This window comes from Perognathus longimembris, chromosome 10, assembly GCF_023159225.1.
Source record: "Perognathus longimembris pacificus isolate PPM17 chromosome 10, ASM2315922v1, whole genome shotgun sequence".
NCBI classification, from domain to species: Eukaryota; Metazoa; Chordata; class Mammalia; order Rodentia; family Heteromyidae; genus Perognathus; species Perognathus longimembris.
The window spans coordinates 20,482,150-20,622,459 of NC_063170.1; the positions used below are offsets into that span (position 1 = coordinate 20,482,150).

Here is a 140,310-nt window from a genome sequence, read left to right on the forward strand (position 1 = left end):
AAGGACTTGGCATAAATTGAAAGGCAGCTGCTGAGGTACACCATTATAAAATAAGGTCTATGAATTTACAATTCTACCTTCCAATTTTCTGGGAGAAAAAACTGAACTCTTGAAAGGTCTTCATCAGAGACCCTGAGAGGGATAAACACTTTTGATGAAGACATAGCCAACAATCCATGATTGAATTTACTAGTCAAAAACATGTATTTATTTAAAACAACAGAAATGAGTGTTCTCAGACTGTCCGCTGGAGTTTTTGAGACTATTGGTTCAAGAGTTCCAAAGTATATTACTTCTCAAAACAATACTGAATAAAAAATTTTTAAACAAAAAAAAACAAACCTGATTTGAATGGTACCTTAAAAATACCCTAAATACCAAATTTTCTCCAGTCTAATATTACAGTTGATTTAAGAATTCCTCCTGCATTGGTAAAACTTTTTTTTCCCTCACAAAATGTGGGTACAGATTGGATAGAAACACCATGAATGTGAAAATACCACCAATTTTCTGCAGTTAAAAAAAACTAGAATGTTCTTTGGAATCACTGAAGTATAAAAAAATTTGGGTTATTTTTTTCTACAGTCTACCTTCCTTCAGGTTGTCCATGTTGCTATGGTGATGACCTGTGGAATTCTATTTGTATAGATTCAGGTCCTGCCACACAACATCCATACCAAGTGACCTACACCCCTGACAGGTGATGCTTACCCCAGAAACACTGTCACGTCTCCAAAAGGACTTCTCCCCCAAATAAAAACTTTAGATTGTGACACAAAGCATCCCGTGTTAAACAATCAAATGAACCCAACATGGAGAGTTCCGGTGGTTTCAGCACTCAGAGGGCATTGTTGCCTATTGTTTTTCATGGAAGTACCACAGGCCTGGCTGTTTGCGTTCAGCTTTTCTTGGCCTTAAAAGGAATTCAGGGCTGGCAAGTTGGATTAGATTCTATGAGAATTTTGTCTTTGAGAAACTACCATTTTTAGCATAAGATCTGGCCATGGCTATAAGTTTCAATGTGCGTACAACTGATTCGAGATGTTTTTTTTTTCTTTTCGACACTGGCTGGAATTGAGTAGAAATGAGTCCATGATGCCTCTTCACATGTGTCATGAAATATGAGAAATCTGTCTGACTCTAGACACTATTTCTTTACGACACAATGGGCAGGTCTCCAGTTGCAAGGCACAATCCATGCACAGGTCGCTGGGGAGAAAAACATAAATAGAAGTCAACTTAATGCTTCAAGAGGTCGACTCTACCTGCCAACTAAGTCTAAAGTGTTAATAAGTTACAGGTGGCTTAAAAAAGAAAATAAAGCCAGGTGCTAGTGGTTCAGGCTGAGATATGAGGATTGCAGTCTGAAGCCAGCTCAGGCAGGGAAATTTGTTGAGACTCTTAAAACTACTAAAAAGCGGGAAGTGGAGGTGTGGCCAATATGTTAGAGCTAGCCTTGAGCGAAAAAGCTAAAGATAGCAGTCCAGCCCTTAGTTCAAGCCTCAGAATCTCGCTTGGATTCTTTCTTGCAGATGGCAAGGTTAATTGCTGTGCTAACCTCCAGGTAATCGTTCAGATGTATTTCATACTGGGTTTTCCTTCTATCCATATCTATGTTATGATATTCATGCATCAAGAATGGGTATTGGGGGCTGGGGATATAGCCCAGTGGCAAGAGTGCCTGCCTCGGATACACGAGGCCCTAGGTTCGATTCCCCAGCACCACATATACAGAAAACGGCCAGAAGCGGCGCTGTGGCTCAAGTGGCAGAGTGCTAGCCTTGAGCGGGAAGAAGCCAGGGACAGTGCTCAGGCCCTGAGTCCAAGGCCCAGGACTGGCCAAAAAAAAAAATGGGTATTGGGGGCTGGGAATATGGCCTATTGGCAAGAGTGCTTGCCTTGTATACATGAAGCCCGGGGTTTGATTCCTCAGCACCATATATACAGAAAACGGCCAGAAGTGGCGCTGTGGCTTAAGTGGCAGAGTGCTAGCCTTGAGCAAAAAGAAGCCAGGGACAGTGCTCAGGCCCTGAGTCCAAGCCCCAGGACTGGCAAAAAAACAAAACAAAACAAAAAGAATGGGTATTGGCTGGGTGTCGGTGGCTCATGCCTGTAATCCTACCTACTTAGGAAGCTGAGATCTGAGGATCATGGTTTGGAGCCAGCCTAGGCAGGAAAGTCCATGAAACTCTTATCTCCAATTAACCACCAGAAAACTGGAAGTGGTGCTGTGGCTCAAAGTGGTAGAGTGCTAGCCTTGAGCAAAAAAGCTCAGGGACAGTGTTCAAGCTCTAAGTTCAAGACCCACAACTAAAAAAATAAAAGAATGGGTATTGCCCAGGAAGTGGAAACATGTCTTTTGTGGGAGGTGAGGGGGACCCACAAATGAAGGAAGGGTGAGCATACGCAGTCATTATATTCTATGTGCATTATGTAAAACTTGTAACTTGAGAGATAGGAGGAAGAAAGTGGGGGAGAACAATGGAAGGGGTGAAATTGATCAAGATGCACTGTACTCATAACCTTATTTACAGAATTATAACATCCTTGTACAACTAGTTAATACTAATAATTAAGAATGGGTTGGGGCTGGGAATGTGGCTTAGTGGTAGAGTGCTTGCCAAACATGCACAAAGCACTGGAGAATCTCAGTTCAAAGCCAGTGTGGGCAGAAAAGTCTGTCAATTAACCAGCAGAAAGCCAGGCTAGAGATGTAGCTCAAGTGGTGAAGCCTTAGCTATGAGTAAGAAGGCCCAGAGAGAGCTTAAGGCCCCAGAGTTCAAGCCATGGTACCGTCCTCTGGCAAAAAAAGAATGGATAGTTAATTTTTCTTGAAAAAAGTAATAACACCCTCTCAACAGCTATATTTGAGTAAATTATATGAGCAGATTTCTATTGTGCCATTCTTGCATCCATTTGCTTTGTTTTTTTCTTTTAGGTGATGGTATAGAGGACCAAATCCCAGATTCCCATCCATGCTAGGACTAGGCTGAGCTACATCCCCACACAAGCTGTGAATATTTCACTTACATTTTTTATATTCTTATATTTATAATAATAAGCAAAAAAACTTTCCTCGTCCTCCTCCTGCCCCTCCTGGGGCTTTAACTCAACCCTGTCCCAGAGCTCCTTTTGCTCAAGGCTAGTGTTCAACCACTGGAACATGGCTCCATTTCTGGCTTTTTCTGTGATTAACTGAAGATAATGGTCTCACAGACTTTCCTGCCTGGGCTGGCTTCAAACTGCAATCCTCAGATCTCAACTCCTGAGTAGTGAGGGTTAGAGGCTGGAGCCACTGGTGCCTGGCAGTTTTCTCCTTTTTCGTGTTTTATCAGTTTTTGGTATGATTAACATACAATCTTTGTAAAAGTAATATTGTGGGTTTCTATTTTTCATCGGTGGTCTACAGAAGTTTAGCTGGGATTTGACCTTTTCCCTGAAAATTAAGAAGAATTCACCTGTGAAACCGCCTGGGCTAGGTGCTATGGGAGGGAAGGCAGAGGCAGCTTTGGCAATTATCTTAATCTCTGTAGTCATAGGGATGCTTACATTTTCAATTTATTCTAGTAGTCCAGTTCTAGTCATCCACATTTCCTTTCTTTACTGCCAACCTTTAAACATGGTTGCTGACTAAAGTTGGGCTAAATTTTCTTATAATTCTCTTAATTTCCTGTTCCAGTTCTGTTTTGGATATGCCTATTATAGAAATGATGATCATATTTAAGATAAGTTGTCCTGTTTTTACACAGTAGCCCTTCTGAACAAGCCCTTATTCCATGGATGCCAAACCACAGGGAAAGACGAGAGGGCTCTCAGAGAAGACCAGATCCTGTTGTTTAGGATCTTTTTTTTCTTTTTCCAAAGCCAAACTGGCTTTGAACTGCAATCCTCAAATCTCAGCCTCCTGTGTAGCTAGGATTACAGGTGTGAGCCACCGGTGTCTGGCTGTAACCCACTTTCTTATTTCCCCTTCATGGCCTTTTCTATCTTTATTTTAAAAATTAAATTCATGCATTTAGGAAAAATTCTTCAGTGTGTAATCCACTTTTGATATAAAAATCCTACACAATGGTTAGGGTGTTGAGAGTACTCTAAAAGTGAGTGCCTCTGTAATGTACAAACCTGTGTCCACAAGGCTTCAGCTGTGTGTCTGCTACCTCATCACAGCAAAGGGAGCAGCAATTCTCGCGGATGCTGACTTGCTTTAACAGAGCCAGACGCCTGTGCCTGCACAGACAAAGCAGTGTGAAATTCATTCTCCCAGCAGGAAAAGGAGGCCTTGGTTAACTGGGATATATATAAAACACTTTGAGTAATGGCTTCTGTATGGGAGATATACTAAGTGTTCCTTCTGCTTTGCTCAGTAAAGTTTTCAAACATAATACTTTAATCTTAGGAGGGAGTGTAGGAGACGTGAACATTCTGAATTTACAAAGAAATTAAAGTTTAAGGAAATGAATTACCCAGGGCCACATTTATTTTTATTTTATTTTTTATTTTTGGCTAGTCCTGGGGCTTGGACTCAGGGCCTGAGCACTGTCCCTGGCTTCTTTTTGCTCAAGGCTAGCACTCTGCCACTTGAGCCACAGCGCCCCCTCTGGCCATTTTCTGTATATGTGGTGCTGGGGAATTGAACCCAGGGCCTCAAGCACTCTTGCCACTAGGCCATATCCCCAGCCCACCAGGGCCACATTTATTAAAATGTCAGAAATCAAATTCAAATTTGATTCTAAGTCCAGTGTTCTTTTTATTTTTTTAAATTATGAACTATAATGGTTTATTCACTTCATACAGAGATGTGTTTGTAAACATACTTTTAGAGATCAGAGACATCGAGATAATAAAATTCTATTGCAGAAGAAAAAAATTTTAAAAACCATTTGTTTTCTAGGCAGGTCTCAACATGTACTCTAGATCAGACTGGAACTCACTATGTTACTCAGGCTGGTCTCAAACTCAAAACCTTCCTGCCTCTGCAGGTATACATCACTATGCTGGGCAAAAAAAAAAAAAAAAAAAAAAAAAAAAAAAGACACTACTTAACTTGGTGCTGGTGGCTCATAGCCTGTAAATCAGGCTATTCAGAAGGCCAAATAGGTTTGAATAAGCTGAATAGGTTTTGAAGCAAGCCCAAGGAGAGCCCAGGCAGGAAAGTCTGGGAGATTTTTTTTTTTCTTTTTTTAATGCCAGTCTTGGGGCTTAAGAACAGTCCCTGAGCTTTTTTTGCTCATGTCTAGCACACAATAGCTTGGGCTACGGCCCCACTTCTGCCTTTTTTGGGTGATTAATTGGAGCATGGACTTTCTTGCCTGGGCTGGCTTTGAACTGTGATCCTCAGATCTCAGCTTCCTGAGTAGCTAGGACTACTGGCATGAGCCACCGGCACCTGGCTTGGTAGATTTCCAATTAACCATCAAAAAGCTGGAAGTGGATCTGTGGTTCAATGGTAGAACACTAGCCTGGAGAAGAAAAAAAGCTTAGGGGCAATTCCTAGGCCTGAATTCAAGCCCTAAGATTGGCACAAAAAAAAAACCAAACAAAACAAAAAACGGGTATTAATCTAACTAAGGAAGTGAAAGATTTTCACAATGAAAAATACAAGACTTTGAAGAAATAAATTAGAGAAGGTACCAGTAGGCTGGGAATGTGGCTTAGTGGTAGAGTGATTGCCTAGCATGAATGAAGCCCTGGGTTCGATTCCCCAGCACCACATATATAGAAAAAGCCACAAGTGGCACTGTGGTTCAAGTGGCAGAGTGCTAGCCTTGAGCAAAAGAAGCCCAGGGACACTGCCCAGGCCCTGAGTTCAAGGTCCAGGACTGGCAAAAAAAAAAAAAAAAAGATATCAGTAGATGGGAAAACATCCCATACTCATGGATTGGTAGAATTATTATTTTGAAAATGGCCATATTGACGAAAGCAACACACAATTTCAATGCAATATCTACAAACACCTCATTATCAGCAGGGAGGTGGGGGGTGGGAAACAGACGCTATAGGTTGTAGGGACTAGTTGGACTGTGGGTGGGCTGCAGGAGAGAGCAAAGGAGGTTGAACATTGTGGAAGTAATTTGCAACTAAGAATATAAAGGAAATCGCTTGGGGATGCTATTTTTTAGGGGGTGGTAGGCAGGGAGTATGATAGAGGGGTGACATTGATTGGAATACAGACAATGTTTGGAGCTATACCAATGAAACTTCTCTCCTCATATAACTAATATAGGCCAATTTGAAAAAAAGAACTTAGATCAATCCCTTCTTTCTTTCTAGATTCTTCAACACTAAATTATAAGCAATGCTATTACCTACAAATTTGGTCCTAACCAAATTCTAGAAATCCCTGTGAAAAACCTAGTACTTTGGGGGAACATGGGTCTTAATTTTTTTCCAATAATAATAATAATATTAACCATTGGCTCATACATATCTTTCCTAATCCCTGTCTCACTAATTTATATTCCCAAGAAAGTCAGCATGTTCCATGAGGGTTTCAAAATTTCTTAATAAAAGTTGAAAAAAGTCTCTCATAAATGGTTTAATTTCTCATAAGGTATATGTAACAATTCAGAGACAGCCATGGCATGGCACAACCCTTACCTTGGCAAAATAATTTTTTCTTCAGCTGTTAGGAAGGCATAGTCATTGAAAGTGCTGAATTTCATAGATGGAGGGTACTTGAATGGTTTTGCTCCAAAATTGAACTCACATTGTTGATATGACATGAAACTAGCTGCAGCAAAAAATCCAGATCTACAAATAAAAATGAATACGGGGTCAACAGAATTAATAAAACCAAAGTAACTCCTCACACATGGTGGTTTTCAGAGTCAAGGTGAACCGGTCCAGGAAGGGGAATGGCTGCTGTATATTAAGCTAGTTAAGCCTGTAAGCCGGAGAATGTTAAACCTTTACTTTTTATGTCAAATTTGGAAGTAGGTTTAGGACTTATTACATGGGTCCCCAACTAAATCAACTGAAAAAAATCACTTTCTTATTATAATGGCTTACATAAAGTAACAAAGTTTTTCTCTTGGAGAAAAGTACATTCCATGCATCTACTTGAATCTTTATGAGATACTTACACAGTAGATGAAAAGACTTGCTTCTCAGGAGGCAGCTGGTTGCCATTTAAAAAGAAGATCATTTGCTTTTCACTCAAGTCTAACAGAAACCCGACTGTGTCTCCTAGCAGACAAAGCAAAGTGCTGTTAAGGATAGCGCTGTGCACTATCAAGATTCTTTTTTTAAATTCATATGGAACAGCAAAAGACCTAGAATAGCCAAAACAATTCTAGGCAAAAAAAAGCAGTGCAGTAGATATCACAATACCAGACTTCAAGCTCTACTATAGAGCCATCATAACAAAAACAGCCTGGTATTGGTATAAAAACAGACCGGAAGACCAATGGATTAGAATTGAAGATCCAGAAATAAAACCACACTCTTAGCTGATATTTGACTGAGCTAAAGACACATAATGGAATAAACATAGCCTCTTCAACTATTGGTGCTGGGAGAACTGGGCAGCCATATGCAGAAAACTCAAAGTAGACCCTAGCCTATCACCATGCACCAAGATCAACTCAAAATGGATCAAGGACCTCAATATCAGACCTGAATCCTTGAAACTACTGAAGGACAGAGTAGGAAAGACGCTAGAACTTATAGGCACAGGAAGGAACTTCCTGAACTTCCCAGGGGCACAACAAATAGGGGAGAGACTCAACAAAAGGGACTACTACAAAATAAAAAGTTTCTGCACAGCTAAGGACATAGCCACCAAACTAGAAAGACAGCTAACCATATGGGAAAGGATCTTTACCAGCACAGCAACAGACCAAGGCCTAATATCTGTCATCTACAGAGAACTCAAAAAAGTAAGCCCCTCCAAGCCCAATAAACCAATTAGGAAATGGGCAAAGGAGCTAAAGAGAGACTTCACAAGAGAAGAGATAAAAATGGCAAAGAAACATATCAGGCAACAACAAATGTTGGTGGGAGTGCAAATTAGTACAACTACTTTGGAGAACAGTATGGAGGTTTCTCAAAAAGCTCAATATAGACCTACCCTATGACCCAGCCATACCACTCCTAGGCATCTATCCTGAACAGCAGGTCCCAAGATATCAAAAAGACATTTGTACTTCCATGTTTATCGCTGCACAATTCACAACAGCCAAAATATGGAATCAACCCAGATGCCCCTCCAAGATGAATGGATCCAAAAAATATGGTACCTATACACAATGGAATACTACATAGCGATTAGGAATGGTGAAATATTGTTATTCGCAGGGAAATGGTCAGAACTTGAACAAATAATGTTGAGCGAGACAAGCCTAGAACACAGAAAACAAAGGGGCATGATCTCCCTGATATATGACTGTTAAGATGGGGTGAAGGGGAGACAGTAGAGACCAGGTCTGTGAAACCAAAAACTTCTTGTCAAATGGTATTTCCCACAGGATTGGGTCAGCGACCCAACATTATGTAACTAAAACCAAACAACTACTCAACATGTAAAGGTCAAAAATTGACCTCTCAGTGGAATACAATAGCTCAAAATATGAACTACGATCCTCAGCTCAGTCTCTTGAGTAGCTAGGATTACAGGCGTGAGCTACCAGTACCTGGCTAATAAACAACTTTTTGTTGTTGTTGATTGTGGGGCTTGAACTCAGGGCCTACATGCTGTCCCTGAGCCTCTTTGTGCTCATGTCTAGTGCTCCGCCACTTGAACCACAGCGCCAAGTGTTTGAGTGGCACTGTACAGAGTTTTATGTCTTTAATCCCATATTCCACATGTTCCTCCTCTTTTCTTCTGCAACTGATCTAACCTCCACATACCAGTATTTTCATATGCAATTAAGAAAACATATTGTCAGCTAAACTATGGCAATTTCAAGGATGTTAAAATGTGGAAAAAACTGTGCATGCTGTGATCAATGAAAAATGGTAAGAAATCAAGATTTATTTGCTTCTCTGGTGATATTTAAAACTCCCTGGATAACATCTACCCAAAAATATGCTAAAGAGAAAAAAATGTTAAGGCCTAGGGTGGTTAAATGCCCCATTATACCCAAGTGATAAACTCATAAGAGAAAAGAATTCTGAAAGAATACCTTCTTTCCAGCATGGGTGTGCATGAGGCTTACTTCTGGCATTGTACCAAATCAGCTGCCGGCAGCCATCATAAGCACAGGAGTATTCATCATCTCCAATGCCATACCCTTCCTGGAGAGAGACAAGGCCCAGAAGATGAGCAAGGTTCTGCCTGCTCTGACCTGGGAAGAGAGTGTATCATATATAACCATTAACCTAGTGGGTGGACTTGTAAGCTTTTTGGATAAAGGAAAGCCTTATGGTTCCCAGTAAGTAGATAATGGCTTTACTGACAAATATACTGGACTGCTAAGTACCTCCTCTGTTTTAGGCATTTTCACATTTTTAGTTCTAAGCACCGTGAGGCTGGTGGCTTATACTACATTGGATCTAGAGGAAACACAGGCTCAGAGAGGTCCATCAACTTCACCTATGGACATATTACATGAGAAGCAGAGTCAGGTGTGGACTTAAAAATCTTGATGCCAACATCACTATTCTTTCTACCTCACTGTGGCCAGGCGAATACTTATCCTGCATGTAGATTACAAATATTCAAATGCTTAGAGATTTTGAGAAAGGTTAAAATGGATCTCCACAATTCTAGAGGTTCCACCAGCTAAAAGCTACTCTGAGAGTAGCTCAATTTGAGTGTCATACAATTTCTTCTTTAATTATACATTGCTGTTCAGTTATCTCCTAGAATTGTAAATTTAGATACAAATAGGACTCTAATGAATTATTTCCGGTGCTTGAATTACTTTGCTGCTTGTTCTATGGGATAAACAATGAAGCCAGCCCCTTGTGAGAATAAATAAAACCACACCCTGTCAGAAAAGCCAGAACAATGTTGGACTTGGAACAAAGTTGTACATGTGGGAAAATCAATAAATCCCGCTTGGGAAAAGACAGCAGATTTCATCAGTTTGTAACTGGGACTCAATTAGTACTTGGATCAGGGAAAGATATTTGTTTGTTTTTAAAGAAAAATCAGCACAATTTGAAGGGCAAGGAAAGTTCTGGCAATGGTACTCACTGGATACTAGGTTGAAAATGAACTATTCAACTTGTGAGTGGAGACGGGAGGGAAAAACTAGGAGAGACAAGGGGAGTGGTGACAATGGCCAAAAGGAAACATACTGTTTACCTCACTTCTGTAATTGTAACCACTCTGTACATCACTCTTATGATAAGATTTTTTTTTTAAAGAAAAGAATATCAAAAGGGAGAGTATGAAAATTCAGCTTGAAACCAAAAGAATCCAGAACACAGGTGGAGAGAGTAATTGTCAAGAGCAGGAGGAACACCTAACTCCAATGGCTACTGAAGTAAATGAATTTGTATGTGGGGTTAAGAAGGAGAATGTGAGGGCTGGGGATATGGCCCAGTGGCAAGAGTGCTTGTCTCGTATACATGAGGCCCTGGGTTCAATTCCCCAGCACCACATATGCAGAAAATGGCCAGAAGTTGTGCTGTGGCTCAAGTGGCAGAGTACTAGTCTTGAGCAAAAAGAAGCCAGGGACAGTGCTCAGGCCCTGAGTCTAAGCCCCAGGACAGGCAAGAAAAAAAAGAAGGAGAATGTGAGACCTTAGGGTTGCTCTTGGTCAAAAATACATTAGTAAAACTCACTAAGCAGTTTCATTTACTCAGCAATAGTCATGGACTTGATGTTTAAATAGGACTAAAAGTCCTACTGAGGCCTATAGTGTAATAGTTGAACTAAAGGCAGATTTATAAACTAATGATGTTAAGTTTAATTTGCTTCTTAATTACTAAAATAACATTTACAGGTCAAGAGGATTACTTACAGAGTATTTTATTCTCTTTATTGTACCAATAAATAGAAGTTGGAAATAAAAAAATTAAGAAGAAAAACGAAGAGAAGTTCTTAACTTGAACCAAACATCTGCAACTATATGGCAGAAATCAGTCTCATCTAGCAGCATTAAAGACTACGTGTATGGGGGAAGCAAAGGAAGGAGTGACATTGTCCAAAAAAGAAATGTACTCATCACCTGACTTCTTTAGTAATAATAATAATCAAATTATATTAAAAAACATATTCCAAAAGTTTAAAAAACAACAACTATGTGAAACATTCATTGTCAGATATACTATGCCTAGAACTGGAGTGGAAAATGAGATGAGATAGATTTCACATAGAAGCTACCTTCATGGAAGAATCCATATTTGAGCCACAGTGCCACTTCCAGCTTTTTGGTTTCAATGTCTCACATTCTCCTCATGTTTGGGGATTGGGAGGGTTGTGTGGGGAGGGAGGAAGTTTTGCTTTTGCCAGTCCTGGGGCTTGGATTCAGGGCCTGAGCACTGTCCTTGGCTTCTGTACCCCTTGAGCCACAGTGCCACTTCCCGCCTTTTCTGTGTAGGTGGTGCTGAGGAATTGAACCCAGGGCTTTGTGCATGCTAGGCAAGCACTCTACCATTAAGCCACATTCCTAGCCCCGCGGGAGGGTTTTTTTTTTTTTTTTTTTTTTTTTTTGGCCAGTCCTGGGACCTGGGCTCAGGGCCTGAGAACTGTCTTTGGCTTCTTTTTGCTCAAGGCTAACACTCTGAGGTCACTTGAGCCACAGTGCCCCTTCTGGCTATTTTCTGTATATGTGGTGCTGGGGAATTGAACCCAGGGCCTCATGTATAGGAGGCAAGCACTCTTGCCACTAGGCCATATTCCCAGCCCCCATGGGAGGGTTTTTGAGACAGGTTTCACAATGTAGCCCAGGCTGTCCTCAGGCCTGTGATCCTTCTGCCCCTGGCTCCCATAGGCTAGATTATGGGTATGTGCCACCAAGCCTGGTGGATTCTCTCCATATTCTGAGTACAAAATAAATTATTGCTACAGAACTTGAATGGAACTGAATCCTAGTCCTAATTTGTTTTCTTTTCTTGTCTCAGTTTTCTCAGCTGTAAAATGGAAATTGTAATATTACACCTGCGCCTGAGTATAAGTTCAGCTAAAGTTATTTTATTTTATTTATTTATTTTTGGTGCTCGTTCTGGGGTGGGGCTGAACTCTCATGCTCTTGTTCAGCACTGGCTCTCTACCACTTGAGCTACTACTCGAATTTGCAGCTTTTGTGCCAGTTAATTTGAGATAATAGGCTCTGGGTTTTTTATTTTTTATTTTTTTGGCCAGTCCTGGGGACTGGACTCAGGGCCTGAGCACTGTCCCTGGCTTCTTTTTGCTCAAGGCTAGCACTCTGCCACTTGAGCCACAGTGCCCCTTCTGGCTATTTTCTGTATATGTGGTGCTGGGGAATTGAACCCAGGGCCTCATGTATACGAGGCAAGCACTCTTGCCACTAGGCCATATCCCCAGCCAGGCTCTTGGTTTTGTCTGCCTGGGTTGGCTTCAAAGCTCAAGCCTCAGATCCCAGCCTCTTGAATGGCTATGATTACAGGCATGAGTCACCAGTTCCTGGGAAGGCTTTTTTTTTGCCAGTCCTGGGGACTGAACTCCCGGCCTAGGCACTATTCCAGAGCTTCTTTTGCTCAAGGCTAGTACTCTACCACTTGAGGCACAGCACCACTTCCAGCCTTTTGTTTATGTGGTACAGAGGAATCAAACTCAGGGCTTCATGCATGCTCGGCAAGCGCTCTACCACTAAGCCACATTCCCAGCCATGGAAAGAATTTTCAAGACTTAAAAAATGACTTCTTAAGAAAATATGACCTCTTAAAAAGTCTTTAAGCGGGGCACTGGTGGCTCACACCTGTAATCCTAGCTACTCAGGAGTCTGGGATCTGAGGATCGCTGTTCAAAGCCAGACTAGGCAGGAAAGTCTGTGAGACTCTTTCCAATTAACCACCAGGAAACTGGAAGTGGCACTGTGGCTTAAGTGGTAGAGTGCTAGCCTTGAGCTGAAGACCCCAGAGTTCAGATCTTATGACCGACAGGAAAAAAAAAAGTCTTTAAAATATCACCTTTAGGGACTCTATTTGGGGCAGGCAGTAGTATAACTGGTAAACTAGTGCTGATGTTAGAAAACAGACACTGGAATTTTTCTTCAGACCCAGTTTCTTTTGATCTTTGAAGGCTCAGAAAAGGCCCAGGCTTCCAAATGTCAGTGTAAGGCCTAGTAAGAGGGAGGGGCGTGTTTTTGATGGAGAGTCTGGGCAGAAGCAATGGAAGACTGTGCTTTTCCACTTTTTACCAGAGTTCAGATCTAACCTGTACATTAACCTTCTTCCACTTGTCTTTTTCTTCTCTTGTCTAGGAATTTTAGTAAAATGTCATGAACAATTTCAGGGTATAATAAAGGGCCCCTTTAAAATACATATATATTTTCTTCCTCCCTGCCCCCGAGTACTGGGACTTGAACTCAGGTCCTGGGTGCCATTCCTGAGCTTCTTTGCTCAAGGCTAGTGTTCTACCACTTGAGCCAAAGCACCACTTCCGGTTTTCTAGTAGTTAATTGGAGGTAAGAGTCTCTCCTGCCTGGGCTGGCTTTGAAACACAATCCTTTGATCTCAGCCTCCAGAGTAGCTAGGATTACAGGCATGAGCCACTGGTGCCTGGCTAAAATATATTATATGGCTGGTAGTTTAGTTTGGTTTTATTGGATCACTTCTAAAAACCAGTCTCAGGGCCTTACATATAGATTGAAGCATTATTATTTAGATTAATAAAATAATCAGGGTCTTTTCCTATCTCAATGGATGAAAATAATATAAATGCAAAAATACTTAATTAAAATTAATACTGAATTAATTTTAAGTAGGTTACAATTTGGCCAAAAGAACAGTCAATTGGGCTGGGCTTTGGAAGGCTATAACTTGGCAAAAAACGTGTGTATCTGCAGGGTAGGGAGGAACTCCAGTGCTCTCCTGCTTAGTATTAGTCTAGGCCTGTGTAGTCTAATGGATTTAGTCTTCCCTTTTATATCACTGCTTTCTGTAAGAAAAGATAAGTACTAAATTTTTAACACAAATGTGCCTACTATTAACAAAGTAAAAGTCAAGTGAGAGAAGTCAAGCCAGTAGTTTATAAAGGAAAAGAATTCCTTCAAGTTTCTCAAAGGCTAAAATGTAAAAAGTCATCCCGACCCAATATAAAAACTAAGCCAACGATGTGGCTGGTAGGGGCCAGAATACAGCCTACAAAGACAAAGGCCCACCCAACTCAACAAGTAGATGAACTACAAACTCAAGGGGGGGAAAAAAAACTACAAAAGGAAAATGGCAGAAAGGCAATTTCCCTTGTGTTTTCTCATTTCTGAATCAATCTAGCAAACCACTGTTAGAAATCTGGCACCATGTGGTTATTGAGCAAAACATGTTTAAAAAACATGGGTGTGGCGATTTTCTGCCCATCCACCATAGCAGAAGTGCTGTTGCTTCCTTTGCATGGATCCATGGTACTCACATGATTGAGAAACTTGCTGTCTCTAGTGGCCCAGCCAATCTGCATCACACCAGAGGTGACTACGGTTACTTCATAGTACCACACCCCAGCATCTACACAAAACGTGCAGCGCACACTTTCAAAAGAGGAGGCATCACAGCGAGCCTGGAAGAACCAAAGAGTATGACAATCCACCATTAGTGCCTGAAAACTACCAAGCAAGCGAGACTGGCAAGGCTGGGCGTAATTTTCCCTGTTAAAGCTCTAGGTGAACTACTGTTATCTCCTCTGCCCATCCTCAGTAACAAAAAGCATAAAAGCAAATGAAACACAGACTATGCCTACTTCCTAGTTTAATTCCCAGGGAGATCTCGCAAGATTGGCATCAATCTTACAAGACCTTGAAGATGGCTGCAGTATGAACTAAAGGCTTTTGGCTTTATTTTTCAATACTTATAAAGCTTTGCTTTCAGATTAAAACCTTTTACAAATGCATAAATCTTTACCTGACATGGGAAGAGAAAGGTGTAAAACAGGGTACTTAAGTATAATCTAAAGTAGATAATAACATAAGAAATCTGGCAATATATAGGACCGAAGAACTGTTTGCAGCCATAATTCTCTGTGCCTGACATGCCTAGATGCCTGGTGCCTTCCAATATAATCAGCCCTAACATTAACCTTCACACCAACATGGGCAGCATTCACTACCCAGGGAAAAAAGGAAGCCACACCCTATGAAAGCTGGCTGTGTGGGTATTTAAAAAGAAGGGGCTTCTATTTGAAACAGTCATCTTTGGACCACTGGTTGAACAATATGGCCAAAACAGAGTAGATAAGCCTGGCGCTGGTGGCTCACGCCTGTAATCCTAGCTATTCAGGAAGTTGAAATCTGAGGATCATGGTTTGAAGCCAGCCTGTGCAGGAAAGTTCATGAGACTCTTATCTCTAATGAACTTTCAAAAAGAAAGCCAGAAGGAGAGCTGTGGCTCAAGTGGTAGAACGCCGTCCTTTGAGTAGAAAAGCTCAGGAACAGTGCCTAGGCTCTGAGTTCAAGCCCCAGAACTAGAAAAAACAAAAAACCGGATTAGATAATGCTCTACAATAACTCTATCTCATCACTTCTGCTCTTAACTACTCTCTAGCTAGAAAATAAATTTCCACCTGTTCTGCAACCCATTTTGCTTTTGTTCAGAAGTAGGGCATGAAAATGGGAACACAATTATTTTATTCCCAAAATGTCCATTTGTGGAAACTTTACCTCCAAGCCATGAGGTGAGATCTTCAGGTACTCGCTGACATCATTGCTATTCAACATGGCCCTGATGCTACTCAAGTCCACTTTCTCGTAAGTCAGTTGTCTACCTTCTTTTAAAACTGCAAAAGAAAAAGTAGTCATGTTTCTTCCTGTGGGAAGAAAAGGAAAGCTACTGCCAACTGCCACCTCCATCTGCGACAGGTGTCAAGGAGCAGAGAGAATCAGTGATGAGCTTAGCACCTTAGATGTGCTGCTACACTATCACATGAAGGTGACCAAGCAATTCCAGGTAAGGCAGCCCTGTGAAGCTCATGCTTCTGTTCCTTGTATTATTTCGCTTGAAACAACATTCACACTGAACTTTTTTTTCCCGGAGTTTTAACTGTCACAATACACACGGAACCAACAATGCTGGGGCAGAGGAGGGGAGTTTCACATCCAATTGTGCATTAGCAAGTGCTGGCAGTGAGGGTTGAAGAACAACTGTTATGGCGTAAGACATGGTTTGGGTTTGAAGTGCAAAGCTGAGATGGGGAGGGAAGGAAAATGAACCAAGTCCAAGTGCAAGGAACAGGTCTAGAGGCAGGAGTTACTGGGTTTGTCTTCCAGGCAGTAAGGAGACAGTAAGTGTTGGAGAGTTGGTTACTTAGAGCTGTACGACTACTGAACCTCACTGCAGCAGAAAATGGGGTACCAGTAAAGGTTTAACATTCCTATAATTCTCATCTGAATGATCTCTACAATATTTCTTCTAGAATATATCCAAATCTATCTTTAGAGAACCTTATAAAGGACTCATATCCACTACTATGAAAGGAAGGCCAGTGAACCTATCAAAGAAATTGGTTTAGAAATAAAAGCACATTTTAATGAAGGATAACTCCTACTTACAGAGATTGTCTAGACTCCACTGGGCACAGAAGCCAACTTGACGTTTCAGATAATCAGGTTCATAAGCCCAGGACTCTAATGTGACAAGCCGGTCACTAATACTGGATTCAGAGATCGTCAATTTATTTTCACCTGTTGGGAAAGATGCAATTGTTGAATTACCACTTAGGGGTAGTAGGGAGTAATGAAAGCCAGTTAGAAAAGTGGAGGTCAACATGCACTTCCACTAAAGCTTCCAGGGATAACACAGCCAAAAAGCTCTGATTACATTTTGGCAAGTCTCTCCTCTAAGTGCTTAGCGACTTAGGTGGGAAAAACCCTGTCCCTGTTGCACTTCACTGGCATTGAAGTGTCTACACAGGCAAAAACAGAGTGTGTGCACAACTGCTAGAGTGTAAAGCGTAGGGTCACCCAGTAACTCAGAAAAGTAAGATTTTTACAACATCACAGAAGATTGTTAATGCAGAGAAGTCACTATACCTACTTGTCTGTGCAAACTTTTCCAGTGCGATAAGTGCAAAAAGCATGACTGTGGGATGGGACTGTAACTTCTGAAAGGCAACACAAGACAGAAACAAATTATTTTCTCGCAGAGGCAGCAAGTTATCAGTTCCCTTTTCTTGCCTGATGTGTGGTATCTATATCTATATCTTTTAGCAGTCAGAAAAACCTTACTCATTCAAGTCCTTTATTATCCACTTGGCTAACACTGTTTGAATGAAGAACTATGATAAGCGTCTCTTAATCTATTTTCTCTTCAAGTCACTGGGGTTATATATAAACATGAAAATTTAAACAGAATCTTGTTAAGTGTATTCTGTCATTTTACTTAGCAAAATTTATATTAGGGCTTTGTTAAATATTGTTTATTCTTTGAAGCAAGTGAAATAGAAAACTTGAATTGTTGTTTAAGTTGATCTTTTATTCAGAATAAGAACACCAGGTTTCAGAATTATAAATAATGAAGTTAACAACTGTTTTAATTTTAATCTGTTTCCTGAAAGGATTCCCACAAATGCTGATAATAGAGGAGAGAGCAACAAGTGTGCAGCTCTTATACATGAGCTAATATCCCGTAAGCTTGCACTTAAAGGTCTACCTACTTTACCTGTTTAACATCCTATCTTCTTACAGTCACATGTCCCCACAGCTGTGCAGTGAGCCACTAGAGTGCTCTAGAACACCAAAGAATGCTCACTTATGGCATGGCCCAGCTGAGGCTCATCTCCCTATGTCTCATTGTTTACATGCCATTCACCTCGCTTACCTTCTAGAATTTTTATGGCATTTAGTGGAGAAAAAAATAACTTTGCGCTTGATCACATCCTGTCATAAGATGGAGGCTGTGTTGTCTGAGCAGTTCTGTTCCATTAACTATACTAGGAAAACTCCTTGAAGGGAAAACTGTGAGCTACCACTCCTATTTCTTCAGGCTCAAAGCAGTGTAAGGGTACTCTTAAGCACATATTGTGTAGGCACTAACAAATAAGGTCTTTCACACTGGAGTTTTGGAAAAGGCCAAAGTTTACTGTGAAAGCAACTTAAAAAAATATAGACTATATCCCTCTGTACAACTACTTAAAAAAAAAAAAAGACAAAGGGTGTGGGCTAGGTTATAGTCCAAAGGTAAAGTCTTTGCCTAGAATATATAAGGCCCTTGGGTTCAGTCCTTAACACCACAAAACACCACCCTGAAAACAAAAACAAAAGCAAACAACAACAAAAACAACAAGAAGGAATAAGTAAACAAAAAGTAGAACTGATTGTTCCCTGTGCCAAGAACTATGCTGGCAAATTGAGAAAAACAATTCTAGACTAAGAACAACTAGCTAGACACTTACCAAACACTGCAGCAAATATTCCAGTATTCCTGGGCTAAGTAAACCTATACTTGCAGGACCTAGACAAATACAACAGACACTGGATATAATTAAAAATGCCATGTTATGTTTAATTTAACTAATGACAAATTGTTAGTAGAAGCCTGAACATTTTACGAATTGCTCCATATGTATTCTCTTCCTCAAGCCTCCTATTCTATGTGTGGTTATGGTACCATGCTCATGTCACAGCTGAGCAAATGAGCCACAGAGCACAGAGACCAACCCAAGGGCACTGGGGCACATGGCAGAGTAGAAAGCAGTACCCATGTTCTGATTTCTAATCACTCTTTCTGCCAGTGTACATGAAGTAACTGAGCTATTTATGTGAAGTTTTTGTTGTCAGAATTTCTAAAATGGGTAACATTCATAGACAAGTCAAATAGCTCCGTCTCAGGAACTGTTCTAATTTAAAGTCCTTTCTGCTAGGCTTTGGTGGCTCATACCTGTAATCCTACCTACTCAGTAGATCTGAGGATCATGGTTCAAAGCCAGCCTAGGCAGAAAAGCCCATGAGACTCTTATCTCCAATTAACCACCAAAAACCTGGAAGTAGAGCTGTGGCTCAAGTGGTAGAAGTGTTAGCCTTGAGCATAAAAGCTCAATGGACAAAAGCTCAAAAGGACAATGCCTTGAGTTCAAGTCCCAGGAATAGCAAAATAAAAATAATAAAAATAAAATTAAAAAGACCTTTTCTTTTCCCATGTTGTCTTGTAAGTCTTCATCATCTGGGTACATTTTATAAAATGTATGCTATATATCATTATATCCATGTATAATTGTTGTTACACTGAATTTAGATTTTTTTATCATCATCATCATTACTATGTAGCCCAGGCTGACCTCAAATTCATGATCTTCTTGCTTCTGCCTCCCAGATGCTGGGATTACAGACTCATATCATTATACCCAGCTTTCCTTTTATTTTAAAGCAAGTAAATACAACTTTTATCTTTTAAATTTCCCTGAAAAGTAATTTTTCCTGAAAATTAATTAATTACACTTAATTCTGTGTCCTTTGAGTATTTTCCTTATTAGTCCACCAGAAGGTTTGATGACAGGTTTACAGTACAGATTTCCCCTCAAAGTTAGACTACTTAGGGTCTTTCTCCTTGGCATTTCCTAGACTTACCTGCAAGTTTCTCGGCCAAGCAGCCTAGGACTGCTGATGTGTTCCTGTGTTTGGCAGGATGGCCTGAGTCCTGGCAAGCTACTTCTCCATTTAAATTGAGAATTTCAGTCAATTTCTGGAGTGCATCCTAAAAACAAAAACATACAAGTATTTTCCTAAGAGAATTCTTTGAGAACAAAGTTATAGCCAGGTATTAAGTAAAACCAGACTGTACATAATGACCCCAATGATATCCTTATTCATGAAAAATATTATTTGATCAGGCTGAAAGTTTTCTCATACTAGCGGCTAGATTCCATTTCATTCCAAATATATGCTACTTGATCTTGAGTCATTATGCTAACTAAACCCACTCAAATATACTTAACAGCAATGAGGACCTAGTAATACTGAAGTTACTTTTTAAAATAAAGTTTTATCAAGTTAGAAAAAATCCCACCAGAGTTTTTGCTTGTACTGGGGCTTGAAGTCAAGGTCTCTGAGCTTTTGCCTAGTCTTTTCCACTTAAGGCTAGTGCTCTACCACTTGAGTCACACCTCTACTTCCAGCATTTTGCTGGTTATTTGGAGATAAGAGTATCTTGAGACGTGCCTACCAGGCTGGCTTCAAACCAAGTTACTCAGATTTCAGTTTCCTGAGTAGCTGGGATTACAGGCATGAGCCACTGGTACCTACCCACCACAGTTTTGAGGCAAATTAAAGTGGAAACAGCTTATAAGCTTAGGTGTAAATATCAATCAAACATCAATGACTAGTTTATAGACTTTTCCCTGGTGTCTACAACACTTTTACTGTATGGGGCCCAAATCTCTGAGGCTTAAGCAGACATAAGAAAGATACTAGAATTAAAAAAAAAAAAAAGGATGGCCAGAACATATTAGAATAAGGAAATGGAAGTGTGATTTTTGTTCTAAGTAAGGCATAAGTACTATAGAATCTGTAATGTTTGAGGAAGACTCAAAAGTGCTTTGTGACTGTTCTCCTTAATAGGAAACCTTTGTCCTTTGTTCTGAGGAAATTGCTCAGGAAAGATAAGAAAATCAGCTTAGTGACTGAACATTCTCTTCTAGCTTCCAGATTGGCACTGTAGATAGAAATGCTTCTACTTTTAACATTTTGAAAACACTGAACTAAAACCTTAATAATATACTGTTGTAGAGAAGGCAACACATCATTAGTAATAAAACTTTTACACAATGAAATCATTAGTGAATAAAACATCTCAAACATAAGGGGTAATGCATTATATCAATTTTTTTCCAATGGTTATTCAGCCTGTAAAAAGATATATAGATGACAGTATTAAACAAGATCGGTATTCACTTACTTTAGTGGGTAATGGACATTCATCTAGTAACAATGTTATAACAGCTGGTCCCAATGGGTCTTCCAATGGTATTACTCTAATTAAAGATTGGACAACATCCAACCATCCTTCATCTAAAGGCAAACCAAGAAGATTATGCAATGGAGACACTATCTTGAAAACATGAAAATATATAAACAAAAGTCACATAAGGAGGCTTCAAGTTAGCATGGAAACAATTTACCTTCCCTATATAACTTTTAAGAAGCTAATACTTGGCATGGACATAATCACCTATTGTTAATTGTTAAAAATCTAGTTTCATGTGTCTACAGATTCAATGACTTTTTTTTTTTTTTTGCTGGTCCTGGGACTTGAACTCAGGGACTGGGTACATTCCCTGAGATTTTTTGCTCAAGGCCAATGCTCTACCACTTCAGCTATACCTCCAATTCCAGCTTTCTGCTGGTTAACTGGAGATAAGAGTCTCATGGAGGTTCCTGTCTGGGCTGGCTTTGAGCATTGATCTTCAGATGTCAGCCTCTTGAGTAGCTAGGATTATAGTCATGAATCACTGATACCTGGCTCAGGGGCATTTTTATATGGAGAAATTTTAAGCTATAGTTTTGGGTCTTAAAATCCTGATTTAACAGTAATAAAGAGCTGGGTACTAGTGGCTGTAATCCTATCTACTCAGGAGACTGAGAATTGGCGTGTCAATATGAAGCGAGCCCATGTAAGAAAGTCCAAGAGACTCCATCTTCAAGTGACCAGGAAAAAGCTGGGCTAGAGGCATGGCTCAAATAGTAAACTGCCAGCTGAGAAAACAACCAAGCAAGACAAGGCCCTGAGTTCAAACCCTGGTACCAGCAAAAGCCAAAACCAAACACTTTGTTGATGATGTTGGACTTATTTGAGAAGAGTAAATATCAGCAGTTGACTCTATTTTAAAAATGATACTTAGGGGCTGGGGATATGGCCTAGTGGCAAGAGAGCTTGCCTTGTATACATGAGGCCCTGGGTTCAATTCCCCAGCACCACATATAAAGAAAACGGCCAGAAGTGGCGCTGTGGCTCAAGTGGCAGAGTGCTAGCCTTGAGCAAAAGAAGCCAGGGACAGTGCTCAGGTCCTGAGTTCAAGGCCCAGGACTGGCCAAAAAAAAAAAAAAAGATACTTAGGAAATTGAGGAATAAAGTCTATCCTTCCCATCCTAGAAGTTATGATCAAAGATCTATCAATGCCAAAAAAGGTTTTCTTTCCTTTTGTAATTTCAAAGAAGATAACATAGCCACTGAGAAATGCAGCTAAATATCTAAGATATAATATATGGTGCCTATTATGCTCTTACTGGAAAATCTCCATACTCCAGGGATTTTTCCTTTGAACATTTACAAGTACTTTATCTTACAAAAGTGGCTATATTTCTTCATTATAATTAAGATCAGATAGTATTAGAAACAAAAATTACCTGTTTCTGCCATTTCATGTAATGTAATCATTGAATAGGGAGGTTCCTGATCACTGAAAAACAGACATTTGAAGAATTAAAGAAGGCAATAATAGGTGAAATTCCAAATGAAAATTCTAACGGGAAGTGTGGGATGGGGAGAAAAATGACCATGAGCAAGTATAGAAAAAGCAATGGAAGAATCAAGCAGAGCTGGAGGCTCTAAGGACAAATGTATACTATATCCTTTATGCTCATTTCCATTGACACTGTCCATGATAGCACATAAACAAATGAGGAGATAGACACACAAAGACTACTATCTGGCCTGAAGATAAACACTAAAACTGGAGACCAAAGTCTGCTCTAGGTTTACCTCTAAAGGCCCAAGGGCCACCTGACATGTGTCAGGAAGACCAAAAGCATCTTCCTCACTTTCCGGGAAGAAATGCAGGATAAGAGATGGCAACCAAGGGTTTATGGAAGAAAGGGCTTACAGAAACAGCTTCACTTGAGAGTCCACTGGGAAATATCACTATATTCTTTTTTTTTTTTTGGCCAGTCCTGGGCCTTGGACTCAGGGCCTGAGCACTGTCCCTGGCCTCTTCTTGCTCAAGGCTAGCACTCTGCCACCTGAGCCACAGTGCCCCCTCTGGCCGTTTTCCATATATGTGGTGCTGGGGAATCGAACTGAGAGCTTCATGTGTAGGCCATACTCCCAGCCCACTATATTCTTAAACTTCACAAAATGGTATTATAAAAAGAAGCTAAATGTAACTGAAAACTATTTAATATCCTGGACACCGTTCTAAAATGGCACTGCATATATGTGCACATATATGACAGAAGAACTATCTATCTATATACATATATATGCATGGGGTTACACATTGAGATCCTGGACATCCTAGGGTCATTCCTTAGGAGAACTTCAATGCTGAAAGTTTTGTCATTGAACAATGATAATTTCTTTTTTTTTTTTGGCCAGTCCTGGGTCTTGGACTCAGGGCCTGAGTACTGTCCCTGGCTTCTTCCCGCTCAAGGCTAGCACTCTGCCACTTGAGCCACAGCGCCGCTTCTGGCTGTTTTCTGTATATGTGGTGCTGGGGAATCGAACCTAGGGCCTCGTGTATCCGAGGCAGGCACTCTTGCCACTAGGCTATATCCCCAGCCCTTTTGGATAATTTCTTAATTTACATATTTTGGATCTGTTTTACCCTGTGTTGAAAAACACCGTAACATTATTGTCATAGATCATGTAATCCTCAGAGCAATCCTGTGAGGTAGCAATTACTAAGCCCATCCCTGGTACTCATTAGGTGAGTTTGCATATCTTGAATCCTTTCATAATAAGGGAAGATCTGTATTTAAAAAGAATTTATAGGTTGGGTATGGTGGTGAATGCCTGTAACCCAGCAATTAGGAGGCAGAGGCAAGAGGATTGTTGAGTTCAAGGCCAGCATAGGCTACACAGAAAGACACTGTCATAAAAAACTAAAAATACATAAAAATAGAACTTTAAATATATAACCAACTGTTGCAAACATTTCTGACAGTCTGACAGTTGGGTACAAATATACACAATAATTATAGAGAAACTTTTACATAGGTCCACAAAGGATATATGCTATTCGCTAAAGAGTTATTTGTAGGAACAAGAACTTAACAGTGACCATGTAATTACGATGAAAATAACCAATGCAGTAGTTTAAAGCACACAGGAGAATGACATAGCAGTCTGAAGCAGTTTTACTTTTACATACAACAATAAAGGTTTCAAAATATATAGTTTATGTTTTTTGGAGGGACAGGATCTTGCTATGTAACCCATGCTGGCCTGTAACTGTGATCCTCCTACCTCGGTTATAGATTTGTTGTTGTTGGTCATGGGACTTGAACTCAGGGCCTGGGCACTGTTGTCAATCTTAGAGCTCTAGCACTTACAGCCATAGCACCACTTCTGGTTTTCTGGTGGTTAATTGGAGATAAGAGTCTCACGGGCATTCCTGCTCAGGCTAGATTTGAACCATGATCCTCAGATCTCAGCCTCCTGAGTAGCTAGGATTATAGGCATGAGCCACTGGCGCCCAGCTATAGAAACATTTTAAAGCACACAAAATCTCTATAGGAACAGATTTCCCATAAACATATGGTAGGCAAACTAAAGACAGTGTCTTAAACTCACTAGAATGGTAACTGACTGGTATTTGAAGGTAGGTAGTACAGAGGAGAATGGGATTAAGGGAAAGGGGAAAAATACAACTGATAAGGAATGGTAGTACTTCAGTTCTATAGAGGTCCTTAATGAACACATGCACACTCACACAGCCCAACACTGAAAGAACAAGTTAACAGCCTGTAGAAGAATTTCTACTGGGAGACAGAAGCTAAGCCAAGGAGCTGCACAGAGGTGACTGGGAGCTCTAAGCTTGCAGGGCAATGGTACCCCTTCTTCCATACGTGTGTTTATGTGTGTGAGTGTGCACACACACAATGAATGGGATTGGGCAGACACACAAAGTTACACTGTGGCATGGTTCCCTTCTCAGGGAAAGGAGCTGGAAAAACTACGAGTGATAAACTGCATTACAAGTGGTATGAGGCACAAATTTCCAGTGACAAAAAAAGGCAAAAAAAACCCATGTGGCTGGAACTGAGCTTTTTTACAGTGGGTTGGGAGCTTAGAACCATCAAAGTCAATTATAAGATTACTCAGAGGTGAGGGGAGTGCACCAGCTCCTTCAAGTGAGCACAACATGTGTAGATACATATAACTAGTGAGGAAAACAAATCTATCTTGAGGGCTTAGCCATAGAGTGCTTGCCTTGCATGGATAAAACCCTAGGTTCGATTCCTCAGCACCATAAACAGAAAAAGCCAGAAGTGGCGCTGTGGCTCAAGAGGTAGAGTGCTAGCCTTGAGCAAAAAGAAGCCAGGGACAGTGCTCAGGCCCAGAGTCCCAAGCCCCAGGACTTGGGGTGGGGGTGGGGGGAACCTATCTTGAGTAGACTGTCTGGAGTCGGGGTGTGGTATATTTAAATGGTAGACCACCTGCCTCTAAGTGTAAGGACCTGAGCGCAAGCATAGCACTGCAAAAAAAACTTTCAATATCTGCATACATAACACTTTGAGGTGTACTCTGAGCTAACCTGCCTTATCATTCATACCTTCTTTTAATAACCATATAAATTTAACAGATTATCGAATTCTTTTCCTCTAATAATTTCTAAAAAACAAGCTGTACATCCATGTTTATGAATTTGACTTTGCCATTGTCTTCTCCATGTCCTCTTCCTATTTGTTCTCTATCTGCCTAATTTTTTCATCCTTACGGGGGTGATTCCCAGCATGCAGCAAAACCAAGACCAAAAACAGCTTTAACCTGTTATTCAAATGTACTCTCCTCAGCTCCTACAAGTGAATTATGTGCTTTGAAAATAAGGTCACTTAAAATTTGTGATGGAAGCTGGGGTAATACTCCTTACTGTGCTCCTATTTCCCATTATCATTCTCTTTGAATATGTGGCAAGGGGAGGGGGGAATGAGGGAGGAGGTAACAAATAGTACAAGAAATGTACCCAAGGCCTAACGTATGAAACTGTAACCTCTCTGTACATCACTTTGACAATTAAAAAAAAATTTAAAAAAAAGAAAAAGAAAATGTGGCAAAATCTATTCTACACCTGTTTATCCAATGGGCTTAAATTAACATTGTATGTGGGTTTACTTCCTTGTTTGGGAGGGATAACTTTCACTACAATTTTATACTATTAGAGATACTTTTTTTCTACTTGAAGATTAATGAATAATCTGGCATTTTGTGGAATAAGTTAACACAGCTCTAAAGATTTGTTCATTCATGCAGGTATACACTATTTTATGTTAGCATTTTTGAAGACCAAAACATGCTTTTGTTAGTATGATTATCAAATCATCTGAAATTTACTAATAAGGCCTAAACCAAAATGAATCCAGAAATAACTGTTTTTTTTTTTTTTTTGGCCAGTCCTGGGGCTTGGACTCAGGGCCTGAGCACTGTCCCTGGCTTCCTTTTTGCTCACGGCTAGCACTCTGCCACTTGAGCCACAGCGTCTCTTCTGGCCGTTTTCTAGATATGTGGTGCTGGAGAATCGAACCCAGGGCTTCATGTATACGAGGCAAGCTCTCTTGCCACTAGGCCATATTCCCAGCACCAGAAATAACTTTAAAAAAATTACTGCAACTGTTTCGTACAGGGTAGCATACTAGATAGTATATACCATTGTCTCACTGCAGTTCTTTTATGAAAAGCATTATCCCCATTTTACAAACAATGGCTCTGAGGGCTAAGTTCTTCCCAATGTCATGCAGCTAAGTGCCTAGGCCCAGTTGTGAACTCAGATCCATGATGGACCTAAAATGTTTTCCCTTACTTACTAAACAATCTTAAGTTAGTCTGTTTTTTCAACTTGAATAATGCCCTTTAATTTCACTGTTATTCAATCTGGGATTTTTTTTTTTTTTTGAGTTATACAAAGGAGGGGAGAGACAACACAAGTTCAGGTGTGCTCTGCAGTTTCAACTTACAAGCTCCCCTAGTGGCTATGAGGCCAAATAAGAAATATTAAAGCGGAGTTGGGCACCAGGGGCTCATGCCTGTAATCCTCACTACTTGGGAGATGGAGATTGGAAGAATGGTAGTACCAGGCTAGCCCAGGCAGAAAGGGTCACAGGATTCCATTTCAATAGAAGACTCTGGGCCTGGAAGCACATGCCTGTGTTCCTTGCTATGATAGGAAGCCTAAAATAGGTGGATTGCAGCCCAAGTGTGTGCCTAGGCAGGAACTGAGACCCTATCTCAAAAATCACCAGTGTAAAAAAAGAGTAGAAAACGTGTGGCTTATCCCTAGAGTATCTGCCTTGCAAGTTCAAGTCCCTTAGTTCAAATTTACCATCCAAAAAGAAACAACAAAAAACAAATACTAAAACAGGGGAGCAGGGTGGGATGGGGGTAGGCATGGGAGGAGAAGAAAAAGTCTCCTGACCCTTGTGCTTAACTCCTAGCAAAAGCTGTATGTAACCATGTTCTTGGTAAGACAATTCATGATGACTCTGTCCTGGAATAGGCAAGACATAAAACCACTTTCCATTGTAGCTAGCAATACAAACTACTCTGTATTTACTATATTCCCTAATAGAGATTATAGTTTTACTTGGCATTTTCTGCCACCAAAATGTTTTTTATTTTTTTTTGGCCAGTCCTGGGCCTTGGACTCAGGGCCTGAGCACTGTCCCTGGCTTCTTCCCGCTCAAGGCTAGCACTCTGCCACTTGAGCCACAGCGCCACTTCTGGCCGTTTTCTGCATTTGTGGTGCTGGGGAATCGAACCTAGGGCCTCGTGTATCCGAGGCAGGCACTCTTGCCACTAGGCTATATCCCCAGCCCTACCAAAATGTTTTGACATTTGCAGACAGTAGAAGGTAGTAGAAGTGAAAACATCAAATCTTATCATTTACTCTGTCATCACAGGGAACAAATAATCTTCTCCCTTGGACTATGAGCACAAGGTTTGACGAATAAATCCTGAATGAACTGGAGAAGTCCAAAAGTTGAAGCTCCTGGCAGAACCGGTATACTGGAGGCAGCACTGAATCAGATACTTACTTATCGACTAGAGTCCGTATTACCGCCAGTGTGTCCAGCACTAGGCCATCCACATTCTGTTTCTTTCGCCTTGGCTCATGTGGTCCTCGGCCCCTCCTAGGAGGCCGAACAGGGTCTCTAGATTGGCTCCTCGTGTCAGCAGTGGGGACTGCACTGTTCTCGGCCTGCTGCTGGTGGGTGTCAACACTGTCTTCTGCTCCACTGTCATCACGGCAGATACAGGAATTGCCCATGGTAGTAGTGGCACTTGTAGTCCCCAACAGGTGGGCTATGTGCTCCTCAAAAGTCAACAGCAGACCCTGGCCAAGGCTTCTGCTCGCTAAGAACACGGCCCAACCAAAGACAATCATTTAGATAGTTTTCAGTTTTCCAAGTACTGTTTTCATAATCTGAAGTTGAGGAACTTGCATTCTATTTGTGTTTAACAACTGAATTCCAAAGAAAGCTGCAGGGCTGATCTTCAACATTATCAGCTACAGGGAATGCTGGTCATCCACTGGTAATTCTACCAGAAAAGGAAGAGAAGAAAAGAAAAATAAATACTAGATTCTTGGCCACTCAATTACACAAACTTTCCTAGTTTTGCTGTGTAGGCATTCATATTATAACCAAGAATCATCTTTAGTTATAACCCAAAGATATTTTTGGACACAGGTTTCCAACCAAAAGAGATATTTTTGGACTACAGAATTAACAACCAACCAATTCCTTTTAATCACTATATTATAAAGTTGACTGCTAAACTATGTCCTTGTAAACCAATCAGGAGTTCCAATCAGTATTTATAAACATAAGTAAATGTTGTAACGAAGTAGTTCTTCCTATCTGTACAGAAATACTTTAGAAAAATATGTGCAATTCTTCTCAAGGGCTCCTTTTGTGATAAAAATGACCTGTCTTCATTTAGATACATGGGATAATTTAATCTTTCAAATAAAATATCTAATTACGCATGCCCATTGCTGAAAAAGTTATGGTACTTATGAATGTGATAACAAAAAGAAAGAATAGTGTTGCTCCTAAATGATTGACTAAAGTCATTTCCCAAAGGAGGCTTATGGAAGAATTTACAGAAATCATCCAAGTTGTTACAAAGTTTTTCTGTAAGGACACAAGACTCTGGGAAACTAAAATTCTTATCACAAAGCTTCATTCTCATGATGATCAGTTTGCTGCACACCGTGTGTGACTGTTAAGTATAAGATGCAACCATTATCTTTGTCAAAAAATACTAAGAACTCTGTGCAAAACACCAGGCAGGGAGAAGAACAGAGATAAGGAGGGCACAGTATCCTGCCCTCTGAATTCATGTGGGGCTATTCTCATCCCACGCAGTCACTTACCCTAAACCCACTGAGATGGAAACATTTGCTTGAGTCTGGAAAGGAGGAAAGACTCAGAAGTAGCAGACAGACCTAAGGCTGGTAGCAAAAAATAAAAAATCATGCTGATAGTCATGGTATTCAGTATATGTGGAAAATGAACTATGCAACTTGTGAGCAGGGACAGGAGACCTAAATAACAATAAAATTATATTTAAAAGTCATGCTGACATTTGAAGGCTAGCACACATAAAGAGCAGACAACTAATTATTCATGTCCTGAGCACTTGATCAAGATTAGACGTAAATAACCTTTATAATTTAGTGGCATTAGAAGAAAAAAAGTACTTCTATTATTCTGGGTGGATACATAGAAAATTCTTTTCAATGTTTTCCTAGCTACTACTCATAGGGGAGAATCAGAAGGGGAGAAGGGAGGAATATGGGAGATATAAGAAATCTACACATATATGTGTGTGTATACATACACACCTATGTAAATATATATACACATATACATAAGTATATATATGTAAAAATACAAGTTAGCATAAAGGAATGGGAGGGAATACACAACAGAGGAGAAAGGAGATAGGTATCTTCCCCCAGAGTACCAAGAAAGCAGAGGCTGAGCCACCATGGATGTTCTCAGTTCCTCTAAACCAGTGAGGCTGTCTTTTCAAGTTTGGAGGTTGCACTTGGAAGAATGAATATAGGTAGGGGCCTTAGCAAGGAAGGGAGAACACATTCAAATCCAACAAAGAGTTGAAGTAATGAGATCTATCTTCCTGCAGGGACAAGAGCATAATTTCTTCCAGATAGTAGCAATCGAGAAACTTCAATGCTTAAAAAGACTGAGGCCAGAAATAACTGTATAAGTTAAAAGGGTCCATGGCATAAATTTCTATTAGTCTTGTAAGTTATGCTGGTTTTTGTAACAGGCCCCAAAGCAACATTTAAGTATCCATGTTCTGAGCCCAACATGGTAGTGTACACTTGTATTCTCAGCACTTAGGTGCTGAGGCAGGGGGATGGAGAGTTGCAGGCCAGTATGGACTACACAGTGAGATCTTGTCTCAAACAACAAATACCATGCTCTGCCCTTTTCAGATATTACAAAGATAAGGCACTGCTGGAATGATTTACATGGAAGGTTTTCTGACAGGCCTATGACTGGATAGTAGCTCAGGTAATTATGCCATTGAAGTGTGTCCTTGAAATCTTGAAAGTATCACATTTCTTTCTTTCTCTTTCCTCCCCTTCCTTTCCCTTTATTTCTCTCTCCCCCTTTCATTCCTTCTTTTATTTTATTTTTTTAGTGTGACAGTATTAGGGCTTGAATTCATGGCCGGGTACTCTTGCTTATTGGCTTTTTAACTTAAGGCTGTCACTCTACCACTTGGGCCACCCCACATCTCCACATCTGGCTTTTTGTTGGAGGTTATGAATCTATTGGATTTGGGCTGGGGATATGGCCTAGTGGCAAGAGTGCCTGCCTCTTATACATGAAGCCCTTGGTTCGATTCCCCAGCACCACATATACAGAAAATGGCCAGAAGTGGCGCTGCGGCTCAAGTGGCAGAGTGCTAGCCTTGAGCAAAAAGAAGCCAGGGACAGTGCTCAGGCCCAGGACTGACAAAAGAAAAAAAAAAAGAAAGAAAGAAAAGAAAAAAGAATCTATTGGCTTTGTCTGCCTAGAATGGTTTTGAATCTTTTTTTTAGGTCATGGGGCTTCAACTCGGGGCCTGGGGGCCGTCCCTGAGCTCTTCAGTGCAAGGCTAGCACTCTACCACTTGAGCCACAGCACCACTTCTGGTTTTCTGGTGGTTAATTGGAGATAAGAGTCTCACAGACTTTCCTGCCAGGGCTGGCTTTTAACTGCAATCCTCAGATATCAGGCTCCAGAATAGCAAAGATTACAGGTGTGAGCCAATGTACCTGGCTTAGGGTGGCTTTGACTCTTGATCCTCATATCTCAGGCTAGCTAGGGTTATAGACATGAGTGGCTAGTGTCCAGCTATAATATTTGTCTTGTTTTGTTTTTTTGCTAGTCCTGGGGCTTGAATTCAGGTGTTGGCTTCTTTTTGCTCAAGGCTAGCACTCTACCATTTGAGCCACAGCGCCACTTCTGGCTTTTTCTATATATGTGGTGCGGAGGAATCGAACCCAGCTGGGGCTTCATGTATACGAGGCAAGCACTCTTGCCACTAGGCCATATTCCCAGCCCCCAGCTATAAATTTTTTATGTGTCTGTGCTAATCCTGGGGCTTGAAATTCCTGAGCTATATTGCTCAAGGCTAGGATTATAGATATGAGCTACCAGTGTCTGGCAAGCTATTAATTTTAAAAATCTTAAAAAAAATTTGGAGACTGGGTTTTTGAACCCAAGTCTAGGAAGTCACCTGTGCCATGCTTCAGCTTTAGTGCTTTGATTAATTTTTAGACAGGGTCTGGCTTTTTTTTTGGCCAGGGCAGGCCTGAACTGCAGTCTTTCTACTCATGTTTCCCAAGTATTCTGGGTTTATAAAGTTTTTGTTTTTTAAATTGAGGTGGAATCTAGCTATCTTTGCCTGGATGGCTTTGAACCCTGACCCTTCTGACTTCTGCCTCCTATGTAGCTAGAATTATAGGCATGAGTCACCATGCTCAGATCATATTTTTAAAAACCAAAAACACCTTTATCTACTTATTTAAAAAATTCAGTTCAGTTTTAAAACCAAAATGCCACACAAGTCTGGAGAAAGTGAAATCTCCTCTGTTCTAAGCCCATTTACCTCCCAGACACATTCATATTGGCTTCTACACCTATCATGCACTTAACTTTTCTTTTCCCCTCCACCTTGAATCTAATTATTCAGTAGAACTATCTCAAGTTTAAAAGCTGTAAAGAAACTCATACTCTGGGAGCTGGGCACTATAGTATACACCTGTAATCCCAGCTGCTTGGAAGGCAGAAGCAGAAAGACCTTGAGTTGGAGGCTAGTCCAGACAAAGTCAAAGTCAATGAGAGAGACTACCTGAAACAACATGAACTCAAAAGGGCTGGAGGCGTGGCTCCTGTGTAACACACCTGCCTAGCATGCTCAGAGCTCTGGATTTAAAACATCACTCACACACTCATATATATACACAGGTTGATCATCTGATCCACTATGAATGTTACAACAAAACCTGTTACTTTATACAAAAAGCTCCACATATTTACAATCTGTGGCTAAACCAACATACTGGAGATAGTGGAAAGCAGCAGTCCAAAGTCCAATACAAAGGAATTCCTGAGGAAGCCACTCTCAGCTTCCAAACTCCTTCCCCACAGTGGTGAGGGCCCAGGACCGTGCTCAACATTGCCAGAGCAGAAGAGGTTCCACTGGCTTCACTAATATGCTAGAGCCTTTCCACACCATCACTTTGGGAATTACGGTGGGATGGGATGCAAACAATAGATTCAATCCATCCAGACATATTAGAAGACAGGAGAAAGCAGATACTAAAAATAACTAGCAATGATATGAGAATGTTAAAGTGAGCTCAAGAGAAGATAGGGAATTATAGAGAGTTTAATGTCAAGAGACTTAAGATATATTAAGTTACTCAGAATAATTGACAAGAAATAAACAAAGAGGATCACTTGAGTCCAGGAGTCCAAGCTCAAGGCCCTGAGTTCAAAACTCAGTACCTTTCACTGGTGAGGGGGTGGGAAGGGGGAGAAGAGGGTCACTTTGTTAAGGGTACATGTGAAGAGGATCTCAATTCTTAATTTTATCCTACCTAAAACATGTATGTGTGTATGTGTATATATATATACATATATACACATACACACATACATATTGCTAAGACTTATATAAATGGAATACGGAACCATTAATTTTCCTCCTAGTACTGAGTTTTGCACTCAGGACCTTTTGCTCACTAGGTAGGGTTTTACTCAAGTAATTATCTTGCCCCAGCCTCTCAAGTCGCCAGGACTACAAGCTCATGACACCAGCTCGAACAAGAAGCTTTCACGTAATTTAAACTAGTCTCTGGGCTGGGAATGTGGCTTAGTGGTAGAGTGCTTGCCTAACATTCATGAAGCCCTGGGTTCAATTCCTCAGTACCACATAAACAGAAAAGGCTGGAAGTGGTGCTGTGGCTTAAGTGGTTGAGTGCTAGCCTTGAGCAAGAGAAACTCAGTGCCCAGGCCCTGAGTTCAAGCCCCAGGACTGGCAAAAACAAAACAAAACACCCAAAACACAAAAAGCAAAACAGTCTCTTTCAAAAAGACAAAATGTAAAGACAAGATATAAAGAAGAGGATGATGAAGTGGTGAAATCCCTGAGATATTAAACAGAGGAAAGTCTATGAAACACCCCAAAACAATTAGTGTTACCTTCAGAATTTCCAAAATGGGCAGAATATGATTAAGGATGACTGCCACAGGCAGGGCACACATGATGCACAAAGGATATGATCCTTTGGATTTACCAGCACTAAAAACACATAGTTTCAGGCTGGGAATGTGGCTTAGTGGTAGCATGCTTGCCTAGCACCTGGGTTCCATTCCTGAGTACCATATAAACAAAAATCCAGGAGTGGTGCTGTGGCTCAAGCAAGCCTTGAACACAGAGAGACTCAGGGAAAATGCCTAGGCCCTGAGTTCAAGCCTTAGGACTGGCAAACAACAAAAAACCCACATAGCTTCTTCTTCTTTTTGAAAAAGTGGCTACTTATAGTACTTTTGTTTTTTGCTCCTTGACAGTGTCTTGCTATGTAGTCCAGACTGGCTTTGAATTTATGAGCTTCCTGAGTGCTGAGATTATAAAAGTGTACCAACACAATAGTACTCTCCTGATATTTATCAAAGGAAAAAAGTTGTAACTGCCAAATGGATAATAAAGCTAAACAATTACAAAAATACTTCTCTGTCCCATTTTCTGTGGTTGTGTTACGTACTACAATAGTGATTTTTAGCTGGCTGCCATCAAAATCACCTGAGAAACTTTTTAGAGAACACAGGCTTAGCAATACCCTTGAAATGTGGATTCTGGCTATGTTGGAGCTATACTCTGAAGTAAGAACTGTGAATATCTCCACAACTAACAGGACCAACTAACTACATGAAGGGATACACTGAGATGCGAAAGGGTGATTCCTATAGGGTCCAAAAATGTTGATATCCCTTCCTGGAAACTTGAATGAAAACTATCTTTGAATGAAGTCCTTTGGAGATGTTGGCCAAAACAACCATTAGAGGATAGTATATATTTAGATGTATAACACATAGCAACAAAGTGAACAATATGCATGCCTGAAAATATCATGATACAGCACATTATTCTATACAATTAGTAGATGCTATAAAAATAGCTCTGTATATCCATCCTAGGAAGCACCATAGTGAATGCACACTTTCTGTTTTCGTGGGGCTTGAACCCTTGGCCTGGATGCTGTCCCTGAGCTCTAGCGCTCTACCATTTGAGCCACAGCACTACTTTTGGTTTTCTGGTGATTAATTGGAGAAAAGAGTCTCATGGACTTTCCTGCTCAGGGTGTCTTTGAACCTCAATCCTCAGATCTCAGCCTCCTGAGTAGCTAGGATTACACGTGTGAGCCATTGGTGCAGCTGTAGCCTTCTTATAGATAGTATTATCCAGGGTTGGAAGATTGAATGGAATCAGTAGGAAGGGATTATGTAACACCTATATACTTCACTAACTCTGAAGACTATTCAGCAATGGCTCACCAAAGTCAATTTTGAGAGGAAAAAAAGCTATTGACATAATTTAAATATACACAATTATGTAAATGTCTCAGGTATAAATCTATGGTTAAGACAATCATCAATGGATTTAATGACAATTTTTATCACTCATGTTTAGTGGACTATCTAAATAGTAAAACTTTCAAAACCACTAGACTTTTTTTTTTTTTTTTGCCAGTCCTGGTGCTTGAACTCAGGGGTCTGAGCCTGTCTCTGAGCTTCTTCTTGCTCAGCGTTAGCACTCTACCACAACTGGAGCCACACAGCACCACTTCCAGCCTTTTCTGTGTATGTGGTGCTGAGGAATCGAACCCAGGGCTTCATGCAGGCTAGGCAAGCATTGTACTGCTAGGCCACATTCACAGCCCAAACCATTAGATTCTTGATAACCATTTTGCTGCAAGATCATAATTACAATTAAACATTTCCTTTACACATACATTATTTTTAAGTATAGCATTATTAGGGCTGGAGACTTGGCTCAAGTAGTAGAGTGCCTGTCTAGCAAGCATGAGGCCATAAATTCAAACTCCAGTACCACTGAAATAATAATAGTAATAAACTTGTGTAAATCATTATCATTATTACTTGATGGTATTAGGGATTGAAGTTAAGGCCTCATGCTGTGGAGGTCTACCGTGTAAGCCATGTTCCCAGCACCTTTCTGCCTTGGTTATTTTTGAGGCAGGATCTCAATTTATGTCCAGATTAGCCTCAGCTGAGATCCTCCTGTGTGTGCTTCCCTGTGTCACCGGGGATGAGGTGTGTGCCACTGCATCTAGCCATTGTGCTTTCCTTGTAGTTGGGATAAGAAGCCTGCACCCAGGTATCAAGTAAGATGGAGTTGTGAATTTTTATGGCCCAGCTGTCTTCAAACTGTGATACCTCAATTCCCATCTTCCAAGCAGCTAGAATTACAAGTTTGAGTCACCTTACTTGTCATTATTATTTTGTTCTGGTTTTTACTTTTTTGGGGGGAGGGAGAGTGCTGGGACTCAAACTCAAGGCCTCATGCATGCTAGGAAAATATTTTACCATGGAGCCACACCCCCAATTCCTTCCTTTTAAATAAAATATTTTATTCATTTCTATATTGTTTGTAATTTATTAGATTTTTCTACATTTCAAAACTCCTCTGACATAAATAATAAATCAAACTTAAAAGAGTCTCGGTGAATTTCTGTTAAAGCAGTGATGTTCTGGTACTTGCTGTCAGTATAAAACACAGGCTTCTACCCTCACAGCTAGCTAACCACACAGGCATCCGGCCAGTTGGTCTAACCCTCTCCAACAAATGGTCCAGGAATCAGTGAATCATCTCTTCAAATATTTGCTTGCATTTGGTTATTAAGCACATCAGTTACACAGAAAACTTTCTTTTCCATGAGAAAAAGACTTCAGGATTATGTTTTCAAGAAGGGAGAAGCAGCTTCACTGAGTAATCATAAGGAAGAGAAACCAGACAGTAGGCACAAAATTACCACTTCTGTAATCTTCACCTCCTCATCCCAAATAGCATTAAAGGATGCAGTACTTTTTCCCAATCTGTATCTCCACTCCACCCAAGGTGAAACCAAACAACACGGGTAGCAACCATATATTATTTCTCTGGAAAATGTCTTCAGATTTTCCCTTAAGACAGTGAGTGTGTTACAATAGCTTCTGGTGTTGTATTTACTGCCTCATCACTACTTTATTATGAACAATTTCAATTACACAGTAAAGTTAAATTAAAATTCACTGTAAACAGTGTCACCTAGAGCCTGCCATTAATATTTTATTATATCTGCTTATTTTATTGTATCTAGTCATCTCTATACCATTATCAATTCATATAATTTTCACTGCATTTCAATGTAAACTACTGGCTTTAGTGTGCTTTCCCTAAATAATTCAGCATGCATATCATTAGCTACACCTCAATGATTCAAATTTACCTCTAGTGAAATGTGCAAATCTTAAAGCTTACATATTCTGAATTTTCTCAAATGCCTACATCTGTATCTTCAAACCTCATGAAGTTAGGTAACTTATCCAGAAACAAATCTGCTTTAAAATTACCTAGCAGGACACCCCAAAGACCATAATTTCCTTATTGAAGATTAAATTTAGAAGGAGGAAAACATGGAAGAGGAATGATTATCTGATACTGTAATATGTCAATAGGAAATACAGACTTTTTCCAAGAGTACATTTGAAATAGATGTTTTAGTTGTTTCTGTATATTGGCTCTAAAGAATCTGACATTTTGTTGGAGGAAGACAGAAGGGAAAGACTGAATGAAATACAGTCAGCCTCCATATCCACAGGTTCTGAATTCACAGGTTCACTAGCTATAATTAAAAATATCTGAAAGATGGGCTGGGGATATGGCCTAATGGCAAGAGAGCTTGCCTCGTATACATGAGGCCCTGGGTTCGATTCCCCAGCACCACATATACAGAAAATGGCCAGAAGTGGTGCTGTGGCTCAAGTGGCAGAGGGCTAGCCTTGAGCAAAAGGAAGCCAGGGACAGTGCTCAGGCCCTGAGTCCAAGACCCAGGACTGGCCAAAAAAAAAAAAAAAAAAAATCTGAAAGAAACCCCCCAAAACTGAAACTTTTTGTACAAATACCTAAAGATAACTTTTTTCTTATTTTTTTTTTTTGCCAGTCTTGGGGCTTGAACTCATGGTCTGGGTTTTGTCCCGAGCTTCTGTTGCTCAAGGCTAGCACTCTACCACTTGCGGCACAGCACCACTTCTGGCTTTTTTTCTGTTTATGTGGGTACCAAGGAATCGAACCCAGGGTTTCATACATGCTAGGTAAGCACTCTACCACTAAGCCACCTTCCCAGCCCTACATAAAGATAATAATAATAAAAAAAAAAAGAACTGTGTGGGGCTGGGAATATGGCCTAGTAACTTATTTTTTAATCATTATTCTCTTTAAAAAATACAGTATAGGGGCTGGAAATATGGCCTAGTGGTAGAGTGCTTGCCTCACATGAAACCCTGAGTTCGATACCTCAGTACCACATATATAGAAAAAGCCAAAAGTGGTGCTGTGGCTCAAGTGGCAGAGTGCTAGCTAGCCGTGAGCAAAAAGAAGCCAGGGACAGTGCTCTGGCCCTGAGTTCAAGCCCCAGGACTGGCAAAAAAAAAAAAAAAAAGTATAAGGCAGGCACCAGTGGCTTATAACTATAATCCTAGCTACTTAGGAGGCTGAGATCTGAGGATAGTGGTTCGAAGCTGGCCTGGGCAGGAAAGCCTGTGAGACTCTTATCTCCAAAAAACTACTCAGAAAAGGCCAGAGGTGGCTCTGTGGCTCAAGTGGTAGAGCATTAGCCTTTTATAAAAGAAGCTCAGGGACAGAGCCCAAGCTGAGAGTTCAAACCCTAGGACCAGCAAAAAAAAACCCCCAAAAACCAAAAACCAAAAAACAGAGTTAACAATTATTTATACAGCATTTTCATTTCATTAGTATTAGTAATTTGGACATAGTGTAAAGAAGAGGGGAAATGTACACAGATTATATACAAATACTGCACCATTTTACCTAAGGGATTTAAGCACTGTAGGCTGTGGTATGTGCAGCTCTGGAACCAATCCCTCTGGAATACAGTGAGGATAGAATTTCACACACACACACACACACACACACACACACACACACACACACACACACACACACACCATACACAAAAGGAAGGTAGCCATGTACCTGGTGTTCAAAATGACCTATTTGCTATAACACTGAGCCCAGGAGGTTTAAATTACATATGATACTATTATTCCCTGAATTGTAACCTTCATGAAGTTTAGGAGAAGCACAAGAGGATTCTGATACTTTTTTTACTCAATGAAGTTGGTTTAAGAAAATATACTTTTGGGAACATCAAGAAAGCAAGCATCAGCAGGCAACAGGACATAACACTAGGACAGAACCTACTCCCCTTCTAAGTCCTTGTTCTTAATTCCAGGAATAACCTTAGTGACAGCTCCCAGTGTAAAAATGGTTATGGAGTCAATATCAGACCTACTTGATAAGTATTCTGCCTTTTTCCTTAGGATTTCATGGGGCTTGGCCAGCACTTGCACTGACTCTGCATGTTTATTTTGTTCATTATGGATTCTATTGCATTCATGTTTAAAGCATTCTATGAAAAAAAAATCTACCCACAGGAAATTACCTATTTTATTAAAATTAAAAGCAACAATACAAAAAGAAAAGAAAATATACCTTTGGGGGCTGGGAATATGGCCTAGTGGTAAAGTGCTTGCCTTGCATACATGAAGCCCTGGGTTCTATTCCTTAGTACCACATATATAGAAAAGGTCAGAAGCAGTGTTGTGGCTCAAGTGGCAGAGTGCTAACCTTGAGTAAAAAGAAGCCAGGAACAGTGCTCTCAGGCCCTGAGTTCAAGCCCCAGGACTGGCCAAAAAATAAGAAAATAAACCTTTGGGACTGGAGGTACAGTCAAAGTGTAGGATGCCTACTCAACAAACACAAGGCCCTGAGGCCCTGAGTTCAAACTCCAGCACCCTACCTTCATTTTTCTAAGGGGGGAAAAAAAAAGCTTCCCTGAGAGCCTTTAAATTGTAGCCGTGGTCAAAAACAAAAGTGTGGCAGAACACGTTCTTTACCTGAAACAGTACAGAGGAGAAAGAACTTACCATTCAAAACATGTTGTGAAAAAGTAACATTTAGGGTTGGGAATTGTGCCATGGTAGTAGAGTGCTTGCCTAGCTAACACAAGACCCTGACTTGAAAATTCCAGTACTGCCAACAATTTTTTTTTTGGGGGGGGGGTTGGGGCTTGAACTCAGTGCCTGACACTGTCCCTAGCTTCTTTTTGCTCAAGGCTAGCACTCTACCACTTGAGCCACAGCACTACTTTCTGCTTTTTCTATATATGTGGTGCTGAGGAATCGAACCCAGGGCTTCATGTATTCTAGGCAAGCATTCTACCACTGGGCCATATTCCCAGCCCCTGCCAACAATTAAAAAAATAAAATGAAATAAAATTTAGGCCTGGGATAAAACAAAGAATTTCCAGAAACAAATAACAGGGGTGGGGTGTGGGGTGGGGAGAGGAGTAAATACTCCCTGGTAAAGTCTCTAGGATTAAAAAATCTGCCTTGGACCCAAAAAGGACATCCAAGGAAGAACTGAGGTAAGCGTTAATGACAGCTGCAGTCGGGAGAAAAACAAATGTAATGTTCCATGCTATTTGAGTTTTCCTCCCCCAGGAGATCAAATAACACAAAGTCATATAGTAGTGTTATACAAATTCAGGAAAACGTGAAGGAAAAAGATTTTTCTACTGACAAAGAGCAAACATGATTTGCTTTAAATGTTCTAAAAAGTCCAAGCGTATACTCTACTGAGTACCTGTTAAGACCTAAGAGTAGTCAATAAAACATTTTAAGTGAATTTACTCTAAAATCTGTAGACATAGAAAAGTGTCCCCAAAATATTTACCACTTAAAACACCTGAGATGTTACCATTTGATTAAAAAAAGATTTATATACATATAATGCTGATATAGCAGGCGCCAGGCTCTTGGCAAAGGGAGCTGGGGGTTGGGGAAGAGGGAAGCAATGGATAACACAACTCCCAAACCAAAGCCTGGAGATCAATACAAGAAGCACAGTAGGAGACCTCTAGCCCCAACCAACTTTTCAGGGATTAAAGGACTGAGTAACACTAAAGTTTCTCAGAATAAGCAAGTTTTTTTGATGACTATATACATTAGCATCAATAAAAGAGACGTAGAGGACTTCTTTTTGCATCACAACACATTCACTTCTTAATTTACAAACCATCCTGGCAAAAATATCCCCATTCACATAATGAAAGATTTGTCAAAAGCTCATAAATCAAACTGAAACAAAGCTGAAGTTAAATAGCCAAAATCTTAATAAAAACAAACAAAAACAAAATAACCAAGGACAATATGATGAATCAGAATGGAAAACCAAGATTATCTTAAAACAGTATGGATGATGGACCCTAAACTAAGCACCCATCCTTAATATTTCAGGAATTCCCATTCTGTACAACCTCGTGCCAAGTTTCCTAAAATAAGTGTTTGGGGAAAGAAAATGACTGTTCTAATCACTAGTTTGGGATAATGAACAATGTGTGTCTGTAATAATTCATATGTGCATATGAACACCTATGAAGCAATAAGCAGCTAAGAAAAAAAAGGAGCTATATTTCTCACGAGGAGGGGTGGGAGTGGAAGCCATATTTTGAGAATCACTGCATTAAGGGAACAAAGCAGATGAAACTTGATTCTTCAGGAGACAGAAGAGGCAGGAAAAAACTAACCCTGAAACTAGGGGTTAAATTATGAGGTAATAATATACTTGTTGAGTAAGGAATTCAAACTTTCTATTTGAGGTATATAGGATCCACAAAATTATTGGAAAACTGCAATTTCAAGTAGTTAAGAAAGCTACATACTGAATTCAATCCTTAACAAACTTAAAGAGGTGCATCCATTTCTTGCTATTTCCAAAATCACTTAGTTCTCCTAAAGCTTAGAAACAGGGAAAAGGGAATATTCTCTAAGAGCCTACAGTATTTACAAGGTAACTATACCTGCCTTAACCTTGTATATATCACATATTTATCTGCAGTTACCACTTTTACATATAAAACCAGCAACCATCTCACCTTTTAGGATGGATAAAGAGAGAAGAATATAACACATTTGTTGACAGGAAAACTATTTCAAGATGCCTTCCTTCTAGCTGAAAGAATAGTTAGTGTAGCTGGGTGCCAGTGGCTAATGCCTGTAATAATCCTTAGCTACTCAGGGGGCTAAGGTCTGAGGACTGTGGTTCAAAGCCAGCCCAGGCAGAAACGTCCCCATGAGACCTTTTTTTTTTTTTTTCCTGGCCAGTCCTGGGGCTTGGACTCAGGGCCTGAGCACTGTCCTTGGCTTCTTTTTGCTCAAGGATAGTACTCTGCCACTTGAGCCACAGTGCCACTTCTGGCCATTTTCTGCATATGTGGTGCCGGGGAACTGAACCCAGGGCCCACTAGGTCTTATCTCCAGCCCCACCTCATGAGACTCTTATTACCTCCAATTGACCACTCAAAAACTAGAAGTGGTGCTGTGGCTCAAGTGGTAGAGCTCGAGCCTTGAGCACAAAGAGGCTCAGGAACAGTACTCAGGCCCTGATTTCAATCCCAGCAACAAACAACAAAAAAAAGGAAAATAATAATTCTTTTGTACTTTAAAAGCTGTAGAAGTTGTAAAAGTTTTCTCCTAATGGCTATGGTCCAAGTTTTGGAATCAACTATTTCCTGACTATTCTGTTTTTCAATTTTTATAATTTAAATACTAGAATAAAACTACCAAAATTTAATGTCAAATGCCTTGAAAATGCCAAAACCTTGAAGAGAAACAAAATCCACAGCTTACTGTTCCCAAGTAACTCTTCAACTAGATCCCTGGTTCCACTGTGATTCTCACTTGTGGTGCCTATTGACTTCCACTTTTAGATTCCCTGCAAAGTTTACATTCTACTTTACAAGGATGCCACTCCAAAACACAGATGATCATCTTTGAGAATTCCTAATAATTTTTCCAAGCTATACAGATTCTACGGTGTCAGAAAGTGGTATTTTCAAAAATGCAAAGTGATTTCCCACTCCAATCCTTGATAGGCTAAATGAAGCTAAGAGTTGAAATAGATTGCTGAAAATGTACTTCAGGAATATACTACAATTTAGCTTGTTAAAACTCTTCTTAAAACACTTCAGGACTGTTGTTTTCTTCCCTATTCTCTACAGAATAAAACATTATTAGACAAAACACTTAAGTTTTTCTTTTCCCTGGAATCTTGCTAATTGAGGTTATTTTGCTGACACAGCAGAAAAAGTCGACATATTATGCTGGAAACATTTATGCTATAATCAACAGCTTAAAAGTATCATTGAGAGGCTAGGAACATGGCCTAAGTGGCAAGACTGCTTGCCTTGTATACATGAAAGCCCAGGGTTCGATTCCTCAGCGCCACATCTATATTAAAGGCCAGAGTGATACTGTGGCTAAAGTGGCAGAGTGTTAGCCTTGAGCAAAAAGAAGCCAGGGACAGTACTCAGGCCCTGAGTTTAAGCCCCAGGACTGGTCAAAAAAAAAAAAATATCATTGAGTACAGAAAAAAATGAAGGACTTGTAAAAACGCAAAAAGCAGGACACAGACATTAAGTAATAGGTCAGCATATTGTATCCTGGGAAATAAGGAAGCTGACAAAATCACCACTGTAATAAAAAAAAAAAAAGGATCCATAGACTATAAGAGTAGAAAAACAAGAAATTCAGATTAGTGTTTTTAAAAATTCACCTGAAATTTCCCAATCTTGAGAAAACCAACTCTAACAAATGTCACTAAAGAGAGTGGAATAGCAGAAATATACTTTGTAATCTGATAATAGGAGGAGTTTGCAAAGACAGATGTTCACCTCAGTAAATGCAAACTGCTATGTGAGGGGAACAATTAAGAGAACCCTTGGAGTGGAGAAATTTAAAAGCACCTATTCTAGGGCAAGAACACAAGGAATACACTCATAGAGGGAAGAAGTCCATCTCACTTACAAATCACAACCATGATATTCACTACCTGGTGATAATTCAAAAGACATGAATGGATGTATGGATGTGTGTGTGCATGCGTGTGCATGTGTGCACGCTTAGAATATTGAGATCAAATTACTTGAAGGAAAATTCAGCTGAGGAAAACTTAAGGAAAAAGATTAAAATATAGTATTTACTCCCTACCAGCATAATCACAAGTTCAAAGCAAATTAAAATGCAAGAAAAGAAAAACTGGAAATCCCTGAACCCCATGGGAGCAGGGGTTGAATCCCTGTTTAGACTGTAAAAAGACCTAACAAACTGCAAATCTTTAAATATTCAGTCCGGTATGGTTCCCAGTGTTCTACAGGTGACCAACGACTGTAGTAGTATTGCTAATCTCTTTCATCTGCATAAGGTAAGGTCAGCCCCCAGGGCTCCGTGCAGATGCCCCCCACCTAGTTAAGGCTCCACCCAGTTGCCTAGGTAACTGGCATACCTAGAGGCAGTTACCTCCCCCTTCGGTGAGGTCACCTCCGAATCTACCAGAATACATCCCCCAGCCCCTGCCCTAGATAAGGCAGGGCGGGATGGGGGTCGCCCCTTCCCTCGGGCCAGGCATCATCTCGGCAATAAACTTTTCTCTCCAGCCTGAATACCCCATGGTGTTCTCCTTTACCGGCTACCTACTTTAAAAACCTAACACATAATGCCTTAAGAGTTCAGTGCTTTCATTCCAATTCCTCAACAGCATGCCCATTTGGCAATACAATTACAACATCTTACTTTCACACCACTACAGACTGCAGTTTGTTCTTCCACGCACCACGTTAGCTATGTTATAGAAAGAAGTCAAGGGGGTTAAGAACAGCCGATGGCAGGTGAGGCGCTCGGGAAAACTGCGGGAGTAGACTCCATCAGTCATAGACAACTTCCAACCTTTAAAAGTTCAAAGTACACCACTCCAGGGGGAGCAACTGCAGACGGCTAGACCGCGCGGGAGCTCAGAGTCTCAGAGGATCAGCCCTGCCCTCTCGTTCTCTAAAAGGTGGGAAATTGAGGCAACAGGCAGGGCCAAATGTCTAGCCTCGAGGCAAGTAAGGATGTTTGTTGGTGGGATGGCCGGCCCCCGCCCCGCCCTGGCCCTAAGCCCAGAAGCAGCTGAATCCTGTGTCTGGGACACCAGGTTGGTCTCCAGAGAGAGAGGAAAGGACCTGGCCATTCTCATTTCCTTTCGCTGTCCTCCCACTCGGGCTTCCCAGTGGATGGGGCTGGCCTCTTCCCACAACCGCCCCAAATCTCCTCTCCGCAAGGCGATCCGATACAGTATTTGAGCCCCGGCCTCCGGGGCAGGAGAATCCGCTAGGTCTGGCTCCCACCCTTCTGCTCCTCTCGGGGTGACGTCTCCCGACCCTCGAGCCATTTCTACCTCTCCCGGAGGGGCAAGTCCGTCGGCCGCCCAAGCCGTCCACTCCACAAAGGGACGCCTTCCCGAAGCGTTCTCCCATCGACCCCTTCCGTCCCGGGCATCCCCAAGAAGCACCTCTCCATCAGGGGGAGCCTCCCGGAGATACCTGCCTCTCACCTGAGCCCCGTTAGCCGAAGCCGCCTCAGAAGGGTGACCCCAAGAACCTCCTCCTCCAGTCAAGATCCCCCCCAGAGTGTGGGGAACACCCTCTTCCAGGAAGCTCTTCAGACACCTTCGGCGCGGGCCGCGGGGGAGAGCCTCCCGGCGATTTCCCGGGCTCGGCCCGGCGCCGCCCGCTGCCAGGCCCCGTCCAGGAGCCCGCCAGGGGCCCAGTCCGGTCTCTCCGCCCCCGGTTCCAGCGGCTGTTCCCCTCCCGCACGGACGCCCCGAGCCCTCGGGCTTCCCCCCCTACCGCGTCTCCACAGGGCTCCCCACAGCAGCGCGGTCTGGCTGCGGCACTGACTTTCTCTAGCTCCCGGGCCCACCGGAGGGAGGGGACAGCGGCAGCAGTGCAACTCCTTTGTGACAGGTCCAAGAGAGCGGTAAAGATGGACGCGAGGCCACGGCGCTGCCATTACGCGCAGGGCCCACCCCCGCTTCGTACCGCCCCGGCCCTCCCTCAGTCCCCTAGGAAACGCCCATTCCTCTGTGGCAAGCCCTCCCTCCCTTTCCAGCCAATCATCGTGCAAGAATCGTGTCACGTGACACTGCGGACCGGCCCGCCCCCCAGGCGTGAACTGGCCAATTATCCTGGCTGAAAGGCGAATGGCCCAATCAAGTTTCTCCGGCTCGGTTTGGGGGCACCGGATTTCCATCGCGCTCTCGGAGTAGAAGCGAGCTGTGGATTGGGTTACGCCGCCGGAAGCGGGGTGGAACCTTGTTGTGGCGGTGAGGAACAGGAAGCCCTAAGGGTCAAAAGAAATACTAAAGCAAAAGCTCTCTTCTTTTCCCACCTTTCGTCTTCTCTTTTCTTTCTTTGTTTCCTTTTTTTTTTTTTTTTTTTTAAGAGTGAGTGGCTGTTCGGGGTGGGCGCCAGCAAGGTGAGGGACTCCCGCCTCCCGCGCTCTAGTAGGTGAGTGCGGCCTGGGTCCCGGACCGACGGCGAAACGTGGGCTTGTTCGCTGAGGAGATGAACTGTGGCCGGTGTTAGGGCTAGGGCCAGGCCTGTTTTCCGTCCACGCACTCCTTCGTGTCCTGAGAGTTTCTGGGACCCGGCGTGAGCGCCGCCGCCGGAGCCCGCGGGAAGGCTTCGGGTCGTGGTGGTGGGAGGTGTCCTCCTCGTTTTTCTCCACTCTTGGACTAGGCCGGGCCATCATGGCCAACTGAGGTCTAATCAAGAGAGATGGGGACGCCTGGTTGGACTTGGTTGAATCCCAGAATGTAATTGCAAAATGAGCAACACGTTTATTAGGTAGTACGTTCCAGTTGCTCTGCTTAATTACATTTTCTTTGACTAGAAAACCAAGCCAGTGTGTCCGGTTTTCGCAACACTTAGAGAACGAAGGAGTTGAGAAGATCTCGTTTGAGAATTGGTGTCCTTGGAAGACATGTTTGATTATAGCAGTAGTTCTTAAACATTACATGGAAACAAATTCTTCTATGTCCTTTAAATTTTAAATGAAGAGTCTCCTGTCCCCACCCACAGGTCAAGTGAGTGGGTCCAGAATGGAATTCTGGAAGCTAAACGCGAGCCTGCGGGTTAGAATTCCCAGTGACTTCTTGTGTAGCAGCTGTGAGATGATATGTTTATTTTTATATTGTTTGCTTTTTTATGTGTCTACAGGAAATGGTTTGGAGGGCACTGTTTCCCCAGATCTTTGAATCAGTGTGGATACTTTTCTTTGATACAGGGAATTGAGACAAAGGCAGCTTTTTTGTATTTTAAGCAGAGCCTGAAATGACATGTGAAGTTCTTGTAGAAGTCTGAATGTAGAGACTGATGCTCATTTATCTTTCCTTACTATACTCCCTTTACCCTAAAGGGAAGTTATGTGCAAACTTCTTCCTGATTATCAGTCTCTTATCTTCTAAAATTCTTAATGTTTGGTTAGAGTCAAGCTGCTGCTTCAGCAATGTAAAACCACTTACTTGGTAAAAGAAGTAATTTTAAGTGCATGGTTCAAGCCTGTAATCTAGCTACTTAGGAGGCTGAGACTTGGAGGATCATGATTTGAAGCCAGCTGGGGCAGAAAAGTGTGGGAAACTCCAATCAGCTAGCAGAATTCATAGCTGAGCTATATAGGGCAAGGCCCTGAATTCAGGCCCCAGAACCCGCACACACATACAAAGTAAATGCACAGTTCAGCAATAGGCTCAATAATAGTGTAATAAATTAAGCCTTTTTTTTTTTTTTTTTGCCAGTCCTGGGGCTTGAATCAGGGCCTGGGCACTGTCCTTGAGCTGCTTTTGCTGAAGGGTAGTGCCACTTCTGGCTTTTTCTGTTTATGTGGTACTGAGGAATAAAACACCAGGGCTTAATGCATGCTAGGCAAGCACTCTCTCACTAAGCCATATTCCTGGCCTCTTTGCTGTGCTATTAATCCCTTCTGTGTGTGCCAATCCTGAGCATGAACCCTGTTCCTGAGCTTCTTTTGCTGAAGGCTAGAGCTGTACCAATTGAGCCACAGCTCCACTTCCAGCATTTTGGTGTGTGTGTGATTAGGGATAAGAGTCTCACTGACTTTTTCTTCCCAGGCTGGCTATTAATTACCTTTTAAAAACATACTTCTTCAATGTATTTTATTTCACTCCTTAGTATACAATGCGTTTTAAAGATTGTTTTGTCTTCCTGGCTTTCACTGGGATGTTTCCAACCATGTCTGTTTGGAATTACACTTATTGGCTCTGTGTGTTAGTGGCTTTCATTAGTTGTGTAAAATTCTCAGCCACTTTATATTCCTATACTGCCTCTTCCCTGTTGTTTCTTCTTTACTGATTTAACATAGACCTTTTCATTGTAATTTCTATGCCTTGTAGTCTCTTTTGAGATAGTCTTTCTGTAACCCAGTTTAGCCTTCAGGATCTTCCTGTCTATTTTTTTTTTTATTCTTCATCTCAAGGACTAACAATACAACCATGCATGACCATCATTTCTTCATTAATCTCTCTTATTAAACTCATCCACTGACATCTTAAATTCAGCTATTTAAAATTTAATTTATCCCTCAAGTTCTGTTTAGTCTTGTCACTGTTTTATAATTTCTTATTCTTTGCTATCAATTTCAAGGTCTGGTTTTTTAAAAATGTGATAAGCATAATTATTTTATAGACCATATGTGTTAGGCAGTTTTCTTTCCTATTTTCTCTTTACCTGAGAGTGTAATTTTTTGAGGTAACAGACTGAGATGAAAGGGAGGTGGGTTAGCATACTCCACACCCAACAAAGACTCCTAGGTTTTAAATCCCTCCCCCCTTTCCTCCCCTGGGGAATCTCACCCAGAGCCTTGTTAATTAATGCTAGGCAAGTGCTCTGCCACTGCCCCTGGTCTTTAGCCCTTTAGGCTCCTGGCCTTGTTTTGTATATATAGCCTTATTATGCTCCAAAACAGTAGTTTTCAAGACAGAGAAATCCACAGGATGAAATTCACCTTGACTCTTGCAATTCGTTTTACCTTCTAGGTTTTGTACATACTCTTTTACTATCTTATTAGCTTTTCTACTCTATTATTTCTTAATTACTACGTTTTTGTTTTTTTTTAGCAGAGACGTAGAGGATTAGTTTCATTACCTAATCATTTTTTTTTCAGAAATGCAACCTCTCCCCTCCAGCCCCCTTCATTCTGATTTTGGAATGGGAAATTTGTGATTTCCAGCACTTTTTAAGTTAAAACGTCATAAAACTCCCACTGCTTTTCAATATGCATTGTCATAGTTGATATCAGCATTCAGCTTTCTTTATGGTTTGTTCTATAATCATTTTTTTTTTTTTTTTTTTGCCAGTCCTGGGCCTTGGACTCAGGGCCTGAGCACTGTCCCTGACTTCTTTTTGCTCAAGGCTAGCACTCTGCCACTTGAACCACAGCGCCACTTCTGGTCATTTTCTATATATGTGGTGCTGGGGAATCGAACCCAGGGCTTTTTGTGTACGAGGTAAGCACTCTTGCCACTAGGCCATATTCCCAGTTTGAAGTCCTTAGCTTCTACTTCTCTTGCAGCATTAACTTATTCTACTTTTCCTTCAATTACTGACATGCTATGCTAATCTTTTGTCTAACCTAATGCTAATTACTATCTTGCTAAAAAGAAAAGTTCCTCTTACTAAGAGTACTGTGCTTATTTAATACCTAGCATTGCACCTTTTAACCACTGGTTGGGGGAGAGGCTTATCAGTAGAATGCTTGCTTAAGATGCTCTGGGCCCTGGCACTGTACAAACTAAACTAAAGCAATAACTGCATTGGTTAGTCTCACTAGTGTAATACAAAGCTTTTTTTTTTTTTTTTTTTTTTGGTAAAAGATAAAGATGGTTGGTTGAGGGTGTTGGATATGAGTTGGTGTGTGGATTGGATTATAAAGGCTGCCCAGATTACAAACTAGTATAGAACCAAAGGACTTTTGAAAATCTCTTAGGGAGGTACCATGTTGGCTGTGGAAATAGCAGTGCTAAAACAGACGTGGTCTGGTTTCCCTCTTGCTTTGAGAAGAACTGCTTTTCTTTGTGTGAACCCTAGATGAAATAGTTTTGCATTTATTTTGTCACGATTTGCAAAAAATACACAACTAATATTAGAAACACTCATAGTGAGGTATTGCCTATATTCTGAAAGGTATATGTGAACTCAAGGTATAAGGAACTCAAGACCAGCTAAGTGAGCCAATATTTAAATTAGTTATCTTTGTCTTACAGTGCAAATAGATGAATTCAAATTAAATTCATATATGAAAAGATTGTTCTTTATAGTTAAGGAAAGAAAATATATGTGTATTTAAATTGTGTGATGTCTAGGATGTGCTATAAGATGCCTTTTTTTTTTTTGGTCGGTTGTGGACTTTCTTGTCTGGGCTGGCTTTGAACTGCAATCCTCAGATCTCAGGCTCCTAAGTAACTAGGATTACAGAGGTGAGCCACTGGTGCCCAGCTCAAATTGCTTTTTATGATGAACACCTTAAATATGGATGGAATTGCTTATGCTCTAGTCTTATTTTAGATTCTTTTTGTTTCTTTTGCAAGTATAGTATATTAAATAAGCTTTACTGTTAGAAGATTGGCTTTACTTTGCCTAGTACTAAATACTAAATACTCTCTGCATTTGTTTTTATTCTGAAGAAATTTTGTACTTTATTTAGAGGAAAATTCAGCCTTGTCTGAATTACTTTTTCTTGGTAGAAGTGTCTTTTGGCCCAAAAGTAGTGGGTTTTATTTTATTTATTTATTTTTTGAGAATAGTTGGGTTAGCTGGAAGGTAAATTACTCTTAGTTGTTATCTTGCATTTTGAAATCCAAGGTAACTTAACAGGGTTCCCACTTTGGAGAGCAGTAAACTACGTATTTACTGACAAAAGGAAATGGATTGTACTATTGGTTTTGCTACCCTTCATGGAGTTTTAGAACACCAGTAATCTGATTCTTGTGGTATATTTTTACATGTACAATTTCTCTAATTTTAGAATTAGAAGGGTATGGTGGCCCAAGGATGTAAACACTTAAGTTGTCTGCCATCACAAAATTCAGTTCTATAGGAAACTGGATCTCATAAGCTTGCATCATGGCACTATCCAAGTAGAATAATTTCTTGATTCATGGATAGTAATTATTTGTGGGAACAGTTTAAGTTTTGTATTTTAAAAATTGTACAGTGTGTTGTATAAGACACGGAGCCCATTTCATCCTATGAACAGAAATTAAATATAACAGTTTCCAGTTACAGTAGTGCATTGTTTGTTACTTTTTCTTGAAATACAAGAACAGAACTTTGCCCAAATATAAGAAGTTTACCCTATGCCACTGAATCATGCCTGTAATCCTAACTACTCAGGAGGCTGAGATCCAGAGAATCAAGTGAACAGAAAAGTCCAGAGACTACATCTCAAAAATAACCACAAAATGCTGGGTGAGTGGCACAAGTGGTAGAACACCAGCCCAGCATGCAAACTGAGCAAGCTTGAGGCCCTGAACTTAAAGCCTGGTACTTTGTTTTGTTAACTGTCAAACAAATTTGAAAGTGTGTGTGTGTGTGTGTGTGTGTGTGTGTTTCTGCCTTTAGAGATTTGCTAGGATTCAGATGCTAGCATCATGTTCTTTATTTTTGCCAATTTGAAACTTTTAAGTTTAGGCAAAGTGATTTTGGTATGGTTTTGGTTTTCCATGAATCCATTACTTGAAGAACTTAATTCTTTCAGAAATAATGTCGGGCTGAGTGGAGTGCTCCATGCTAGATCCTCTAGCATGCAAGAGGTTCTAGGTTTGCTCCTTAGCACTACAAAATGAAATGAAACAGTAATATTTAATTTAGTATTTAAATTTGAGTCATCGTGGGAAAAAAGCTATGTAAGGGAAAGTTGACTTTTCCTTATTTGTCCAAGTAAGGACAAAATAAGTGTTTTCCTAATGTAAATTTTCTGAAGCATTAATCCTTATAGATCTCACATTTGCTTAGCTTTTGTTTTATCATTGATTATTTTAACAAACCAAAGGGAAGAAAAGACTTGTGAACAATTTAGTTAAGCAATAGGAATTAGAAATCAATGCACTCTGACTTTCTAGTTTTTTTTCTAAAAGGGATAGGTTGTAGGAATTTGTCACATCCTTATTGCAGTTAGTGAGTTTGTACACTTTGCAAGAATTGTGTGTGTATGTGTTTGTGTGTGTGCATGCATGTGTGTGTGCTTGAACTTCACATCTTAACACTCTTTGCCTGGCTTTTTTGCTTAAGATGGGCATTTTGCCAATTGAGCGACACTTCTTTGTTTTTTGCTGGAGGTAAAAGTCATAGGCTTTTCTGCTTTGAACTGTTGTTGAACTGAGATCCTCAGCTCTCAGTCTTTCTAAGTAACTAGAATGACAGGAATGAGCCACTGGTTTCTAGTTAACCAGTATTTTTAGACAGCTAAAATTAAAGTAGTGAAAGAGAGAAAGAAGAGAGGGAGAGATGGGAGAAAAGGAGGGAGGTGAGCTAAGGGACAGTAGCAAGAGTTATGTTTGAGTGGGGTTTGAACTCAGGGCCTTGCACTTAGTGCTTTTCCAATTTATCCATACCTCTAGCTAGAAGAGTTAGGAGAGACCCAATTGTATAATAAAGTATATAATAAAGTGTAATAATTTTTTTTTTATTTCTCTGTTGATTGTGGGACTTGAACTGAGGGCCCTTGTGCTGATCCTGAGCTCTTTTGCTCAAGATTAGTGCTCTACCACTTTGAGCATAAGCACTGCTTTCAGTTTTCTGGTGGCTCATTGGAGATAAGAATCTCATGGATTTTCCTGCCTGGGCTGGCTTTTAACCAAGGTCTTCAGATCTCAGCCTCCTGTGTAGCTAGGATTACAGACATGAATCACCAGTGCCTGATGTCATTTAATTTTTAATTTGTTTATTTATTTATTTTTTTGTTTGTTGTGGGGCTCGAACTCTGGGCCTGGGCACCCCTGAGCTCTTCAGCTCAACACTAGCACTCTACCACTTGAGCCACAGCACCACTTCTGGTTTTCTGATGATTAATTGGAGATAAGAGTCTCATGGACTTTCCTGCCCGGGCTGGCTTTGAACCACAATCTTTAGATCTCAGGCTCCTGAGTAGCTAGGATTACAGGCTTTGGCCACTGGTGCCCGGCTCATTTAATTTTTGTTCCTTTGTTTCCTACTGCAGAAATTGTGTAGTATTTGGCTAGAATTACCTGTGTGATACTGAGCAAACAACCTATGTTTAATGGCTACCATTCTTAGTAACTTAGATTTTTTTAAATTTCTCTGTGAGTCCAAGCCCCAGTACTGGCCAAAAAAGTGAAAAGGCAGGGAATTCCTTTCTTTCTTTCTTTTTTTTTTGCCAGTCCTGGGCCTTGGACTCAGGGCCTGAGCACTGTCCCTGGCTTCTTTTTGCTCAAGGCTAACACTCTGCCACTTGAGCCACAGCGCCCCTTCTGGCCGTTTTCCATATATGTGGTGCTGGGGAATCGAACCGAGAGCTTCATGTGTAGGAGGCAAGCACTCTTGCCACTAGGCCATATTCCCAGCCCCCAGTGATTTTTTTTTTTTTGTCTGAGGTTAATTTTGTCTCATAATACTTTGGCCAGTGGTGTGTGTGTGTGTGTGTGGAGGCTGCATCTGGTACTTGAATTGGTACAGGAGTAACAGTATTAAGCTTGCTTTTTAGAAAGATCACGTGGCTGATACTGGAGAGAATGCATTGAAAGAAGGGTAGAAACAAGACACTCATGGAATATGATTGCAGTAGTGTATGTAGGACTGAGGCCCTGAAAAGAAAAGGATTAGAGAGGAAGGGAAGAGCTGGGCACCACTAGCTCACACTTGTAATCCTAGCTACTTGGAAGGCTGGAATCAAACTTTGAGGCTAGCATGGGCAGAAAAGTTCAGGAGAGGGGCTGGGAATATGGCCTAGTGGTAAAAATGCTCACCTCATATACATGAAGCCTTGGGTTCGATTCCTCAGCACCACATACATAGAAAAAGCCAGAAATGGCGCTGTGGCTCAAGTGGTAGAGTGCTAGCCTTGAGCAAAAAAAAGAAGCCAGGGACAGTGCTCAGGCCCTGAGTCCAAGCTCCAGGACTGGCAAACAACAACAACAACAACAAAAGAAAAGTTCAGGAGACCCTGTCCCAGTAGCTGGGTATGAGCCGGACATTCTAAACTATGTGGGAGGTTAAGATTGGTAGGAATGAGGTTCCAGGCCACCCTGAGCAGAAAAAATTGACTCTAAACAGAGTAGCTAGATGTTGTGGTACAGGCCTGTCACCCAAGCATGGCAAGAAAACATTCAATAGTAGACATATTCAGTTTCAGGTGTGGGCAAGACCATGTCTAATAAAAATGAGTGCAAAAAAGGTCCAGAGGCATGGCTCAGCATTATAGCACCTTGCCTAGCAAGAACAAGGCCCTGATGTAAACCTAAGTTTTGGCTAAGAAGAAATAATAGGGAGCCAGACATGTCTATAATGCTAGCTACTCAGGAGGCTGAGATATGAGGATCGTGTTTTGAAGCCAGCCCAGGCGTGGAAGTCTGTGAAACTATTTCCAATTGTCTACCAAAAAACAGCTGGAAGGAGAGCTTGGGTTGAATGATAAAGCATGAGCCTTGAGCAATAAAAGCTCAGGAACAGCTGGGCACTGGTGGCTAACTCCTGTAATCCTAGCTACTCAGGAGTTGAGATCTGAGGATCATGGTTTGAAGCTAGCCCAAGCAGAAAAGTCCCCTTGAGGCCCTTATCTCCAATTAACCACTCAAAAACTGGAAATGGAACTGTGGCTCCACATGAGAGAGTGCTTGCCTTGAGCAGAATTGCTCAGGGACAGCATCCAGGCCCTGAGTTCAACCTCGATGACTGACAAAATAAAAAAAGCTCAAGGACAGTACCCAGGCCCTGAGTTCAAGACCCAGGACTGTCATTTAAAAAAAAAATTAAAAAGGATTCATCCCTTAATGAAAGTAGAGACCTCTGGATTCAAAAGAGGCCATCATGAAGTAGAAAAAACAACTTGGATATAAGGAAGTGGGGGAGGTATGAGGAAGAAATGTATGCACTTCCAGGTTTTGAACCTAGGAAACTGGATCCAGTCATGTTTGTGTCCTTCAGTGCTACCTATGACTGTCCTATTCATTTTGGGGACTTGTGTACACTGCTATCTGCTGTAAGTAGTGCCTGAATACTATGTATTAAAGCTTATTTCTCTTAAATTTATATAATCCAGCACAGTGTAGTGCTGAACCAATAAAATTCAGCACAATGATGAGTTTATTTAAATTGAACTACTAATAAACCGGTAAAACAAATAACAAGGAAAGGGCAAATATTGAATTATCAAATTCTGTAGAGAGAGAATGTTTATAATTTGTTATTTTTGTTAAAGTTAAAGGTGTGTTTGTTTGCTGACTTCTCGGTTTGATGTGGTACCTTTCCCACTTCAAATGTTCTGTTTATTCATGCCACTGGTCTCTTTCTGGTTCCTTGAGTGCAGACAGCATTTCTTCCCCCGCATTGCCTGTCCAGAGCTTAGTATAGTTCTTTGTAGTAATTGGAAACCTTTCAAGTACTTAAAACTTGTGCCAAACAGTGTTAAGTGCATTGCATGAATTATGTTGCTTTCCCACACAAAAACTTTATGTTATGTAGTGCTATTTTAATTAACACTGGTACTTGCTATCTGAGGATGAGGCTTATCAGGGCTCAGAGAAGTTTAAGTGATTGGCTAGTGTCACACTGTAAGAGGCATACCTGTTTGGGTTTTGAATCCAAGTCTCTCGATTTCAGGCACAGTTTATAGTCTTTCTCATTACCAGTAGCCCTTTTCATAAGGAGACTGCAACAAAAGAAACTTGCTAAGGAGTCATTGAATTGGAATAGGTATACTGAAATGTGTCTAAAATTAAAGTTACTTACATAGCTGTTTATTGATAGGAAAGATTTGAATCCTGAATATTTCTAGAGAATATTTTTTGTGACTGTTATCCAGAATAATCAGGAGTATGGTGGGGATTTTTTTGTCTCTTTCTTGGACTTTCCCTATTTTAGAAAGATAACCAAATTCGTTAGTCAATAGAGCCACTTAGTGACTTTGGAGACAAAGAGGGAGCAACAGCAGTTGACTTTTAGGGAATAAGAACCTAAAGAAGGGAATTGGGAATGTGGCTTAGTGGTAGGGTGCTTGCCTAGCATGCATGAAGCCCTAGGTTCGATTCCTCAATGCCACATAAACAGAAAAGTGGTACTGTGGCTGAAGTGGTAGCATGCTAGCCTTAAGCAAAAAGAAGCTCAGGGATAGTGCTCAGGTTCTGAGTTTAAGACCCAGGGCTGGCAAAAACCAAACAAACAAAACCAAAAAAGAACATACAGAAGGAAATGCAGATTGAAAAGTACATAAACTGAGTGATGGGACACCTGTAATCCCACTAGATGGAGACTGAGGCAGAGAATTGTGAGTTTGAGGCCAATGTGGACTATATAACAGGACCCTGTCTCACCCCTACCTCCCCCTAAATAGAGATGGACAACCCAGTTTAAGAAAATCCCTTTTAAACTATAGAAATTCAGACCTGGGAATGTTCGCACAGGCCTATATGTAATGTCAGCACTCAGCGCTTAACAAGTGTGAGTCAGGAGAACCATGAGTTTGAACCCAGCTTGGACTATGTATTAGAGAGAGAGAGAGAGAGAGAGAGAAAAGAAAATATTCATTAGTTTTAACCTTGTAACAGGATTTTTGGGAAGTAGTTTTGGGATTTTTGAAAGCTGATGGGAAATAGTTTCTCGTTTAAATTCTAAAGCTCTTATCTTTGAATTTCTCTCTAAAATGTACTTTTACTTTTTTTTCTTATTTTCACTAAATAATTGTGATTGTTGCCCTTGTAAGTGGAAGAAGATAGTGCAGACTGTCTTCCACTCCACTTGTGTCAAAGGTGAATACTTCTTGGTTATTATTGGAGAAAGCTGATAAGATAGAGTAAGAAAGATTTCTTAGAATCCATGTTTGTCTTTTTCCAAGTGATACATAAATACTGGGAAGATTCTTACTCCTCTAGAGCTTCTATTTCAAAGCCAAAGTCCTATTCTAGATTTTCTTTTGCCCTTTTGGAAGATTTTTTTTTTTTTTACCCAGAATATGTATTACTTTCATTTTTAAAAATTCATGAGGGTGAGCCAGGCACCGGTGGCTCATGCCTCTAATCCTAGCTACTCAGGAGGCTGAGATCTGATCATGGTTGGAAGCGAGGCTAGGCAGGAAAGTCCGTGAGACTTTTTATCTCCAATAAACTTTTCAGAAAAACACTGAAGTGACACTGTGGCTCGAGTGGTGGAGCGTGGTAAAGTGCTAGCCTTGAGCACAGAAGAGGCTCAGAGACCAAGCCCAAGCCCTGAGTTCAAGCCCCAGGACTGGCAAAACAAAAACAAAAACATGAGAATGGGGAGATTTAAATCATATATACAGTCTGATGAAGTCACTGCTGTGAGACTTACTTCTCTCCATTTCTAAAAGTAAAGCTACAAGGGAAGTTTGGCTCAGAAAAGCAACCAGTTAAGAGGAATGTGGGAGTTGTCTTCAAACAACTGAAGTCTTGTCATGTTGGAAAAAATTTCACCCAATTTGTGTCACCCCGTAGATTGAATTTATGTATGGAATATGTAGGGAAACAGATCTTAGCTCAATCAAAGCAAGAACTCCTGCCTGAGAACGGAGTGTGATGGTCCATCTTGAAGTTTTAAAATATGCGTGAGATTCAGATGCCCATGGAGTGTTACTTCAGGTGGCCTGGAAGGACCTGGCATACTCTGAATTATTGACCAGGATATAGGGGTAAGGAGAGGAAATCAGATAGCTAATACAGTATAAAAAGACAGCAGACAGAATCAGAAAGAGGCAAAGTGGGCATAGTATGTGTCCTGTCTGTTAGAGCCCTGACATAGTTGACATTATCTCTGCCAGGGACATTAAATGAGAATTGTTGGTTCTTATTTCCTAAGAGATTGTTCTGCAGAATTTGAAGAATTGTTGGCTTGGACATAGAAATGGAATAATTCTGCATTTATAGTAAGTTTGGCTGGAGACATTAAGTGCTACTAAATCAGAAATGTCCACACTGGGCCTTAGAAACAATAGCTTCTGGAAGTTGATTTAGTTTTCTCTTGAGTAATTTTTACAAATTTCTCTTAGTGTTGATACAATGAACTAAAACCTTAATACTAGTAGGATTCAGGCAGAGATAATTTCTCTTGTTCTGAATGTTTGGATTTGTTGTCCCAGCTTCCACTTCTATTTTTACTGAATAAAAATATTTTGTGAGCATTCTGGGCACCGGGACCTGGTATAGGAAGAACCTACTTCCCTTTTCCGGGGAAGAGGGTGTGAAGTAGATGTACATTTATGTAGACAATGTGTCTTGGGGGCTGGGAATGTGGCCTAGTGGTAGAGTGCTTGACTAGCATACATGAAGCCCTGGGTTCGATTCCTCAGCACCACATATACAGAAAAAGTTGGAAGTGGTACTGTGGCTCAAGTGGTAGAGTGCTAGCTTTGAGCAACAAGAAGCCAAGGACAGTGCTCAGGCCCTGAGTTCAAGCCCCAGGATTGGCAGAAGAAAAAAAAAAAAACCCAGACAATGTGTCTTGGTCGCTGTCACCCTGTCAGAGAGGTTTACTATAAAAGGAGTAATACATACGCTTTGGTTTCCTTCTCCCATCTTCCCTGAAGCAAGGTTCAGGTAGATATAGAGAGAGAAGAGATTTGGGAATCTTCTGCATCAAGATAGGCATGAAGCAAATGAGATCTGGAGGATTACAGTTTGAGGCCACTCCAGGCATAATGTTAGTGAGACCTCCACCTTAACAAAAATAACTTAGGTGTGATGGAAGTACATCCAGCTACTTGGGTGTCATGGGTAGGAGGATTGTGGTCCAGACTTGGCTCCAGCAAAAATGAGACCCTAACAAAAAAATTAGTAAAAGTATAAATGGTCTACCCAGCAAGCACAAGACATGGGGTTTAAACCCCAGCTCTCTCATCTCCCCCAAAATACATGACATTGTTGAGGGAGTGAGAAAGGAGTTGAAGATAGAATATTAAGTGTCACAAACATTCATTAACAGAACAAAGGCCAGATTTAAGGAGTCAGCTTATACTAGAAGTTGGGAAATCCAGATTCTTCTAGTCTTTCTTTCTCCATTTATGGTTTGTGTACCCCTAGGCCTGTCGTTTCTTGCCCTACTGACTGAACCCCATCTCTAAGTCTTTTTGAGTATGTAAGGTTCACTGAATCTCTTTGGAAGCAAGATCAAGTAAAAATCAAGGTAGTATTATGTCTCTGAGACAGAAATTTCAGGAAGCCATATGTTACATGTAAAAGAGAACGGTGCTAGAGGCTCAGACCTATAATCCCTGCCACTTGGGATGGTGATATTGGTAGGATAATATTTCAAGGCCAACCCAGGTGAGACCTTTTCTCAACTAGTAGCTGGTGGTTCAAGCATGTTCTCCCAGCTATGTAGGAGGTTGAGATTGGGAAGACTGATGTTCAGGCCAACCCTAGGCAGAAAAGTTCATGAGGCCTCATTTCAGTGGAAGAAGCTGGGCATGGTGGGATTTGCTGAACATCCCATACATGGCAAAAAGTGTGAAGTAGTTAGAATCAATCCAGGCATAGGCCTGGGCAAAAAGAGACACCCCATCAAAAATACCATATGCAAGCCTGGAGCCTGTGGCTCACACCTGTAATCCTAGCTACTCAGGAGGCTGAGATCTTAGGATCGCAGTTCAAAGCCAGCATGGACAGGAAAATCCATAAGACTCCTATGTCCAGTTAACTGCCAGAAAAATCAGAAGTGGCACTAGTGCTAGCCTTGAGCGAAAAAACTCAGGGCTAGCCCCTAGGCCCTGAGTTCAAGCCTCACAACTGACAAAATTAAAAAAAAAAAATATATATATATATATATACATATATCTCCAATGCAGGCCAGATGCTGGTGGCTCATGTCTGTAATCCTGGTTACTAAAGGGGCTGAGATCTGGAGGACCATGGTTTGAAACCAGCCTAAGCAGGAAAGTCTATGAGACTCCATCTCCAAAATAACTAGCAGAACACTGGGCTGGAGACATGGTTCAAGTGGCATGGCTGTGCAAGCAAACCAAGTGAATGCAAAGCCCCAAGTTCTAGTTCTTGCAAAACAATATAAATAGCCAGTGCACAAAAAAAGTTATGGCCTAGTTGTAGAATGCCTGCCTAGTGAACTTGAATCCTGAGTTAAATCTCAGTATCACTGCCTCCCCCCCCCCAAATTTACAGAAATTAAAGTCAAGTAAGAACTACAGAAAAGGTGGAGTGCTCAGGAGGCCAATTTGTCTAGAATAGAGAAAACTGCAAGTGTAATGTTTACTGTGGAATTACTCTAGATCCTTGCTGACTTTGTATGTGGAACAGAGGTTCAAAAAAACTACCTGATAGCTAGGCATTGGTGGCTCCTGTCTGTAATCCTACCTACTCAGGAGGCTGAAATCCGAGGATTGTGGTTTGAAGCCAGCTTGGGCAGCAAAGTCCATGACACTCTTGTCTCCAATAGAGTGCTAGCCTTGAGTAAAAATAAGCTTGGGGACAGTGTAAAATATGTGTGGTCATCAATGACCTAGAAAAGAAATACTTAGAATTTTTTTTTTCAGTTTGAAACTGGAAGAAAAATTTAAGTATTTTTGGGTGAGTCAGCTAAATCTTGTTTTTCTTTGGAATTTTAATTATAGTCTCTCCCTCCCCTCTTCTCCTCCTTCCTCTCTCTCCTTTCTCCTCTCTCCTCTTTCTCTTTTCTCTTTCTTTCTCCTCTTTCTCTTCTCTCCCTCTCCTCTTTTCTCTCCTTCCTCTCTCTTTTCCTCTCTCCTCTTTGTATAGACTGTCCATTATGGATGGAGGAGATGATGGTAACCTTGTCATCAAAAAGAGGTTTGTGTCCGAGGCAGAACTAGATGAACGACGCAAAAAGAGGCAAGAAGAATGGGAGAAAGTTCGAAAACCTGAAGATCCAGAAGGTGTGTAAGCCTGTAGCTGGACACTCAATGTAATGATCTTAGTCCTCACAGCAACCCAGCCAATGAGGTGCTAATGGTTCTCACTTTAGAGATGAGGACCCCAGGCCCAGAGGGTGAAGCAGCCTGTGTAAGGCTTCCATGGCAGAACCAGGATGCTCTCCATCACACAGCCTCCAGGAGATTCTGCTAGTCTGTATGTTTCTTTGAAGGTAGATCCGTGGTCTGTGTGGAGGGTTCGGTCTGGCTGCACATCCATTGAGCTGTCTCAGGCTGTGGGCCCTGTTGACATTGACAAATGGCTTTGAGAGCTGCTTGCCCCTCTCAAAGGGGCAAAGGGAAGCTGTGGACTTGTGCTATTTTTTTTTTTTTTTTTTTTTGGCCAGTCCTGGGCCTTGGACTCAGGGCCTGAGCACTGTCCCTGGCTTCTTCCCGCTCAAGGCTAGCACTCTGCCACTTGAGCCACAGCGCCGCTTCTGGCCGTTTTCTGTATATGTGGTGCTGGGGAATCGAACCTAGGGCCTCGTGTATCCGAGGCAGGCACTCTTGCCACTAGGCTATATCCCCAGCCCAGCTATTTTGTTTTATTATCGCCTCAGTTATTGCTGAGACATGATGTTATCTGTACAAGTCTTTGCGATTCCAAAGTAATATGACATCATTTTTCTAAAATGTCTTGTCTTCTCCGCTTCCCCTTCCTTTCCTCGTTTTCCTTTCAGAATGTCCGGAGGAGGTGTATGACCCTCGGTCTCTATATGAACGGCTGCAGGAGCAGAAAGACAGGAAGCAGCAGGAGTATGAGGAGCAGTTCAAATTTAGTAAGCTTCAGATGCACTTTTGCCTCATGCAACACTCTTTCTAATTAGCAGTGGAATTGTCTTGATTACCTAGTCTCCAGATGCTCATTTGGTGGAAAAGAGACAGCCCTCTGCCTTCTATAGCACATCGAGCATTTTTGTTTAGAGCTCAAGATACCATTTTAGTTCTCTGCTAATATCTGTTAATATCTAGTAATGGGAGAAATGTCTTAATTTTATGCTATGCTATCTATCTCAAAGCCATGATGTTTGAAAGCTTTGTTTTCTAAACCTCTAAAGACTTGCTGTTTATTAGGAAAGAGAAAAGGGAAAGTCAGAAAAGACTGTATTTGCTCCTTAGCCTGCCCCAGCATTCCTTGTTTAATTATTTCCTCAGAGAACATGGTAAGAGGCTTAGATGAAGATGAGACCAACTTCCTTGATGAGGTTTCTCGGCAGCAGGAACTAATAGAAAAGCAGCGAAGAGAAGAAGAACTCAAAGAACTGAAGGAATACAGAATATCCTTTGTACTTTGAGAACCCTGTCAAATGTCATTTTCCATGTGGTGATGTGTAAGGTCTCTTTCAACACTGGTACCTGCCACTGAATAGATGACTGGCAGTCATTTGTGAAGTCTGTCATAATAAAAAATTCACATCCTTTAGGATTAACTGAAGGTATAAGTCCTCAAAGTCAGAGCAGAGTAGTCTTGCCATGTGGGATTAGAGAGACAGATGGGCAATTCAGTCAACTTCATCCAGGGAGAAACTGCTTCTGAGTGTAAAAAGGACATGTTTCACAACTACACTCTGTTCATTTTTTCCCCCAGACTGTACATAATCAGTGTTTATTGAAATACTGAAAAAAAAAAAAGATTTGACTTACAGTATATTCCCTCTGTTCTCAATAAGACTTTCCTCCTGGTACAGTGGGCGTTGTCCCCATAGAAGACCCAACAGAAGTTACTTCAGCCAGGGTCTCATTGTATAGTGCTCCTGCCTCAAGCCCTAAAGTCACAGATGTACAGCATCAGGGCCAGCTTGAATGTCTTCATAGGCAAATGTAAGTTGGCTGAATCAGAATTGTCAGTTCAGTGCTGTATACCTCTGTCTTCCACTGCAGTTTCATTTTATGGTCTTCCTAGACTCTAGTCTCAGTAACTATGCTCTTCCACTTCCACCTTCCTGAGCTAAAAACTCCTTTCAAAATATACTCAAAATCGAATTCTTGCTGTGTCTCCTGTCACTGCAATAGTTATGGACTCTGTGCCCATCTAGTTCTGTTTCTACTTTCATCCCTTTACAATCCAGGAACTTTAAAAAACCTACATGGCATCATGTCCCTTTCTTACTTGAAATACTCTGACTTCCTTTATACTTAAGTCTACAGCACGCCCCCCCCTTTCCCGCCCTACACAGTCCCCCACCCCCCCCACTAGTGATTGGATCCAGGAACTCCTTCACTTTAGGCAACCACTTGACCAATCCTGAAGTTACCTTCTGGATTGCATACCACATGATTTAATCTAGCCACTGCTCCTTTGTGTGTTCAAACCACTCTTCCTCATGTTATCTGTTTTTCTAGTCTTCCAGTTCCTCTCTCACATCCAACTTTGATTGTAGCTCAGGACCTTAAGCTTTTATTGTTTCCTTGGTCTGCAATATTCTGCACTCATATTTTACTAACATTTCATGGCACTCAGGTCTTAGCTTACCACTCCTCAGACTCCTCCTCCAAGTACCCAATTTCAGTTACCCCTACTTCAATGCTGTCTGTTCCAACTTTTTTTCTTTGTGCTGGGGATAGAACCCAGGGCTTTGTGCGTGCTATGTATTTGCCATACCACTGGGCTGTAGCCTCAGCTCTGTAATACAGTTTTTAAAACAGCACTAGTTGCTATCTGAAAATCTTCTTTTTTTTCCCTTGGTTTGTCTTTATCTCTACAGTTGAAATGTAAAGATTCCACCAGAATCAGGACTTGGGGTTAGAGGCATGGCTCAGTGGAGAGCCTGCCTCTCAAGCACAAGCCCTGAGTTACAACTCTAGGACCAACAAACAAAAAAAACACCAGGGGGCTGGGAATATGGCCTAGTGGTAGAGTGCTTGCCTCACATACATGAAGCCCCTGGGTTCGATTCTTCAGCAACACACACACGCACGCACGCACGCCAGAAGTGGTGCTGTGGCTCAAGTGGTAGAGTGCTAGCCTTGAGCAAAAAGGAGCCAGGGACAGCACTCAGGCCCTGAGTCCAAGCCCCAGGACTGGCAAAAACAAACAAAAAACACACCAGGGCTTAGTCACTACTGATTTACCTAGTCTCTGGTATATATTAGATTCTCAGTAAATATGTGAACAAGTGACTAGCACGACACATTAATATGGTCATCCTAACTATTGCAAGTGTATAGGTTGAGTAGCCTCATTACTACTACTGTGTTTAAATAAGCTTCCCTTTAGAAATTCTCTGTAGGATTCATCATGTGGCTGGTAGTTGGCATTTTCATGCCCAGGAGTATGTAAGAGATTTCATAGTTAGGACGGAGCTAGGTGTGGTGCATATCTGTAATCCCAGCACTCACGAGACTAAGATTGGAGGATCATGAGATTTGGGACAGCCTGAACCTACATACTAAGATCCTATCTCAGAAAGAAATAGCTGGGTGCTGGTGGCTCACACCTATAATCCTAGCTACTCAGGAGGCTGAGATCTGAGGCATGCAGTTCAAAGCAGGAAAGTCTATGAGATTCTTATCTCCAATTAGCCACCAGAAAACCAGAAGTAGAGTTGTGGCCCAAACTGGTAGAGCTCTGGTCCTGAGCAAAAGAAACTCAGGGACAGTGCCCAGGCCCAGTTCAAGCCCTATGACCAACAAACAAAAAGGGGTGGTGGAGGGAAGGAAGGAAATGAAAGAAAAAGAGAAACGGGAAGGAAGGAAAGAAAGGAACAAATGTGGACAGAGTCCCTGGAGTTCCATGTAGATCTAAACTGGCAACAGAAGTCCTGGCTCACAGTCTCAGTTTGTCAGTAGTATTTAGGTGCAATGTGGAGATAGTTGTTGGTCTAAGTTATACCTCTGTCTCAACTGAAGGATTGAGATAGAGTCTTCTGCACCCCCTTCACTCCTGCCTTGATGGACCCCATAATAAATATTAAATGATTACATTTGTAAAGATAGGCAGACCCATGTGGTCAGCTTTTTTCTCTGAGGGAATGCACTAATTACACTTCTCAGTTGAATTTTGTCTTGTTTTTGGTTGGCAGTCTAGCAAATAAGACAGAACATCTCCCAGAGGACATTCTGGATAGCAGGGCTGTGAATGTAAGAAGCCCTTCAGTTTGCAACTCAAAGGGAAGAAAGAACAAACACTGTGCTGTTCTGTAACATTTCGGTACAGTGTTGAAGAGACTCCAACAGTAACTGGAAAGTTCTGCCTGTTTAGAAAAGCTGAAGAAAACCAGGCCTTCCATTCCCAAACATGCAAATAGTCAGAGGCATGTGGAGATAGGAGTGGAAGGATCAGACATTTGCTTATTAGATCTCTAGATTAGGATCTGACTCCTGCTTTTGCTCATTATAACATGATGCATTTTATTTTTATTTTTTATTTTTTGCAGTCCTGGGGATGAAACCCAGAGCTTCCTGTCACATACTAGGCAGGCACTTTACCACTGCGATACACCCCCAAGATACATTTTGTAATGTCATACTGCTGAGTACAAATAAGATGTAGTTTGTGCCATGTAAATAGAATAGATCTTGTTTCTTCTCATGCTAACTTAATATTTAACTATTTTAAATTCTTTATTTTTTAAAAAAAAATTGTCCTTAAGTAGTTGGACAAAGAGCTTTCAATTCTACCTGTCAGTTTGTAAGCACAATGTATCTTGATCAATGTCACCTCTTCATCATTCACTCCTGTCTCTCCCAATCCCACTCATTCCCTCAATTTATGTAGTTCCATTTTCATGTTATATACAAAATGTATAGTAAAACTGAAATTTTAAAAATACCTCATTGAGCCAATCCCATTGTTTTTGGTTGGAAAATATGAAGACAACTCAACTGATGATGTCTCCTGCTGCTTTGGGCTGCTTCTCAGGTTTCTTGGGCACTAGATGTCACTGTTGTTCCAGTAATGCACAATGGCAACTTACACCACCCCAGACTTCTTAGCTATTGTCTACTAAGTGTGCAGAAGAACGTAAAGAATGGTTCAGGGGGTGGGGTGGTGGTCAGGAGTGAGGGGCTGGTGGAGAGAACAGTACATGTCTGACCTTATACACCAAAAATTGGACCCAAGCAGAAAAATGAGGTGACATTGTGCTTGGTTCGTGCTTTTTTTCTTTTTCTTGTGTGTGTGTGTGTTCCCATCCTGGGGCTTGAATTCTGGGTCTGGCCTCTGTCCCTGAGCTTTTTGTGTTGAAGCCTAGCATTCTACCACTTGAGCCACACTCCTACTTCTGCTTTCTTTTCGGAGACAGGGTCTCACTGTGAAGCCCAGGCTGACCTGGAACTCCTGCCCCAGCCTCCTCAGTGCTGGGATTCCAGGTGTGTACCAGCACATCTAGCCCCGGCTATGCTTTTAAAAACAGCCTGTTTGCATAAAATTATTTCCCTCACCAGCACCAGAGCCTCATGCCTGTAATCCTAGCTACTCAGGAGGCTGAGATCTGAGGATCGAGGTTGGGAAGTACATGAGACTCTTATCTCCATTTAACCCCAGAAAGTGGGAAGTGGGCTGTGTCTCCAAGTGGTAGAGCACTAGCCTTGAGCTGTAGAGCTCATGGACAGCACCCAGGCCCAGAGTTCAAGCCCCAAGGCCTACAATAAAAAACCTTCCGTCATTGAAATCAAGAGGCAGGTCCTGAGGCAGAGTAGTTGTTGCAGTAGAGCAGTAAAAGTGTGGAGACTGAGGGCCACTGCAGTCATGAGGACATTATGCACAATCCTGATTCACCCCATGAAGGAAGAAGCTCCTATTTGCCATTCTCCCCGCCCCGCCCCCTTTCCTTTTATTCCTTAGTATCTTTGTTTCCATATGTCATTTTGGGCTTGATTATGCTATCTTCCTTTGGGTTCAAATCAGCTGAATTTGACCTGCAGAATAAAGAGGCAAGGAATTTTTTTGTTTTGTTTTGTTTTTGTATTACTTGTGTAAATAAGGAAAACATGGGGGCTTAGAGGGGCCAATAGATTATTCTTGTTCTCAATGTACCATGGCATATGGCTGCTCTTCCTTTGTTTAGTTTGACCCTTAACCTGTAACTCACAGTAATCTCAACAAGGTGGGCAATTCCACCGAAAATAAGAAAGAGCTGGAGAAGAAACTGGCTGCGAAACCCATAGAAACCAAGAACAAGTTCTCCCAGGCGAAGCTGTTGGCAGGAGCCGTGAAGCATAAGAGGTCAGCCAGCACTCACACCGTGAACCTCCCTCTGGCCATGTGCCCTGTTAACTGCACTTGTAATGGTATCTAGAGCAAAAGGTTACTCAGCGTAGGTGTCTGGGGACTTCCTTCTATGTATGCAGCTCTTTTCCCTTCAGATTTGGTGTTTCTTGTAGTCTTTGACTCTTGCTCTCTGACCATTTTTAACATAGTCTCCTTATGATAACTTTACTACCAATTACTATAATTTCTGTCATACTAACGGGAAGCATGACAGTTGGAGATGTTGAGAACGTTTGTCCAGGGCCACACAGTGGTAGAGGAGCAGGAACTCAGTATGTGAGCCTGTTTTCAGGCACGTGAGGCAGCATGGTTGAGTCAAAGACTGTGTAGAGGGTAACTAATACAAGGAAGAAGAGCACATTCTGCTTGGGGGGGTTAAGGGGAGTTCTAGCTAGGGACAGCATTCAAAACATGATGCTTGCAGCCAGGTATAGTATAATGGCATGTGTTTATAATCCCAGCCCTGAGGAGGCTCAGGCAGGTGGATTGTGAGTTCCAGGTTAGTTTAGACTACATATACTCTTAGACTATATATATATGTATGTATATATATATATATATATATAGTCATATCTAGAGAGAGAGAGAGAGAGACTGTGTGTGTGCGTGACTACACATAGTCTTAGACTACATACAGTTTTTCTTTCAAAAATGAAACAAAAGCCTGGCACCAGAGCCTCATGCTAGGATTACCATCCTAGATACTCAGGAGGCTGAGATCTGAGGTTAGTGGTTCAAAGCCAGCCCAGGCAGAAAAATCCTTGAGACTCTCATCTCCAGTTAACCACCAGAAAACCAGAAGTGGCGCTGTGGCACAAGTGATAGAGCACTAGCCTTGAGCACAAACAGGCTCAGTCAGAAACAGTACCCTGGCCCTGGGTTCAAGCCCCACAGCCAATAAAACAAAAAAAAAAATTTTTTTAAGGAAAGAAAAAAATGCTGATTGAGTAGGACACTAGGGCTTTGATAAACAAGAGAACATCCCAGGCAGAGTGAACAGCTGCTTCAAAGACATTGAAAGAATGTAGCAGCTGTGACAGGGTTGCTGACCTGGCTGTGGCTCAGTTTGATTGACATGGAGATGGTGGCACTACCCAGAGATAACTTCTTTGTCATGCTTCTCCTCCCTTTTCAAGTCCTAAAATGGCACAGGGTGATTGAATCTGTTGGACCACCAGACCATGAGCAAAATGATGTTAACTTTAAGTGTAGTCTATTAGGAAAATCAATATGGTATATTGGCAGCCAGCCATGTGTTTTGAAAGGAGTGTATCGATGCAGTCTTGCGGTTTGGCACACCATCTATCTGCTGCAGATGTTCCTAAGAACATTGCCTACATGTGAAATGTCGTTGTGGCACAGCAGAGGCGAGGGGAGGATGAGTAGCCTGAAAAGGGCCCATAGCTATGAATCACTCCTCTCAAGAACTCATGCAAGTTGCCATGCAAGCACCACAATCTTAGGACTCAGACCTGAGTAGTTTTACTGGATTGTGCCAAGGAAGGGTTCTTCAAGCCCTTGCTGATGCCAAGTGGGTATTTTAACTATCTCTTACTTAAATCACCTTAGAAATGCTCTTTTAACTTATTTGATGACCTGCATAGAAGCTCTCTTGGGTTGTGGAACTACATCACTTAATGTTGCTTTGCAAGAGCAAAGTAATGAATTTGCCTCTTGGGGCAGGAATTCCCAATAATCTCTGCCCTGGGTTTATTAGATGTGCTTGTGAAGTTTAGGTGGATTCCCCAGGCCTTACACATTCTGGTGCACTAATTTGAAGATTGGGGTTCTTGATTGTTAATGTTTCTGGGTGATTGTAATGCCTGGTAAAGGTCTGCTGCTTGTGTGTGTGTGGAGGAAGCCTTGAAGAAGCACCCATTTCATGCCTTAATCAAAAGGATACTTCCTTGGTTGGCATAGACAACTGTTGGATATCTAGCTCATTCATTTTCAGTTATAAGTCAGTGCTGCAAAATTTCCTCAGCTTTTTAAAAATACAAGTTTTATATTTCCTTCTTAGTATTTAAAAAATTTCCCATGTGACTTAGGTTCAGGAACAATTGAGAAATATATTTTAAAATTTGTGTTGAAGTAGCATATTTTCAGTAGTTCTAAATTAAACGTTTTTCTTCCCCCACATTTTAACACATTCAATGGTGTCTTAGAAGCTGTGAAATATGCTATTCATCATGTATTACTGATACCTAACTTAATTACATTGTGGCTTGTATGTACATCTTGATTTGTGTGTGTGTGTGTGTGTGTGTGTGCGCATGTGTGTGTGCGCGCGTGCGTGTGTGCGTGTGCGTACGCCTGTACCGGGGGTTGAACTCTGGGTCTCCTACTCTCATTTGGTCTTTTCGCTCATTCATGCCTGGCACTCTACTGCTTATGCCTTGTCTCCAGTTCCATCTTTTTTCTGGTTAATCGGGAATAAGAGTCTCTTGGATTTGTTTGCCTCAGCTGGCTTTGAATTGCCACCCCCAGATCTTAGCCTTTTGATGAGCTAGGATTGCAGGTGTGAGCCACAGGCACCCAGATAGCACTATCTTTTTAAGGGTAGCCACTCCTGTTATAAGAATTGTACTAGGGGCTGGAGGCATGGCTCAGGTAGTAGAGCATTAGAGTAAGAATTGTTTCTCTGACAAGTTTTGACCAGGTATTCTGGTTTTAGTTGATTGCTCAGATAAACTCTGAACCCATTTCAAACTAGCCAATTGCAAAATTGTGAGCATAATTTCTCACCAATCAGTATAAAGGGTAGTGCTGTGTTAGGGACGAAACCTGGTGCACTGCCCACCTGAGTGCTTGCTTACATGGTTTCCTGTTTGTGGCAGGCCCTTTAGCAGAAGTGAACTTTAATTAGGAACCCAAAAAAAAGACTTTCCATTTCAGATCATTCCAGCTCCCTGAAGCTTCTTGTAACCCGTATGATGGTTTCTAGAGCCCCTGACTCCATAAGCTTTGATCCTTGAGACTGGTCATGGCTGAGATTACCATGTTTTTGTTACAGCTCAGAGAGTGGAAACAGTGTGAAAAGACTGAAATCAGACCCTGACCCAGATGAGAAGAGCCAAGGTAGGTGGCATCTTCTCTTTTACTCATACAACTTGTGAATCACAGCAAGAAACTGGGATCATTGCAGCTGTAAATGAGTGCATTCCTGTCTTCATACAAGCCTTCCTAAACTTAGTTTACTAAACTTTTATAGTCTATACTGAACTTTTATAGTCTATAGCTGCCCTGCAAAAGAAATATGTTCGATGCCACCGAGCTGGTGACAACTGCTCTCCTAGGAATGCTTACAGAGCCCTGGTCAGGCGACCTATATGCACAAAGGCTTTGCTTCTGTCTCTGCCAAATGTCAAATTTCTTGATTTCACCTGGCTTGCTACCATGGAAAGTAGAATGCCTGGCTCCTGCTGATGGTTGGATTGAGCCTAGAAGTTTTAATACAATTCCCAGGAGTACACTTGCTTTGCTAGTGACTTTTATGTGATGAATCTGCCTCTATATCAAGTAACACCAAGTAAATGAAGGGGAATGTCCTTAGAGGCTGGATTAGAAATGAGAAATTCAAGTCTGTTTTTGGTTTCACCCAGAATTGACTCTATTAAACTGATCATTAAAAAACAGATTGTGTTTCTTTATCTCAAAAAATCACTTTTTAAAATGACCCCTAGAATACCAGTAATGGTAGGCTGTTGCTTTTATCCTTTTGCTCTAGAATCTGCTTATAAAAAGGACCATGAATGAAGAGCCTCTCTTCTACCAACACTGTCTTCAATCCAGTTCTTTCTTTTCCACAAGGAAGAAGTATTGTTCATTTCTTTCTTCTCCCTCCTCCCCCCTCCCCCCCAGTCAGTCCTGGGGCTTGGACTCAGGCCTGAGCACTGTCCCTGAGTGCCTTTTTGCTCAAGGCTAGCACTCTACCACTTGATCCACAGCGCCACTTCTGGATTTTTCTGTATATGTGGTGTTGCAAACCCAGGGCTTCATGCATACGAGATAAGCACTCTACCACTAGGCCATATTCCCAGCCCCTATACATTCCTTATGTACCCATCCAGACCTATTCTTTGTATGCACAAATATATGTGTACTTAGATAGGATAAATATGTACACTTGTGTTCTGTATCTATGGGTTCAACTAACTATAATGAAAATATTGGAAAAGAAAAAATTGTGTACTGAAAATGATTAGGCTTAAAGTATGTGAGATTATATATATATATATGTATATATGTAATATATATATATATATTACATGCAACTACTCTACCATTTTAAATAAGGGTAGGTTTTGGAACAAATTCCCTGAGAATACCACAGAAGATAATTTTTCATCCAGTATTTAGGAATTTAGCTTCATAGGAATCTTAAGCACATTTCAACCAGTAAGTTGATAAATCCTGGGTAGGGATTGTTGGAGTGAATCAGTGGGAAGGAAAACTATGTGTCTTCTTTGAATTATCCCAGGCAGACATTTGTGTTTCAGATCTGTTATTACTATTATTTTTGTCCTTCTAACTGCCTTCTTCCTACTCCTGCATCCTTTTAGCAGAAGATAGGCAAGGAATTTCCCCCCAAAAGAATGCCCCCACAGTTTGCTTCTGAGACTTGTCCTCAGCAGTAGATAACCTGAAGGTGAGTCCTGCAGAAGATGTCCTTGACAGACATTTAGCTTCCCTGCCAAAAACTAGCCTGGGCAGAATATTTGAATGCATGGTTGGCCCTCTACTCAAGTCACGTATCTCCCCGAATCCCAAGAATGTTTCCTATTTGTAATTTTCTGTGTTAATTTGATATATTGTGGTCTAGCAAATGCAGAAATTGGCAGGAAGCTTCACCAAATGGGCGAGATCAGAGGGCACCATTTTATTCTGCTTTGGACAGTGAACAGCTTTGGGAATGGAATTTGTCAAGAGTTGCAATCTTTCTTTCTTGAAGCTTCCTAAATAACTAAAGGTCTCAATCTTTTCTCTTAAACCCTTGGATACCAAGTGGTCCATTTCCTCAGTCACTGTTCTGTAGCTGGCTTCTTTCTTCCCTTGAGCACCTTGTAGGTGCTCAGAACTTGATTTTTTTTTCTCATCCTCTTCAGTTATTCTACCAGAATTTTTCTGCCAGAACACGGAAAGTATCATTCTATATGTGGTGCAAAATATACAATGAATGCTCAAGTAATGAGAAAGAAAGGGAGAGGAGAGAGAGAACTGATGCGTCTGACACTTTAAAAAGCATCCGATTTTGACTATCACCTTCCCATCCCAACTTAGCAATTTGCAGTAAGAGCATATTTTCTTGCATTGTCACACTTTTTGAATTCAGGCCACTATGTGCCAGACCCATGCTTTGTTCCCTGGGGATAAAATGGCAAAGAAAGAGACCTTGCCTTCTAGGGCCCTGCAGTTATTGGGGTACACAATAAGCTCTCAGGCAAGAGGAGTGAAAAGTAAGCTTCCCATGTTCTCCACCACCAATGGTAGCCATTGCTCTCAGACATAGTTATCCATATGTATGGGTGTATACCATCCCCTAAGAATTATTATGTATATACACTGTTCTTCCTCTGGCCTTCTTCATTTAGCATATTGTCTTGGGGAACAGGTGAAGATCCTTTATTCTTTGTTTTGTAGTGCTGGGGATTACCCAGGGCCTCCCACATGCTACACACTCCCCAAGGGAGAGCCCATTACAGAGCTTGTAGTCCGCCACTTACTAATGGACCTTTGGGTTATCTCCAGCCTTCTGCTACCGTGCACAATGCTGCAGCAAATGCTTCTTATGAACTTCACTTAGGTTTGAAGGTCACTGAAATTTCAATTACTGTATTTATACCGAGTTAGCTTCCTCACACATTCCCTCCTAATTGTTTCTGTTTCTGTGTGAAGACTTGTGTTTCTTTTTCTGTGACCTGTGAATGTCCTCTGCCTACTTTTCTTGCAGATTATAGATTGGAAAGACTCTTATCTTAAAGACATTAGCTTTTGTGGTATGTGTTGCAAGTTTTTGCCTCTGCTTCTGTATGCTTATCCCTGCTGTCTCTGCTATTGTTTTCTGTTATTTCTACACGTACGTGCTTCAACATTGCTATCCCTTTGCAGCCTCATTCTCTTTGTTCTCCCTTTTCAAATCAACCAGAAAAGATGAGACTGGGCTGGCATATGATAACATTTTTAGCCTCTTATTATTTTTTTCCGTCTCCTGAGAAAAATACATCCTTTCCTAAGTTCTTTTTCTTTTCCTGAGGTACTTGGGCTTGAACTCAGAGAGCCTTGTGCTTGTTAGGTAAGTGCTCTGCCACTTGAACCATGCCTTCAGCCCTCTTTGGCTTTTTAATCTTTTTCAGTTAAGATGTCATTCTTTTTCAACTGAACTGGCCTCTAACTACCATCCTCCTCTGCATGCCTCTTAATAGTAGCCGGGATAAGAGGAGTATACCACCATTCCCACCCTATTTTTGATCATCATCATCTCTGCCTTGGGAATACCTGGAATTAGCTATGTGAATCACAATACCTGGCCCTTTTTGCATTTTTGTGAGGCATGTGAGATGTTGGTGCTTTGAAGACAAATCCCAGAAAGGGCTGCATTTCTCAGCCTGCGACAATGGCTAGGAACTCCATCCTTTACTTTGCAGTGAACTTCAGTATCTCTTTCGTTTTTTTGTTTTTTGGTTTTTGGTTTTTTTTCTTTCCTGTCAGTCGTGGGGCTTAAATTCAGGGTTGGGCTCTGTTCCTGAGCTCGCTCTTTCACTCAAGGCTAGTGCTCTACCATTAAGCCATAGTGCCACTTTTTTTTTTTTTTTTTTTTTTTGCCAGTCCTGGGCCTTGGATTCAGGGCCTGAGCACTGTCCCTGGCTTGCTTCCCGCTCAAGGCTAGCACTCTGCCACTTGAGCCACAGCGCCGCTTCTGGCCGTTTTCTGTATATGTGGTGCTGGGGAACCGAACCTAGGGCCTCGTGTATCCGAGGCAGGCACTCTTGCCGCTAGGCTATATCCCCAGCCCCCATAGTGCCACTTTTGGTTTTTGAGTGGTTAATTGGAGATGAGAGTCTCACAGGGGCTTTTCTGTCTGGGCTAGCTTTGAACCTCGATCCTCAGATCTCAGCCTCCTGAGTAGCTAGGATTGTAGGTGTGGGGCACCGATGCCCAGCTGCTTTAATATCTTGACTCAGGTTTGGTTTAATGTTTCCTACTATAGTAAGTAGCCTATCTACTTGCCAAGGCATCTGATTTTCCCTTATTAGTAAACACGGATAATACAAGTTGTTGGTAATAAAGGGATAATGAGGTTGTTACAGTGGCTACATGAGGCTGGAAAAAGGGGTGGAGAGGCATACTTAAGCCTTCTTAGTGTGAGGTTTTCCATCACTGGAGTAATTGTATAACTGGACTTACTGAAGAAAAGAGCTGACAACATACATAGTCTTAAAATGTTGGCCCATGTGGCTTGATTGTCCAAAATTGTAAAAGACATATAGGACTAGAAGCAAAGGTTGTGTTTAATCACTTTCTAAATTGCTTCTCTCCCCATTTGGGACCATTGCCCTCCATCATAAAGTATGTTATTTTCCTGCAGCTAGTGTTTGGCCCTCACGATGTGTTGGTGCTGGTTGGCATATTGGTCAAGTGTGGTGTGAGAAGGGGAGGATAGTAGATCTGAGTTCAGCTGACTCTAAGACCATGACTTGTAAGGACAGGAATTCAAACCAGGGAAGGCAACACTGCAAGGTCGTTTGTCCTCTATCTTGGAGCAGAGAGGAGACAAGAACATTTAGGCAGGCTCTGGGGTTCAAGTCCCTTGAATGTGGTTCCAGTCCTAGCTTTGCCTCTTATCATTGAGAAGTTAGTTCACTTCCCGGTGTCTCACTTCCTCCTGTAAAGTGGGGATAACCAGAGTCTTGACTGCACAGCCCCCTTTGGGGGCTCCATGGCATCTGTGGGGGATGCCCCGGCATGGTACTGGCCCGTGGTGACGGGCCCTCACTTTGGCCCTCTTTTTTTGCAGAGGCCTCGTCCTGTGTGTCTCTGGGAAGCACGTCCCTGAGCGGCCCCTCCATCCACTGCCCCTCAGCTGCTGTCTGCATCGGCATCCTCCCAGGCCTGGGCGCCTACTCGGGGAGCAGCGACTCTGAGTCCAGCTCAGACAGCGAGGGAACCATCAATGCCACCGGCAAGATCGTCTCCTCCATCTTCCGAACCAACACCTTCCTGGAGGCGCCCTAGTTCCTGACCTTTCCACAGGAGGCTCCTCCCCAGCGGGTTCAGACTTTTCGCCACCCTCACAGAACTCCGCCTGCTTCCTGTGCACACCATGGCACTTTGAACCTGACCTGAAAATGTGCCAGAATCCACTTATGGCCTGAACTGTTTGGTTTTCTTTCCACTCCAGCACAGGTGACCAGACCTGTCCACTGCCTTTCCTCACTGATGGTGAGGGTGGGGTGAGGCCCAGAGGAGGCTCCTGCCAGTTCCCTGGGGAGAGGCATAGTTGGCTTGCAAAAGGGAGTCATAGTCATTGAGTTTTATTGCTTTCTCATTTTTTCCTTTCCTGTAGCAGCACAAGGAAGCAAGGGCAGTTACTGGACCTGTTTAAATGTTCTGTTGTAGACACATGCTGTTTGGCTCTGCTGTGTTTGGAGCATGTGGGGAAGGAGGGCTGACAGGTAACATGGTGGAATGCCTCTCTGGAACTAAGCTGTCCTGATGTGTGACTCAGTAAAGATGATCCCCACACCTGCAGGGCTGTCAGGCTACACCAACCTTCTCTGTAAAGCTTTTTCTCGTTCTCAGTCATGCTCTTCTCTCTAACAACCTGAGTGTAGGAAGGGACTAGTAATAAGAAGGTAGCCATCTTCTCAGCTTTTCTCTACCTGACAAATTATCTTGTTTTTGTTCTTGAAATAAAAGACTTGGTTTAAGATTCTAAATGTTGAAGAGTTAAACAGGCCTTATTTAATCATGGCCAGAAACCAGAACTGCTGGTAGCTATGTTAATGAGATGACTATTTCTAGCAGCTTCTGGAATCCTAGTATTGCAAAGTAGTGGGACACGCCTGTGTTATGAGTATACTCTGAACTCCACTGAGGCGCTGCTCTACTTGATGAGTAGTACAGTTGTGGCTTTTGACTGTGGAAGCTATTTCTAGCCTACGGTGCTGCCCCAGTACTTTTCCCTTAATCATTGCCCTGCAGCTTCTTCTCTTCCCAAACAGAGCAGCCAAGAACCTCTTTGTCTCCGGGGGACCAGGGACTCAGCACTTTGAGAAAGAAGGAAGACAGAAGGAAGGAAAAAGAAGAGGTGTAAAAGTCTGGTCTCAAGGACCCGGGTGGACCTGAGCTCGAAAGACAGACTGTGTTTCACTGCTTCAGCACAGATCAGAACAGCTTTCTTCCCCTTCGTTTAGCATCAATTGTTTTTCTTTCCCTGGGTGTGAGACTGAGTGAGACACACGCTGAATGTGCTGGCACTGTGATGCTGGCAGGCAGAGAAGCTACTCACTTTACCGTGGGCAGAGAGGCCCCCGGATCTCATCCAACCCACTTCTTTTCCCCTTCCAGTGCAGCAACACACTGGTGCCTATTGGCAGATGGTGGCTTCCCTTCACCCACAGTGCATGCCTTGTAAATGCTGCCTTTCTCAGGACTTCTTGGTGCTAATTGTTCCTGACTGTCGGTGTGGGCACGTCAGTGTCGTGCTAACAAACAAGACGTGTAGGTAAAACTGTGTAGGCACCTTCTGCCTCTCTGTTCCGTTGTTCCTGTGATGGTGTTGTCATGATTACAGCTCATACCAGAGCAACCCCAAGCCATTTCAGGAGGCAGACCAAGCACATCAAAGTCACTATTGTAATGCAGTTTGACTTTACAGAGGCCATTACTATACCTCACCACCTCTGGTGATGTTGGAAGAAGTTGACAAGTGGTTGCAGGGATTAAAACCGTACATAAACACTTACAAGTCTGTCAGGATGAGCTCTTGCTTCCTCTGTGCTGCCAGCTCTCTGCTCTCACTGCTAGACTGTCTTGAGCAAACGGAGAGTCTTCAGACTTTCTTCCTTTCTCTTATGATAGAGGCCAGATCAGCCCTCAACTTGTTATCTTCCTGCCTCAGCCTCCGAAGTGCTGGGATTGTAGGCATGTGCCACTGCACTGGAGCTGACAGAGATTTATGCCGTTAGTGTCTCGGAAGAGATAGCTCATCCGTTGTTCTTCTACCTATCCATGCAGAGCCCTGGAATTGAAATAAACTTCTGTAGAAATGGTTGCTGGCAAAGCAGGAGCTGGGCAGACTAATGGGAAGGGGAGGCATCCAAGGCAAACATCATGGTTCTATCGTGAAGGATAGAACAGAGACAGAAAGAAACAGAAAGAACCTCAATATAATAATTGGCAGTCTGTATATTAATCCAACCATGGATGGGAAAGTGTCTTAGAAAAGACTTCGATCCATACTAAATGTACATTATTTCCCCTAGCATCATTCTCTAAACTGTATAATTTTTTACATGTTACTTACATGTATTAGATTCTATTTAAGTAATCTGGAGATGACTTCAAGTCTGTGGGATGTGTAGGTCCTATACAAGTACTGCACCATTAGATAGAAGAGACTTGAGCATTTGCAGATTTGGGTACCCCAACCAAGAACCTACTGATTGTATTCCTGCCTTACCAACTAGGTTTTTTTTTTTTTTGTAGCATCTTTTTATTTTTTTATTTTTATTTAAGTAGTTGTACAGAGGAGGTGCCATTTAACAGAGCAGTTTGTGAATACAATTTATCTTGATCATTGTCACCCCTTAGCATTTTTTGGTGGGGAGGGCTGTCCTGGGCCTTGAACTCAGGGCCTGAGCACTGTCCCTGGCTTCTTTTTGCTCAAGGCTAGCACTCTCCCAACTTGAGTCACAGCGCCACTTCTGGCCTTTTCTATATATGTGGTGCTGAGGAATGGAACCTAGGGCTTCATGTATGAGACAAGCACTGTTGCCACTAGGCCATATTCCCAGGCCCCCCCAACTAGGATTTTACAACTAGGTAAGAGGGTACAAACAAGGTTTGGGATGTGTTTCTTAAAGCTTATGTTGTCCTTGGTGGCAGTATTATAACTCTAACCACATGAGTGGGGAACCTCAAGTTATAACTAAAAGTCTCCCGGGTCACCCTTCTAGGCACTTCTTGTCATCCATCCGTCTGAGGCCTGTTACTCACCTGGGTGTAGAGAAAAAGGGTTTGAAAGTGAGAAGCACCTACTTTTCCTTCTCTGAAAAGCAGAGGTTAACCGGATGCTGGTGGCTGAGGCATGTAATCCTAGCTACTCAGGAGGCTGAGGTCTGAGGATCATGGTTTGAAACCAGCCTGGGCTGGAAAGTCCATGAGGTCCTGTGGTCTTCCTTTCTAGTTGCCTCCATACAACCCCAGCCCCTCTGCTTCGGCTTTCCCTTTTCCCTGGGAACTCAGCCTTATTCCACCTCCATGGACAGCCCAGTGATTTTGAACTGGGAGCAAGACGTTTGCTAGCTGTGTCACTCAGGCAAGGACTTCACTTTCCTCCTCAACAAGCAGAAAGAGCACTGCCTCCTAGGGAGAGGAAAGGTCATGTGGAGCCAATGCTTGGTAAATGGTAGTCACCATTAGTGCTGTAATCATGGGTCTCCCTGTTTCCAGAGCACAGAGGGGTGTGATCGGTGTGGGCTTTTGGACTGCGCTGACCTTCCCAGCCATGCTGGGGTGTTCCCATGATGTGCTAGGGGTCAGATCTGGCAGCCAGAGCCCCTCTACCAGCTTCTGCTGTGTGTTCCTCTCCCAGGCAAATGTGAATGGCTCAGGCACACCCGGTTCCGTACTGTCATCTCAAACCCCTCCAAGAAAACAAGGAGAGCTCAGTGGCAGCACACAGCCATTTGGACTTGGGTGTTTTCTTGGTTTCCTGGCGTGCCCAGCCTAGTTACGCATTCCTGGGTGGAAGGCAAGCTCTGCTCTGTGGGAGGCTGGAATCTTGGCAACACTTTTGTAGTCACAGGTTGAGCACAAGAAGGCAGTCACACATTTCATGCCTTAATGATGCTGGCAAGGGCTGGCATTTTGCTCCCTTACCTGCTGGAGCAGCGGCTTCAGGGTGGGGGGATCTCAGCAACAGGAAGAGTGTGGCTCAGGCAGAGGTGACTGCTCTTGGCTGGAGCTTTCTGCCCATCGTGTGTAGTGTTGTTCTAGCGCAGTGATACTATATGTAATCGGTGGCGTTCTGGGGATCAGACCTTCTCTACATTTTTTGTTTTGTTTTTTTCTTTTTTGGTACTGGAGACCAAACCTAGGATGTTGCACTTGCTAGGCAAGTGCTTTACCACTGAGCCACATTACAGCCCCACTTCTCTACATTCTATAAGGGAAATCATCTCCCCCCCGCACCCCAATCTCAGTGACTTGACTGCATTGTGTGACTCGGTGATGGAACCAGGATTTCACTGGAACATTTGAAAGATTGGCTTTCTTTGGCTTCAAAAACAAACTCATCAGGGCTGGGAATATGGCCTAGTGGTAAAGTGCTCTCCTAGCATGCATGAAGCCCTGGGTTCGATTCCTCAGCACCATATAAACAGAAAAAGCTAGAAGTGGTGCTGTGGCTCAAGACATAGAGTGGTAGCTTTGAGCAAAAAGAAGCCAGGGACAATGCTTGGGACCTGAGTTCAAGCCCCAGGACTAGCAGCCAAACAACAACAACAAAAAAAAAACCACACCACATTGCGGAGGCCTTCGTGGAAGCTTCTGTATGCTCAGGTTCCCAAGGTTCCTCCTGCTGTCCATGTGTAGAGAAGAGAACCAAGTAGCAGCAGCAACCCCTGGGGAGTTAAGAGGGATTGGGTGCTGGTCTAGGGATGGGCTCCCCTTGCCCCTGTGAACTAGGCCAACAAGAATGTGCTGTATGCCTCATCTGTGTGTATCAGGCAGGGCTAGGGCAGACCTCAGAAGGCTGGGAGGCCTGGAGGCTGACACTGGTCTGCCCATCAGATCTGAAGAGCATGAGCTGGGGGGCAGACTCTCATCGTTGGCAGCGACTTGGCCTTGCCATTACCAGGTAGGTACCAGTTTCCCTGATTTCACTAACCTAGGAAGTTATTCTGAGGCGTTTTAAGGGAGGTGTGGAGGTCTGGTGAGAAGTGGTCACCCAATGCGCCATCCTCCGAGGGCACAAAGGGAAAGGGGCTAGGAAGAGGCTGTTCCGTTGTGGTGGTCTCACTGCCAAGCCAGGGCTAAACAAAAAGTCCTAGGCTGGTGTCTCACTAACACCCAGCCTTGCAGACCAGCCAGAATGAGCCAGGTGTGCTGGTGCTGGGTTTCAGCATGTTGCCTGCCAGTGGCTGGGGTGCTGTGCCTAAAGGACTCTCCACAAATCAGAGCCCCCATCTCCTGAAGTCCTCTTGAGAGAAAGGATGGTGTTCCCAAAGAACCCTTCATCTGGATCCCTGGCGGCCAGAGCATCAGCAGCCTTGGGATGGAGGTGTCCTAAGCTTGCCAGGGGCCAGCAGTGGGACCCACTTGGCCTCTGGGGAGATATATTGACCTGGGAGAGCAGGTGGGGACTGGCTTAGGGAATGGCTAGGTCCTTAGAGGCTTGCACGCACCAGTCCTTTACAGACCAGAGGGTGCTGGTGGTGGTGGAGCAGGACAGGCATAGAGGTGGCCTGACTCCAGTCTGCCTTCTGCCCCTGCCTCAGGATGGACTGCTTCTCCACACATCCATGGTCTCTTGATGGGACATGGTCAAACACCATAGTGTTAAACGTGAGCCTGTGTCAGAGGGGCTGACAAACTCCTGGGAAGAGACTGGGGGTGCTATATTAGGAGGGAACGGGGAGCAGGGAGGAAGTTGGATTCAGGTGATCCATGGGCTGATCTCATGAAGCTGGGTTTGTGCCTGGAGGTGGGGACGTGGTAGAAATGGCAGGGCTCAGGCAGCCCTAGTTCAGGTTCTAACGCCTCTAAAGAGGCTTCTTTTGGGGGGGTCAGTCATGGGGCTTGACTCGGCCTCGGCGCTGTTCCTGCGCTCTCTTGCTCAAGGCTAGCACTCTGCCACTTTGAGCTACAGTGCCACTTCCAGTTTTCTGGTGGTTAATTAGAGATAAGAGTCTCGTGGACTTTCCTGCTTGGGCTGGCTTTGAATTACTATCCTCAGATCTCAGCCTCTTGAGTAGCTGGGATAACAGATGTGAGCCATCAGTGCCCTGCTCCCAAAGAGGCTTTCACACACTATAGACCACATTGCCCAGATGTCTCAGGGGAGGAGAGAGTAGATGGCAGGAAAAATGGGACAGTGTGGGCCCAGGGAAAGTGAACAGAAGGTTAGGGACACTAGAGACATGGCATGGACCTGTATGAATGTTCAGTGCACCATGACCTGAACTTAGTTTCACAGGGGTCCCTACACAGAAGGAACCACCCCAGTTCCTGCAGGGGTGCTGGGTAGGGAGAGGAGTTCTGATTGCACTTTCTGGATCAGTGAGCTCCTTAGGGTCCTGGCTGAAGAAGGAGCTAGTGAATGCAGGGACATTGCAAACTCCTTTATTACTCTGAGTGTAACAAACAGAACACAGTTTAAAAACACATCCGGAATTGGGTGCCCACCACAACATAAAGTATTGACTGGGGACATATTCCTTTCTGCAGCTAGTTACTTAGAAAAAAGCCAGTTATGATTGTAAAAACTTTATTCTCGAATAACAATAATTCCACGAGAATTATACAAAGTACATTCAATACTTAAGGGGAGAAGGGAAGTTCATCCTGGAAGCATCGGGGGTTGACTTGAACACACGGAGCCCGTCTGCTCTGGGGGAAAATGGGTGCAATGGGGGTCCATTGTAAAAAATAAGAACGTGGACTGGTAGAAAAGGCCACCCACAAGGAGGCAGGGTGAGCGTGCGTGGCTGGGGAGCGTGGGCACTGCTGGGCTCAGGCGGGCTCCGAGTTGGTGGGGGGCAGGTTTTTGTGTTTGAAATACTGTACAACTTGTTGGGGCAGCTCCGCCAGCACGGCTTTGGCCAGGGTCTCTTTGGCTGCCTGCAGGGTTGAGGGTGGGGTGGGGAGGAGAGAGGAGAAGTGAGGATGGGGAGGGACACTGTCCACAGAGCCTGGGGCAGGGGTCTAGAGGGGACCGACGTGGGCGGACGGCCAGGACCTGTCCAAACCCCCACTGTCAGCAGCAGCTTCCTTGACGAGAACTTTTACCTTGTGTGCGGCAGATGCCCAGAAATAACATTTTAGGATGGATTTGTCAGTGGGAGGCTTTTAGGGCAAAGAAAGAGCTGCACAGCCTACTTGACTGGCGGGCATCGCCTGCGCACCTCTTTGGCTATGAGTGATGGTGACTGGTTCCCAGTCACGTGGGACTATCCTGTGCACCCGCCAGTGACCGTGCCCAGCACTGGGCCCTGGGAAGCTACTGTTTCCTGAGGTTCAGAGCCACCCCAGGCAAACCCAAAGGCTGCTGGATGAGGCATGATGTCCACTCAGTCACTTCGTGCTGAGCCATGAGACCCCTGAGCTCAAAGCTTGCCAGGGCCACGCAGTGAGCCACTGGTCCCAACAGGGCAGTAGCATGGCTAAGACCCTAATCCCCTCTGAAGCTCCTCACAAGCCCTGCTGCCAGTGTTCCTTGTGGGCAGACCTGAGGGGGACTGGACAAGGCCAGGGCAAGCTGTAGCAACAAGATAGGCCACGAGTCCCTCTTCCAGGGGCTTTGGGGAAAAGAGGCTGAGAGGCCTCCAGTCCTCCATCTTATGCAGAATGAGGGGCTAGCTGAGTGTAATGGACAGGAAAGCCCCTCACCTGTGGGGGCCTCTGCCCTCACCCCCCTGCCTCAAATGCTTTGCCTCCAGGGTTAGCTTCTCCAGGGCACCCAGTCTGGATTGAGTCCTGCTTGCTCCCGTGCTCCCTCAGCTGAGGCAAGAGCTCACGGCACCATGGCTTTGGGGGAAGGCCAGGCACAGCTCCCAGCACCTCAGAGGCCTCCAGGAAGCCAATGGAGCTGAAGATGGAAGATCTAAGGCTGGGCCAGACACGTCCCCCCATACAGCCACCCTTGACTGTGTGTGAGCCCTAGGTGCTTGGCTTTGTGCCCACCCCTCCTGGCCCAGGTCCAACTCACGTTTCGGAACTCCCGGAAGGGCACGAACTGCACAATGTCACGGGCTGCCTCCTCGCCCGTGTGGGAGCGCAGCCTGCGGCTGTCTCCATCCAGGAACTCCATGGCAGCGAAGTCTGCGTTGCCCACACCCACAATGATGATGGACATGGGCAGCTTGGATGCCTGCACCACAGCGTGCCTTGTCTCCTCCATGTCACTGATGACACCGTCCGTGATGATGAGGAGGATGAAGTACTGCTGCAGGGAGAGGCCAGCGGGCACTGAGCAAGTCAAGCGCCTCTCTCCCCCTCCACTCCCCCTTCCTCCAGGCCCATCATTCTGGGCGTCTGAGCCTCAGGTTCAGGACCGGCTCTGCAAGTTGTTACATCTGGGCAACTGATTTAATCACTGTGCCTCAGTGTCTTCATCTACGAGATGGGAATGCCACTCAAAGCCATGCGGTGCCTGGCACATGGCAGGAGTCCAGTCCACAGCATTCCTGACAGGCTCCGGCTTGTGCAGGAATTTATTTTGCTGAGAGACGCTGGGACCAGTCTCCTCATTCCCGCTCCCCTTGGGCAGGAGAGTCTGTACCCCATTCTTTCCCTACTCAGCACAGCAGGAGAGGTAGATAGCGGAGGGGCCAGCACTCGTGGGTTTTAAGTGACTCTGGGTCACACCCCAGCCTTGGCATTGACCCTCGGGGGTGGGAGGGTCTGGTCTTGTGTGGTCGTTCCCGGGAGGCAGCCCTGGCAGGGAGCCATGTCTTACCCTCTCCCACCTTCGCTGACCTCCAGAAGGCAAGAAGTCCAGGGCCAACAGTGGCCATGAGCTCCAGCCATTAGCCAGCACCACCCTGTATGCTTGCTGTGTTTTACGTTCACCCCCGACCCATGGCAAGTGAATGCTGCTGATCATTCATATATAGTGCCATAGTTCTACATCATTTGGTTAAAAAAAATACTGAATAATTAGCGTGGGTGAGTGAGGGTAAAGTACAAACTGTGACAGGTGGGAAGGTGAATATGCAGTTCCAAGCCTGGCACCTCATTTTCAACTCATCTCTGTTCCAGGCTGGCTGTTGCCCTGCCGAGGGGACTCGGTTCTCTTCTCCAGCCAAGGCCTGTGGGGCTGGGCTCCACTGAGAGGCCTCTGCATGCAGAACACCACAGCCCCAACTAGGCCAGGTTGCAGAGCTCAGGGCAGAGGTGACTCAGGTTGGTTCTGAATCACCTTTTCACCTAGTAGAGCAGCTAGCTTCCTGGGGAATTTGCAGAACTTTCCAGATCCACCTCCCGGGGGTGCCTTGCTTTCCTGTGTCCCAAGTATGTAGGGGAGGGGAGGAGTGGGCTGTGCCAGTGGAGACCTGCACCTCACCTCTCCTCACCCCCAGCTCTAGACAGCACTGTGCCTTTAAGAAACAGATCCCTGAGCTGGGGATACCTGTTGCCATGGAGATGGCAGCCCAAATCCTGCAGTGGAGGGCTGCTGCCAGCCCTCATCCCTGGCTTGGTGAACTTGAGAAGCCCAAACAGGCCCCATCCCTCTCACCCACCACTGTCCCCACCAAAAGTAGTACAGAGCAAAGTTCCTGGGGCCCTGAGGCTGGCAACAGGGAGCGCACAAGGAGGAATGCCGGCCTTTGGCTCACTGGCTGCTCCAGTGAGCGGTGGGCCTGGTGTCCAGCCCCCTCCAGCTCGAGCATGCGCCCCCACTCCCCACAGGCCCTGTCCTAGCTCCCATTTCAGCCAGCCTGCAGCCCTGCTCCCCAGGGAGCAGGGGAGCCCAGGCCCATCAAGGGGTGGGTACCAGCAGATAGGGTGAGGCGTCCCTGGAAACGCAGACTCTCCCTGTCAGCCTCAGGCTGAGCCCCATTTTGGAGATGGGCTCAGCAACTGTTGTGTGATTTGTAAAGGCCCAACATGGGCCTGGCAGAGTCCAGGTTCAAAGCTAAGTCTGGATAGCTCCAAAGTCGGGCCCTTCTGTGACATCCTCCTCTTTAGCCATTGTACAATGCCTGTTGCTGTGATCCTGACAGGGCAAGTCTCTTCTCTTCCCTCCCCCCCACCACCCGTTTCTGGGAGAGCCACCTTGGGCAGGGCCCAGAGGCTGGCCCCAGCTGTGAGCCCTCACTCCTGTGAGCCCTGCACTCCTGCAAGTGCAGCTGGCAGCTTCTGGGCTGCTGGCTGAGCCTGGGCAGAGCGGGCCACCCTGGAGTCTCAACAACCCATTACCACTCCAGGGCTTATCAGAAGGAAGAGAGGGCTGAGGATAGAACAGGGCAGAATCAAGCAGGAGGGGGCGCTACAATCCCCACAGACAGCTCTGGGCTACCCAGCACCCAGCACTGCCGGCTCTGCTCCTTTCTTCCCAGCCACAGCTCCAAGACTCGCAGGTGTGAACTCTGCTTCCACTGCCAGCTAGAACCCCAAGAGAGCCCTCTGCACACTCCTCTCCGCCACACACCCTGGACAGCCCCTCACACGCCGCATCTCACCGGCCTGGCATCCCATCCAGCCCCAGAAACAGAGCCCTCCCGCTCAGCCTCCCGCTCCTGCCTGTGTCTGGGTTTACAGGGCTGGAAACAGCAGCCTCCGAACCTAATGCATTTCACCTGGATGTGATTTAGAAGACAAAGACCAGCCCACAGCAGTTCCGGTCACTGGGCGAGTTGCACTCACCCAGCTCATTTCTGAGAAGTAGGCTGTGTGGGGATGGGAATGGAGGGAACTCCCAGGCGAGTCCTGGTTCCCCTCAGTGGGGACACCATGAGCAGCAGGCCTGCGGCGTCCCGAAGGGAAGGATGCAGAGCCATGATGGCTGTCGCCTAGGGTCAGCTGAGCCTGCCTGTACCCTCCTGTCCTCCCCACAGCCCTCCGTCAGCATCCAATGCCGGTCCCATGATGTCACTGCCAGTGCCCCTGACCTGTCCCCTCCCTACGTCCCCTGCTCATGGTGCCCACCGCCCTCCCAGCGCGGTTTAGGACCACACTGAGGAAGACACCAAGAGCGAATGAATGGGAGAGCGGGGCCTGCCTAGAGAGACTCCGCGCCACCTGCTCTCCGTTTCCTGTATGTGGGAGGGCAGGCATGTATGCGCATATGTCTGGGGACAGGGAGAGTGAAGCTGCACCAAAGAGCTCCTCCCCAAACAAAAACAACAGCAAAAGAAACCCCAGCTGCACAGTCATCAGATACGCCACAAACTGCTTCCTTTGCTATGGGGTCTAACAGTGTTTGGCATCACCAAATGATAGCCTGAGAACCCCCACCCCTCCCCACAAAAAACCCCAACCTACCAGCAAGCACTAAGCACCTCTCACAAGCTGTACACCGGCCCAGCTGAGTCCTCACCCTGCTTCTAGAAGGCAGGGGCTGTTGGCCAGGTGAGGAGGAGCCAGAGAGCTTCAGCTGCCTGTCCTGGCCACACTGCCAGGAAGTGGGGGAGATAAAAGAGGCTCTCCAGAGCGTGGACCGGGGATACTGGGCAGCCCCAGGCCCTTCATTTGCTATAGATGGGAGGAGATGGCCATATCCACGCCAGAACCTCAGAGCAGAGGCGTGGGTACAGACCCTCAGCTCACAGGGCCTCAGCCTGGGTGAGTGACGGGGCTGAGCCAGGGGAAGGGGGCCGGGAGGCAACAGAAAGAGGGGGCGCACAGGGGCATGGGGACCAGGAGGCTCAGCTTGGTCCTCACGCCCTTTAGCTCAGCAGAAGGCCCCGGTTCTACTCTGAATTGAGTCTTCTAGCTCCTGTTCTCAGAACATAAAAGCATACTTAGGGCTTCCCTGAGCCCCAGCCTCTCTAGACACAGGGTGCAGCAGGTCTGGGCCACCTTCCTCAGCGCCCCAGCCCAGCTGGTCTAACCTCAGCTGGCAAGGTAGCAGGCAGAGGAGCCCCAGAAGTGCTGGCTTGAACTCTTGCTCTCTACCTAGGTAGCTTTTCCTGGGGGAAAAAAAATGCAAGCCTGTCTTCCATCCCTTCAACTGCAGGCTCAAATGACCAAGAGATGGGGTAGGGCTACGGCTGGCAGGAGCGTCCTCATTTTATAAGAGGACTTGATCGTGTCTGAGGGCCCAAGGCTGGGACCTGTCCCGGTTACCCCTGCGGAGTAGCACTGGGCCTTTCTGTCACGATCACAGGGGAGTCCACCAGCCCCTGCCCCTACCTCAAGGCTCCTACTTGCTGTTCACTCTGTCCTGGGACACGGTTCCCTGAACTCCACCTGGGTGCTGGGAGGGTGGCAAGGTGACCCTGAATAAACTAGCCCCTGGCTGTGCCAGTGAGGTGGGCCTGGGTTCAACCTGCATAGGTGAGGCAGGGAGAGAACCAGGGACCCGTACCACATGGCAGCCTTGGCAACCCTGCCAGTAAGGCTGTGGCCCTGACAGCAGGCCCCAGGCCAGGACCAGGCATTTCCTTTGCCTTCCTGCATGGCAGGTGTGCCTCTAATTGGACCTGGGGTCAAGAAAGTCAGCTCTAGGACCTCAGGGGCCACAGGCTCCTGGTGACCACTGTCCTGGGATTTCACTCACCTTTCGGGGGGCGGGGGGAGCATCTCCCTGAGTCACAGGCCTACATCCTATCACAAAGCAATGAAATTTACTTCCCATCTGGCTCCGGGAAGCCACGCTTGGTCCAAACCCTCACAACACAAGTGAACGGACAGGCAGAGACTGTCCTGCTCACCAGCCCTTCGGCAGAGGCAGAACAGATAGGGGCCTGGCCACCGCCGGCCAGATGCCAGCATGCACACACGCCCGCAGCTGACTACTCACCGTGGCTGTCTGCTGCTGCGTGGCCTGGGCTGCAAAGCGGGCCACGTGATTGACGATGGGGGAGAAGTTGGTGGGACCATAGAATCGGATGTGGGGCAGGCAGGCAGAGTACGCCTGGGCGATGCCATCCACACCTGCCTCAGAGAAGAATCTGGATCAGTCCCCACCCTCAATGCCACACTCACCCTGCTGGCTGGAGGTGGACTTCACACTAACCATCTCTGCCTCTGTTAGATGGGCAGGTCCTGAGGACGGGGCTGGGGGCAGAGCCAGGAGCCAGACAGGATCTGCCCTCACCCCTCCTGGGCTGTGGGACCTGAAGTTGTTTAACTGTTCCATCCATCCTGCTCCCTCCTTTCCTTCCTTCCTTCCTTCCTTCCTTCCTTCCTTCCTTCCTTCCTTCCTTCCTTCCTTCCTTCCTTCCTTCCTTCCTTCCTTCTTTCCTTCCTTCCTGCCAGTCCTGGGGCTTGAACTCAGAGCCTGAGCACTGTCCCTGGCTTCTCTTTGCTCAAGGCTAGCACTCTACCATTTGAGCCACAGCGCCACTTCTGGCTTTTTCTATTTATGTGGTGCTGAGGAATCTAACCCAGGGCTTCATGTATACAAGGCAAGCACTCTGCCACTAGGCCCCATTCCCAGCCCTTTTCTTCTTTAGTGTGCTATGACTAAGGCTTGCACTCAGGGTCCAGACACTGTCCTTGCCCTTTTTTTTGGCTTAAGGCTGGCACTCTACTGTTTGAGCCACAGCTCCAGTTCTGATGTTTCAGTGGTTAACTGGAGTCTCACAGACTTTCCTGTCTGGACTGGCTTCTAACTTCAATCCTCAAACCTCAGCCTCTTGAGTAGTTAGTATGACAGGCGTGAGTCACCAGCACCTGGCTCAATCTGATTTCTTTGCCCACCAGAGCAGGGGCTTGGCCAAGCCTGCGGTGATATGGTAGCCACCTGGAAGTGGTGTCTGCTCAGGGTGGGGGTCCTGGGGTGAGCGCAGCCCTGACACACTACATACTCTAAATAGCTGCGGCTCCTGGCCCTCACACAGCCACCTGCCCTGCGGCTGTGCCCTGCGGCTGTGGCCCAGGGGTGAAGTGGACCCACTTGTGTGACATTTTTGCTACCAGCAGGGGCACGGGGCCCCCTAGCTGTGCCAGGAGATACCATGGTTGCCAAGCCGTACCACGAGCTGCCAACATGATTCATTTCCCTTTGGAATCAACTCTGGCTCAGGCTTGGGCCCCCCAGGGAAGATGGTTGCTAGGCCCAAGCCGAATCCCAGGCTGAAAGGTCCCAGGTGCCCCCCTTCCCAGCCCTGCTCCGCCCCTCATGTCTGTGAGCAATCCTGTCATTGCCTGGGGTCAGGCGAGCACAGGCCCTGCCCTGACACCCAGCCAGGCAACCCACACTGGGTCAACAAGGAAGAGGGGGGCCCTCTCCTATTCCTGGGGTATGCAGGGCCTGAGCCAACTGCTTCCTCTAGCTCTCACCTGGCCACCCCAGAAAGCAGGCGAGTGTCACACCTCCCTGGGGACACAAAGGTCAAGGCCAATGACTTCCTCAAGGCCCCATAGCCAGGACTGTACCTGCAGCAGCTCCGCTTAAACCCAGCAGGGCTTGACTCCAAACTCTAACTCGCGCCCGCCCCCACCTGTCACTCTGAGCAAGTGTGGCCCAGGGGACCAAAGAAAGGGACAGCGGACAGCGACAGTGCCTGGCCCCTCCCTCCACCCAGGAAGATGGCGGGGGCCACACTCACCTGAGCAGAAGGGGTTGGTGGGGTTGAAGTTGATGGCAAACTCATGGGAGACCTGCAATGCAGAAGGGGGGCAGTGAGCGGCAGCCCCCACCCCAAGTCCAACCCCACTCCCAGTCACTGCTATGGCCCCTCACCCCACCCCTTCAAGTAACTGACCCTCACATCGGCTTTCACACACACACACACACACACACACACACACACACACTCCCTCCATCATGGGGTAACCAAACCTGCTACATCACCTCTCTCTCTTCTGGGTAGCCAGGAGATCTAAGCACCTCACCCTGCTAAGAGCTTTTCAGTCCACAAGCAATGACTGTACACCTACTGTGTGCCAGGTACCTCAACAGTGAGAAGGAGACCAAGTGCCTTCCTGGAGACCACCAGTAAATCAGTGTCATAAGGACAGTGCCCAGGCAGGGAGGGTGCGGACAGGGCAAAACTCCCAGGGAGAGGGGCACTTAGCTGAGAAGGGGTACAGGCAGGGAAAGGGGACAACAGCCAGAGTGAAGGTCATATGCAAAGGCCCTGTGGTACAAAGAGGTGGGAGGAGGAGAGGAGAAAAAAGAAAAAGGGAAGTAAAGAAGGAAAGAAAGAAAGAAGGAAGATAGGGAAGGAGGGAGGGAGAAAAGCAGGCAAGAAAGGAGGGCTGGCTCACACTCTTATTTGTTTGTGGGACAGGAATGAGGTGAGCCAAATGCAGAGGGCCAGGCCTGACAGGTTCTGGCAGCAGGGAAGGAGGGCCAGGGCATCTGGCGTCTCCTAGTCGGTTCCAATGTCCTGCTTGGCACCACTAGGCCTTTGGCCTGGCCAAGCCCTACCTCCCCAGAGTTGCCCTGTGACATTTCCAAAGAGGATTTTGCTGAAGAAAACATCTCATTCAACGGAGTTCTTTGAAAGCTGGCCGGTGTCCTAGCAACAGGCTCGTGCTGGGCCCCGCCGCCAGCCCTCCCTGCCCCCGTGTGGCGTCCATGCTGGTCCAGAGGCCCAGCTTGGGCCCTCCAGGTTAGGGCCTCTGGCCACATGGGGCTGGACTGCCCACCTCACCAGCCCAGACTCTGTGGGTGAGCACAGTGCTCCCCACAAAGAACCAGAGGAGACGGGAGGGAAGCCATAGCTCGTCAGGAAAAGACAAAGCAGGACAGGGGGCACCGGCTGCAACTGACATCGCCGCCCCTTGCAGCTACTTGTTTGAATCCCCATCTGCCCACCTGCAATGACCCGGATGACATTCCCAAGGTGACCTTGGGAAGACATCGTGTGGCTCCATCCGGTCGGCTTCTCACTCGGGCCTAGCTTCCACGCAGCTTCACCTGCCTGGTGCCCGGCTCCCCACACCCATGCCTAGCCACCCCCCTTTTCCCCTTTTCCGCCTTTTTCCTGGTCCCTTTCTCCATCCGTGACCTGCCTGCCCATCCTTCCTGCTCTCTCACGAGTGTCCAGCCAGGCTCGGCCCTTGCCACCCAGCCAGGGCTCCCATTTGCCCTCAAAGGTGTCAGGGCCCAGCCTGCAGGGAGCCTCTGGCCCGTGGCCACTCTGTGGCGCTGCCCCATGCTTGGTGGGAAGAACATGAAGCTGCATCCAGAACCTTCCACATGCTCAGCAAACATGACTGCTTTGCCCTTGGCTTTCCATGGTGTCATGCTGCCCCTTCTCCTCCCTCTGCCCCTCTGGCTCCATCCCCCATCCCCAGCTTGGCGGCTTCTCATGAGCTCCAGCCAGTGGCCAGAGGCCATTCATCTCCTTGGAGCTCCTGAAACACCGTCAGCCTCCCTTTTGGCCTCCCTCCATCTCCCCTGCCCAACCCACCTCATACCATTCCCCATCTCAGCTAGAAACCCAGTGCTCCTCCAGCTAGCCCTGGGCTCCCCTCCCCACCGCAGCCTTTCTCTCCCTCCTCCCCTGCCTGTCCTCACCAGCCAGGTTCTACTCAACAACACCCTGATTAGAACCCCATGCACAGGAACATCCCAAGGGCTCTGCCTTCTCCCCAGCTCCAATGCCAGGCCCATCACCCAGCTTCTGAAGAACCCCTGGCTCTCTGCTCCACTGCCTTCCTTTCCCCTTTAGGTTTGGATGGCATCCTCCAGGAAGCTTTCCCTCACCCTCCAGGCGGAGCTGGATCCCATCCCCTGGCTCTTTCCCCCCAGGCCTGTGCTGCTCTGGTCAGCCTCTGTAACATTGCCTGCCTTTAGAGACACGAGACAGGGTGTGGAAGCCCGGTGACATAGGATCTCAGCTCAACGGCAGGTGATTTTCAGTAGAAGGAAGTCCCTAGGATATCCAGCATTCTTATGTTTAAGAAATTGATGCTCCTGTACCATGCAAACTCAAGTGGGCATCCTGCATGGTTACTTGCCAAATGTGGCTGCTCTGTCATCCCCACTCAACATGGGCTTCGGAGAGCAGAGAGCCTTGGTGCCCGCGTGCAGTCCACGCTTAAGACATGAGTGGGCTCTGCAGACCAAGCACCTGGGCCTCCCACCCAATACCTTCCCACAGCAGGTCCTGGGGAAGACACACACACACACACACACACACACACACACACACACACACACACACACCCTGTCTCAACTACAAGAAAAAGAAGTTCGGGGCTGGGGATATGGCCTAGTGGCAAGAGTGCCTGCCTCATATACATGAGGCCCTGGGTTTGATTCCCCAGCACCACATATACAGAAAATGGCCAGAAGGGGCACTGTGGCTCAGGTGGCAGAGTGCTAGCCTTGAGCAAAAAAGAAGCCAGGGACAGTGCTCAGGCCCTGAGTCCAAGCCCCAGGACTGGCCAAAAAAAAACAAACCAAAACAAAACAAAAAAAAAAAAGAAAAAGAAGTTCGGCTTCACTCACCTTCCAGTCTGGTGGTAACTGGGCCCCAAATCCCAGAGCCGGAAACATCTTGTCACTAATCACAGAGAGGAAAGAAAAACAGGCTGACACATCTGGACAGGGGCCTCCAACCACCCACATTCTCCCAACCTGGCCCCTTGAACAGGTGTGGGTCCTTGCCTGACAGAGAAAAAGCTCGCCCCTAAAGGAAACGCTGTACACACACACACACACACACACACACACACACACACACACACACACTTCTCTTGAACCCAGGCCCACCAAGAGCATGTGTCTATGATGTGTCTCTATCCATGGCAGGCATTGCTAATCAACAACAGTACTGCTAACCTGGGTACAGCTTTCTAGATCCTTCTCAAACTAAGAACTGGGGTAGCCGCTAAGCCAAGGTCATGGTACCAGCCTCCCAACCTCCGCTGTGGCTGGGAAAGTGCTCCTACAATAAGAAGTCTGCTTTAGCAATCATCTGGCCCCAGAGCCTGCCTATCCCTCATCTGCCCCCAGCCCTAGCCACTGGTCATTTGCAGTTCTTCACACACTGTAGGACACTTCCTTGCCCCAACTTCAATGTGGTTGTGTCCCATCTGTCTCCAATCTTTTCTCTCTTAGCAAAGTCCTGCGTGTCCTCTAAAGCCCAACTGAAATGGCCCCTTCTCTCTCTGGGCCATTGGTGGGTCCCTATACACCATTCATGCCTCTCATTGGTGCTCCCATAGCTCCTGCCTCAAAGAACTCCAATGCATTCTTCTCGCTCCTTCTTTTAGTTAGGCTCCTAGAGGGCTGTCATGAGGCTGTCAGTGTAGAGCAGGGAGGCAGACCAGTAAGACAGGAGCTTAAATGAGCTGGGTAGAAGGTGATGGTAGCTCAAACTCCATACCTCAAGCTCATAAGGGCCTGGCCATGTTAGAATGCCCATCTGATGGCCAAATGAAGGGCCTGGGGGGAAAGTGGGAGTCTATAGAGCAGAACACCAGGGTCTTCACATTGCAGATGAACTTTTTCCTCTCTTACTCTGCACGCTGTACCTCTCTCCCTTCCTCCCTCCCCCTCTTTCCTCCTCTCCCTTCCCCCCTCCCTCCCCTTCCTTCTCCCCTCCTTCTCTCTTTGGGTGTTAGTCCAGGGACTTGAACTCAGGGCCTAGGTGTTTTCCCTGAGCTTTTTTTGCCCAAGGCTAGTACACCTGAGCCACAGCTCCACTTCTGACCTTCTTAGTAGTTTATTGGAGATAAGAGTCTCATGGATTTTTCTGCCTGAGCTGGCCTGGAACTGCAAACTCCAGCTCTCAGCTCCTGAGTAGCCAGGATTACAGGTGTGAGTCACCAGCACCTGGCTTCTGTACTTCTCTTAATGGGAGCTGGAATTGCAGCCACCCATCAGGCCCTGATACCCTGGTGGGTATTCTGTCCCTGGCTGTCTCTTTCTAGGAGACTAAGTGCACAGGGCTTCTGAGCCTGCTCTTATATTTGTATTTTTGCCAGTCCTAGGGCTTGAACTCAAGGCCTGGCACTGTCCCGAGCTACTTTTGTTTAAGACTACCACTCTACCACTTGAGCCACAGCACTACTCCCAGCTTTTTCTGTTTATGTGGTACTGAGGAATCAAACCCAGGGCTTCATGCCTGGCAGGCAAGTACTCTACCACTAAGCCACCATCCTAGTCCCGGTGCCTGCTCTTTACCTGTCTATTTCTGACACCGGCTACCTTCTCCCCAGCTCCTAAGGCACCATTTCCTGGCACCATCTGTGACAATAGTTCCCTCCTCATGGAGGGCCAGATGACCCTCCACGACTATCCACTGAGCCCCCATCCAAGACCCTGTGGTGGGAAGAAGGTCCACAGCAGACTGTCCTATGTAAGTCCCAAGCAAACTTGAGACTTAGAACAAAGATGCTTGGGGGGGCAGCCCCTCCCCCAGTTCTGTGTGCATTTAGATAGGTTCTTGGCTCACACTTTGGCCTCTTCTTTTCCCAGATGAGAAAGGAGAGACTACAGCAATAGTGATGAACCTTCCCTTCCCTTCCTCCCTTTCCCACTGGCTTTTCAATGTACTATGGGGCAGAGGATCCCAGTGTGAATCTGGGCTGGGTATGTAAGAGTACGGCAATCAATTAGCAATGTCTGCCAAGGGAAAGGAAGGGGCCATAACCACAAGAATACCACATGGCCAGCCATTCCCACTGTACAGATCCCCTACCGCGCAGGGTCCTTTCTGGAGGTGGCAAGCCAGCTCTCTAGGCTGCAGGAAAACCACAGACCTGCAGAGTCCTCTCCAAGCTCACCTGTCGTAATCCTGAATGATCTGCCCCACCGCCCAGATGGCTGACAGGTATTCATTGGTGCCCATGGGGTTGATGTAGTGCAGAGAGGAAGGGTCAAGAGGATTCCCGTTGGAGGCTGTGAAGTCTATTCCCACCTGTGGAGTAGGGAGAAGAGCCATTCAGCATGGCCTTTGGGAAGGGGACAGGCCAAAGGGACTCAGGAACACCGCTGGTCTCCAAGCCCCAACCATCCGTATAACAAGGCCTGAAACCGGAAGTGTCTGACGCTATCACTCTTCTGCTTTAATGCCACCCCTAGCTCCCTACTGCCCAAACATACTACCTACTGCCCAGAGGCAATGCGAGATGAAGTCACTGCCTCTGGCTCCTTCTTCTCCTCACTATCATCTACCCAGGCTTTCATTGGTTCCCATTCCCAGGCCTTTATGTGTCAGGCTCCCTAGGCCTGAAGACCTGGGCCAGCTTTTCCCCTTTGTCCTTCTAGGCCCTACACAGCTGCCTCTCCCTGCTAAACCCCTCCCGGATCCTCACCCCGAACCCAAGCCACCTGTGCCCTCTCCTCTGAGGCCAGACACACTTGTTGCCCCTGGGAAGTCCTTTCTGAGGTTTAGCTCAAATCCCTTCTGTGGCAATAGAGCCTAAGTCCTCAGGGAGGTGGGGGAGAAAGGACTTACAGTGAACATGAGCTGGCAGCCGCCCAGGATGTAATCCAGGAAGGAGTAGTCTCGGTGAATCTGGAAGAAGTGGGACTCAGTGGGTCCCACTGATCACCCATGCCCTCAGGGAGGTGCCCCCCCCCCACCTTGGTAACCACCAGAAGGCCAGAACGAGGTGAGACTGATCTGAGTACACACCAAGCCCAGAGCTCTCAGATTGCCTCATAGTGATAGTTCCCAGGGGGCAGGGATACTAACACAACTGTGTCACACACACACAGACACACACACACACACACGTGCAGATACATCGCTCCAGGCAGGGTCCTGGTGCCCAGCACTAATCAATTACCCATGGAGTAAGTCTCCCTCCCTCAGTGCTGTCTAGTCCCTACCCCCCTCCTAGCCCTAAATGCTGTTGAGCCAGGAGTCCTGGCCTCGGGCCACGGCCTCCCCGTGAGGTGATGAAGTTGTTCCTGACTACATCTGTTTGGATGGCCTTGCCTCCTCCTGGCACAGCTCACTGGCCTTTCTCCCAGGGATTTAAGGTCATTTAAGCTCATCAACAGGGGAGGGGGAAAGGCTAAGAAAGGACGTGAGTGATGAGTGCTGTGCTGGACATGAGGACAGAGATGGTGTCTGGCCTCTGCAGAGTGTGTTTCTGTGGCACTGCCACTGAAGGGCGGTTATGATCCTGTGACAGCCGGGGGCCCACCTGGCTTCTGAGAAAGCAGTGTCACCTAAGCCCTGTACCTTATACTGGAACCCGGGATCTTGCTGTCCAGCGCAGGCCTCCTTCCCTAATGTCTTCCCTGTCCAGCAGGTAGGTGACCACCAGCTATCCAGGACCATAGCCTGGCCCCTTCTGCTGCGAGCTCTGCTGCATTATGGGCCTCAGTGGCCTAGCTTTATCCTGGGGACCACAGCCACCTGGGCCTCACAGATACTAGAGAAGAAAGTACCCCATCCCTGGTCCCCTGTCCACCAATGTCCAGCATGCACTGAGTAAGCCACCGGTGTGGACAGTGGTAGCTGCTGACAGTTTGTAACCACGAGCAGACCCAATATGAGGTGAATCACCCATGTTCTGTCTTCTCCTGGACCCACTCTACAGATGTGGAGACGAGGCCCTGTGAGATCACTGAGCCAGGACATGGCAGAGGCAGAGTGGAGCCCAGGCCTCGCTGGCGTGAGCTCTGTCTACACCATCTGTGGAGTCCCCACCACTCACCTTGCAGGAGCGCAAGATGATGACACCGGAGTTTCTGTAGCTCTTCTTTTTCCTCTGCTTCTTGGGGTTAATGCACTCCAACTCCAGCTGCCACCCAAGTGGAGAGAGGCTCAGCTGCGGCTGACTGGGGTCAGCCCCCCACCCCATCCTCCCGAGTCTCCATCACAGCCATGACAACTGGCCCTGTGCCCAAAACGGCAGGAGGCTGGCAATTGCCACCCCTCCCCCCCACCGGGCAGAGGGCCTGACTTCAGGCTTAGGGACAGCTGTGACTACATACCACAGGCTAGGCCTGCTCCATCTCACTTCCCCGCCACACACCCTACACCTCTGCCCCCAGGCAGATGGAGAAACTGAGGCCCCAGCACCCTGAGGACCCAGCTTAGGAAGAAGCGGGGTCTAAGCCCCAGGCTGCCTGACTCAGAGCCCCTGGGCCCCTGAGGTTGCTGACAGGGGCCCACAGCTCACCGGGACGCCGTCACGAGCCTGACTCATCTGCGCCACAGAAGTCTGGAACTCACCGATGAAGTCGTGGCCACCATCATTATCATAGTCGTAGCACATGACCTGGAGAGGGTCCGGCATGATCACCCCAGGCTGTCCTGTGTCAGGACCTCGAGACAACCCTGGCATCCACCCCAATGGCTTTGGGGCCAGCAATGCCTTCTACAGGAAGCCTTCTGGGACTGCTGGGGCAGGTGGATCTCACTCCAGGTGCACAGTGCTCACCTGTTGACACATCTGACCCAGTCCTCCTCTGGTTGGGACCCTCTGCTCCTCTTAGCCTTTGAACTTTGGGCCTCACTTAGCTTGCCTTCTTGGTAGGCATTCTATCCCTTGAACCATGCCTCCAGGTCAGTTTTTTGCTGGCTAATTTTGGAGAAAAGTCACACAGACCTTGCTGCCCAGGCTGGCTATTTTTACTATTTGTTTTGTGCCAGCACTGGGGCTTGAACTCAGGGCCTAGGCACTGTCCTTTAGCCACTTCTAGCTTTTTGGTTGTTAAGTATCTTGTGGACTTTCCTTCCCAGGCTGGCCCTAAGCCTCAACTTTCAGATCTCAGCCTCCTGAGTAGCTAGGAGCGCAGCCATGACACCTACCTCCTGGGCTGGCTTTGAACCATGAACGTCCAGATCTCAGCCTCTGGAGCTAGAATTACAGGGTGAGCCACCCATCACCCAGCTTAGACTGCCATTCTTAGCTGAGATGGTAACAGAGACCTGAACTTGGCAGCCATGACACTTGGAGGTTGAAGGCAGAGACTGTTGTAACCCATCCTATTGATGGGTCTCCAGAGGCTCAGAGAGCAAAGCACCTGCAGCTCTCTGGGGACCAGGGCTCCATCCGCATCCTGACCTGTCGCCTCTGCCCCACCTGTCCCTTCAGAGCCACCCACGGTCCGCTGGTGAGCACACTGGCAGGGCAGAGGTGTCTTACAATCCCAGCCAGCAGCGCTGGCTCTCCGGAAGGATGGGCAGTGCAGGAGCGGGGTTCGGGGAGACCCTGTCCAGGCAAACACATGGACCACTGGACCCGGGTTCCCACTCCCTCCTTGCGAGGTAGGGACCAACTTAGTGCAGCCTCGGGCAGGGCTGGGCACAGGGCCTCAAGCCCCATTACCTGGATGGGCTTCTCCAAATCGCCATCGCACAAGGACAGCAGGGGCACAGTGAACGGCTTCCACACAGGATCCAGCGTGTACTTGATCACCTACAGGGCAGCGAGGGGCAGGACTGCGCTCAGGCCCAGTGAGGATGGGGCTCCCGGCATGGGGACCCTCTGTGACAGCCCGGGCCCCACACCCACCTCAGTCCTGTGCACCAGCATCCATTTGCCATCATCCCCTGGCTTGTAAAACTCCAGAAACGGGTCCGACTTCCCAAAGAGATCCTGGGGGGATACAGGAGGACGTGGGTAAGGGAACACACACTGCCCAAGTTGGGTGTGATGTGGCCTGGCCACTTCCCACAACACGGGTGGGCCAGCCTGGCTCCTCCCCCTGGGACTTTGTAAAGGCAGGTGGGAGATTGGGGCAGCTACAGCCCCGCTGAGCCTGAGAGTCCAAGGGTGCAGGAGCTGCAGCCTCTAGGGCCCAGAAGGACTTCAGGTGGGGTGCTGCTCCCCCAATGCAGGCCCAGGCTCCCCAGAGAGGAGTTTGTCTCAGTGAGGCTGAAAATGACAACTATGCTGTTGATGGAATTACTGAAGGGACCGATGACCGTTAGAAAGAAGGTCCTATAAAGAGGTTAAATCCAGTTAGTGGGCAGAAAGCAAAAGGCGTGAGCGTCTCCATTAGAGATGAGGAAGGTGGGAGGGTGGGCTGTCGAAGGCTGCTGCCCTTCCCACGAGGGGCTCTGGGGGTGGGAGGTCACCTGGGAGAACAGCAGAGGGGGCGCCACAAGAATCGCGAGAATGTTCAAGGAAGTGCGGATGTCTGAGGAGGGAATAGTAAGTGCAAAGGTCCTGGGACAGGAGGGGTGCCTGGTTTAGGGGAGTAGACCCCACTCCTGAAGCAAGCCCTCCCCATGCCGCTCACCTTCTTGTCCAGCTTCCTGCCTGCCAGGCTCAGCGTGATGACCCGGTTGTCCGACAGTTCCTGGGCGGCAATCTGTAAGGGAGAGGGCCATGAGGGGGGCGCTAGCGGCTCCCACTCCCCAACTGGCTGGGCATGGTGGGTGCAGGGTGCCCCAGATCCAGATGTCTGGCCTTGGAAGAGGGGCGGGGTATGGGAGTGTTCTGGGCCACCTTGGACCTGTCTCTGGGCTTCCTCAAATCTTGGCTTCCTGGTTCTAAGAAACCCATCCAGCTATGCGGAACAGAAAGTGACTCCCTGTGGCTCAGGAGAGGGGATGTGGGAGAGGGATGTGAGGGGGGGGAGAGGAGGGAAAGCGGTAGAGGGGGGAAGTCCTTGAGCTGTGGAGAGAAGCCTCCCTGTGCTCCCATTGCAGCCTCCACAGTCTTCAGAAGGCCAAGGGGCCAGTATGGTAGCATCTGCACTGTGCAGCTGGGGAAACTGAGGCCAGGCAAGGGCAGGAGCCCGCTGGGTACCCTAGGATGTTCCACCCATTCTTCCCCATAGCCACGGTCCTCAGATCACAGCCTGGCTGGCAGGAACAGCCAAGTCCTCTCTGGCTTCCCCCACACAGGCAGGAAGCCAGAAAGCCCTCCTCCAGCAACACAAGTGGCCAGGTCCTCTCAGCCTGGCCTCCCCAGGCAAGCTAGACTTCTGCCTGGGAAGGCGGGGCCCTGCGTGGCTCCCATAGCCCAGGGAAGCAAGGGCAGGGAGGAGCAGACAGACACAGACTGCTCATAGCAGGGGTCCATGGTGCCAGGGGCTACTTTGGGGTCTCACTGCCCTCATCTGTGAAATGTGGGGGCCCTGCTTTGTGGGGCTCTGAGGAAGGAGGCGTTCCTCTACAGGAAGGGCCCGTGCAAGGCTGAGATCATTGCGCATCTTGGGTGGGGGGAGGGGGGGGAGGAATCATGTGTGGTGTGTGTGTATGTGTGTGTGTGTGTGCGCGTGTGCGTGCGCACGCACACACCAAGCTGCTGAAAGACCAGAGGAGGATGGTGGGGGCAGTGTGGGGAGGGGGATGCTGGGAGGACTCTGGAGACCCCTGGGATGAGAAGATGGCCCCAGGAATTGCTGCATGGGGGGCCTTCTACCAGCCCCCCCCCCGCCCCCCCGCAAGCATGGCAGTCCCCCAGCACAGTATTTGCGGAGCCAGGAGCCCGTTGCTAAGAGACCTGTTGCTAAGTTGTAAGTTGGGCCTTTTTACTCCCAACAAAGCTGGTGATTATCTGCCAGAGAAGCAGCCCATTGATGGGGGAGGGCGGGGTGGAGATGGAGGGGCTGAGGGGGAGCCAGTACCGTAATCAGGCCCTTCCCTGCGGGCTTGTCATTCAGCAGCAGCAGAGGCCGAGTGATCTTCTTGCTAGAGACGATCTGTGGCGGGGGAGACAAGAGATGGGGGGCTCAGGGTGGTGGGGAAGGCTCTGGGGGAAGGGGTCTGCAACAGGCAGTCCTCCTGCTGCCTCTTGCCAAGACTGGTGCGGGAGCCTGGGCACAAAGGCAAACAGCGAGCAGCATTTGCCAAGCTGAGGAAGCCCAGAGAGGTGAAGCCACTCCCCCAGGGTGCCACAGCTGGGGCTGGCAGTCTGGCTGGTATGGACCGGGCTTGAACCCCCGCCCCAAAAAAGGTACCTGCAGGGCTCACCACGGGTGAGCCCCACTAGGTCCCCCCCGCCCCCCAACATAGGTGCAGACCCAGCCTGGCCCTGTGGGAGCCCCATTGCACACAAACTTGGCTATTTCCAGGTGTCCAGTTCATAACACACGGTCTGCCCTGAAGACTGCATCACCAGCCCCCCTGCCCTCTGGGGCAGGACTGGTGGGAATGGGCAGGCAGGACTGGGGACTCCCACCTGGGGCAGTGGCTCAGGGAAAGTCTCCCTGCTGTTCCAGCCTGAGTCTGTGCCCATCCCCTTGGACCCTGCCCAGGACCAAGCTCTGGGCTGATGACCCGGCCCCTATTGGGGCCCTGCCCCAACCATATCTCTCAGGCCTGCTCCTGCATTACCTTTTCTTCTTCTTTTCAGACAGCGTCTCACCCTGTAACCCAGGTTAGTCTCTAACTTGCTATCTTCCTGCCTCAGCCTCCCAAATAATAGGATTACAAACTGTGATTCCATGATACCTGGCTGTTAATTTTCTGTTTTATTCCTTTACCATCCCTCTAGGCTGGAGAGACTCATAGTCATCATCTTGAAGTGAAATTTGGGGAAACTGAGGCCTGGAAGGAGGAAAGGGCTTGCATGCTTAAGAGCATTCAGCCGGCTGCCAGTAGTTCATGCCTACAATCCTGGTTACTTTTGAGATCGAGGATCACAGTACAAAACCAGCTTAGGCAGGAAAGACCTGGAGACTACATTGCCTATTAATCAGCAAAAAGCTGAGTTGGAAGCATGGCTCAAGTGGTAGAGCATTAGGCATGTGAAGCAAACTGAGCAATTGTATGGCTCCAAGTTCAAATCCCATTAGTAGCCAAACAAAACAAAACAAAACAAAACAACAACAACAACAAAAAACTGAGAACGTGGCCTAGTGGTAGAGTGTTTGCCTCACATGCATGAAGCCCTGGGTTTGATTCCTTAGAACCACATACACAGAAAACACCACAAGTGGCACTGTGGCTCAAGAGGTAGAGTGCTAGCCTTGAGCAAAAAGAAGCTCAAGGACAGTGTCCAGGCCCTGAGTTCAAGCCCCAGGACTGGCAAAGAAAGAAAATCAAATTGGGACAAAGCCTTAAGAACTGAGATTTGTGCCAGGGGCTTCTGTTTCAGTCCTGCCCAGCCTCCAGTATTTGAACCAAGGACTGAGCTAGATGGGGAAGTGTGGCTCAGAGAGGGAAAGGAAAGCACCCAAGGTCACACAGTAAGTGGGATGGCAAGCATGGGTGTCTGTGCTGCTCTTCTGCAGGACATCGAGACCACACCTGAGCTGTGTACTGGTGGCTCACGCCTCTACTCCTAACTACTCAGGGCGCTGAGGTCTGAGGATCATGGTTTGAAGCCAGCCCAGGCAGGAAAGTCCATGAGAATCTTATCTCCAATAAAATACTGAGAAAAAGCCAGAAACAAGTGGCACTGTGGCTCACTGTGGCAGTGCACTAGCCTTGAGCACAAAGAGACTCAGGGATGGTGCCCAGGCCATGAGTTCAAGCCCTAGGACAGGCAAAACAAAAACAAAAACAAACAAACAAGAAAAACCCACACCTGACGAATTCCACATCACCGCGGCTAGAACCCAGGGCGTTGTGCCTGTGAGGTGAGTACTCTGGTGCCCAGCCAACCCATACCTGGTGACTTCCAATCCTTGAGCCCTGCTCAGGCTAGCACAGGCCATGGCTGTCTCTGCAGACAGGTCTTCAGCCTGGCCCCACACCACCCAGCCACATCCCTGCTGGAGCCCCCTGGCTCCGGGGCCATCTTCGTCTGCATACAAGGAACCAGCAGGGAGACGAAGGGCAGCGCCCCGCCCCGGGCCTGCCCGTGGAAGGAGCTGGACTCACCGTGCCCAGGCTACAGGAGAACTGGCCCAGAAAGTCATGTTCATCCAGCTGCGCGCTGGACTTGTCCTGGTCAAACAGGGCGAACTTGAGCTTCTGCACCTCTTCGAAGTGGTAGTCGAGGACAAACTTCTTGGAGAAGGCAGGGTTGAGGTTGTTGACGGCCGTTTCTGTCCTGTCGTACTGGGGAGTGGGACAGGGGAGCAGAGACGTCAGCGCCCACCCTTCCTTCCACATGCAAGGACACAGGAGCACAGAGAGGTCAGGGATGTACCCAAGGTTGAACAGCAGAGCCACAGGTCAAAGCTCAGGCCTGACTTGGTTTCAGCCTTGCTTCGTTCCCTGGCGTCAGGGTCACGGGGCCAGGGCTCAGGCCCTGGCCTGGCCCGGGGAAGTGACAAGAGGTCAGGTTCCCCTCCCCAGCTGGGCCTTAGCCCCCCACTGCTGCACAATGGAGGATTTAACACTTTCTACCTTTGAAGCCCTTTGCTCTGAGTACACCTTACATAGAAACAGGAAGGGGGGGAGTCAGGGACACCACACCTCAGGAGATGTTCGCATCTTACATAGAATCAGGGACTTCAGGGGACTCCCCTCACCCCCCAAGCCTTGGAGGTACTGTGAGTAGGTAGCTGGCAGCACTGACCAAAATAGAAACGCTGTCTCTTGGCCTCTGGACCCTGGGGCTCCACCCAAACTGTGGAGTGTGGGTGACCGTCTATTTTGGGGTCCTCCCACCCGGGGCCATTTCTAAGGGATCCCTCGGCAGGAACAGAGCGGTCTTGGCCATTGCCATTGATAGCCAGGGTGGCCAGTCTGGGGAAGGGAGGGACACAGACTGCTGGGGAGCAGGGTGAGCCCTAAGTAGGGAGTCACCATTCCCAAATCAGGTGCAGGGGTGCCATAGACCTGGCAGAGGGGACTGTGCCCCCGACTCCCCTGCACCAGCCTAGGTCGCTCCCCAGAGGCTCCGGCTGTCCCTCTGCCCCTCTTCCGACTGTGTGGCGATCGGACCAGGTAGCACATCAATACACCCAGCTCCTTTGTTGCTGCTGCTGCTGCTGCTGCCGCTGCTGCTGGTCCTGGGCTGGAGCTCAGGGCCTGGGAGCTGTCTCTGAGCTCTGTGTGCTCAGGAGCACTCGACCACTTTCAGCCTTGGCTCCACTTCTGGTTTTTGAGTGGTCCATTAGAGATAAGAGTCTCAGGGGGCTTCTCTATCCCGGCTGGCTTCCAATCACCATCCTCAGATCTCAGCTAGGATTACAGGCGTGAGCACCGGTGCCCACTTCAGCTTTCTTCCCTTAGCGCCTACCACAGCCTCTGGCTTTTGGGAAACACACACACCTGCAGACTGGGAGGGACCCTAAGCTGATAATAGGAACTCTCCCTCAGAGGCTCATCAATCGCCACCACCTTCTCTAGGGTCATTTGAATTTTCTCAACTTCCTACAACAGCTGCAGTTTCCTTTTGGAACAGGAAACAAAGCAAGTCTCGCAACCCCTGGCTGGCAGCGTGAGCAGCCTTTCCAGGCCACCTCTATGCTTGGTCCTCAGGCCAGGCTTGCGGCTTAGTGATCCTTGGCTGGGACGCTGCAATGTCCCCATCTTTGGGGCCCTCAGCTGTCAGCCCCATTTCACAGGTGAAGAGAAGGCTCAGAAATGGACAGCCACGGCTTAAGGCCACAAAGGAAGTAGCATGGCTAGGCCAGCTCCCAGTTCAAAGCCCAAGGTTCCTGTTTCTCTTTCTCGTGCTCATTACAAAATAAAGCCGGAAGGGGTTACCAGTGGCAGTGAGCACTGGATACCAGTGGCTCACACATGTAATCCTGACTACTCTGGAGGCTGAGATCTGAGGACCAAAGTTTGAAGCCTGAACAGCAAAGTCTGTGACTCTTAGCTCTAATGAACCAGTAAAAGGCCAAAGGGGAGCTGTGGCCCAAGTGGTAGAGCACCAGCCCTGAGTGAAAAAGCTAAGAGACAGTGCCTAGGTCTTGAGTTCAAACCCAGCCTTGTTACACACTTACACACACACACAAATTAGTAAGTTAGCAAGTTTTATACATTTTTGGTGTTTTTTTGTAATACAGGGGTTTGAAGTTAAAGCTGTTCTTGACGAACAAAGTGGCTCTATCACTTAAGCTATACTCTAGCTCCCAAAAGTTGTCACCATATAACACAATGCTAAAAATATGATATAGACACCCATGAGTGACAATAGTGTAGACATACATAGAATTACTCTAAGTAATACTTAACACACATATATGTTCTTCACAGTACTGACTCGAACTCAGGGCCTGACACTTGCTAGGCAGGCGTTCTACCACTTGAGCCATGCTCCCACCCTTAAGTACACATACAATAAAATGGAAAGAGTCATGACTATCTAAGAAATCCCTTTCTGCTGGCCCACACTGCATTTACTTCCAAGGGTTGCTTGGATCCAGGGGGCGCTCCCAGCCTCACCCCAGAGCCCCCCCATCCCCCGCAGAGGGCCTCACCTCCATCCACCTGCCATTGTTCTCTGTGAAGAGGACACAGAAGGGGTCGGACTTGGAGGTGACATCCCGGTCCAGCAGGTTCTGGCCACTCACGGACAGCTCCACCTTGCACACGCAGTACTGGGAGCTCATGGGGGTGACCCCCGCTGCTGGGGGGGTCGGGATGTAGGCCATGGGGGTGGGTGGGGGCAGCAGCAGCTCCTGGCAGTCTAGGAGAGAGGAGTGAGGGTCAGAAGGGGACAGACATCACTGCACTCCCTTGCTGCTGAGAGACTTCACCTGCTGACCTTCAGGAAGTGGGCAGAAGCCGGTGCTAGTGGCTCATGCCTGTAATCCTAGCTACTCAGGAGGCTGCCACCTGAGGAGCAAGGTTTGAAGCCAGCCTGAGCAGGCAAATCCAAGAGGCTTTTATCTCCAATTAACCGCCAACCAAGCCAGAAGTGGAGCTGTGGCTCAAGTGTTAGAGCACTAGCCATGAGTACAAAAAGCTAAAGGACAGTGTCAAAGCTCTGAGTTCAAGCTCCAGGACTGGCACACACAAAAAACAATGAATTAACTAAATCAGAAGTGAAGAGAGGGGCTGGGAATATGGCCTAGTGGCAAGAGTGCTTGCCTCCTACACATGAAGCTCCTGGTTCGATTCCCCAGCACCACATACATGGAAAATGGCCAGAAGGGGCGCTGTGGGGGCGCTGTGGCTCAGGTGGCAGAGTGCTAGCCTTGAGCAAAAAAGAAGCCAGGGACAGTGCTCAGGCCCTGAGTTCACGGCCTAGGACTGGCCAAAAAAAAAGAAGTGAAGAGAGACAGAAGGTGAAGGGTGAGGCAGTCACATGGGCTAAGGCTGGAAGAAGAATGGGGAAAACACGCCACCAATGAGCTGCCAAGAAGCGCTGGCGCTTTTCTTGGCTTTGGTTAAGTCCTTGTCCATAAGAAGAGCACAGATCCCTGGTTTCCCAATATGTGTGGCATTCCGTGGCCACAGTAGAGGTACGGTGGCTCGCGGTGCTGCCACTGCCTTGGCCTCTGGGAAGTTCACTTCCAGTAACTTAGCCAAAGCCTAATTTGGCTAGCCATCTAGCACAGGGCCGGGTGTCTCCTGCCCTGGCACAGTGGCTGGCGGACAGGACGCTGCAGCACACGCAGGTTGAATAAAAGAAGGACGATGTCTAAATGAGTAAACAGAAAACCCACCTCCTCACTCCATGCAGGGGGCCAGTGAGCTAAACCGTCCACTCAGCCCTGACTCCCCCAGGCCGCTGCCCAGCCTGGTGAGGGGCATTTGCTCCCAGTAGGGAGCTCTGTTTCTCTCTGGTGAGGGGTGAGGAGCCCTCTGCAGGGTGGAGGGGAGCTCTGGGCCCCCCAACTCCCATCACAGGCCCTGCAGACAAGCACCATGGCTTCTTATGCCTCTGTTCCCTGAAGGTCCTCTCAACACCACGCCCCGGTCCAGTGAGACTCTGGGGGTCAGATCTCCCCTCCACAGGCACCTGGGCGTGTAGCACAGGGGACAAGTCCAGTTCCCACACACTTGTCCTGAGAAGGCCAGGCTCCAGCCTCTATCCCACATTCTGCCTCTGTGGAGCAGGTGGCTGGCCCTGCAGGTCCCCCCCCCCCCCCGGGAGCACAGTCCCTGTGCGTTAGAGTGCAGGCACCATGCCACCTGCACGGGTTCTAGTCCCATCTTGTGAGCAAGTGGGAACACGGCATCTGCCAAAGCAGGAACTGAGGTATGTGTGTTTCCTCTTCGGAGTTTACTGAGCATCTACTAGGTCTCAAGCTCTACGCTTGGGCTGGGAATCCCACAGGAAGATGACAGTCTTATTCTTGTACACACACACACACACACACACACACACACACACACACACACACACACACACGTCTAGAGGAACATGGCCTAGTGGTGCTTGCCTTGTAGAGGAACACAGGAGGGCTGTGTGAGGGACTGGGACAGGCCCAGGCTGACAGGAAGCCCGGCTTCATGCTGAGCGCCTGGGATGTCTTCAGAGGCAGGACGTGATGTGCTTTTGTTTCCTTTAACCCAGGCTGACCCTGAACTCGTGATCCTCCTGCCTCAGCCTCCCAAGTGCTGAGAGGACGGATGTGCATCATTGGGCTTGGTGTGTGTCACCATGGCCAGCATGATTTGCCTTTTCAAGAGCTAACTATGGCCGTGGGAAGGGATGACTGTCACACTCAGACTGTCACACATGCAGCTGTGGCCGGACCACAGTCACTGCCACGTGGGCGCCCCCCTTCCCCCCGCCTGCCCCCAAGAAACAGCCCTAGCCCATTGAGGTAGGTCCCCTTTCTCCAGCCCCAGGGCCTGCCTGGCAGGGAGGGAGTCATGACGAAGCCATTGTCGTTTCCTCCCCCCCCCCCGCCACCGTTTCCCACCGTGTCCCCAGAACCTCGTTATAATCATGCCAGCCTGGAGCATTAGGAAGGCGCTGCAATTTGCTTATGGGATTTATTCTTGTCGTGTAAAAATCAGTTTCCACCAGAGCAGCCAGTGAACTGTGCACAGCTGGGAGTGTGCGTGCAGAAGGACGGCCGGGCCGGGCCAGGCTGGGCCTCAGCCCTGCCAGGGCGCAGCAAGGGGCAGGGGCAGGCCCACCACCCCGCTTTACGTGCAAGTGGGGTCTCCAGGCCCCCCACAAGGTTCTGGGCCTTCTCTTCAGGCTGATCAAAAATGCCAGGGGGTCTGGAACGAAGAGGATGAGGGGGGCTGTGACCAGGGTGGCACACTCGCCCATTTTTAACCAGTACCCAGCACACAGAATGCCCCGGACTGCCCCCCACCCACCCCGTGCTCCTCCAGGGACCACCCCTGGCCATGGTCCTGCGTGACACCAGCCATGTGTTAGATAGGTGCTGGGCCTGGGCCCCTGTGGAGGGTGGGGTGCAATGCCCAGCCTCACCCACGTCCTTGTCCGGAACACACGTGCGTCTGGTCACGTGGATGCATGCGCACTCTCATGGCACTGGGACATGGCTTCCTGTCCCCGCGGCGCCCCTCCCCTGCGCCAGCCCAGCGCCTGGCCTCCCACAGGCCCTCCCTCCCGCTCCCTCGGCCTGGCGCAGGGCAGGGGGCCCGACCCTCGCCTCTCACTCACCCTCTGGCAGGAAGCTCCGGGACCCCCGAAACGGGGAGCACATGATGTCTGAAGCCGGGGCAGGCGAGGGGGTCAGAGTAGCCCTTGGTGCCAGCCCGGCAGCGGACAGGTGGGCCGGACCCCAAGCCTGACGCAATGGAAAAAGAAACCGCAGCCCGGGCTGGGCCAGCCCCCGCCCCCCACCCAGCGCCCGGCGCGAGGCGGCAGGCTGTCATTAAGGGGGGGTGGGCCTGCCCTGCGCATCTTGCCAACACCAGCCGCAGGTAATTTGAGGTTTCAGGCGGGAGGAGGGGGCATGGGGAGCCGGGGTGTGCTCGAGGGATGGTCCTGACTAATGGCTGAGCTGGGCACAGGCCTTGGGGTGACCCCCGTTCCACGGAAGGGGTGGTGACACAAAGCCAGTGCTCCCTCCCATGGCGCAGTTCCCGTTTTCATTCAACAAACAGAGCACTTAGGCTGGGGGCAGCGATGCAAGGCCTAGTCAGGCCTCACTGTAATCTCAGCACTTGGGAGACGGAGGCAGGAAGATAAAGAATTCCAGGCCAGCGTGCACTTTAGAGCAAGACTTTGTCTCAAAAATAATACTAATTATAAAACAATGTGTAGAGTCCCATGCTCGGGCCCAAGGAGCCCTGCCCAACCAGGTCCCGACTTACAACACCTTTTCCTGGCTCCCTCTGCTCTCAGAGGTGCCCACCCTCCGGCCCCAGGACCTTTGCACCTCCCACATCTTCTCGTGAAGGGCTGTGGTGAGTGTTCTGCTGCATCCTCCGAGTACGCCCCTCATCACTCAGGCTGTTTCCCTCACCAGCCACTTGCTTCACTGGGAAATCATTTACCCTTTGTCTACCTGCTCGTCCTCTGTCCTCCCAAAGCTACATTCCCAAGGGAGGCACCAGAGCAGGTCTGTAAGAGGGTGCCGGTGACCCCACTTGTACCTGAGGCCCTGGGAGCCCACAGGAGGCTCCTCCAGCGGCACCCCCTCACCTGCCCTGTGCCCTCAGAACTGCTCCGAGAGGCTGGCAGCAGAGGGACTCGCTTCCCAGGGGAAACTGAGGCCCCAAGCTATGGCACAGGAAGGGTAGTGGCCAGATTCAGAGCCAAGGCTGCCGTTACTTCCTGTCCCTGGGGCCTGGCCCAGCCACTCAGGGACCCAGGAGGCGGCTGTAGGTCAGGGGCCCCACTGCAGGGAGGGGCTGCCAAGGTGGCTGGGTGGGCAGGAGGGGAGTGGAGGGGGCCAGGAGGCCAGGGAGCCTCAGCTGGAGGCCCCGGGGGAGGGGGAGGGCACCTGCGGGGACTTGGGTGGGGGAAGGCAACCTGTGTCATCTGAAGAACCAAGGCCTGACTTCTGACTTGATACTTAAGATAATGAAAAATCCCTCTGCTGTCAGAGCCGGCGACAGGAAGGGTGGTGACAGGACACAACTACCCACACTCCTTCCCAAGGGGACCCCTCTCAGGCACGCAGGCTCCCCAGGTCTGAAGGCCACCAGCGGATTCCTTAACAAAGAGGCTCTAACTTCAGACAGCACAGCCTGGAAGGGGGCGGGGGGGGGGAGGGGAATCTCTAACCTCAGACAGTAGAGCCCAGATGAGGGCACAGGGCCTCCAGTGGGGGACCTAACATCTGACAGCAAGCCTCCAAGGGTGGAGTGGGGTGGGGTGGGGGTCTAACCTGCAACGGCACAGCCCCGGGAGGGTGGTCTAAACTGATATGGAAGACTCAGGTGGCTCAGGTCTCTCACCGCCCTCACCTCCTAGGTGCCTCCCCCACCCCTCTTTAAACAACCCCCCAGGCTGCTCAGATCTCCCAGGACACAGGTGAGGCTCCAACAGGCTCCCAGGCGGGCCTGATTGGCTAACCAACCTAGGCCTGACTCCCCAAGGAGGAGGATCAAGATGACCAACAGCCGTGGTCAGGACAGCATCAGTCAGGGGAGCCCAGGGAAACTGAGCCCCACACATGGCTGTGTGCAGAGGAACTTCCTTTGAGGAGTGGGCTCCAGGGGGAAGGACGGAGGGGAGGGAGGGAGAGGGCGGGGAAAGCCTCAGGGCTTCTCACAGGAATCTTAGCCTCCACCGGGAGGATAATCTGCTTTACCCAAAGCTTACTGCCTTAAATGTTAATCGCATCTTTACCTGTGCAGCCACGTTTAGACGGGGGTTTGACCAAACTTAGGGGTCAAGGCCGCCCAGCCAAGTTCACAGCCGTAGCTGTGGCCTTGTGCACCCGGGAGCGGGTACCAGGGTACCAGGTGCTGGGGGCTTCCGGGCTCACCCGCCTGAGGTGTGGGAGCTGGAGTGGCCAGCCCCCAGGGGCGGGGGCGGGGGGCGCACTAGCCCCAAGACAGCCAGGGGTGGGCGTGACCACGCTGATGGAGGCAGGACTTACATACATGAGTCATAATAAAGCTGTGCTCCAGTTTCGGGAGCCTCGCACACCCCGAGGCAAAGCCTGTCACCACAACCATTCTCCAGATGGGCATGGAGCCTTGGGGGCGGGATGGCCTGGCCCCATCGTTCCGCCTCCTGGCTCGCAGGCTGACACCGCTTTACCTTGGGAAAGGATCAGCCTTTTGGACGATGAGGGATGAGACGCTGGGCCAGTCATCTGGTCTCTGGGCATCTGCTGTTTTCCTAATGTCTGGCATGGATAAACCTCTCGGGGCTCAGCTCCCCACCCCTCTCAGCACAGCCTTCAAGCCCCCCTCCTTCCCCCAGATCCTGCCCTGGCCCCCTGGGGCCCTGGCTGAGTTCTCTACTCCAGTCCCAACAATACTTTCCCATGCCTCCCTCATTTTGCACTTACTGTTCCCCGCACCTCTCCGTAGCTCTTTTTCCTCTCCAATCTCAGCTCAGTAAAACCCAAAGGAAAACTGAGTGCCCGCCCCAGCCCTCCCCCCAGCATTTTAACAAGCTGACAATTCTCCTCTTTGGCAAGCTTTCGGGGCAACAAGAACTCGTAGGTTGCCGGAAGAAATAGGGATTGGTGCAATCATCTAGGACGATTGGCAGAGCCTGGGAAGGCTAAATACATGCGTCCCCGAGAGTGACCCCAGCAACACCCAGCCCAGATGTTCACCAAGGACACATCTGTCAATCTCCATAGCAGTACTTAAATGGGAGGTGGAGATGCAAAGAAATAAATAGAAGTTTCATGAGACCCTGACTCAACAAACAAGCTTGGTGTCATTGCATGCACATACACATCATCCCAGCTACGTGCGAGGAGGAGGTAGAAAAATCACGGCCCAAGGTCAGCCTGGGCAAAGAGTGTGAGACCTTATGTGGAAAAAAATAACTGGCACGAAAAAGGGTTGGGGGCATGGGGCAAGTGGTAGAGCACCTCTGTGTCACAAGGGTGGGGCCACCCCAATGCGGGGACGGCCTCCCATGCCAGCGGGAGGAAGCAAATGGACAGAGGAGGACGGGCCCCTTCTCCCTTACACGAAGCTCAATCCAGGCACGGAATTCTATGCTGCGGACAGTGAGGAGGACGGCAGGACAGGTGGTGTGGGACAGACAAGAAGGGCCACCAAGCACCGGCCATGCTGGCCCTGCGCATTCTGCATCCAGGGGCTCACAGCCCGGAAGTGTTGGCCTGTGAGCTGTCATGACCTCACATGCAGGCTGGCTGTTTTCTTGTCTTCCGTTTCATGGTGCTGGGGATTGAGCCCAACACCTTGCAAATGCTAGACAACTGCTCCACCACTGAGCCACGTCCTCAGCCCTTTTTGTTTTGAGGCAGGGTCTTGCAAGGTAGCTTGAACTCTCAATCCTCCTGCTTCAGCCTCCTGAGCGCTGGGATTATAGATGTGCACCACTCTGCTCCTTGAGCATTCAATTTGGGGGGAGCGGGGGACTGTACTGGGATTTGAACGCAGGGTCTTGCATTTGCTGGGAGAGTGGCATTGTACTACTTGAGCCATGTTCCCAGCCCCGATTGGATTTTCTGTTACTTCAATACACTGTTTAAGGAAAACTCCAATGGCCCAGAGTCCTACCACAAACAGCACTTCCATTATGGACACTTTGTACATACACGGAGGCCTAAGGAAGCCACCACCACTTAAGCCTAAGGCTGGATCCAATCTTACTGTCACCTCTGCTGCTCACAGAATGTGCACTTGGATGAGTTACGGATTGTGAGGAAGAATGACTAGGAATGCCAGCTTTCTAGGATCCTCCCTGTGCACCCTGGCTGCCCAGCTCCTGCAGCCCCCAGGAAACAAGCTGGCTCTCAGCACACACACTAACCAGGACCCAACCTTGGCCATGGCACAGGCCGCTGCTTTCCAGACACCGCAGTCTGCGGGGCTGCCAGGCCATTAGGGCGACGGAGGTGCAGACAGCCCAGCATCAGTTCCAATGCCCCTGCAGTTCCCAGCTTCTGCCACACCTTGCTCAGTAACCCAGGCTGGCTCCTGGGGGCGGGGCCTCCTTTGGGACCGCCCCATGCCTGCCCAGCCTGTCACTGTAGGAGGCCTGGCCCAGCAGGTGGCAAAGGGCCAGGCCCCAGGAAAACCAGGCAGGGTCCTGCCCTGCCACTCCTCCCTTCTGGATCAGCTTTAGCTCTTCCTGCAAAGTGGGCTGGTGGCACCTCGCTGCCTCCCAGAAAGCCCCCAGGTGGGTACAGAGGTTTTCTGGACTGTGGTTTACACTTTGCACTTTGGAGACCTCAGGAGTGGTCCTGGGGACCCCTTGGCTCCACGTATCGGTGGAGGACCTTCAGAGAGGCTCTCCCCAGAGAGGAGCACACCAAACAGGGGGATGCCACAGGGCAAGGGTACTGGAATCCTGAATCTCTGTGAAAACCTAGGTGACCTCATTTTCCCTGCCCTTGAAATCCTTCCAGCCCCAGCTCCACCCACAGACTCTGGGCTCAAAAGGGCCTGCAAGATACCCTAGCATCAGCACCCCTTTGTGGGTGTCCACTTTGCCTGAGCACCCTTCTCTGTACCTCCATAGAGGACCCTCTTCATCTTCCTTTTTTTTTTTTAGGTCTGAGACCAGAACTCGAACTCAGTACCTGATGCTTTTGCTCATTGGCTACTGCTCTACCACCTGGGCCACACCTCCAACCCCCCTTTTGTCACCTTCTTATGATGGGTCCTTATAGCCCAGGGCCTTCAGACTGCTGCCACACCCTCCCACGCTGCAGGGGGAACTCCAGGCTGGAAGCAGACCCTACCCCAGCCTAGCTCTCCTGAGGCCAGTCCTTCGGGCCAAGGTACATCCACCTGCACTTCAGCTCCAGGTACTAGCTCCCAGTAAGTCCTCCCAGAAAAGACAGGATCACAGCACCAACTAGATGCTTCTGCTCCCGTGTGTCCCAATGCACCCTGCATCTTACAGATCAGAGAGCTGAGGCACGGGAGTTAAAGAGTCCATCAGAGCCCAGCGGAACTGTGGACACCCACCCCCAGTACAAAGACACTCCCGGTGCCTCAGAATGTGAACTGACTGGGAAATGAGGTGGTTGTAGTTGCAATGAGCTCAGAGGAGCTCCCCGGGTGTGCTCCAAGGATGACAATGGGAAGAAGAAGGAGCCATGTGGAAAAGAAGAGACTCCAGTGATGTGGCCACAAGCCAATGAATGCTAGACCAGGCCTACCAAGGGCGGGAAGGGGCAGGGAGGGACCCTCTGTGGAAGCTTTGGGCAGAGCTTGGCTGTACTGACAGCTTGATTTCAGACTTGTAGCTTCCAGAACTTGGAAGAGAATAGATCTCTAATGTTTGAAGACACACAGAATGTGCTGCTCAGCCAGAGCAGCTAAGTTCCCGGCATCCTGTCCCCTGAGCCAATGTGGGCACCCTTCCAGGGTGGGGGGCCCTGGGGACTGTGCTAAGTCATCAGGCCTAACTCCAACGGACTGGCTTGCACTGTGGGAGATAAGCACGCTCTTTTGTGTCATGGAGAGGGGACATCTGGGGAGTGCATGAGACGCAAAGCCCTCCAGAGACACGGACAAACTGCAGGGAGAAGGGGCTTCTAGAATGTACCGGGCACATCTGCCTGCACCTTGGGGCCTCCCATGTGCCGTCTCCAGTGCTTCAGGGTGATGAACAGCCCAAGGTCACTGCCTCCTTGAGGGGCCTCCCTCCCCCTCCCCAGCCCCACCAGACACCACACCTAGCTTTATTTCCCACACGGGAGTTGTCCTGCCTGTTCTTTGCTTGTCTGTCTCTGTCCCCTACCCACACTCTGAGCACCCAGCTCAGGGATGAGTCTGCCTTGACTATGGCTGTATCCTTCACCCCCCCCCCCCACCATCCAGGACTGTCCTGACTAGGAAGTGCTGCTCTGGAAACATAAAATTAGTCATCAAGCCATCAAACAGTTGGCTGTATGCAGAAGGAAACATCCTGCCCATTTCTCAGATGAAGAAACTAAGGTAAGGGGTCAGGGGCCATGGAGAGCTGTGATTAAAGCCTTTGGTACTGAGGGTCCTGGATTCCACCCCCCCCCCCAGCATCTCACTAAGTAAATAAAGCTGAAAGAGGGAGAGGAGAGGGAAAAAGGGAAGGAGGGAAAAAGGGAAGGAGGGGAAAGGGGAAGGAAAGGAAAGAAATGGAAGAAAGAAGGGTAGGAGTGAAGGGAAGGAGGGAGAGAAAGGAGAGAGGAAGTGGAGAGAGAAGGGGAAGGGGAAAAGGAGGAGGTGGAAGGAAAGAAGAAAAAGAAGGGAAGGGAGGAAGGAAGGAAGGAAGATATGTAGGGAGGGAGGGAGGGGAAGGAAAGGAGGAAACGATGAAAGGAGGGAGGAGGTCAGAAGTGTCAAGAAACTCAGCCCAAACAACAAATGCTGGAGGGGGTGCGGGGAAAGAGGAACCCTTCTCCATTGTTGGTGGGAGTGCAAATTAGTACAACCACTTTGGAGATCAATATGGAGGTTTCTCAAAAAGCTCAATATAGACCTACCCTATGACCCAGCCATTCCACTCCTAGGCATCTATCCTGAACAGCAGGTCCCAAGATATCAAAAAGACATTTGCACTTCCATGTTTATCGTGGCACAATTCACAATAGCCAAAATATGGAAACAACCCAGATGCCCCTCCACAGATGAATGGATCCAAAAAATATGGTACCTATACACAATGGAATACTACATAGCAATTAGGAATGGTGAAATATTGGCATTTGCAGGGAAATGGTCAGAACTTGAACAAATAATGTTGAGCGAGACAAGCCTAGAACACAGAAAACAAAGGGGCATGATCTCCCTGATATATGACTGTTAAGATGGGGTGACGGAGAGACAGTAGAGACCAGGTCTGTGAAACCAAAAACTGCTTGTCAAATGGTATTTCCCACAGGATTGGGTCAGTGACCCAACATTATGTAACTAAAACCAAGCAACTACTCAACATATAAAGGTAAAAAATTGACCTCTCAGTGGAATACAATAGCTCAAAAGCTATGTATGTACGTTCATATAAGAGTACTGTCGACATATTGTCTAATGTCGACATTACATTTAAAGCCCTAGGCGAATTTTCTTGGGCATAGGCCACGTGGCTACTGTATATGTTCTTGGTACATTGTGTATCGTATATATGTCTACCTGACCTAGGGAAGGGAAAGAAAAACAGGGTGTAAGATATCACAAGAAATGTACACACTGCCCTACTATGTAACTGTACCCTTTTTGCACAACACCTTGTCAAAAAAATTTTTGGGGGGCTGGGGATATAGCCTAGTGGCAAGAGTGCCTGCCTCAGATACACGAGGCCCTAGGTTCGATTCCCCAGCACCACATATACAGAAAACGGCCAGAAGCGGCGCTGTGGCTCAAGTGGCAGAGTGCTAGCCTTGAGCGGGAAGAAGCCAGGGACAGTGCTTAGGCCCTGAGTCCAAGGCCCAGGACTGGCCAAAAAAAAAAAAAAATTTTGTTTAATTAATAAATAAATTACAAAAGAAAAAAGAAACTCAGCCCAGGCCCCATGGGGATGGGGCTGTTCAGGGCACGTTCAGTGCCCTGGCCCGATGTGGTAACAGCCACCAACCACCACCTCCTCCACCTCCTGGGGCCCCAGGCAAACTTGTGTGACACACAGTCTTCCCCATCACCTCCTCCACAGGCAGGTTCACTGCCCCCTGGTAGGTAGCCAGCACCCAGCATGGCCACGCCCTACTTCCAGGGCACCAATCTGGGAGAGCCCTTCAAGGCTCCGCCCCCTCCCCCCAACTCCGGAGCAGACACCTTCTTCACACCAGCTGTTTACTGTGCCAGGCGCTGCTCTAAGTGCAGAGTCCCAGCCCTGGTCTTGCCCTTCGGCAGAGCTGATTCCCTGTGGCCAGCAGGGGCAGTTCATAAACATACACAGACGGACAGAGGGTTTCAGAGTGGTAAACGCCCTGAGAAAAAGCATGCCGCGAACCCTCTCAGACCCCAGAGGAAGGGGTGGGGGACACACACAACAGTCACGGGACCCCGGAAGCCAGGAGGGCCGCACACACAGGGCTGAGGGCCAGGAGGCACCTCGGACCCAAGCCTCAGACACACAGCATCCATCCTCATGGCGAGGAGTGGGCACGAACAGATAAACGGTCACCCTGTCCAGCTACTGCCTGCCAAGACTGTGGGGTGACTCAGCCTGTAGCTCCCGCAGAGCCCACAGGATCCTAAGGCCAGGCAGAGGGACCTCTCTGATGTGCACTGGCACCTGAACATGGCCTGGGGCTTCACAGTGAGGACCTTACCTGGCACCCGGTTCCCCCTGGACAGGAGGGACAGCATTGCTAGAATGCTCCTGTGTCTCAGACCAAGTTGCTATCGTGAACTGTGAGGCCGGCCCCAGGTGGGGAGATGCCACCGATCGGGATCTCACAACCACCTTTAAAGAAACACTCAGTTGCCAGAAAGAGAATAAAGGTATACAGACAACTCACCTCCCTAATGTAAACAGGGGGAAACTGAGGCTCCCTCTTTGTCATGGATGCCCCTGCTTTAAATTCTCCTGGCATTCTGGGGAGGGGGAGCCCTTCAACCATCACCTACAATCTACACTGCTGCTCATCATGCACCCCCACTCTGCAGAACACTGCCCTGTTTCCTGGCCCCTGACCCCAGCCTCTGCTGCTCCACAACTGAAAACTGGACCACATCAAAGTCTGTTTCCTTGGCAGATGGAAAAAAACCAACGGGAGCTGAGCAGGCACGAAGGCAGGAAGTGCCAGGGGCAAGGAGAACCCAAACATGAGTATTGTCTCTGGTCTTGCCATGTGGAAGTGTGCCTGGGTGCCCCTCTCACTCCTGGGGGCTGTACCACCCACCAGGGGCAGTCCTAGAGCTCACAGGGCCCCTGCCAGCATGCCAGGAAAACCACTCCTTCGTGTTTGTGCTCAGCTTCCGGTAGCCCTGGCGGTGAGCCCATTTCACAGATGACCAAGGGCACAGCCAGGTCTCCGGTGACCACCCACTGCGATGGCCAGCAAGTCAGGCCCCAGCTGCTGGAGCATATGAACTGTCAAACTGTCCTCTTGTGGGTAAAGCCCCCCCCCCCCGCCCCCGTCCTAAGGACAGAAGTCTCCAATCTTGCCATGGGAAGGAATTAAAGCCAAGTGGCCAGGGAGGGAGGGCAGAGGGAGGGCTGGGAGGTGCCTCCAGCTCAGCTCAGTCCTCCACCTTGGACGGTGAGGGGTGCAACAGAATGAGATGGTCATCCTGTCCAGATCCTGGGGGGACTTGGCCCCCAGGGGGCTCCCACGGAGCCCACAGTGTCCTCTGTGCCCCCAGAGGAAGGGGGCAGGATTCTTGGGTGGTCCGTGCCTAACACAGCATCCCAGGATGTGTGGAAGGACCAGCGCTGGGACGAGGGAGGGGCCTTTGGCTGGGGTAAGGGCTGAGGCTTCCCGGCTAGGACGGGCCACCCCACCGAAGCTGTAAGGTGAGGCCTTGTGGCTGCCGGCTCTGCACCCCTTTGGTGATAGCTCCCACCCCTCCATCATCAAAACCTAGCGGCAGACAAAACAGGAGTCAGCTGGGATTGTTCCTCCAGCCACCCCCCCTCACTCCCCAGCACCGGGAGGAGCACGGGGAGGCAGGGGAAAGCAGGCTGCCTGGCTGTGAATGCCGACCCGAGCCCCAGGTTTCGGGTCACCTGTCGCCTTGGGCAAGCCCCAGCCCCTCCTGGGCCGGCCCCTCGCCCAGTGGCGAGCCCGGGGGGCCGGCGGCGGGCAGCGCTGGGGAGCGGCGGCTGCCCACCCCCTCTTATCAGGGAGCCTCTCGCAGCACGGGGGGAGCGCAGGGGCCTTCTCCTCCCGCAGCCCTCAGCACACAGGTGCCAGACAGCTTCTGCGCAAAAACTAGTTTGCAAACACACTCCGACTTATGGGAAGCTGCCCAGCTCTGCTCCTCCTTTCCGGGCCGGGGAGCTGCCGGACCCCCCGGGCCAGGCTGGGATGAGGCGGGCAGCGGGGCCGAGGGGCGCGCGGGGGCCCGGGGCCGGCCGACCCCACGCCTGCCGCGGCGGCGGCGGCCCCCGGACGCGCCCCGGGGCCGATCGCGGGAGACCCGGGCTCCCACCCGACCCCGAAGCCACAGGGCCCGGCCCGACGGCCAGCGGCCCTCCCGCCCGGGCCCGCCCCGTCCCTCGGTGCCCGCGGCCGGGGCGCCCCCGCGTGGCCGGGCCGGGCCGGCGTCACCCCAGCGCGGAGCCCCGGCGGGCTCGGGGGGCGGCGGGCCTCGGGCTCCCCCCGACCTCGCCACCCGAGCCCCAGCTCGAACCCCGAGGCCGAACTTGACCGGCCGCGCCAGGCCGCCCCGCCCGCCGGGCCCCACTCACCGCGCGCCCCGCGGGCACCGCTGCTCACCACGCGGCGGCCGTTACCCGCGCTCCGGGCCGCGGGGCATCGCCCGGCGCGGCGCCGCTCGGCGGGGCCCGAGGCGCGGGACGGGTCAGAGCGCTGCCCGCGCGGCCATGCCCGCTCCGTGCGCCGCCGATCGCTCGCTGGCTCGCTCCTTTGCTCGCTCGCTCGCTCGTGGCCGGGTCTTCCTCCCCGGCCGGCGGGCGGTGGCGGCTCGGGCTCCTCCCTCCGGCCGAGGGCGGGTGTGGAGGGAACGCGGGGCGAGGCGGGGCGGGGCGGGCGCTTCCTGGAGCGGGGGCGCGGTCCCCAGCGGAGGCCGCCGCGGGGGCCCCCGGGCACGACGGGGGTCCCGAAGGTGCGAGGCTCCCGAGGGTGCGGGCTGGGCGCGCGGGTTCGCGCCCGCCCCGGGCCTGCTCGGTCTCGGCGCCTGGCACCTCCGGGCTCCGCGCGCCCAGCGCTCAGCTGCGGGCGCGGGACCCGCGGGGCGGGCGGGCCTGGATCCGGACACCCCACGGGCGGGGCGGCCTAGGCCCGGGACCCTCGGGTCGGATCGGCGGGGGACGGAGCCCCGGGACCAGCGTGCCTCCTCCGCCCGAGCCGCTGGGCAGCACTCACACCGCCGCGGGGGAGGCGTCTTCCATTTGTGTTTTATTCTTTCAGTGCAGAGGTGACCTGTTCCGTGCCCCGGGCGGTAGGAGCGAGTCGGGGCGTCAGCCCTCCAGGCTTTAGGACCCCAAGGCCGCGGAGAGAGAGGCCCTCGGTCCCCGGAGCGGCCCAGGCGGGAGGACCTCCGCTGCCCCGACGGGTATTTTGCGCCCTCGGACCCTGGGCAGAGCCTCCAGGGTCCGGCCCCCGTGGCCCTGCAGCCGGGGTTCTGGGTTTTCTTTTGGCAGGCAGGTGAGGGTTAACGCGGAGCCTCAGCTGCAGCCTGTGAACCTCCATAGCTGAGTCACCAGCACTTTGCAGCCTTAGAGGGGCCATCGCCAAAGGGCGCCAAAGCTCTGAGCTCCAGTCCCTGTGTGACTCTCCCCGGACACCCCCACCTTTCTCCAAACTTTTGTTTTCTCTCAGTTGAAGTCCTCAAAATCCACTGTCCTGCTCCAACCCCACTTCCTCCAGGAAGCCTTTCCTGATTGCCTCTGTCTCCCCGATTGCAGGGTCGCGGAATGATGCGGGGGGGGGGGGGGGGGGGCGGGGGGGGGCAAAGCCTGGGCCAGACAGTCATGGGACTGAAAAGCACAAAGGTTTGGAGGCTGGCGACTGACTCTTGAGTCAGCCAGGTGAGTCAGTCAACTCTCCTCAAAGAGACCAGAGGGACTAGAAGTGCGAAAACATATATACACATACACACCGCACAGAAACTCCTAGTGAATGCTCACAGCAGCATAAGCCAGGAAGACCAAAAAGTGTGCACCCACCCAACCCACGCGGGAATGGAGGAGAATATGGTAGACATCCACCCAATGGAATATTATTCAGCCATGGAAAGGTGAAAGTACCAGCACATCTACCATAGGGATGACCTTAAAAACATGGTGTTAAATAAATGAAAGCCATCACAAACGGTCCCATATTGTCTGATTCTATTCAGAGGAAATGTCTGGAATAGACAAATCTATGGAGATACAAAGCAGGTTCTAGTGGCTTGGCCTGGCCAGGCTGGAAGAATAGGGAGTGTTTCTTACTGATACAAGATTTCTTTGAAGGGAGGATAGCGGTTATGGTTTAGGTCTGAAATGTCCCCCAAATCTCCTGTGCCCAAGGCTAGGTCCTGGCTTGTACTTGCTATTGAGAAGATATGGTGGGAAGTTTAGAAAGGGGACTTAGTGGGAGCAGGTCACTGGGGTGTGCTCTTGAAGGTTCACCTTATCGTTCCCCCCCCCCCCACCCTTTCCCCACAGCTTTGCTCTGCCACAATCTTCCACCACAATGCTTGGCTTCACCAGGCCCTTTGAAAAAGTCAGGAAGCCAGCAAACTGGGGACTGAAACCTCTGGAATTGCGAGCCATAAAAACTTTCCTTCTTTTAAGTTGTGGATCTCAGGTCATTTGTCACAGTTATGGAAAGCTGACTGACACAGTGGTACAGCAGTATTATAAAGGGTAAATATCACCATATGTGAATTTATAAGAGGCAACTTAAGAAATGCTTTTGCTGGGCCCTGTGAATGAGCTAGAAGTCCCCTACCTTCCTGCCTTGCCCTGTGATCTGAGCTAATCTCTGTCACAGTCAAGTTGGTCGTCATCACCTTAAACTGCCCCTCAAATAGGCAATGCCTTCTTCTTAAAGAAAGCAGCCAAGCCAAGCCTGTGGCTCACACCTATAATCCTAACTGCTTAGGAAACTGAGGTCTGAGGATTGCAGTTTGAAGGCTGCCCGAGCAAGAAAGTGGAGAGCCGGAGCAACGGTGTGGCTCAAGTGATAGAGTGCTAGCCTTGAACAACAACAACAAAAAGCCCGGGGACAGTGCCTAGGCTCTGTGTTCAGGCCCCAGGACAGGCCCCAAACCAAAAGCAAGCAGCTATACATGGAAGGGACCACCTTGCTCATGTTTTCTTCCAGTAATAAAGTGATAACAACTTCTCCAGAGAGCCTCCAAGGACAAGGACTGAGCTAATGGTCAACCAGGCCTCCCCTGGGACTATTTTACAACTGAATATCATTCTCACTTCCTGCCCCCAGTTCTCCCCGTTTAACCTGAGGTGGATGTCTGCACCCTAGAAGATGGCTGAAGATGTACTCAAGTGCTGTCTTCCCAAGGTTGCCACATAATACATCTCCTTTCTCTGCCTTTCTCCATGGTTCTTTATTTGGCATGTGGGGGCAGGCGGCCAGCCCTAACTTAGGGCCCTGGACTAGAGGCCTGGGGTCTAAACACCAGGTTTTAAATTCGATCTCAACAGAGTTTTTGAAAAATCATCAGGGGCCAGGAAAGCCCCGCAATCAGTAGTAGATAAAGGCACATGCTCCTCATGGGTTGATTCACTTGATCCTTGATCCATTCATTACAAGACTGTGAACTGTAAGGGCTCTGCTTGTTGGAAGGCCCATAGGCAGCCAGGCTGAGCTCGTGTGTGTGTGTGTGTGTGTGTGTGTGTGTGTGTGTGTGTGTGTGTGTGTGAAGGCCTGGATGTTTGTAGAGTCCAGCCTGCTCAGACAAACATCAGAAGAATCAGGATGCCTGAGACCAGCCTGAGCAATGAAAAACAGAACTGGGGTCATGGCTCAAGTGGAAGAGCACGGACCGGCCTGCCGCCACACACAGTAAGGCCCCATGGTAGCAGATGACCTGCTGCTGGCTTCCACCCCAGCCTGCAGCGTCTGAATGGGCATGTTAATGTGAGGGCGAGGATGGGGTGGGTGTTTCTCACCATGCTTCAGTTTCTATAACCTCGGCTTTCTAGGAGTTTCTCTATCAACTGTCTGTGGCAGTTTGAGTTGTGCTGGCCTGGATCCTGGATGTCAGATGGCGTGGTCCCTGTATTGGAGGAAGGATGGAGAAGGCAATTAAAAAGAACTAGAAAGTGGGTGCCTGGGGCTCATGTCGATCTGTCTAATTCTAGCTACTCAGGAGTCTGTGATCTGAGGGTCAAAGTTTGAAGCCAGTCTGGACAGGAAAGTCTGTGAGACTCCAAGCACCCACCAAAAGGCGGGAAATGGAGCTGTGGCTCAAGTGATAGAGTGCCAACCTTAAGTGAAAGTAGCTCCAGCCTCAATATCAGGAAAAAACAACAAAAAGAAACAAGACCCTAAACCCAAGAACTGGAGGTGTGTGAACTGGGAACAAAGATTGTGTGATTTCCTTAGGAAAGAGATGAACGTTCCATCGGTGAGCTCATAGGCGGAGGGTACTCAAGAAGGCAGCTCCCCCCGGCTCTTCCCACACTGGGCAGAGCAGGCACCCCCAGTTTCCCCAGTGCCCCCGCACCCCCAGCTCCATCGGGAACAGCTGTTTACTGCTTCCTGGATCCCAATCTACTTTTCTCTGAGCTGAATTTGTATTCATGCATGTACTTAAACTGAGCCTGCTTGGGGGAAGAAGCTGGGAGAGAGACTGACCTTGTTGGATGAAAAAAATAATTAAGGCCCTCAAGGGGGTAGGCAGCAGGAGAGGGAAAAAAATTTTTTTTTTTGGCCAGTCCTGGGGCTTGGACTCAGGCATGAGCACTGTCTCTGGCTTCTTTTTGCTCAAGGCTAGCACTCTACCACTCGAGCCACAGCACTACTTCTGGCCTTCTCTGTTTATGTGGTGCTGAGGAATCGAACCCAGGGCTTTGTGCACGCTAGGCAAGCACTCTCCCGCTATGCCACATTCCCAGCCTTGAAAAATTTTTTGGTCTTCCTTTTTTCTTTTTGTGCTAGTACTGGGGCTTGAACTCGGGGCCTGAAGTTTTCAGTTGGCTTTCTTCCCCTCAAGGCTAGCACTCGGCCACTTGAGCCATACCTCCACTTCTGGCTTTTTGCTGGTACATTGGAAATAAACAGTCTCATAGACATCCCTGCCTGAGCTAGCTTTGAACTAAGATCCTCTGGAGTAGCTAGGATGCCAGGTGAGAGCCGCCTGTCCCTGACAGGTTAGGAAATTTCTTTACAAAAAGAGGAGGAGAGGGCTGGGGATATGGCCTAGTGGCAAGAGTGCCTGCCTCATATACATGAGGCCCTGGGTTCGATTCCCCAGCACCACATATACAGAAAATGGCCAGAAGTGGCGCTGTGGCTCAAGTGGCAGAGTGCTAGCCTTGAGCAAAAAGAAGCCAGGGACAGTGCTCAGGCCCTGAGTCCAAGCCCCAGGACTGGCCAAAAAAAAAAAGGGGGGGGGGAGATTCCCCAGCGACTTGAGGTGGTAGCCAGCCTCCCCAGTGTGCCCAGGGCTGCTGCGGCAAGGGTCTGGGAGTTTAGAAGCCCAGGGATGAAGGGGGAGAGGTGAAGAAACAGCGCGATGATGATCAGTAAATAAAACCATGTTTGTTTGTTTTTTTAATTTTTTGTTATTTATTCTTGCCAGTCATGGGCCTTGGATTCAGAGCCTGAGCACTGTCCCTTGCTTCTCTTTGCTCAAGGCTAGTACTCTACCACTTGACCCACAGCGCCACTTCTGGCCATTTTCTATATATGTGGTGCTGGGGAATCAAACCCAGGGCTTCATATATGTGAGGCAAGCGCAGCGCTCTTGCCACTAGGCCATATCCCCAGCCCTGAACCCATGTTTTCTAAGCTCTGGGCTCCCTCCTCCCCCCTCCCACCATTTTGTGTGTATCACTTGGCCTGTTGCTTCTGTTGAGCGCTCTCCATCTTCCTCAGCCTTGGGTAAACCTCTTGGAGCGTTGACCTGCCTACTGAATCCCCATGGCCAGGCTGGTGGAAGGTGCCAGGTGTGCCCTGACCCTATAACCCGATAAGGGTGTCCCTGGCTGGGTGCTTGGCACTTGGCCGGAGGACTTTCTCCTCATGCTTGCTTTGGCGGGATGCCGGGGACTACGTGGAGGGCGAAAAGGGCCAGGGCTTAAGTCACCCTGGTGAGTCACAAACAGTCACAAACATCTCAGGTTCTTAGCTTAGATGGAAAAAGACCCTGGCATCATCTAACCTGGCTGCCCTGGCAGAGGACGTGAGCCGGTGGGCCAGCCTGCCCTCCAGTGGTGCTGGGCTGTAACTGCATCCTGCTGGCTTGGCTTTTCAAAACATGGCACAAGATTCTGAGAAAACAGGCAGGTGACAGTTTGCTGCGCTCTGAACACTTGGGAATACCTCTCCACCTCATGTGATAGGCAACCCTAAAAGGGGAAGGGGGATAGCACGTCGCCAGTCAGTATTTGCTTCTTAGTGGGGACTTTACATACTTTGCTTCCCTGACCGCACCCATAGGCTTGTGTGGGTGGGTGCACACACGTGTTACACGTGTGTCTTCCAAGTTAGGTAGCAAGGGTCAGGGATCATTCTGTTCCAGGGCCATCTGACTTCCAAGTCATGCTCTTCGTGTGCCTCACAGCCTGGAAACTCCCCAGATGAGGGGCTTGCCAGGGGGTCACAAGGTACAGGCAAGCTGTAAAAAGTAGGGGTGGGATGGTGGGGTGTCAAGACAAATGGGGACTGCAGCAGTCTGAGGGGGTGTGTGGACCCTCTCAAGAGCACAGCCAAGTCAGGCGCCAGTGACGTACACGTGTGAGCTACTCGAGAGGCTGAGATATGGAGGACAGAAATTCAAGGCCAATCAAGGCAGAAAAGTCTGCTAGACCCCAGCTCCAAAGTAACCAGCAAAAAGCTGAGCTGGAGGCATGGCTCAGGTGCTAGAGCACAGGCCTAGGAAGTTGTGAGACCCTGAGTTTAAGCCCCAGTACTTCCAGAGAAAAAGAAAAGGCATAAGCAAGCAGCTCCAGCAAATTACCTTTGAGTCTGAAGGCTGGAGTTTTAAGTAATAGTTCCCAATTTTAAATGCTGATAATTTAGAAAAGAGTCTGACTATTATGTAAGGCAAACACAGCAGTTGCTGATATCCAAAGCTGTAACACCCCTATGTGGCAGATGAGGTGTGGAGAGGGGAGAGGAGTTGCCCACAGGTTCTGAACTTGAAGCCTGTCTCCCGTCTCCCAGGCCGGAGTCCTTCCCAGCACACCACTGCTGTCTGTCCTGATCTCCAGTGTCAGTAGGAACCATGTTCCACCTGGGGGGGGGGGCGGGGGCGGCGCGGCGGATAAGAAACCTCAGACAGGCTGGGAATATGGCCTAGTGGCAAGAGCATTTGCCTCGTATACATGAAGCCCTGGGTTCGATTCCCCAGCACCACATATATAGAAAATGGCCAGAAGTGGCGTTGTGGCTCAAGTGGCAGAGTGCTAGCCTTGAGCAAAAAGGAAGCCAGGGACAGTGCTCAGGCCCTGAGTCCAAGCCCCAGGACTGGCCATAAAAGAAAGAAAGAAAGAAAGAAAGAAAGAAAGAAAGAAAGAAAGAAAGAAAGAAAGAAAGAAAGAAAGAAAGAAAGAAAGAAAGAAACCTCAGACACAGGCTAGATACTGGGATGGCACCCACATTTATTGATCATATCTAGCTTAGAGTGTAGCAGGGATAGGTCTCTTTGGAAGTTGCTAGAACACTGGGGTAACACATGGGATGCCCAGGCGCTCACCTGGATCCTCTGAGGTAGTGCACAGAATCAGAGGCCTTGACTCACAGCCTGGCAGCCCCCGCTCCAGCCCCTAAGACCTGGCTTTGTCCCTTCCAGGCTGGCTCCACTGGGACTTAGAAACACAGCCCTCAGTTGGGCTGGGAACATGGCTTAGTGGTAGAGTGCTTGCCTAGCATGCATGAAGCCCTGGGTTCAATTCTTCAGCACCACATACACAGAAAAAGCCAGAAGTGGCGCTGTGATTCAAAGTGGTAGAGTGCTAGCCTTGAGCAAAAGAAGCTCAGGGACAGTGTCCAGGCCCTGAGTTCAAGCCCCAGAACTGGCAAAAAAAAAAAAGAAAAGAAAGAAAGAAAGAAAGAAATATAGTCCTCAGAAACCAGAACTTAAGGGGAAGGAATGTTAGTTTGCAGAGGGGTAAACTGAGGCTTGAGGCTTACGGGGACCTCATGACTGAGTTCCTGGCATGGCCCAAAGCCTTGCTCTCAGGCCACCGTAGCAATCGGTACCTGCACACTCGTCCCTCCCTGGCTCAGGGTGGAGGAAGAACTGCTTTTTATTTTCCTCAAAGCAATAAATTAACCTGAGCATAGAAAAGCAGCTGCTTGGGAAGGGGAAGGATGCTGGGATGAGGAGAGGTTGCTCAAAGTGCGTTATATACGTGTAGGAAAATATTGAAATGAAAGTCATTTTGTATAGTTAATATACATTAGTTAAAAAAAAACAACAACGAAAGAAAGAAAGCAGCAAGTTGGATGTTGGTGTAGTCTGAGGTCCTCCGGCAGGCCATGTGTCCTGTGACGCGTCGTACAGGGGACACCAGTCACATGTCCTGCTGCTTGTAGTGTGAGGAGCCACTGAGCACGTGTCACAGCTCACGTTCCATGTAATGCCACGTGTGGAGAGGTCACACTGCAGCCTGTGGCTAGACCCTCACTGCGCCACACGCCCCCACCCTGCACGCCGCGCACGGTACAGGGGCGTCCTCTGTCCCCAGGAAAGCGCCCCTCCCCCTCCCCCAGGACAGCAGCTGGACACGGCGCCCCTCCCTCCCGGGGCAGCTGCAGGGGCGGGGCGCCAGCCTTCCACCCCTGGTGGGTGACGACGCTGGCGTCATTTGGCTGGAGCCCAAGAGTCCAGAGCGCCCCATCACGGGCTGCAGGAGGCTCAGGGCTGCTTGTCAAAGAAGGCAAAGTTCAGCCTGGGCTCCTGGCTCTGCAGATGCTCGGCCATGTCAGCGGGGATAGGATTGTTCCAGAGGCTGTGGGCACAGAGATGGGCATCAGCCCCTCTCTCCTCACCCCCACCCCTGCCCCCATCCCTTTTGCAGGCTTCAAAACTCTTTGAGGTTGAGATATCGTTTTACAGATGGGGACACTGAGGCTCACAGAGGCCGAGTTACTGATTTGAAGTGAACCCATCGGTCAGTGGCAGACCCAGGCCTCCTGGCCAGTACATTCTTGGTGGAGAAATCTAAGCCTCTTTGGATGGATAACCCACCCCCGGGGCCCGCATCCTCCTGCTGGTAGCCCCCTTTGCTAGTGAGGGCTGATGGGGCCTCCCACCGTCCCTCCCCCCCCCCCCCAGGCCCCTGTTACCGGATGACCGGCTCGCCAGCCACCCAGGCCAGCCCTTGAAGCAGAAGCCAGGCTCCACGGGCCGAGATCTGATTCTTCTCCAGGCTTCTCGGTGGATGGCAGAGGAAGGGGAAGGGAGAGGTGGGCAGAGTGAGAAGGAGTGAGGGGCATCCATCCCCACGCGCTGCCCCCCCCCAAGCGGGGTCCCGCCTGCCCACACTACTAACAGACAGCAATGGATTTGCGCTAAGGCAGCAAGCAAGCTGAAGGTTAGATCCCAGGAGGGACCGGAATGTGCACCTCCTGGGCAGGCTTTCTGGGAGCAGGGGCCTCCCCAGGGTGTAGGTCCCCTTCAGCCCTCCCCACCCTGGGCTCTCATACTCTACTTTCTTCAGCTGGCCCATCTGAGGCAGGACCCGGGCCAGCTCTGCAGCCGCTGCGTCCCCAAGGAGATTCCAGGACAGCCTGCAAGGCAGGGCCCAAGTGAGTGGCCAGACAGCAGAGAGGTGAGGGGTGGAGACGGGGGGTGGGGGACAGGATTCCAGGTTCAGATACCAGAAGGAGCATGTGAGCCTCCACATCTTCCTTCCCCTGATGTCTTTTGGGGTACAGATGGCTCCTTCTTTCCTACCTATCCCAGCCCCCACTCCTGTGCTGGCTGCTCTCCAGGACTCAAATAGCTTAGGAGCTGCCCCTCTGAGATTCCAAGATGGTTTGGATCGAGGAACGCAGGCGCCACAGAAATCCTGTGGCTGTAGACTGCTGCCAAGGCCAGACCAGGCTTGGAGGGGTCCAAGCACTGCCTAGGTTTTCCCGCCTGCCACATTTGCCTTAGTCCCACCTCTTCCATACTTGAAGAAAATCATCTTTAAAGGAAATACTTTTCTGTGCTGTCAGTGGAGGACCCTGCATAGACGGTCCTTCAAGGATGAATACGGGGCCAACAGAGGCAGAAAGTGAGCCCCCTACCCCCTCCTGTGGTTCAAAAGGACACCAGTGGCACACACAGGCCTGCACCTGTCACCCTAACTACTCAGGAGGAGAGAGCTAGAGGATCACCGTTCAAAATCAGACCTGGCAGAAAAGTCCAAAAAATAGCTAGTCAAATGCTCCCAAAGCAGGCTAGAGGTGTGACTCAAGTAGTAGAGCACCAGCTGAGCAAGCAAGAATGAAGCTGCCCTGAGCTCAGACCTCAGCACCAGCCAAGCAAGGATCACCTGTCAAAGATGAGTTTGCACTGGCACAAGACCCAAGACCTCTTTGATGTAACAGAAGAGTCCAGATCTTTAGAATATAAATTTAAAATCCCCTTGCAATCCCTGCATGTGTGTGCGTGTGTGTGGCGTGTGTACACCAGTCACGGAGCTTGAACTCGGCCTGTGAACTATCCTCCGAGCTTCTTTTGCTCAAGGTTAGCACTCTACCACTTGAGTCACAGCTCCACTTCCAGCTTCTTGTTTTGGTAGTTCATTGGAGACAAGCATCTCTAGGACTTTCCTACTCAGGCTGGCTTTGAACTGTGACCCTCAGATTTCAGCCTCATGAGTAACTAGGATTACAGGTGTGAGTCACTAATGCCTGGCTCCCTTTGTCTTATACTTTCAGAAGGAGCATTTTCGTCCACGCTGCTTTGGGTTCCAGGCTAGCTCCCACAGGCTGGTTTACTAGCAAGGCCCAAAGTTCTTGGCCAATGATTGCCAAAGGGAGCTGGGTGTGGCCTGTGTGGCAGACTGGAGAAACAGACAGGAAACAGGAGAGGCTGAATGGCTTTGGCTTAAGACTTGGATGTCTTTAAAAGGAGGTTTAACAAGAAAGCCCGTTCCTGGCTCTAGAAGGGAGGACCAGAGAAGGAGCCAGAGGAGGGACAGCCAGAGAAAGGACAGCTGCGGCCGCAGCGAGGGCAGGAACAAACAGGCCCCCTCTTCCTTGCCCACTCAAAGCCCATCTCAGCACTCACAGTATTTCTTCCAGGGCTGGGCAGAGCATGAAGCTGGTGGCCAGGGGTTTGGCAGTCTGGTCATGGATTTTGCAGGAAACCAAGCTGGGGATGGAGAGGAGATGGAAAGGGGGGGCTTCTGAGTCAAGGGTACCTCTAGCAGGCCCCCTTTTCCACAGGGAGAACAAGAAGCACCTGGTAGTCAGGGTTGGGGCAGGGGAGACTCAGGAGAGGCCTTTCCTGCCCGAGATCCTACCTCCTCTCTTCTGTCCCTGTGGCTTGGAAGCAATCCCTCCTCCTCCCCCAGCGATTAGGCTCCTCCCACCTGCTCCACCCACCTGCTCCGCCCACCGCAGGGCCATCAGCCTGTGGGGGCTACTTACGAAATCCTCCTGAGCTGTGGGAGTCCCTTGTAGAAAAGTGGGGTACCCTTGGCCAGGTTGTTCTCTGCCAAGCTGTGGAGTCAGGAGGATGCGGTGAGAGGCACCCCCAGACCCTCCCCAGACTGTCCCCCCTTGTGCAGGCTGGGCAGCCCCACTCACTTGATCTCTTCCACATGTGGGTGTCCATCCAGGGCCCGGCCCAGGCTCAGTGCCCCCTCTGGGCCCAGATGGCTGCATGGCAGGCTGGGGAAAGCGGAGGGGGTGAGAGGAGGCTGGGGACCGGCTGGGTAGACCAATGGCTCCCTCCCTCAGGCCTGCCTCAGCCCTGCAGCAGCAAACCTCAGCCCATCCTGAGAACTGCTGCCCAGGCCCCCACCCCATGCACAGAGGGCCCAAGTTCAAGCAAGGCCTGGCTTCTCAGTGAGTTATGAAGGCAAGCTTTGCACACTTGCCTGGGCCTTGCACCCTTCATAGTGAATGGAGTGTGTAAGAATCTGAGCCCCCACGAGAACAGAGACCATGTTGTCCCTGCCTTTCTCCTACATAGCCCTTTCTGGCAAGTGCGGGTGTGCGCGTGCCAGTCCTGGGGCTTGAACTCAGGGTCTGAGTGCTGTGCTTGAGCTTTTGTTCACTTCAGGCTATAGCTATACCACTTGAGCCACAGCTCTACTTCTGGATTTCTGGTGGTTAATTAGAGATGTGAGTCTCACAGACTTTCCTTTCCTGGGCTGGCTTTGAACCTTGCTCCTCAGATCTCACCTCCAGAGTAGCTAGGATTATAGGCGTGAGCCACCGGCGCCAGGCCCTTCATTGACATTTCATCTTCCATCCTAGAGACGGACTCCCAGACAGGCTGAGCTGGGATGGGTGGACTTTTGCAGGAGATTTGGGGGGTGGGGGTGTCAGGGGCTTGGCTGGGGACTCCCAGGGGACCAGTGGCAGGCCAGTCCCACCCTTGAACTCCTGACTGCTCATCTTGGGGAGCACTAGCAAGGAGGGGGGCCGTGCTGCAGGTTGGTGTCACGCAGGGCTGCTCGGTGGATAGGGCCCTGACCCTCCCAGGCTCTCCTTCCCACCAGCCCGGCTGGTCCAGTGGGCAGGGGGTACTCACTGGAGGACCCGCAGGTGCGGCGGCAGCCCCTGAGCCAGCTGCAGGGCCGTGGGATCCCCCAGAGCATTGTAGCCAAGCCTGAAATTGAGAAGACCATGTGTCGCACAGCTCAGGACCTTGCCTGGGTGTCTGGAGAAGGCGGGGGGGGGGCACCCCAATGCTGCACAGACTCACATCAGCGCCTCCAGGTGCTGGCAGAGGGTGAGCGATTCTGCTAGCTGGGCTCCTGCCACTGGGCTGATGCCGTTCCTTGAGAGGCTGTGGAAAATGGGGGACAGCATCTGGTCCTGCCCCCCCTTCCTGGCCCAAGAGACACCCCACCCCCTACTTTCCCACCTGACACAGAGAACAGGGGCCAGGGTGGGTCTGGGGCCACCCTACAGACAACTAGAGACAGGAAGTGACCAGTGCCCCTGCCTGGACTGGAAGGCTGGGAGGAGGGAGGGAGGAGGCAGGGAGGAGGGAAGGAAAAGGGAGGGAGAAGGGAGATTTTCCAGGGCTGGCCCAGGCTAGAGGCTAGCGTCCTCCAGCACGCCGCGTGGCCACCGAGGAGCTGGCTCAGCAGGGCCGGCCACTCACTCTATCTTCCTGAGCTCAGGCAGCTCTGGCAGGGCGGCAGCTATGTGCTGGGCTCCAATGTCTCCAATCTGGTTGTGGCTCAAGCTTAGAGAGAGAAAGGCAGGAGAGGGAGAATCATCAGCCAGCCCTCCCCCACCCATCTCACTGTCTAGTGTGTTCTGCTTGTTGTCTGATCTAAATCCCTCTTGCTGCAACTGACTCCTTACATCCTCTCTTCGGGTCTCAAAGTGTCTTGGCCTAGGATTGGCCATGCGGCGTGCAGGTGAGTGAAGGGACTGAGACTCAGACATCAAGAATGTTCTGGAGTAGCTCCTCCCTTTTGTTCTACGGAAGTTATTTGGAGTCTAGAGGAAGGATAGCATCTTACCCCAGCTCCTCCAAGCTGCCAGAAGCTCTGAGAGCCTGGGAGAGGTGACAGCAGCCTGTGTCACCAATGCTGTTCTCATTCAGTCTGGAGAGGAAAGGAAAACAGGTCTAGTCAGGAACTGCCAGGCCTTTGCATGGCGAGGGTGGGGGGTGGGGTGAGGGTGGGGGGAAGAAACTCTGCAGTTTGCAAAGCTTATATACATTCAGGGACTCAAATAGCACAAAACTACTGGGGATGGTGAGGAGGGTGGAAATGACTCCCCACAGTCTAGAGAGGTCAGCAGCAGCTGGACAGACTCTTGGTGACTTGCAGCCTCGGTAGACATAAAACCCAGAGCCTAAGCCAGGCACTGATGGCTCACGCCTGTAATCCTAGCTACTAAGGAGGCTGAGATCTGAGGATCAAGGTTCAAAGCCAGCCTAGGCAGGAAAGTCGGTGAGACTATCTCCAATTAAGCACCAGAAAGCCAGAAGTGGTGCTGTGGCTCAAGTGGTAGAGTGCTATAGCTCTGTGTGGAGACAAGCAGGCCCTGGAGTCCTAAGTCTTCCTTGCCCCTTCCCCTCCCGCCAGACAAGCCAAGAAGGACAAAACAGAAGCAAAAAGTCAGAAGGCTACTTTTCAATTGCATCCACACATATGCAGAGAAAGGTCCGCAGGAAAATTCACAAGCTGATTATTCCCCAGAGGTTTCTCAGGGAGGTTCATCTGGGGATTTCACAGTCTTTGTTCCATATTTCCATGATGATGGAATTTTTATAACCAGGGTATATTTTTGGTTGTCAGGAAAACGGAGAGATGAAAGCAGAAAATGCCACTAAACATTCCATCCAGATAGCATCTACACAGGAATCCTCACTCCGGAAGGCCCATCTTTAGACAGGCTGGCTCTGCTGTTCCCAGGGCTTTCGTGACTCCCAACTCATAGGAGGCAGTTACTGAGAAAGCAAAGGGCAGTGGGAGGTCTCTGGCCTCAGTCTGAGTCTGTTCCCCTTCTCCCATTGGCAGAACCCTAAAGCCCCATGACAGGCACGTGAGTGTCCCACTCCTGGCCAATAAGAACCAACACTTGGTGGTCAAAAGGTTGGTGATCCAAGCTAGTCCAATGAGACTTCAGCTAGAGCTGTGTGTGTGTGTGTGTGTGTGTGTGTGTGTGTGTGTGTATGTGTGTGTGTGTGCGCGCGCGCACGCGTGTGTCGGGAGTCCTTCCTGGGGCTGGAATTTAGGGCTTGGGGGCCTGAGGTGCTGGCCTTGAATTGTTTTGCTCAAGAATAGTACCCTACCACTTCTGGCTTTTTGGCGGTTAATTTGAAATAAGGGTGTCATGAGCTTTCCTACCTTGGCTGGCTCAACCTGGGAGAAAGTGAGTCTGTAGCTGTGTGAGAAGGAAGAGGAGAGGAGAGAGAGGAGGAGAGAAGAGGTGAAAGAGTGTGTGTGTGTGTGTGTGAGAGAGAGAGAGAGAGAGAGAGAGAGAGAGAGAGAACCTAGCTCCTGGATCCAGTCATGCCCGAAGCCAAATGCCTTGTAATGTGCCATGACATACACCCATGAACTTAGGTTTGCTTGAGTTGGTTATTCTGTGCCCTGAGGTCAAGCGTGTTGGTGACCCTCAGGCAGGTGAGCAGGTGACAGGTCTCAGAGGGTGTGAGGCTCACCTGGGTCTATCCAGAGACTTGGCATTTGTGCCCACAAGATGCAAGAGTTCCATACAGCCCTGCCCACAATCCTGCCACATCTCCTCCACTCCCCATCCCCCTGCACTGCCCAACACTTACCGGAGCCTCTTCAGCCTGCGCTTTCCCTCCAGGGCCGCCATCAGCACCCAGATGCCCTCCTCACCGAACTGACAGTTGGAGAAGCTGTCAAGGACCAAGTGTGAGGCCAGGCCGCCCAGCAGCCCCTGGAGCCCAGCCATCTCCTCCACATGCCCCCCCAACCCCTCAGTTCCTGATAGGGCATGCAGAACCTGGAACACGCCCACTGCTGGGACTCCCCCAGCTTCCCAACGCTTCTCACAGTCACAGTTGAGGAAGGGCGCTCTGGATTAACATACAGAGGATGCTAGGGGACAAGGGATGCACACGCACACACACACACACGCATGCACGCAGCCAGTGCTCCATCCCTGAGTCAGCCCTCTGCATCCTAGCACCAAAAAAGGCAAGTGTTCACCACGGTGCTCAACCGTGCCTGGCCATACCCAGAGTGGCCAAACTTCTTTGCGGAGGACATAGGCCCCACTCCCGCTGTGCACCCCACCACAGGCCTAGCTGTTATCTCAGAGCTCTGCCCTCATCCAGATGTCCCTTCCTGGGTCTGAACACCCGGCCACTCACTCCAGCTCCTCCACATGGTGGCAGCTACTCAGGCCGGACACCAGGTGGATGAGGCCTTCGGAGCTCCCGCAGCTGGAGGTCAGCCTGTAGGGACCAAAGGGCAGCAGGTCAGGCAGGGTCTGAAGTCTCAGCCCAGGGCCTGCTGGTGACAAGCTTAGACCATGATCCTCCTGTCGCCATCTCCTGAGAAGCTGGGACTACACGCACATACCACCACACTCGGCCTCAGAGTTTCTTCTTGATGCAATCAGCTGCACTAGGGAGAAAATGCAAACTTAGAACAATTGCGTTTTAGCCAGGTGTGGGAGTGTGTTCCTATGATCCTGGCACTTGCAAGGCTGAGGCAGGAGGAGCTAAAGTTCCAGATGCAGCCTGGGCTGCCTGCCTAGCAAAACACAAAGAGGCAGGATATCAGTAGCTCACGCTTGTAATCCCAGCTACTCAGGAGACTGAGATCTGAAGATCAAGGTTCAAAGCCAGCCTAGGCAGACAAATCCAAAAGACTCTTAGTTCTAATTAACCAGCAAAAAAGCTGGAAATAGAGGCATGGCTCAAGTGGTTAGAGTGCTGGCCTTGAATAAAAAAGCCACACAAGACCTCAGGGCCCAGAGTTCAAGGCCCAATACTACAAAAAGGTAAAAAAGATAACAATTTTTTAAAAAAGCTCCATTTTGCAACCATCAAACTAACAGTTGTTTCAGGCGAGAATGATCAATGGATGCTAAAATACGTGGGTGAAAGTTTGAGGAAGGTATTTAGTCTTAGGGAACCTCCCCCCAAAGGCCTGTATTAATCACAAAAGGAAACAAATATCTGGGCAAGGGGCAAACCCTGGGGTGCACCTCCTTCTCCCCCTTAGCTTCCCCATCCCCAGCAAGGGGACAGGCACCCAGGCCTGGGTTGGCCTTGAAATGAGGCAGAGGAGGCCACAGCATTGCACAAGTGACATTGCCGCCCTGAGACACAGCCTTAGGGAAGACAGGAGGGCCCGAAGGGTGCTAGATCACAGAAGGGAGATGCACCGTGTGACCCTGGATTAGCTCTAGGACAGGGAAAAAGTAAAAACAAAAACCCAGCAATAAACATTATTGGGAAACTGGTAAATCTGAGGTGGGAACTGTGCTTTCAGAATATATCTGTGCTAACTTTCCTGTTATTATAATTGTGGGGGATCATGGAGGAAAATGCCCCCTTACAAGGAAATTTACTGAAATACCAGGGGTGGGGCACAATTACACAGCTTACTCTCCATGGGGTTTGAACTTGGATCCTTGCACTTGCTAGGCAGTCTAGCACTTTGCCATGACCCCTAGCCACAATAATATGTATATATATATATAGTGTGTGTGTGTGTGCGTGCGCGCGTGCGCGTGCATGCGTGCCAGGATTGGGGCTTGAACTCAGGCCTCTCCCTTAAGACCTCTTCCCCTTTTTTTGGTACCAGTCCTAAGTTTTTTTTTTGTTTGTTTGTTTTTGGCCAGTCCTAGGCCGTGAACTCAGGGCCTGAGCACTGTCCCTGGCTTCTTTTTTTGCTCAAGGCTAGCACTCTGCCACTTGAGCCACAGCGCCACTTCTGGCCATTTTCTGTATATGTGGTGCTGAGGAATCGAACCCAGGGCCTCATGTATACGAGGCAAGCACTCTTGCCACTAGGCCATATTCCCAGCCCCCAGTCCTAAGTTTTGAACTCAGGGTTCCTGAGCTTCTTTTGCTCAAGGTTAGCACTCTACCACTTAAGCCAAAGCTCTACTTCTGGATTTTTGGTAGTTTATTGGAGATAAGAGTCTCATGGACTTTTCTGCCCAGGCTGGCATTAAATCATGATCCTTAGATGTCAGACTAAGTCATGATACTCAGATGTGCTGAGTAGGTATGAGCCACCGGGTACCTGGCTTTAAGATGCTTACAAAAAGAAAATAAACAAGCCAGAGCTGGGCACTAGCGGCCCACACCTGTAATCCTAGATACTCAGGAGGCTGAGATCTGAGGATCACAATTTGAATCCAGACTGGGCAGAAAAGTCCATGAGACTCTTATCTCCAATTAATCAACCCCAAACTAGAAGTGGAGCTGTGGCTCAAAGTGGTAGAGTGCTAGCCTTGAGCACAAAAGCTCAGGGAGAGCGCCTAAGCCCCGAGTTCAAGCCCTATGACTGACAAAAAAAAGAAAAGAAAAGAAAAGAGAAACAAGCCAGGTGCAGTGGCACACGCTAGTAGTCCTGGCTACGCGGGAGGCCAAAGGAAGGAGGGTGAGGATCCAGAGGTCTGGCCAAGAAGAATGCCTTAAGTGAAAGGCAAGCTCAAAGCCTCCCGCTGTGTATCTGTCTGCGCACCCCGGCCTCACCTCCAGAACTGGGGTGACACAAGGGGGGACTGGCCTGGCCGAGCAGCCAGGAGGTCCAGGCACGGTCTCATCCACATACCGGAAGGTTTGCAGCTCAGAGAGGGCTGGCAGGAGGCTCAGCAGCAGCCCGGAGCTGGTGATATCCTCGCGGCACAGGTTAACCTGGGACAAGCTGCAAAGACCCAAGAAGATTCCAGACGATTTCAGGCTCACCATGGTGGGTGGCGGGGGGGGGGGGGGGGACCATCCGAGAGCTCCTTGCTGTCCCCATGGACCCGTATGGGGTGGGAGAGGACCGGGCTGGAACTTGGCATGGGGAACCCGGGGGTGAAGGGGGGTGGTCACTGGAGGCTGGGGGGGGGGCCCTGTGGGTTCTGGGGGGCTGACCTGAGCTGCCGCAGCCTGCCACATGTCTCCATCAGCTGTGTGGTGAGATGGTGGTGTGGGGTCCCGGGGTCTATGGGGGGTCCCAGCCTGGTGGCAGACAGGGAAGGAGCCCTTGGTGAGCACCAGGCAGATATGGAGGATGCTTCCGGGGTGCACAGGGCTGTGTGGGAGGGGCTGTGTGGGGTGGGGAGGGCCCAGCCAAAGGAGGCAAAGCAGAGATGTGAGCCGGGGATGGGTACGTGCAAGCCTGCACAAAAGGGGTGACATTCTAGTTCCCCAAAGAAACTATGCCGCATGCCTTAGAAGTACCATACATCCGGGCATCTGGTGGGTTTGACAGTCTTGGGGGTCCGGGGACCTCTTTGAGACAATCAGAGACTTGGGAGATGAGGGAGGAGGAAGGCAGGTGAGAAAAGAACATTTGGGATGGAGAGAACAGACTGCGCAAAGGCCCAGAGGTCACAGAGGGCGGGATGGTATTTCAGACCGCGCCTAGGGCTGGGGGGGGGTGGGGGCGGATGGGGGCGTGGCGAGCTGACCGCGAAGCCTTGGGAAGGACATGGGGGGACGCTGAGCAAGGCCGTGACCAACCTTGGCCTGAAGTGGCCCCACACCCCCTCCCTGCTACCAGCCTCTCCCTGGGGGGCCCGGGGGCCAGATCCTACCTGAGGGCCCCCTGGGGATCCTCTTCCTCCCGAGGGAATTCCAGCTGCAGCCACAGCTGTGTCTCGGAGGTGCTGGGAGGGGAGGAGCTGGCTCAGGTCCTCCAGCTTGTCCTGGCAGCCTGAGCTGAGCCCAGGCTCCCTACTCGGCTCCGGGACCCCCACCCGGGGCCCTGGGACCCCCGGCCCTGCCAGGGCCAGGCTTGGAACCCCAAAGCAGTTGCTTCCACCTGACTCGCCAGAAGTGTGTGTGTGTGTGTGTGTGTGTGTGTGTGTGTGTGTGTGTGTGTCTTCTAACATGTCTATTATTTTATTTTGTGAGAAATTGAACTCAGGGCCTCATACTTGTTAGGCAAGCACTCGATTCCCTTCAGCCATACCTCTAGTCCCTTTGCGTGTTTGTTTTTCAATGTCAATTTGATGCCTGGGGCTGTTCTAGAACTGTGATCTTCCTGTGGCCACCTCTTGAGCAGCTGGGATCATAGGCATGTGCTGCCATGCCCAACCCCTCTCAGCGCTGTTAGGTGACTGGCTGATGAAGCTTTCAGGCTGTGGCAGAGAGCCACAGGAGGCATCCAAAGCCAGTTCTGGCATTTTCCAGGGATGTACTCAAGGGAGGTGTGCTCCCTGGTTTTGACATGGGGGTGGGGTTCAATGGGGTGGAGTCTGAGAGGTCTGAGGGGGGTGCTAAGCTCCCCCCCACTTCCTCGGCTCTGGCTGGAGGAAAGCAGGGCAGCTCCAGGCACCTGTACTATGGCTATGGCCGGCTGGCACTAGGCCCTGCACACCTCGGCTTGTCTGGTCCTCTGCCCCACAGGGACTGTTCCTCCATCTTAGAGCCGCAGGTTCAGGCCAGCTAGACACAGTCAGGGGCTCGGAGCACAAAGCCATGGGGCTGACCTGACCCACTCGCCAGAGGCCCCGGAGCCTGTGCCCTCAGCCCCTCTCCAGCGCCCTGTGGCCTCTGTCTCAGGGCCACACGGACCCCAGCCACGACTGCCTCCACCAGCAGCCCGGGAGGTCCCAGCAACCACAGGCGGACCCTCGGGGATGCCCAGGGGCTCCTGGGGAAAGCAATTTGCCAGCGCCCTGGGTGGTTACAGCACAGGGCAGGTGGTCAGGGCGGGGGACTCGGAAGGGGGTGCTCTGGGCCTTACCTCATCTCGGTGACGTGGCCCGAGGCCTGGGCGCAGACTCTCAGCAGGTCGGGCACGTTGGCGCTGGCGCTGCCCACCCAGGGCTCCTCGAGCCTGTGAGGACGGGGACACACAGGTGAGCAAGGCACCCCGGGGGGGGGGGGCAGGACCGTCAACTAGCAGAGGAATCGAACAGCAGCCTTGTGCCAACAATTGCTTCGCAACAACCCAAAGCCACACTGGTTTTGAAAGCAGTGTTTAAGATTTCACATGTGATCAGCCTCATGTTCCGTGGCAATCTGTAGGAAATCATGATGCATGTGAACAAGGAGGGCCTTTCTTATTCAGTCATTCTCTTGTTTGCTTGTCGATAGATTTATTTAGTGTGGCTACTGGGACTTGAGCTCAGGGCCTCACGCCGTCGCTTGGCTTTTCTGCTCAAGGCTGGCCAACGCCCCCCCCCCCCCTTTAAGCCACATGTTTTGCTGGTTAATTGGAGGTAAAGTTTCTGTTTGTCTCCCTGGGCTGGCTTCGAACCGCTATCTTTAGATCATGCTCTTGAATAGCTAGGATTACAGGCATGAATCACTTGTACCTGGCCCCAATTTTATTTTATTTTATTTATTTATTTATTTATTTTTTTATTTTTTGCCAGTCCTGGGCCTTGGACTCAGGGCCTGAGCACTGTCCCTGGCTTCTTCCCGCTCAAGGCTAGCACTCTGCCACTTGAGCCACAGCGCCGCTTCTGGCCGTTTTCTGTATATGTGGTGCTGGGGAATTGAACCTAGGGCCTCGTGTATCCGAGGCAGGCACTCTTGCCGCTAGGCTATATCCCCGGCCCCCCAATTTTATTTTTAGTGTGAGGTATTTTCTACAGTCTGCATGCATTAATTGAGAGGCAGGAAAAGGAGAGGTATTTAAAATGTGTGTGCCTTACAGTTTTGTAGAACATTATTTATTTTTAAATAGTATTTTCTTTATGCTGTTCTGGATTTCTTACATGTATTTATCACTTTTAGACTTAGAGATACTTTATTTTTAAAAGTTACCTTGGTGACCTAGAAAACTCTGGCTCCAACCCCATACCCCCCCCCCCCCCAAATAATCAAAAGCAAGATCATAGGAAAGGTCTGCATGCCCATATTCATAGCAATG

At 48.1% G+C, this 140,310-nt stretch overlaps 4 protein-coding genes and 1 long non-coding RNA gene across 11 annotated transcripts in view; 1 reads left to right on the top strand and 4 right to left on the bottom strand.

The window, feature by feature from the left end:
- Window positions 1–583: 583 nt before the first annotated feature.
- On the bottom strand, window positions 584–45,749 carry Rspry1 (ring finger and SPRY domain containing 1). 4 transcript variants are annotated; one of them, XM_048355525.1, is made up of 15 exons: window positions 45,587–45,749; window positions 28,020–28,524; window positions 22,398–22,450; window positions 20,950–21,062; window positions 19,623–19,749; window positions 18,452–18,510; window positions 17,095–17,161; window positions 16,611–16,742; window positions 15,723–15,838; window positions 14,483–14,626; window positions 9,123–9,234; window positions 7,083–7,185; window positions 6,598–6,750; window positions 4,123–4,227; window positions 584–1,209 (listed from the first exon to the last, which is right to left on the bottom strand). In XM_048355525.1, exons 2-15 carry the CDS (start codon window positions 28,367–28,369, stop codon window positions 1,113–1,115), a joined length of 1,731 nt encoding a protein of 576 aa, XP_048211482.1. In that variant the 5' UTR covers window positions 28,370–28,524; window positions 45,587–45,749; the 3' UTR covers window positions 584–1,112. The 4 variants fall into 4 exon arrangements, with proteins under 4 accessions (XP_048211482.1, XP_048211484.1, XP_048211481.1 ...); XM_048355527.1 differs by having other exon boundaries at window positions 45,609–45,714; XM_048355524.1 differs by having other exon boundaries at window positions 45,536–45,714.
- Window positions 45,750–45,946: 197 nt separating this feature from the next.
- Psme3ip1 (proteasome activator subunit 3 interacting protein 1) lies at window positions 45,947–75,977 on the top strand. 3 transcript variants are annotated; one of them, XM_048355529.1, is made up of 7 exons: window positions 45,947–46,011; window positions 60,658–60,794; window positions 61,511–61,609; window positions 61,986–62,107; window positions 66,863–66,996; window positions 70,055–70,119; window positions 75,056–75,977. In XM_048355529.1, exons 2-7 carry the CDS (start codon window positions 60,668–60,670, stop codon window positions 75,271–75,273), a joined length of 765 nt encoding a protein of 254 aa, XP_048211486.1. In that variant the 5' UTR covers window positions 45,947–46,011; window positions 60,658–60,667; the 3' UTR covers window positions 75,274–75,977. The 3 variants fall into 3 exon arrangements, with proteins under 3 accessions (XP_048211486.1, XP_048211485.1, XP_048211487.1); XM_048355528.1 differs by lacking the exon at window positions 45,947–46,011 and adding an exon at window positions 46,018–46,195; XM_048355530.1 differs by lacking the exon at window positions 45,947–46,011 and adding an exon at window positions 59,022–59,211.
- Window positions 62,119–76,138, bottom strand: LOC125358411. Its single transcript, XR_007212302.1, has 3 exons — window positions 76,128–76,138; window positions 73,897–73,901; window positions 62,119–62,705 (listed from the first exon to the last, which is right to left on the bottom strand). It is a non-coding gene; the product is annotated as an uncharacterized LOC125358411 (long non-coding RNA).
- A 5,048-nt stretch (window positions 76,139–81,186) lies between these two features.
- Window positions 81,187–119,425, bottom strand: Cpne2 (copine 2). Of its 2 annotated transcripts, XM_048355532.1 has the most exons (16): window positions 119,200–119,425; window positions 105,296–105,504; window positions 102,798–102,977; window positions 100,598–100,672; window positions 99,263–99,334; window positions 98,533–98,616; window positions 98,347–98,436; window positions 97,195–97,293; window positions 96,727–96,813; window positions 95,514–95,573; window positions 94,840–94,973; window positions 92,558–92,612; window positions 89,703–89,754; window positions 87,950–88,083; window positions 83,192–83,428; window positions 81,189–82,104 (listed from the first exon to the last, which is right to left on the bottom strand). In XM_048355532.1, the coding sequence occupies exons 2-16, from the start codon at window positions 105,467–105,469 to the stop codon at window positions 81,997–81,999; spliced, it is 1,641 nt and encodes a 546-aa protein (XP_048211489.1). In that variant the 5' UTR covers window positions 105,470–105,504; window positions 119,200–119,425; the 3' UTR covers window positions 81,189–81,996. The 2 variants fall into 2 exon arrangements, with proteins under 2 accessions (XP_048211488.1, XP_048211489.1); XM_048355531.1 differs by lacking the exon at window positions 119,200–119,425 and having other exon boundaries at window positions 81,187–82,104; window positions 83,192–83,425.
- Window positions 119,426–127,413: 7,988 nt separating this feature from the next.
- Nlrc5 (NLR family CARD domain containing 5) overlaps window positions 127,414–140,310 on the bottom strand; it is a 62,807-nt gene continuing 49,910 nt past the window's right edge. The window contains exons 34-49 of the mRNA XM_048355534.1: window positions 139,177–139,269; window positions 138,023–138,094; window positions 137,358–137,444; window positions 137,050–137,142; window positions 134,628–134,711; window positions 134,067–134,150; window positions 132,295–132,378; window positions 131,928–132,011; window positions 131,523–131,606; window positions 131,349–131,426; window positions 130,397–130,480; window positions 130,238–130,309; window positions 129,876–129,959; window positions 128,300–128,383; window positions 127,940–128,023; window positions 127,414–127,602 (exon numbers count right to left, since the gene is read on the bottom strand). Of these exons, the coding sequence (XP_048211491.1) occupies window positions 127,509–127,602; window positions 127,940–128,023; window positions 128,300–128,383; window positions 129,876–129,959; window positions 130,238–130,309; window positions 130,397–130,480; window positions 131,349–131,426; window positions 131,523–131,606; window positions 131,928–132,011; window positions 132,295–132,378; window positions 134,067–134,150; window positions 134,628–134,711; window positions 137,050–137,142; window positions 137,358–137,444; window positions 138,023–138,094; window positions 139,177–139,269 (1,345 nt within the window). The 3' untranslated portion in view covers window positions 127,414–127,508. The remainder of the gene's footprint in view (window positions 127,603–127,939; window positions 128,024–128,299; window positions 128,384–129,875; window positions 129,960–130,237; window positions 130,310–130,396; window positions 130,481–131,348; window positions 131,427–131,522; window positions 131,607–131,927; window positions 132,012–132,294; window positions 132,379–134,066; window positions 134,151–134,627; window positions 134,712–137,049; window positions 137,143–137,357; window positions 137,445–138,022; window positions 138,095–139,176; window positions 139,270–140,310) is intronic.

Excerpts from the sequence above, each read along its gene's own strand:
- Cpne2 (XM_048355532.1), bottom strand. The coding sequence starts at position 105,469 with ATGGCCTACATCCCGACCCCCCCAGCAGCGGGGGTCACCCCCATGAGC. Across the intron at positions 102,978-105,295 it reads ACAATGGCAGGTGGATGGAG|TACGACAGGACAGAAACGGC; the intron begins GTGAGGCCCTCT and ends CCCACTCCCCAG. Across the intron at positions 83,429-87,949 it reads CGCAGCAGCAGACAGCCACG|CAGTACTTCATCCTCCTCAT; the intron begins GTGAGTAGTCAG and ends CTCTCCCTGCAG.
- Rspry1 (XM_048355525.1), bottom strand. The coding sequence starts at position 28,369 with ATGATTGTCTTTGGTTGGGCCGTGTTCTTAGCGAGCAGAAGCCTTGGC. Across the intron at positions 14,627-15,722 it reads TCTCACCTCATGGCTTGGAG|GCTCGCTGTGATGCCTCCTC; the intron begins GTAAAGTTTCCA and ends TGGTTCTTCCAG. Across the intron at positions 4,228-6,597 it reads GAAAAAATTATTTTGCCAAG|GCACAGGCGTCTGGCTCTGT; the intron begins GTAAGGGTTGTG and ends TTGTCTGTGCAG.
- Psme3ip1 (XM_048355529.1), top strand. The coding sequence starts at position 60,668 with ATGGATGGAGGAGATGATGGTAACCTTGTCATCAAAAAGAGGTTTGTG. Across the intron at positions 60,795-61,510 it reads AAAACCTGAAGATCCAGAAG|AATGTCCGGAGGAGGTGTAT; the intron begins GTGTGTAAGCCT and ends TTTTCCTTTCAG. Across the intron at positions 66,997-70,054 it reads GGAGCCGTGAAGCATAAGAG|CTCAGAGAGTGGAAACAGTG; the intron begins GTCAGCCAGCAC and ends TTTTTGTTACAG.